Below are 133,967 nucleotides of genomic sequence, written 5' to 3' on the forward strand. Positions count from 1 at the left end.
CAGTTTTATTTGTGTGTGTATACTTTGACTTTGACGTTTGACCCTAAATATTAATGTTATTAATTAGTGTGGCCATGTGACCTTTCGGTTCTGGAAATCCGAAACATCGAAAAAAACAAAAAACAAAAAATAATCAGTATTTAACGTATACTTGTAGCACTAAATACACTTATAATAGTAGAAGTTCATAAAAAAAAATTGCACAGACATGCTGCCGGTTGTAGCAGGTTCCCGATGGCCGGATTTCCTGGTATCTACGCTCTCATTAAATTAAATTTTGAGAAATTAAGTTAGTTTTCAATCTGTGATTTTTTTAATACTTAGGGAAGGTTGAGGTTTTGGTTCTTGTTCTCTCTTATTAATCAATTCTTTATATTGAATATCTGGATTAAAGTGGATTGCTTTGCTTTTTTGAATATCTGTATATTTCTATTGAAAAAAGGTTTAGGGGATTATCAAAAAGAATCATTTCGAATGGGTTTTAGTAGTCAACTTTTTTCGTTAGCTTAATATTACATTTTAATAACCCAATCACACGTCGACCAAATCACACGTTGAGGATAGTTACGACGGGGCAACGAATTTCACCTGCTTGTGCGTTAGTATACACGGACATTATCTAGGAGAATCCCGCGATTTCCGGCCGACAAAAAGTTACAGGTCCTTTTCCTCCTCGATGAGTATACATTTAACCAGGCTGAGAACACCGGTATTGGCACAGGTTCGCCATAATGATTATTCTACAGATAGAAACTGTCCGCGTCCGTTCCTCCCGATTCCCGAGGTTAAAGTTTCGTATAAATTTCCTCGTAATCAATCTGAATTTGATGGACACGGCACACTCCCGTGGGCCTCGTAAATCTGCGCTCGATAAAGAACCAGAATTGAACAGCTGGAACGGATGTTTGGAGAGTAAATTGGAGTCACCGTCACACAGCTGGAACGGATTTTCGACAGAGCAGCTTCGGGGTCATCTGAAAATATCTTCATTAGAATTCCTGTTCCGATGGGTACGATCGAAGTGCTCCTCCAATCTAAACGGCCAGTAATGAACTCACCGTTACCGAGATTCCTCATGGCGAAAAAACGGCTCTTTCGGGGACTTGACCAGCCGATTTCCGTGGCCGGATTTGTGGGAAAAATTACTTTTTTCACCGTCGATTCCGCCGCTCATTTTTTTTTCTTCGCTCTTAGCTGCTTGACAGTTTACTGAGATGTGTTTTTGTTCGCTCTCTGCAAGGCTGTATATCATAGGTACTCGCGATCTTGCTTTGCATTAGTGTGAGTGCATGACTCCGTGCCACTAAAACCAAAACAATAACAAACGAACAATGGACCGTGCCAGGAAAACCAAAACATAAACAATGTCAGTGTCAGTGGAGTGAGAGAGTCAGAGATAACGATTTTGACAACCGCACTACTACACACTCAATCGCCAGTACCTTAGGTAGAAAGCCATGCGCTCTCTGTTTTCGCTGTTTTCCCCTCTAACTGACAGTTGGGCTGTCTGCAATAGCAGTGAGGCCAGGTCGATGGTGACTAAAAATCCTTGTTGTTTCTTTTTATTTTGATTGCTTTCTTTTGCCAATTGAATGCTGCCTAAATATTTTTTTTAGCATAAAAATATATATTTGCCAGTTCTCTGTTTTTTTTTTCAAACCCAAATGTTTGTTTTGGTTGAAATTAGAATAAAAAAATGCTTGGGTAAATTTTGCTGATTTATTTGATTGGCAACACTTTGCACACTGAATCATACACTTTTGGATAGGGCTTGTGCCAAATTAAACTGAGGCACGAGGCTTTGTTTTAGCGTGCCTTTTTCAAATGTGCAGTGAGAAATGATGATTTACCAAATAATTCACACACACTTTGAAAGAGTAGTGTGTACGATGTGTACAGATAAAGACAAATACAACGATAATATTTTCGGTCGGTTGCTCGGGTTCTAGTAAAGTCGGCAAATTGTGATAAAATTGTACTTTTTTGGCTCGTCAAAACCAGTGTTTCGGAAAGTTTTTACCATAAAAAGATGTGCTTAGTGATACCAGACCGATCCGCCCAGAGAGATAGGCAGAAATATATAAAATAAAGTGGGGCTCAGATTTGAGAAGAAGAAGTGTATTTTTCGGGAAAAAGAAGAAACCGTGGTGCAATTTTTTAGTGACTCTAATTTAGACTGAGTTTTTGGAAGTTTTTGGACAAAATGTGAAGCCAAACTTAGTGAGGAAGGTAAATCATGGTCATACTTGGTTGGTGATAACGTGTGGAAAAGGTAGGTGGCAAAATAGTGATCCTAGAGTCGAATTTCTAGTAGTGGAAATTTTTCGTTGCTGGGGTCTAAGGTGAAACAACCAATCATTAATGAGAATTAAGGGGTAGTGACGGCAGCCTTTTCCGCCATTTTTCTGTTGTTTTGGAATTTCACCTTAAATTATTCTTTTTTAATTTAAAAATAACTAATTTGGTCATACAAAATCAATAGACAAAATTTCATACAAATCAAAAACTGCAATACCGTCAACTGGGGCGAATTTGGACACATGGGGCGAATTGGGACAGCAGTTTTAACCATGTTAGAGCACAATATTATGATTTTTCTGGTTGTTTCGGATAGAACAGACTCAGACCAACAAAATGTGTACATCCATTTTCAAATTTAAAACCCTTAAGTGCTCTAAACACTGCTGTCCCTAATCAGACTGTAGTCCCGATTCACCCCAGTTGACGGTAGTTACTTGGCAAAAACGAAAATTAATAAATACATTTTGAAAAAAAAAAAAATAACGCCTTAATTGTTTTGCTTGTTTGTTGTTGTGCAGGTTTGGTTTCAAATATATATCGAATATATCTCTAACAATATTTTTTCCAATTTCCGCCATTACGTGGATTGTCTTCCGGTACCCCCTGAGACCCCTCGTGTTACCTCAAGGGGTACATGTACCCCAGGTTGAGAACCGCTGTGCTAGTGTAATAGTAAAATCGGTGACCCGCCCAATAATCCAGATAATAATTTTTTGAGTTTCTTTTTGCCGATCTTCCATGCGCATGAGAGGAGAGCCTTTTTTCCATTCCTTTTTTTCTCTTGATAAGCGTCAAAAGATTTTCTTTTGATAAAGATTCTTCCATCATTGAACATTTGTGATTTTTTTTTGTTTATTTTGTCATGTTTATGCACCGATTTTTTTAGGACTTTTAAACCAATTCATTATTTTTGTGATTTTCAAGTGTTACTAAACAAAGATTTAAAAACAATCAAATAAAATCTAAATTTGATGATTATGAATAGTCTGAGGAGCCACTTTAGGCTAGCAGTAATTTAAGAATTCATTGAGTTTTGAACTTTCTCGTTGGGGAATCAAAAAAAAATCATCTACAGAGCAATGATCTCGAAGCAAATTAGAAAGATACCTAGCGCGATGAAGTTGTTTACACAAGTTTAGCTCAGCTCAACTGAATGCACTGCTGTGAAGGTTCCAGTACAGTGATAAAAACCCGTGATTAGAGAGAGCAGCCGCAGGCATCGCTTCAACGTCACAATAGAAAACGTCCGTATTTACCAAGTATTAGCGATCTGCAAATGATCACAGCATTTCAAGCATGTTCAAGTCTGATAAACGACGACGACGACGGTCGATGACACATTTTGCTGTGTTGACATCAGAGTCGGTACAGTGATTTGCATATTTTATCGCTTTGCGTCCCGCCCAAAACTGTCAACTTATCAATAACGTTCAAATTCTGATGTTTGCTCTCTTTCTATTTAGAACCGACTAGCGGCCAGGGTCGGCTTTAGAGACGAGAAAACTTCTAAACAATTCTTGTTGATTGATCGGCCAGGATGGCGACCAGGAAAAAGGTCCTACTGAAGGTGATCATCCTCGGCGACAGCAGCGTCGGCAAGACTTCGCTGATGAACCAGTACGTGAACAAGCGCTTCTCGAACCAATACAAGGCCACGATCGGGGCGGACTTTCTCACCAAGGAGGTGGTCATCGACGATCGGGTCGTCACGATGCAGGTCAGTTTCGGTGCGATCGATGGAGATATCTTTAAATGCTAACCCGTTTCTCTTTGGTTTCAGATTTGGGACACGGCCGGTCAGGAGCGTTTCCAGTCGCTCGGAGTGGCGTTCTACCGCGGGGCGGACTGCTGCGTGCTGGTGTACGATACGACCGCGCCGAACACCTTCAAGAATCTCGACTCGTGGCGGGACGAGTTTCTGATCCAGGCGAGCCCGCGCGACCCGGACCACTTTCCGTTCGTAGTGCTCGGCAACAAGATCGATCTGGAGAATCGTGCGGTACGGTTGCATTAACTGTGCTGTGTTTAGAAGTTGGTAATCTTATCAAAATGTCTTCTTTTTAGGTGTCAACGAAGCGTGCCCAGCAGTGGTGCCAGGCCAAAAATGATATTCCCTACTTTGAGACGTCGGCCAAGGAAGGCATCAACGTAGATCTTGCGTTCCAGACGATTGCCAAAAACGCGTTAGCCCAGGAGAGTGAGGTGAGTTTCGTTTCTTTATATCTGGAGAAAACAAACATTGCAGAAATTACCACGTCAACCAAATTCGCACATCAAAGAACTCGTCAATCAACAGTGAAATCAGGAGCTGCGGTGGAGTCTCAAAAAAACTTTGGAGGTGTTTGAAGTCACTGGTTCAGCCTGGAAGACAGCTACCAACAGATGTAGTTTTTGGATAGCCACGAGGGGATGCTGAAACGGCTAAGCGTCTGAACAACTTCTTCGTTCGGAGTGTGGAGAAGATACATGAACATTTACACCTGTAAGAGGAGGGGCGGATGAGCTGATGAGTGAATTTGAGCCCATCACGCTAAGCAGGCTGGAGTGAACAGAGCGGTCACAGAAGGGTTGCACTGGAATTGGAAATGTCACAAAACGGGTCACGTGGCTGTGGTTTGGACGTGGTTGCAGTAGATCTGTTGGATACGGATGGAAGATGACTTTAGTGGTTCCCTACTCATAGGTTCCGAGATCCAATAAGCCAGATTAACCATTCTCCTGTTGCTGAAGTGGAAGCAGTGCATTGAAGAAGGTAGCATTTAAAGCGGGCCATCGGAACCATTGACCGAAAGAACCTGATAGGTGGTTTATCAGTTACCTTGACAACCGGTAGCAGGTCACGAAGGTCACTAAAAACAGCAGTAAATCTTAGATTACCACCAGAAAGCGTGCTAGGGAATAACATCAATCATTGTCGAGAGTTCAGGTTAATCTGTTGGCCGATCGAAGACACAGTGTTGTTCGTGGTTGGCGGTTGGCTTCGATGAATGCTTTGATTTTATGAACGAAGAGTTGGTCGGATTCTCAGAATGGTTATAGTGGAAGAAGCTGCAGCTGCAAGGACAAAGTGCATGGTGGTGACGACTCGGCAGACCAACGAGTGCAGATGGATGGTGGAAGCGTGGAGCGAGTAATGTCCATGAAATACCTCGAAGTCATGCTGGATGAAAAGCTCAACTTCAGCGAACACATTGATTTCACCGTTCGGAAAGCAACCATGAAAGTTTTGCGTCTTGTGTATGATTAATCGCTACTTGACAGCAGAAACATAGGTGCTGTTTTGCAACTAGCTCATCGCTCCGTTCTTCGATTACTGTTCATCAATCTTATTCTTGGCGACACAACGGTAGCTCAAAAGAAGGCTCACCTTAGATGTATGCTCGAATGTTTACAGTGGACGTTGAAGGAGCAACGATTCGAGTACAACTTCCTTGATTTTGTTTTCGTATATGAAGTAAAGAGGTGGGGACAATCTCAGATTGCAGAACTGGAAAAAAGCATTCACGCAGAACTCGCTATTTTACAGAGAATTTAAACTTTACAACCAGCCTTAAGAGGATGCTAGACGACAACGATTTTAAATGGAGCGGCAAGGAGTTTGTACGATAACGGCCAAGTGAACCACGGTGGTACTTTGACGTAGAGCACGTTATATCGGTCGGCCATCTTAATTATCGGTACACATTCGCTAGGGTTGCCTTTGGGTAGCATATGATAAATCTGATCAAAAGTACCCTATGTGCTCTGATGCTTATGGAAAAGCAAATGGTTCCAATACTTAGGATGTTAAAAAAAAAACGAGCCAATTTTGCGGAAATTTTTGGGCATGATCCGATAGGTGTACTGAGCCTAAATCCCAAATATGAGGTTGACTTTAAAGTTTTAATTGTTAAAGTTTAACCCGTAAAATCGGTGCATTTTGGCTTTTGACAGTTTTGATCCTCTTAACGATGTTTGCATTTTACAAAAACCTCATGAGCTCATAGTTCGTGTTCCAGGAAATTAAATCAGTTCGATTAATCTGAACGAAAATTAATGCGTTTTGGTTAAAAGACTGGGAGACGTCTTTTTTTTTTAATTTGCCTGTTATCTGTGTCCCACATCTCCTAAATCTATGTCCCTTTCCGTCCTCTTCCAGGTCGAACTCTACAACGAGTTCCCGGACCAGATCAAGCTGAACGCGGACCGCAACAACCGGCCCCGAAACGGTGACAACTGCTCGTGCTAACTGCTACTAAATAGGTAAATTTCTAACAAAACAAAAAAAACTATGAACTAAACAAGGAGAAGGAAGCAACAATTGCGCTCGCGCGATCGCGACAGGTACGACGAAAGCGCGGCAGGATGAACATCAGATCAGAACGGGGACAGCCGCCAACTCGCAGTAGTTGAACGATTGATTTATATTTTTTTCAATTTAAGAGTAAACACGTTTTGAAAAACAATATTGAAAGCATAGAAAACCGTAAAGTATGTATATTCAATAGGGAACACCTTATGCAACATCGAGTTTTGCGCTTGACAGTGCGCTTTTCTGAAGCTTTCTTTCTAACAAAAATAAACAAATGCATGCCAGAAGTTTTCATGCAATGGGCCTGGAACTATTCTATCTTTCACGTTGCAAGGAAAAACTCCAATTATGTTGAAACACATTTATTTACACTCTTCGAAACGGTAGAATCAATAAAAACATTACAAAACAATATGAATGATGATGTATAGTTATTATTAAGTATATGTTTTGATTGAGCATCAATGCAGCAGCAAAATTTTGTTTAAAGGCTTAAATCTGATCCTGGGTAGGTAGAGATGATTTAGCGTGTAATAGTGAATCAAGTTTAACAATTGTTTATCTCACTACGAAGCTCTTTCGTTAGTTTAAAAAAAATCGAAAGCACTCGGTACAACAAAAACATATTTTCACTGAAATTCCAATATTACAGTTAGATTCTGCTCGCTTTTGATGCTTTATAATTAAATTATTGACTAAAAACAAGAAAATGCTATAGAATCTAGCTAATAAATGATACAATACAAGCTAAAAAAAACAGCTGAGTAGAATAACAATACAAACGATCAATGTCTTACAAGATGGAATACAAAAGTACTAACATAAAACAAAACAACAGCAAACAAACAAACAATTTTTTAGGCCGTGGCAGCAGTAAGTGTTGTGTGGAAATAGCGAAATAAAACTTTCAAACCCCCCCCCCCCCCCCCCCAAGCAAAATTGGACGAGCTTGATCTAAAAACTCAAAACAAAATTCTCTCCCTCAGTTGTTTTGTTAAGCTCCAACCATGTTTAACTTATATTAACAACAACAAAAATTGATGCAATTACAATAAAAAAAAACATTACACATAAACACATTAAAACATACCGATTGACCATCCATTTGGTGAATGAAAATAGGGAAAAGAAAAGGGATAGTTCGGAATTTGAAATTCTTTTTTTGAGGTAAAATTAAACATCCGATTGAAGTGGTAGCGATTTAGTAGCAGCAGAACCGTCAGGAGAATAACAATGATTGATTACAGACAACTATTTAAAATAGATATAAACAATATAACACATAATAAAAGTGATAAAAAAAATTTAAGCGTCTTTGATTTTAAAATAAATTTTCCGTTCATGGTTTCTCCAGCTGAAAAGCAAAAAAAAATGAAATTGCAAGCCACGGATTCATCATTTGAATGAAAAAGTGTTGTTGTAGCGAGTTAGGAGATAAATTTGTAAACCCTTTGAAACCCTAATTCCTCTTGCCATAGCTGTACCTTCTCGCATCTGAGATCAGTTGTAATCTACCGTTCTTATTTGCAGAATCCCGCTCCGCGAGTGTCGCAGCTATGCTGGCCATCGCAAGAAAGAGTTCTTTGTCGGTCAGCCGCAATAGTTTTACTTATGGACTACACAGTCGAGAATAAACCGTCACCAAGTGACCCTCGAGTTTAAAAAAAACGTTTTCTTTTAGTTCATGTGAAAAACTGTGTTGTAATAAGTGTTTAATGCGAGTTTTTTGGTGTAGTGTCCGAAAATCGTTAAATTACCAACGCGCAAACAAGATCTGAGTTTTGACGGATAAGACAGTAAGAAATTGTAAGGGAAACTTAATATGGAGCATCGGGCGAGAGCGGACGTCTCAACAGCATCAGTCTCAGGTCGCGGTGGTTTTCGAAGTTTTTTCGGTTTTATTTCGATTTTATGTGTGAAAAAATGTGGTGTAGTCGAAGGAGTAATTTTTCTGCCGTGGAAGTGCTTGTTTTTCGCGAATTTTTCATTTAATATCGAAGAATTACGAAGGCGTCATTCAAAACAGGCCATGGCGGTTTTAAGGCCTCGATCGGATTTCTTGCCGTTTTCTGGGGGCTGACAAGGGGGCAGATGATCTGTGAAGAGGGGTAGATTGTTTGTTTAGGAAGAGACAGTGATTATAGTGAAAAAAAAACCCGATTTAATATCACCAGAGGTGAAATAGAGCCTTTCTTACAAAATGATGAAACTCCGAGAAATATATTGATGCAATTATTTTTTCAAAAACATAATGATACCATCCAGTGAGAATTTTACCTAAAGCTTCGAATCTTTTAATGTTAAACCTCAAATGCCATTTTTTTTTAATTTCAGAAGTACATTATTTGTCGCAAGACATTTAAATTTAATTAAGAAAAACATATTGGATTGACATTATTAGAAAAAAATAAAGGGTACTCAGTCTATAATGTTAGTCTATGATAAACTTAAAAAAATATGTATCGCTATTGCACTTTGTCGATCAATTATGAGAAGCCAGAAAGAACACTTTCACGCGTAGCGTTAAACGCGCAAGCGTAAAAGCGATGGCGTTGAAGCTTCGACTTGACGACTTGTCGAGCTTTCGAGCGAGAACGAGCCGGGACTTCGAATTTGATGTTCATTATATGATTTTGTATAAATCCAAAAATTTAATAGGAAAAAATAGGGTAAAAATAAGACGAAAAACACTAAAATCGCTATATCTCTGGAAATACATTTTGGAAAAGCTTCAAATTTTGGGCCCAAACAGTTTATGGCGCATGTTTTTGAATGGCTTTTTGTTTGAAACTGAATTCTTTAAATTTGATAGTGTTATCTGTAAAATAGTCCAAAAAATACCTCTAAAAATGGCTTTGACCACATTTACGGGTCGAAAATTGTGAATCGAAAAATAAAATGTTCGTCTCCGACCCCACGGCTACAGATCTGGCTTTTAAAAATTGTGGGTTTTACGAGCGGTTTTCCAGTTATGGAAGACACAAATTTTTAAGAGCGGATACAGACATCGGCCATGTATTTCAGAAAAAGAGCTCTCAAAAATCAGACTTTGAGTTCCGGGTTTCGGGCCAAAATTCAATCTAAAGAACGCATCTAAACCTTCAATTTAGTAATAGGATTTTTTCCTGGGACGAATCCTCGCCGTGCACGAATTTTTTTAGATTTCTAAAAAAAGCGTTTTTCCAAAAGCAAACCTTAAACCTTTCTTTTGTAAGAAAGGCAAAAAGTCAAACGCTCTCAAATAAAAGTGCGGAATCCAATCGATGTAAAATTTGCTGAGAAGTTTGATCGAGTCGTGAACACTCAGTTAGAAAGATAAATTTAAGTGAAATTACAAATAAATCCTTGGGGAGAATTATTCTGAATGACCCCTTACCTTTTTTGAGAAATTTACTCTGTATATAAAGAAAAATCATACAGCTATAACTTTTGAACCAACCGTCTGATCAATACCAAAATTTACTCGAATACAATTCATACCAAATGCTTTCGATCGAGAATGGGCTGGGACTTTGAATTTGATGTTCAGTATATGATTTTGTATAAATCCAAAAATTTAATAGGAAAAAATAGGGTAAAAATAAGACGAAAAACACTAAAATCGCTATATCTCTGGAAATACATTTTGGAAAAGCTTCAAATTTTGGGCCCAAACAGTTTATGGCGCATGTTTTTGAATGGCTTTTTGTTTGAAACTGAATTCTTTAAATTTGATAGTGTTATCTGTAAAATAGTCCAAAAAATACCTCTAAAAATGGCTTTGACCACATTTACGGGTCGAAAATTGTGAATCGAAAAATAAAATGTTCGTCTCCGACCCCACGGCTACAGATCTGGCTTTTAAAAATTGTGGGTTTTACGAGCGGTTTTCCAGTGATGGAAGACACAAATTTTTAAGAGCGGATACAGACATCGGCCATGTATTTCAGAAAAAGAGCTCTCAAAAATCAGACTTTGAGTTCCGGGTTTCGGGCCAAAATTCAATCTAAAGAACGCATCTAAACCTTCAATTTAGTAATAGGATTTTTTCCTGGGACGAATCCTCGCCGTGCACGAATTTTTTTAGATTTCTAAAAAAAGCGTTTTTCCAAAAGCAAACCTTAAACCTTTCTTTTGTAAGAAAGGCAAAAAGTCAAACGCTCTCAAATAAAAGTGCGGAATCCAATCGATGTAAAATTTGCTGAGAAGTTTGATCGAGTCGTGAACACTCAGTTAGAAAGATAAATTTAAGTGAAATTACAAATAAATCCTTGGGGAGAATTATTCTGAATGACCCCTTACCTTTTTTGAGAAATTTACTCTGTATATAAAGAAAAATCATACAGCTATAACTTTTGAACCAACCGTCTGATCAATACCAAAATTTACTCGAATACAATTCATACCAAATGCTTTCGATCGAGAATGGGCTGGGACTTTGAATTTGATGTTCAGTATATGATTTTGTATAAATCCAAAAATTTAATAGGAAAAAATAGGGTAAAAATAAGACGAAAAACACTAAAATCGCTATATCTCTGGAAATACATTTTGGAAAAGCTTCAAATTTTGGGCCCAAACAGTTTATGGCGCATGTTTTTGAATGGCTTTTTGTTTGAAACTGAATTCTTTAAATTTGATAGTGTTATCTGTAAAATAGTCCAAAAAATACCTCTAAAAATGGCTTTGACCACATTTACGGGTCGAAAATTGTGAATCGAAAAATAAAATGTTCGTCTCCGACCCCACGGCTACAGATCTGGCTTTTAAAAATTGTGGGTTTTACGAGCGGTTTTCCAGTGATGGAAGACACAAATTTTTAAGAGCGGATACAGACATCGGCCATGTATTTCAGAAAAAGAGCTCTCAAAAATCAGACTTTGAGTTCCGGGTTTCGGGCCAAAATTCAATCTAAAGAACGCATCTAAACCTTCAATTTAGTAATAGGATTTTTTCCTGGGACGAATCCTCGCCGTGCACGAATTTTTTTAGATTTCTAAAAAAAGCGTTTTTCCAAAAGCAAACCTTAAACCTTTCTTTTGTAAGAAAGGCAAAAAGTCAAACGCTCTCAAATAAAAGTGCGGAATCCAATCGATGTAAAATTTGCTGAGAAGTTTGATCGAGTCGTGAACACTCAGTTAGAAAGATAAATTTAAGTGAAATTACAAATAAATCCTTGGGGAGAATTATTCTGAATGACCCCTTACCTTTTTTGAGAAATTTACTCTGTATATAAAGAAAAATCATACAGCTATAACTTTTGAACCAACCGTCTGATCAATACCAAAATTTACTCGAATACAATTCATACCAAATGCTTTCGATCGAGAATGGGCTGGGACTTTGAATTTGATGTTCAGTATATGATTTTGTATAAATCCAAAAATTTAATAGGAAAAAATAGGGTAAAAATAAGACGAAAAACACTAAAATCGCTATATCTCTGGAAATACATTTTGGAAAAGCTTCAAATTTTGGGCCCAAACAGTTTATGGCGCATGTTTTTGAATGGCTTTTTGTTTGAAACTGAATTCTTTAAATTTGATAGTGTTATCTGTAAAATAGTCCAAAAAATACCTCTAAAAATGGCTTTGACCACATTTACGGGTCGAAAATTGTGAATCGAAAAATAAAATGTTCGTCTCCGACCCCACGGCTACAGATCTGGCTTTTAAAAATTGTGGGTTTTACGAGCGGTTTTCCAGTGATGGAAGACACAAATTTTTAAGAGCGGATACAGACATCGGCCATGTATTTCAGAAAAAGAGCTCTCAAAAATCAGACTTTGAGTTCCGGGTTTCGGGCCAAAATTCAATCTAAAGAACGCATCTAAACCTTCAATTTAGTAATAGGATTTTTTCCTGGGACGAATCCTCGCCGTGCACGAATTTTTTTAGATTTCTAAAAAAAGCGTTTTTCCAAAAGCAAACCTTAAACCTTTCTTTTGTAAGAAAGGCAAAAAGTCAAACGCTCTCAAATAAAAGTGCGGAATCCAATCGATGTAAAATTTGCTGAGAAGTTTGATCGAGTCGTGAACACTCAGTTAGAAAGATAAATTTAAGTGAAATTACAAATAAATCCTTGGGGAGAATTATTCTGAATGACCCCTTACCTTTTTTGAGAAATTTACTCTGTATATAAAGAAAAATCATACAGCTATAACTTTTGAACCAACCGTCTGATCAATACCAAAATTTACTCGAATACAATTCATACCAAATGCTTTCGATCGAGAATGGGCTGGGACTTTGAATTTGATGTTCAGTATATGATTTTGTATAAATCCAAAAATTTAATAGGAAAAAATAGGGTAAAAATAAGACGAAAAACACTAAAATCGCTATATCTCTGGAAATACATTTTGGAAAAGCTTCAAATTTTGGGCCCAAACAGTTTATGGCGCATGTTTTTGAATGGCTTTTTGTTTGAAACTGAATTCTTTAAATTTGATAGTGTTATCTGTAAAATAGTCCAAAAAATACCTCTAAAAATGGCTTTGACCACATTTACGGGTCGAAAATTGTGAATCGAAAAATAAAATGTTCGTCTCCGACCCCACGGCTACAGATCTGGCTTTTAAAAATTGTGGGTTTTACGAGCGGTTTTCCAGTGATGGAAGACACAAATTTTTAAGAGCGGATACAGACATCGGCCATGTATTTCAGAAAAAGAGCTCTCAAAAATCAGACTTTGAGTTCCGGGTTTCGGGCCAAAATTCAATCTAAAGAACGCATCTAAACCTTCAATTTAGTAATAGGATTTTTTCCTGGGACGAATCCTCGCCGTGCACGAATTTTTTTAGATTTCTAAAAAAAGCGTTTTTCCAAAAGCAAACCTTAAACCTTTCTTTTGTAAGAAAGGCAAAAAGTCAAACGCTCTCAAATAAAAGTGCGGAATCCAATCGATGTAAAATTTGCTGAGAAGTTTGATCGAGTCGTGAACACTCAGTTAGAAAGATAAATTTAAGTGAAATTACAAATAAATCCTTGGGGAGAATTATTCTGAATGACCCCTTACCTTTTTTGAGAAATTTACTCTGTATATAAAGAAAAATCATACAGCTATAACTTTTGAACCAACCGTCTGATCAATACCAAAATTTACTCGAATACAATTCATACCAAATGCTTTCGATCGAGAATGGGCTGGGACTTTGAATTTGATGTTCAGTATATGATTTTGTATAAATCCAAAAATTTAATAGGAAAAAATAGGGTAAAAATAAGACGAAAAACACTAAAATCGCTATATCTCTGGAAATACATTTTGGAAAAGCTTCAAATTTTGGGCCCAAACAGTTTATGGCGCATGTTTTTGAATGGCTTTTTGTTTGAAACTGAATTCTTTAAATTTGATAGTGTTATCTGTAAAATAGTCCAAAAAATACCTCTAAAAATGGCTTTGACCACATTTACGGGTCGAAAATTGTGAATCGAAAAATAAAATGTTCGTCTCCGACCCCACGGCTACAGATCTGGCTTTTAAAAATTGTGGGTTTTACGAGCGGTTTTCCAGTGATGGAAGACACAAATTTTTAAGAGCGGATACAGACATCGGCCATGTATTTCAGAAAAAGAGCTCTCAAAAATCAGACTTTGAGTTCCGGGTTTCGGGCCAAAATTCAATCGAAAGAACGCATCTAAACCTTCAATTAAGTAATAGGATTTTTTCCTGGGACGAATCCTCGCCGTGCACGATTTTTTTTAGATTTCTGAAAAAAGCGTTTTTCCAAAAGCAAACCTTAAACCTTTCTTTTGTAAGAAAGGCAAAAAGTCAAACGCTCTCAAATAAAAGTGCGGAATCCAATCGATGTAAAATTTGCTGAGAAGTTTGATCGAGTCGTGAACACTCAGTTAGAAAGATAAATTTAAGTGAAATTACAAATAAATCCTTGGGGAGAATTATTCTGAATGACCCCTTACCTTTTTTGAGAAATTTACTCTGTATATAAAGAAAAATCATACAGCTATAACTTTTGAACCAACCGTCTGATCAATACCAAAATTTACTCGAATACAATTCATACCAAATGCTTTCGATCGAGAATGGGCTGGGACTTTGAATTTGATGTTCAGTATATGATTTTGTATAAATCCAAAAATTTAATAGGAAAAAATAGGGTAAAAATAAGACGAAAAACACTAAAATCGCTATATCTCTGGAAATACATTTTGGAAAAGCTTCAAATTTTGGGCCCAAACAGTTTATGGCGCATGTTTTTGAATGGCTTTTTGTTTGAAACTGAATTCTTTAAATTTGATAGTGTTATCTGTAAAATAGTCCAAAAAATACCTCTAAAAATGGCTTTGACCACATTTACGGGTCGAAAATTGTGAATCGAAAAATAAAATGTTCGTCTCCGACCCCACGGCTACAGATCTGGCTTTTAAAAATTGTGGGTTTTACGAGCGGTTTTCCAGTGATGGAAGACACAAATTTTTAAGAGCGGATACAGACATCGGCCATGTATTTCAGAAAAAGAGCTCTCAAAAATCAGACTTTGAGTTCCGGGTTTCGGGCCAAAATTCAATCTAAAGAACGCATCTAAACCTTCAATTTAGTAATAGGATTTTTTCCTGGGACGAATCCTCGCCGTGCACGAATTTTTTTAGATTTCTAAAAAAAGCGTTTTTCCAAAAGCAAACCTTAAACCTTTCTTTTGTAAGAAAGGCAAAAACAGCTTAAAATAATGTAATCTTGTGAAAACCACACAAAATTCAAGATGGCGGATGTGGAAAGGAAAAAATCGAACGGCGATTCGAAAAAAAGAGCTTGAGAGCTAAGCGAAGAAGAGCGGGCGAGTTTTTCAAAGAAGGAACATCGTTGAGGGATTTGGGCGAGAAGAGCGGGAGAGCAAAAGAGGGAGAGAGAGAGCCGTTAGAGTTTTTGTGGAAGTGGGAGACGAGAGGGAGACTTTTTTTTTAACGCAGAGCTCGTTTGCTGACAAGAGTCGAAGAGTGAAAGCGAGGGAACGAAGAGCAGAAAGAGGAACCAGGATCAAACGTTTGTGAGAGCTCTCTCGGAATGGCGACTGATCAATGTGTTTTGCTGTGAGAAGTGTCATAAGGCGAACGTGTGTGTGTGGCAGTGTTTGCCACAGACAAATGGAAAAGTATTTCTGAAAAATCTAGCCGATCGTTCCTGAGCACCTGACGAGAAAAACTAAACGAAGAGTCTTTGGAAATGAATTATTTCATTGATCAAAGCCTACAAACATCGACGCGAGGAGATCCTTCGAATTTGGTGAGATCGTTTTATGTTGTGTGTGTACAAGTGTATGAATGTGTGTTTGGAAGAAAGCGGGTAGTTGGATACACACTTGAACTTTTGTGCAAACATTTCAGGATCACAAAAAAAAAAATCAAACCATCCACATTAACGACCCCCGGGTCTTTTGTGGTCTCTATTGCAAGTTTCTGCTCGAACCTAGGAGTCCGAAGGCTTGAATGGGGAGAGCACCCAAACCTCTTTTTACTCCAAGGAACCTTCCACCCCAGTGTTTGGACTGACGACCTTTGGATTGCGAGTCCAACCGCCGCCAGCGATTCCACCGGAGTAGGCTTGGTTTGGTGTGTTGTTTGTACTTATGGCATGGAGACGACTCCTACACCTGGAATGACTTAACGGCCTAACAACCAAGGCCGGGACCGACATTTTACTTCCTCATCCGATGGAAGGTTGCAGCAGATAGGAATCGAACCCAGAATCATCCGCTTACAAAGCGGACAGCGTAACCATTCGGCCACGCACTGCCACAGGATCACGTAATCAACAAATTTCTTAGTTATTGCCACGGATTTTTTTACGCGTCGGGTAAATTTCACGATTTGCAAAATTCGATTTAGTTTTATTAATTCTTTAAGATAATTGGAGTCCGAGCACGCAGCCTCAAAAATTTACGTCGGTCATATATTTCAACTAAATAATTCTTGCTTAAACAAAACAAAATATTAAAAACTTGTTGCGATCATTTCGGAATACTGTTATAAATATTACAACTAAACTCAAAATTATAACCGATATAAACACTACAACCGATAAAAATTTCGCTAACTTACAAATCTATTCCTAGTGCTAACCTTATGTTATCAAATCGTAAGATTATATTCTGATTAAAAACAAAACAATATAAATCAGTATTTTCACTCTTCAGCCGGCTGTTAGAGTTTAATTTCCAAAGGTTAAAGCAGACAATGCACAATTCACAAACAGTTAAACACTTATCACTCACCCGCAATATCTCTTGAGGTATATCCTAGGGTACTACCTTTCATACTAACATTGAGTCCAAAACCACCCTACAAACATCTATACCACTAAGGTGACGCAGGGATCCTTGCGCACTTTAGATAGGTGTTTACTAACATTCCTTCCGTTCCCCAAAGGATAGCTTGGACCCGGCGAGGACCCCCTTATGCCCTGGGCTGTATTACACACTCATCAAAAGATGAAGACATGGTATCTCCCGTGTTGGATTATTGTTCCGGATGAGGGTCTAACACAACCACACCAAACAGAGGGATAAGCGTTGTGGAGCCATCCGTGGATAGGGCGTCCTAAAATGCTAATGCTAATGCTAATAAGACAGTAAGAAATTGTAAGTAAAAATGGCTCAATTATATTACGGACATCACCGTTTATACCTAGCTCTAGCTCTTTACTTAAAACGTGTTGCAAAAGTAGCGAAATCGTTCTTTTAAATTCTGATACTGTATTGAAAGGATTCTTCACATTAGGATTGTTGTATTGTGAAAGCAGACAAAAATCAAAATACGAACGCATCCTGTCAAAGCTGTTGCGCCACAGGCTGATGTACACGCTAACGACAAACCACTACATTTTTGTTCGGCGCAACAGATTTTTTCGCGCAACAGAAGTGTTGCGCACTTCGGTTTGGTGGTGCGTGGATAATAGTTTGGGCTAAATTGTATGGTCTCAATAGATCAACACGTATACTCATGGTTTCCAAACGCTGTCGCAGTTTCTACCGTCATCGGATCATCGCTAGGCCAATAGAGGAGTAAAGCAACTCGTGACAAAATTTTGAGGCTAGGAATTTTGACAGGTATGAGTTTCATAAAGTATTCGCCTCCTTTTCTCTCCCACAAAAAAACTTGGGACAAGGTAGCTGTCAAACTAGGCCAAAATGTTAAAGTCACTCACAAAATGAACTTTGAGTGATTTGAGTTCATTTCTGACGTCACGATTTTCTCCTCTATAGAGCTATCCACAACCGCGTTTCTTTCTAATATCGCAGCATCGACAGCGCGTCATTCCTTCAGAGAAATTGATCAGCATTTTTAGATGTGATGTGCTTGTTTGATGACGTTGAGCCATGAGCTAAAAATCTCCTCTTGAAGTAAGGTAACTTTGAAAAGCTTGCTGTCGGCGCCGAGACACCTCCTGGACAGCCGGGATGTCCTCAACAGGACAGTAAGACTCCTTGGGTCGCTTGGTCCGAATTAATAGAAGAGGTGTCCTGGTCGACGGTTTGGGGTGACCTCCCTGACAGACGGCTCGACAAAACGGCCCGAATTCCGACGCTTTGTCCGACGGAATTCGGGCCCTTCTCGTGCGTATATGCAACACTTTGTCCGACGATCGTCGAAATCGACGTTTGAGAAAATCGACGTTGCCGGGCCGTCGTCGGGCCGTTTTCGGGCGCATTTGTTATTTAGAATGTCCTGCCATTATCTGACGTACATATTTCGGCTTTTTTGATTTTGTAATGGAAAAAGGTTTTTTTTATTTATTTAAAAGCGTTTTATTTTTATTGAACTCTCTCTGATTATTTATAATAACAAGACACTTGAATCGACACTGGTTTCTTGGTGGAAAACGTGAAATAGAAATCAAAGCCTGAAAAATGAAATTGACAGAAAATTAGACACAAATAGATGGTTGATTTGAAAAATTCTTACCCAGTGTACCGGCTGATGGTTCTTTGTTGTTCGTTGATGGCCACTTGGGTTCTGCGGTTCTGCGTCAAATCACAAGTCTTGACCATATTTTCCAAGCACCGTGAATTCCTTCTGCTGGCAAAACTTTATTGCCCTTTAAAAAATGTTTAATCACACTGTAGCCACCCACTAATCAGCAGAAATTTCACTAATTTTACTAAAAAAATATGAATTTTCACAAGTGAAAAACTGGACTTGAACGAATTGAACTGTCATTAAATTACGACGCCTACTATTATAAACAAGAACTGCAAATGTCGCCTTTGACATTTGATCAAAACGCTCGACAAACGCTCGAAAATGGCAGGACTCAATCGATTTCGAGTAGATAACGCTTCGAATCGCACGACCGCGGGACTTCAGTCTATCAGGGCTCTAATGCTTGTGCCCTTTAGCCGGGGCACAGATAGATATTGATGGGGATTATGATCACCTTTTAATAGGCGAGGGCAAGAGATATTTCGAAACCTTATACAATAGGCAGTTCAAATGGCCATTTAAGAACGATTGGGGCTCGATACAAAGCAGTTGGGGAGAGAAACCCGAGATCCGGGGCCGTGCGCAACGCTGGAACTGAAGGTAGGGTAATTATGCTAGTTGCGGACGTAACACTTGCTGCTAATTTCAAAATTGAATGTTAAATTTCTTTGATTTTGAGTTTTGTATAGAAGGAAATCCACATCCCATTTACGATGAAAATGCCACACTGGTTTTGCTTTCACTTCAGTCGTATTTTGCCTTTGCGTAATTTAGATACTCTACCTACCTGGACATTTCGTCCCTTGAAATAAAAATATTCCAGCGCACAAAATAAATATTTTTGCAAATGCAAAATAAAAATGCTTCTCTGACACACCGTGCAGTGCTAACGGTATATGACAGGCTGTCATATACCGTTAGCACTGCACGGTGTGTCAGAGAAGCATTTTTTTTTTATACAGCTGATCAGCTGTCAGTCATCAGCTGTCAATGATTGTTTACCATCATCAATATTGCTCGAATCTTTTTTTCTGTGCAGTTAAAAAAAAATTGTTTACGATTTTGTTAGTGCGAAAAAAAGTGCGCTATGTCCTTCAAGCTGGCCAATCGTTGGACCAAGCGCGGCATAAAAAAGTGTTCCAAGTGTGGAACCGAAAACGGCCAGCGCTCAAAGCGGTGCAAAAATCTCAGATGCCAACATGTCCCGGAAGCGCCGCCGTCTACGATAACAAAAGTCAAAGCATCACGTTCAACCACTTTCGGTGGCCACTTTGTGGCCGTCCGGCTCATGCAGCCGGACGCTTCGGTACAGTTGTTCAGTGTGCGGCAGCGACAGGTTGGGGATAAAATCGTTCGTGGGTTCGTTGAAATCCGGGATTGTTTCGATAGTGGGGGAGCTGGGTTGAACGAGGATTTGGTGCTGCAGCTTAAAACAGGGGTTTGTTACGTGGACTGTCATCCGCACACGGGACCTGAGGGGACCTGCCAACATGTACGAGCTGCATCCGAGTCGACGGAGGTTGGTGAAGATTTGGCGATTCAACGGGAGGTTCTGGAGCTGCTGGCGCTTACGGCGGATGAGCGGGAGTTGATCTGGAAGCAGCAGTTGAGGTGTGGTCCGGGTGGTCCACTTGTACAGAAGGTGGCCGAGGATACGTTTGTGGTGAGGTGTGAGGATGATTTGCACCAGTTGGTTCCGTTTTGTCACGTCCAGCTGAAGCAACTTTCCTCTAGCATCAACTACGACTGCCAAGCTAAAGCAACGTCGGACCAAACAACTCCATGTTATCATGCTCACATTGTAGCAGCAGCCATCCTAAGTTCCTCAAAGCTCCGTCCGATCTTCGAGAGCGTCGTCAAACATTTGCTACTCCCACCAGTTCCAACGCCACAAGACGAACAAATCAAGCTGCTGGACAGCATGATCCTCGTTCCGGACAGCTTCCCCCCACTGGATGCTACCGATCAGTTCCTAGTCACCACAATAGAAAACCTCTCCGAACCGCCCAGTGAAACCCCAGTTTCATCTTCCCCGATCATCGAGCTGATCAATAGCACCGAGAACAGCACTTCAATCGGCGAAGCGTTCACCTCGGTCTACGACGAGCACGAAAACATACAGCTGATGGAATGCCAGATTGAGCTCATGGACCAGTTTATGCTGACCGATCAGATCGACTTTTGCCCCTCGGACGTTGAACTGAGCGATGAAAACGTGGTCTTCCCGGCGGATGAAGAACTGGGACTGGTCGTGGACGACACCGAAGTGCCGAAGGAACCCGCGCCCAAAACCAAGTCGTCCAAACTGGTCGAGGTGACGACGAAGAAGGCGGCCCTCCGACAAACCAGCAAAGTTGCCAAAGAGAAGCTAAAAAAGGGCAGCTACAACGTGCGACGGCTGATGAAGATCCTGGAGTCGAACGGGGTGGTGTTCAATCGGATAAAGCGATCGGAAGCGGCTGCGATGGCTGTGGGAAGTGTGGCAGAGGGTGGGTCGATTCCGTCACACGAGGCTAGTTTGTGCGGGTTGACGTTCACGGGATGGCTCGAGTCGGTGATAGAGCGAGTAAGTTCAAGGACTTCAATCAATGTTGAATGTGTTTCTAGTGTTTCTTTTTTTTTGTAGATCAATTCTGTGATACATTACGTTGGGAATGGAAAGCCGGATACGCTGGTGTTCAGCATTCACGAGGTAATTACATTACAGGGATCCGTCACACGTCTCCATTCTAGGCTAACAAAACCCGGTTCGGTCAATCCAGGGAAATCATTCTCAGCTGTTGCACCTGGCGTTGAGATGGCAGTTTTTGATTCTATGGCCCAGATGCAAGCAGTTCTTACAATGGGTCACGTTCGGCCGCTTGTTCCGGTTGGCCTCCCACCGAATGATAGTGCTTGCCACAACTTTCATTGCAGAGAGCTTCTTCAAATTGGTGAATCCCTTTTGGAAGACAACAATGTACGGAGTTTCGTCCACGGTGGACTTTTCCTTCCGCTTGATTTCCATCACGTTCAGCTTGAGATCCCTCTTCAGCAGATACTTGACCTCTTCCGGCTTCAGTTCAGGTAAACCGAGAACAACTACCCGGTGCGGTCGTTCGCTACGTCGTTCGTGCGTGTAGAATTTCACATTGTTCTTCTCCAGGAGCTCTCGCAACTACAAATTGTCAAGTGAAACACATTGGCCAATGTTTGACAGATCCAAACGCGCTGGACAGCAACCGCCGCAACCGCCCTTTACGCCCAGCAAAACTGGCAGTGTTGCAAGCGCAAAACATACGTTGCCAGTGGCTATTTATTTTGCATCGACCAATCTGTTTCCCTTGACAATATGCTTCACTTTTCCATCTCCGGTGACTCCTTCCGCTTCCGTTTTCCGGAAATGGGATGGAAAATATCCGTTTCCTTTATCGCGCACTTCACAAACTTCGAGAAGCTGTCAAACTGCAATATCATTTTTTGGTTCGACGTCGAGAAGTAAACATTTTGACCTGGCGCCCGGAGTCCCAGAAGTAGTTGGCCAAAAAGCAAATGGCCTGAAGCAAGATACAGCCTAGGCCGGGGCGACTGTGATCCCCGAGACACAGGAATTGGCCACAACCTGCAGTGGCCGATGTCCTCAGGGATGTTCCGATGGGAGGAACTTAACAGAAACATATGAGTTAAGGATTAAGGATAAGCATTGAATTTTTTTTATTACAGTCATCCCACATATTCGGAACACTTTTGTGATAAATTGTCAATAGCACTCAAATGCAGCTTTTCTGTCGACCCTTCTTTTTTAGGACCTTTATTTGGACATTCTCTTGCTATTTCACTAGTAAAAGTAGTACTTTTTGAACAAAAAACTTAATTTAAGACTATTTTATCCTAAGCAGCAAAACACTGCCTCAAAATTGCCTGTTCCATAATTGTGGGATGTTATTGTGCAAACCACAATTGTGGAACACCTGAATTTAACCGATATTTTTACAAAAAAAAAGTTATGAGACCATTCATAAAACATTACTAAGCTTGAGTTTCGTTGGTTTCAGCGCGTGAAGTCATTTTGTAAAAATTATGTACTCATGGAGAGAACCGGTTGTTTTTATTGGAAAATGTTTAGTTGGTGTTCTTTTAGAACTAAAAAAACAATTTTAAAAAAATAGTTGTTGGTAAAACTCATGTTTCTTTAAGTTTTACATAAATAAGGAAATTTATACTAAATTTTCATATAGATTTACCAAACAAAGTTATCAAAAGTTCAAAATCACTTCAAGTGAGTTGGAGGCACTTTAGCATGAGCATGAGCATGGTTGACTGCCAATGAGCTGCTACTCCGTTATTGACGGATCAGCTGAAGTTACACAATGAACCAACAGATGAATAGTGGGAGCTAACCATCCTCATTGTATAACCCCTGAAGATCTCTGCTTTAAGTCAATACCGGCGCCCCCCCAAGGAGATGCAGTTCAACAAAGGTAGGAATGTTAGTCCGATAGTTGAAGTTGCAGACTCATCAGACACAGAGTTTGTCGCTCTATACCTGTTGACACCGCATGAGACCGTTGAATCCACAGCATCTCCTTCAAGCATCACGGGAAGTGGGGGAATTGTGTTAGTAGGGGAAGGAAAGGAAAGGTCAGGATTCATCTTGGTAGATGATATGACCAGAAAGTGAAACAATCGTTGCCTTCCGAGCTACGACGCTATGAGAAGGACTTATCAATCGCGTATTTTTTACTTCTTACCGCCGGCGTGCCATCCGAGCAACGATGCTTTGGGAAGGACTTTCAAAACGAAATGAATTTTGAATTAATGTATTATTCGATGATGTACAATTTAGGATAGATCAAGATTCATTTTTGTAAGATGATATGACCAAAAAGTGAAACATTATCGCTGCCTTCCGAGTTGCGACGCTTTGAGAAGGATTTATCAATTCCTCAATCGCGTATTATGTTTAACTTCTTACCGCCGGCGTGCCATCCGAGCAACGATGCTATGGGATGGGCTTTCAAAACGAAATGAAAATATAAAACATAATTCAACGACGCGAATCTCTATTTCAATGCTTTCCCGATCTACTTCTCGCGGGTTCGCGCGCGCCTATTCACACTTCGATCAATCCAACGAACACCACACGACTGATGGCCCAACTTCTCTGGCCACATCGCGACCCTTTTTTCAATGATTTGCTATCAAGACGAGGTGTTATTATAACGTTTTACTCGGCGACGTGCAATTTATAATATAACATACATCACAGAAATATCAAATATCTTTGGTACAAGGCACATGACTTCATCGTAACAGACTTCGCAACGTATTTGCCCCGACCGGACCGCAAACAAACGACTCGACGGTAGAATACGATATGACGACGCGGATCCCTAATTCAATGAATTCCCGAATTTCCATCCCCATCGCGCGCGCATTCACACGATTTCCCTTCCCCCTCCCCTCCCCTCCCCCTCCCTTGATGATTTTCAGCATTTCCGGAATTCACGCACTTTCACACACTGGCCAGCTCGACTGCCCAGAAACCACTCCGAGTACTGCTTTTTGTTTTACTTAATTTACACCAAGTGCTTCAATATGTTCTTATATTGTTCTAACATGACTCCCATGACAACTTTAACCGCGGCCTAACATCACCATGGCACAGATACAACACGCGAAATAAACTGGCCACACTGCTTCGAAGTCAACCTTTATGTCGACTATGTCGGCATAGCCTTCAAAATCGGAGATTGACATTTGAATTCGAATCGTAAATTTCACTTTATAAAAACACGTGACCAAGAACTCCAACGGTTAATTCACATTTAATTCTACACAAATTATTACACTATTCTGAACCTGAAGGTGACTGCATAATGTCCAATTTCATGTTGTAATAGTTGTTATTAATGTTTATTTCCTCAACTGTAACCTAATTTTAGCCATAATGGAACATTACCGAGACAACCGAGGTAGCCTTTTCTGGATTCAACCCATCCCGGGCGACGGCGATTGCCTTTTTGGGGCACTGGCCTGCCAGTTGTTCCGGATAACCCCCAAACATTGGCTATTCAAAGAGTATAGCCATCGTGGCGCAGGGGTAGCGGCTTCGGCTGCCGATCCCGATGATGCTATGAGACGCGGGTTCGATTCCCGCCTTATCCACTGAGCTTCTATCGGATGGTGAAGTAAAACGTCGGTCCCGGTTTCTCCTGTCTCGTCAGAGGCGCTGGAGCAGAAATCCCACGTTAGAGGAAGGCCATGCCCCGGGGGGCGTAGTGCCAATAGTTTCGTTTTAGTTTCGTAGCCATCAACTACGACAGCTGGCCGTTGCTGAAATCGAGCGTAACTATTTGCTTTACGAAGCAAATATCGAGCGTTTCGCGAAAGACCTTATCGACGGCGACGAACCCCTTAGATTAAAAGCTGCACGATATCTGGATTATCTACGATGTCCGGGCTTTTGGGGCGGTACCGAATGCTTATCAGCCTTGGTTAACCGCACCGTGAGTTGGAGGCACTTTAAAATGACAAACTAACATTTAATTAAATGCTTTATCAAAAATCAATCATACTTAGTTGAGGTGTACGGACAATTTTTTGCCTAAATTTGGGACTTTTATAAGTAAATTATTTTTGTAATTTTTTGATCACAATTTTTTGGCAAATCAATGTCAGGGATTATAACAGCGAAAAATGTTTCCGTACAGGGCTGTATGGACAATTTTTGATACACTGTATTTTTTAAACAATTGAATAACATTACAAAATTTCTATTCTTACCTCCCACAGACATTCTTCCAGTGCCTTCGCTCGCGCTTCTCGGTGGGCCACCGTCTCCGGATGCCGGACCACAGCTACGAACTGGACGAACCGCGGCGCGGTCTCACATGCCAGGTGTACAAGTTCTCCTGCTACAGAAGTCTGCGCCACGTGTTCAAGACTGACAGGATCGCTCTCAAGTTTGAGAAATCCTTCTGCCGAGCAGCAGATGGATCGTTTGAGGAGGTTGACCTTTCCGATGGCGATGGGTCGTCCAAGGTGGGACGCCCAATCCGGGCACACGAGTTTACGACGTACGTTAAAATGGGCAGCTACAGGAGGGAGGAGGACGCGCAAGTTCACTACTTTGTGATCGAGTGGATTGCGGGCGTTCTTCCGGTGAGCCGGTTCGGTGAGATGCGGCTAAGCTTCGAGTATGGTCATAGGGAAAATCGGATGCACGTGGAACCGCCGACGACAGCTTCAGACAAGGGTATTTCGGTATCGAGTAAGAACGAGTAACGTTGAAAGAATTCACAATTAGGGTAGAGCTTTAATATTTGTATATCTGTTGGAATGCGTGTAAAAGATAAACTTCAGTTTGTTCCATCAGAATCCCGGCAGCGTTACAAATAAATACATCTAGCACAGCAATAAACAAGTATAGCAAAACAACTTTAAGTTAGTGTCTATTAACATAATAGGAAAACGTAATGCGTGTTAAAGGTGAACACTCTGCTAATCTACTCTAAATTTGGCTGCACTCGGAACAGAATCGTTTCGTTCATCAACCGGCGCCACTCTTTCTGGTAGGGAGATTTGTTCGCAGCTCGAAACAGTTTACACTTGGCCGCACCACTTATGTCCGCGTACAGAAAGTAGTACGTGGACGCCACCAGCAGCTCCTGGTTGTAGTTCTTGAGCGACCACTCGAACACGTTCAGCACACAGTCGTCGTTGAGCAGGGTCTTTATGATGTTCTGGACGGACCGTTCCACCACCGGCAGCATGTACTTCTGGGACAAACTTAGCGCGTCCAGACCGGAACCGATCGCTTTCGGCGGTGGCGCCATCCCCGTCAGCTTGTTCACCGTCTGAAGCCGTATCAGGTAGAAAAAGTACTTCAACCCATCAACGCTGATGGCCTCCTTCAGATGAACCTCATTGTTCTTGGCCTCCACAAAGTGGCCCCCGTCAAACATCCGCTCAAACACGTCACTGCCCTGAATCAACAAGGATTTATTCACGCGGACGCTCTCCACAACCCCCGCCGCGTTCGTCACCATAAAAGTGACCTTCTCCTCGGCGCTACTCTCGTCGCAGATCGTGAGCGTATTGTCAAACTCCTTCGCCTCCAGCGTTTCGCTCGGCGTTCCCGTGTCCTCTTCCTCGCCGCAAATACACAAGTTCTGCGCCAACGTCGTAATCCCCGCGCCGGCCGCCGCACTCAGTCGCTGATCGTGCAGCTCCTCTGCCCCCTCATCGTTCTCGTTCAAAATAATGTTCATCACAGTGTTCAGGATCTTCATGTCGAACAGCAGCTTGTGCAGCAGCTTCGCGTCCCGGATCACGAACGTCACGATTATGGACACCTGCAGCTGCTGGGTTCGCTCGGCGGTGCGCAGAATGTGCGCAATTTCGCCCTGGCCGTACCCCGTTTCAGCAATGTTGCCGAACAGCGACATCAGCTCGTTGCAGGCGGACTTCATCTGGGAGGGAAATTAAACGACAATTACGTTAGATTATTAATTTGTAAATTAATGAGCAATTTTCTATTTTAATTTAAACAATGCAATGTTTAACCATACTTTGAAATGCATAGAATTCGTTTTCGTTTTACGGAGCAAGGTGGGGACGCGGCCTCAAGTAAGTCCAAGTCCGGTTTCTTGTGGAAAAAAGAGAAGTGGCCGAACTAGTATTGCATACGAAATGAACACCACCGGAAGATATAGGGGATCGGGAGGGGGAAGGTGAAAGAAAATTAGTGTAGGTGTGAGTTGTAAGAACTTGGATGACTTGAGCAATTACGTTAATCTATGTTTGAAACTGAATAAAGGAAATCTGGAATTATAATTGAAAGTAAAAGGCCTGGAAGAAACCTACGATGTATTTAAAATTTAAAGGAAATAAAAAAAAAATACTGAAAATCGAAAGATGAAAACTAACTTGTCTAGGGAATATAAATCTTTAGGCCTTTTTTTCTGGACCCCGTCCTGTCGCGTCCGTCAGTAGTCTTGTCGTACATTACAACTGGAAGCAGATCTGCCAATGAAATAGTACACTTCGACCAGTTCAACTAATCATTTAAGTCCAATTTAACAACCAAAACTAAACTGTCTGAAAGTAACCTGAATCTCAAATCCCCGAAATTTCAATTGCAAAGCCAAACATTCCTTTACCTTGTTTTTAAACCTGACTTGCCACTTCCAAAACCAATAAACATAAATGTACAGTTCATATTTTACAAGTTGAACACTCGTCGTTAAGATGACTATTTCGTGCCTTCCATTTCATAAGGGCACACAAGCCTTGCAAACAAGCGCGCATCCCTATCATACCTTATGTAAACTGTCATTTGAGTGAAAGAGATACACTCCTGTTCACAAAACCTATGTGCCCTTTGAAAAGTTAGGCTCCATTTGATCGTCAAAACTCCAGTAGATCCTCGATTCGCAACAATGGTCGATACAACCATAATCCGAAAACCGTTAGTTCAACAGATTAACGAAAATGGAAGTTTAAAATATTATCACGAAATTTTATTTTAAAGCCAACATTGCTAACGGCGTCAGGGTTCTTACTCATGCCCAAGGACTTTGAAATGCATAGAATTCTCAATCAAAGTGTGCACTTCCCAAACACCGACGTGAACATTGAGTACCCAGAATGTCAAAACTTCCCGCAGGCGCAGGCGTTTTCGCATATCATCATCCATAAACAGCTTTAGGATGGGTTTGGACTGGTTGCTGAGTGTATGGTCGGTCGTTGGAACAACTCTAGCATCGTCTTCTCTTTGAGGAGACGCGCAGGGCTGTGGTTCACTAAAGGCCACACCCGCGAGAAGCATTCCCAACGTTCCGGTAGAGCCGTGAATGCTTTCGAACCGTTGGATGTCACAGTGGTATAGACGGCTTATGACCGCCAGCACCTCCTCACCCCTCCCCCTCCCACACACGCCCTCCGTTGACAGGTACACCAGGTAGTCTTCTATCGTCGCGGCGGGTCCCAAATCCGAGGCGCCGAGTTCCGAGTTGGTGGACGACGGCTCCTAAGATGCAATTTGCGTCCCCGGGAATTGTCTGGATGACCAGACTGTGGTCACGGAACGCTGATCGGTAGCACGGGTGCTCCATCTTTGCGTTTGCGAAGGATTTGGCGCAATTTGAATATCCATTTCTCTGATTCTTAAAAGGAGGGTTCGTTTCGTTGGAACGATCGTTTTTGGGATGGACACGGTGTGTCCACTTGAATGCCGGATTGGTTTCCTTCACCTTGGTGCGCGACTTTTGCGGGATTCCCGATAGACATTTGGTGATTGGTGATTATGCCCATACCTAGGAACGCAGCTGGTTTTCCAAGTCAAAGGGACCATCCATAAACCACGTGGACACTTTTTTTTGAAATCTCAAAACAGTGTTTAACTCCTAAGGCCTGTTAAAATCCCGAGCAAACTAGAGAAAACTCAAAAATTTAAGACAAACTCACAAATCCTAGGCAACCGGAAAAAGGCAGAGTGAAGATAATGCTTTGTCAACGAAAAGAAACCCTAATTTATCATACATTTAAGGTAGATACTTAACGTTAACGTCTGTGATTGGGAAGTGGGGATTTGACTAAAATATTTAGATTTTTCGAAACTCACCTCATCACAGCTCCAGCAGCGCAAGTGCGCCGTATGCGGCACCTTAAACTCGTGCAACCGAAACACAAATTCCTGCTTCAGCAGCGGCAAAAAGTGGTCCACGTGCTTTATGATGTTCGCAATGATCTGGAACGCCCTACTCCGCGGCTTCTTCGACAGCTTGCAAATCTTCAGCAGCGTCGCCAACGTGTCCGGCTGGACAAACTCCAACCCCCGGTGCGACTTGGAAATCGACCACAGCAGCGTCAGGATCGGCTGCATCGCGTTCTTCTCGAACGCCTTCGACGAAACGATTTCCAGCTCGATGTCGTGGATTTCGTTATCGTCGATGGTGTCGTCGAAGCTGACCTGGTTGCGCGACCGCTTCTCGCCTCGAGAAGCGGCCGTCGGCTGCGGTTCTTCTTCGCCGTCGCACTCCAAATCGGCTGCGGCCATCTCGCTGGTTAGATACGTGTTCGAGTTGTCGTCGTAGAGGTAGGCCAGGATGTCGAACTCGCTGGCGGCGCGGGTTTCTTCGGTTTCATCTGCGGGTTCCGGTTGGCTGCTGGAGGGTTCCGGCACGGCTGGGGGAGGCGGGTCGTCTTCGATGTCGCTGCAGACCGGCGAGTAGATGTCGTTGTCGTCAAGGTCTTCCTCGAGATCGTCGATTCGGGCCGGGCTGGAGGTGAGGCTTGAGGGGTTGCGGGTGCTGGTGCTGGCGTAGCCACTTTCCAGGGATTCCGGAGCCGAGCAGTACGGATCTAGCTTGGCCATCTTTGACTGGCGGTAGTAGTTTGAGCTTTTGTAGTTGAACAGTTCATCACTGCGCTTCTTTTGACTGGCTTTCTGGCTGCTTGATCGTCGCTTCGAGTAGACGCTGGTGCTCATCGTTTCCTCGTCGTCATGTTTTATGTGGCTGACGTGTTTCTCCAAGATAATATCGTTCAGTACGCCCACCAGAAAGCTCACCAGTCCGTTGCTCAACAGAATGTCAAAGCTGAGGTTGTCGAAGCGATACTGATAGAGAGCGTACAAGATCATACTGAGTTCTCGCTTTTCCAAGCATTGTTTGGCTAGTTTCATCAACGCTTGCAGCGCTCCACTGCGCCGGATGTGGCCACGGTTGCAGGCTTCCTTCGCTAGTAAGCATATTACACTCGTACAGAACCGCTTCTCCGCGCTGTCCAAATTTGCATACATGATCAAATCGCTCGTCATCGTGATCACGTCACACGCCGTCAGCTTGTCGATCGCGTCCGGATTCGAAGCCAAATTGAAGATGATCTTCAGTGACAACGCCCGGAACTGGCTGGTCTCCGAGCACAGGAACACCACGCACTTCATGCCGCACCCGTCCTCGTCGTACACTTCCTGCGCCACCTGGGCACTGATCGTTGTCGTAACCATTTGCAAACACTTCAAAATCCCGATGAACAGCTCAACCGTTTCCTTCGCTTCCGGCATCTTGAAGTCCTGCGAATCCTTCCAGCGGTAGCTCTTGATCACTTGATAGCCAACAATATCGCAGTGGTGGCTGTTTTCCATGTGCCGAACAATGTTCTTGAACTTTTCCCTCGTCACGGTCCGATCCGGCGCGTGCATCCGCTTTATGACCACCTTCTCAGTCTCGTCCTCTTGCGGTTCCTCATCGGAAGTACACTCCAACGCCTTCGCCTCATTCCGCGCGAATTTCAGCAACAACCCAACGATCTTCTTGATACACCCCTGCGAGATCATCATATCCCGGATCGACTTTTGGTTCCACAGCTGTCGGATTGCACGAATGGCCATTATCAGCACGGCAGTGTTGTTCGACTCTGACAGAATCGCGGTCAGGGCGTACGACGCGTTGGCGCAATCCTTCCCGATGGCGTACGTAATCGCTGGGAACTGAGCCAGGTTCCCAAGCAGGCGACAGCCCCGGCATTGTATCGCCGGATTGGGAATGTTGGAAATGATCGAAATCAACGGCGTCAGAATGCCATGTTCGTGGGCCTGAAACAAATAAATCGCATTTTTAATTAATTAAAACTTAAATCTCATTTCAAATCATCATCGCTACGTAACTCATGCATTCCCCCCAATCAATGACCTGCCAAACCGCGCCTAGACCGGCCACCTCCATCTTCATTGTCCGCCTCCTTTAAAACTTTCAACCCCCCGCAAAAAATGCCTCCAACTCACCTGTTTCGCACAGTCCTTCCGCATGCAGCAGTTCCCCAGGATGGACAGCACCACCTCGAGCACCTTCTCGTACGGTTTGGCCATCAGCCCCACCAGCAGACGGATTCCGCCGAGCGCGTAGAACGTCTCCACCCCCGCCTCCGTCCCGATGACGTCCGTGCGGATTTTCACCAGCTTACGGTACAGGGTGGCCTTTTCCGGCCCTGCCCGCAGGTCCTCCAGCAAGCTGGTCACTTGGCCACGGTCCATCGCGGTACGGGGTGGCTCGCGCGGAACGGATTACCGGGGCAAAAACGGATTTTCTTTTCCAGCCACGAAGGGAACACGACTTTTTCACCACTATCTGTCAAAAGCAGGGCTGCCAGAAGTGAGGGATTTGGGGCGAGTAGCTAAGTTAATTTGAATATTTTGAAATAAAAATTTTAATTTTTAGTTTTTTAATTGATTTGTTAAAATATAGTATAAACTAAGCAATAACAAAACTTTATTATTATTAAAAACGCATTGTTTAATAATAATTCTTGAGAAATTATGTTATCAAAAAATAATTCATATAAAAAATGTACATATTTTAAAGCTTTTCAACCAAATCCTTCGGGCTGAAGTGTTCTAGTCAATCTTGTCAATAATAAACAGTTGCTTGCTCACTTTTATTTGAGCTCTTATTTATTTACTTTGGAAGAGTCAAAAACACTTTATAGTAAATCTTTTCCTGTTCCTGAGGGAAACACCCGTGAAGAGTATCGAGGCTGGCATTAACAAAGCGGATTTAGTGACAGTTTATTCAAAGAGTCTCCACTGAACAAAAATTGATAACCCCAAAATTAATTATCCAGACTGCTGAGACGTGTACCGCGTGTACCGCGTTACGGGGTCAAAAATTAATAGCCAGTGTACCCTCTCATTTGCCATGTTTATTATCAATCAACTTAATGTTTACATGTTAAGGTTAATGTTAACATTCCATAGGTTTCCTTCCTAGGGTGAATTGACAAGGTCCAGTTTGTGACGGTACACTTCCTTCCCATTACTAAGCAATCGAATCCAGAAGGGAAAAGATCACTAGTTGTGTTGGTCCGAGCCGGAATTTGAACCGCGATCTACCGCTTACGAGGCGGAAGCTTTACCACTGGGCTACGTGGCTCAGTAAAAAAAACACTTTATGAAAGCTTAAAAATTTAAAACAAAACTCTCCAATCCAGATTATTACGCGAAGATGGCGTTACGAATGGTGCACGCCCTGCACGCCCGAAATGTCAAAATCGCGCAGAGGTACCAACAATAGAATAAAAGTGTAGCTGTCATGCCTTGGCACACTTTTTTATAATGTTGGTACCACTGCGCGATTTTGACATTTCGGGCGTGCACCATTCGTAACGCCATCTTCGCTTAAAAATCTGGATATGACCTTTTCAAATCAAAACTCTAGATATCAGAAATTTAAGCTTTATTTTAGGACCCAATTGGGTAAATTTCGGGTAAATTTGTTTTATTTTATATCTGAACATGTTGATGAATAGCGACAAACTGCAAAAGTTACGAAAACAGGTTGAAAAGCTTAGTGAGGCGAAAATGGGATTATTTCCTCTAGGTTGTTGTTGTTGTTGTTAATTCATTTATTTCTGGCAGCTTTAACCGTCCTGGTCAGTTGCTGCCCTGTTCCCCTAGGTAGTCAAGCACAAACCCAGTTAACATTTTGGCTCGATACTTAAGCCAAAATTCTCGATGGGAAGAAGAAAGCCACCAGTGAAATAAAAAAAAATCTTCAAAAATCAAACTTGTAATAACTTTGATCATTTGGCATCACTGACAGAAACGATTTTTTAATATCAATTCATAGATGGCAGGGCAGAAAAAGCGGAGACATGAACCTCAAACAGAGCGTACCGTGCCATGAGGCTGCTTTGTACTGGGGCAGCTAGCACACTCGAGTGGATCTTGATGGCTCTAGTAACGTCGTCGTAGAATTAAATTTAGATCCGACAAAGGTTCAACTGATGTAGACTTAAGGGAAATGCTTATTATAATCTGCATATCTGCACTCAAAATTATTAAAGTAGTTTGTAGTTGTTGACGTTCTTAAACGTTTTACTAAAAGGTACATAATAAAAGCGCTTATATCTCTATCCAGACAAAGACCAAGTTTTAAAATATTTTCAAAATGCTCAAGCAAAGTGAACGCTTCTTAACCTTCGGGAAGTCGCGTGTTTTCGCCTTTCTTACAAGTGCCCTTACAAACTGTGTACAAAGTACACGTACGCGACCTCCGGTGGGTTAAAAGCCGACGTAAACTTCCAGGATATTGAATGGATAAGTTGATCACCGAGAGAGCGCTTTCCTAACACGGGCGTCAACTTAAAGTACCTTGAATGCATATCATGTTAAGGCGAAATTTAACTTGTAATAATTACTCGCTCTTAATTTAAATTGTTTAAATTAAGAGCGAGTCCACGAGCAAAGCATACCCATCTCGCATCGACTTCACCAATCTGCATGAAATTTTCAGGGGTTGTTTGTACATATAAAACTAGCATCTGGCCAAAATATGAACACTCTAGGTGAACGGGAAGTGGGGCAAATCGGGACACAAAGTTTTATGGTTCAAAAACGTCAAAAATCTTAAAAAGGCTATAACTTAGACAAAATTTACTTTAATTTCAAAAATTCAAAATGCATCTGAAAGGGCTTAGAAAATGCAACAAAATGCAGGGAGAAGCATCCCAATTGGTTAAATCTAAAGGGAGTTATTGGCATTTTAGTGAAATAATAGCATAATTTTCAAACTCACATAAAAAATGTTCCATCCAGATATCAACTCGGTTCGACCTGCAGCTTGCAGGGGACATCTGGGACTACCATGTGAGACTGAGAACGCTTTGGGTAAGGCAGTTCAACATATTAAATAGACACTATTACTTATAGTGAATTTTTTGATTGTAAATTTTGCTCGGGGAACCCCTTAGATCAAATTTTCCGGTGATAATTTCATCATATTCGTGTTCCTGCGACAATTTCACAATAGAAACTTGCACAAAAATGTTTATTTTCATCCATTTTCACCCTTTAAAAAGTGAAAGATAAAAAAAATCTTCGATTCACATTTATTTAAAATCAAGTTCGTTTCCAAGGATATTAGATGACACCAGAAAAAAGCAGCTTCTTAATTTTTTCAAACTTTCATTTTCTAAAGGGTTAAAATGGATGAAAATAAACATTTTTGTGCAAGTTTCTATTGTGAAATTGTCGCAGGAACACGAATATGATGAAATTATCACCGGAAAATTTGATCTAAGGGGTCCCCCGAGCAAAATTTACAATCAAAAAATTCACTATAAGTAATAGTGTCTATTTAATATGTTGAACTGCCTTACCCAAAGCGTTCTCAGTTTCACATGGTAGTCCCAGATGTCCCCTGCAAGCTGCAGGTCGAACCGAGTTGATATCTGGATGGAACATTTTTTATTTGAGATTGATTATTATGTTATTTTTTCACTAAAATGCCAATAACTCCCTTTAGATTTAAACAATTGGGAAGCTTCTCCCTGCATTTTGTTGCATTTTCTAAGCCCTTTCAGATGCATTTTGAGTTTTGAAATAAAATTGAATCGTGCCTAAGTTATAGTCTTTTTAAGATTTTTGACGTTTTTGAACCATAAAACAGCATGTAGCTAGTGCTCAGTGCTCCATCGTTTTTTCGATTTTTTTCGCCGTAATTGATTGTGGTTACCCGCGAGTTTGCTTCTCCAGCATGCCAAAGGCCGGCCGTGGCCGTGACAGTTCGAGTGCGGCCTCGAAAAACCCGCGAAGTTCGTCTACCGGCCGTGTGCAAAAAGGTAAACAAACCAACGCCGTGTCGACCGCCATCGCGCAGGGGAGCGTGAGCGCAGAAGGCATCGACAAAAAGTTGCTACATCCCGGATATGTTCCAAGATCACCAGTGCGAACCCGTTCCGGTACTTCCGGTGCCACGACCAACACGTCAACATCCGCCAACATTCCCATCAGGAACGAGTTCCAGATGCTGAGCGATGACGAAGAAAACAACAACAACACCGACGGTAGCACCACTACCGACTACAGACTGTCTAGGGAAACAGACTGGCCAATGCAAAATTAACAGGCTCTGGCAACGTATGATTTGCGCTTGCAACACTGCCAGTTTTGCTGGGCGTAAAGGGCGTTTGGTGTCCAGCACGTTTGGTGTCCAGAAACATTGGCCAATCTGTTTCCCTAGACAATCTGTACTACCGACGACGACGACGACGATGGTCGTGCACGGAAAAAAGTGCAGACGCCAAAAAAGAATAATTCTCCAACGGAACGAAGACCACCTCCAATTTTTGTTTTAGACACGTTGGCGGACGATGTTGACGAGTTGCTGGAAGGCCTCGGATATTGTCTGAAAATCGGTAAGTCGGCAGTGCAAGTGATCACACTGAATAAAAAGAGCTTCGACCTGGTGTTTGAAGAATTGAAGCGTAGCAACTTCAACTTCTACACATTCAACCCCGAGAAGCCCCCTGTTAAGGTCGTCTTACAGGGTTATCAAGACCGTCCGATCTCCGACCTGAAGGGTCACCTTTCGGACGCCGGAATAAAACCGCGGGAGATTAAAGTGCTCTCGCGCAAGACAACGGTAACAGGTACACACACACTGTACCTGTTGTACTTCGACCGCGGCACCGTCAAGATCCAAGACCTGCGGCGGACTAAGACGTTGGACGGTTTTTGGGTAAACTGGCGGTTTTACACCAAGAACCCGACGGACGTAGCGCAATGCCACCGTTGCCAGAAATTCGGCCACGGCTCGCGGAACTGCAACCTCCGGCCCCGCTGCGTGAAGTGCGGTGAGTCACACCTCTCGGAGGCGTGCGCACTGCCACGAAAGGCGGACTTGGGGGACAAGGCAGAACAAACCAAGCCGCGCGTAAAGTGCGCGAACTGTGACGGCAACCATACCGGCAATTACCGCGGATGCGTCGCGCGCAAGGCCTACCTCGAGGAGCAGGAAAAGAGGAAGAAGAAAGCGTCCCACCCTCCTCAGCGAAGTACGAGCGGAGCCGTTCCTGCAGCTGGACAGCTTACGGTTCCAGCGGAAAACTCAGCGTTCCCTCCTGGTTGGGGGCGTTCGTTCGCCAGCGTGGTCGCTGCCGGTAGCGGCAGTACGGCCCAGCAAGAAGTCACCGGGGAAGATCTCTTCACCCTGCCGGAGTTCTTTGCTCTCGCGGGGGAGATGATGACGCGGTTTCGGAGCTGCCGGAACAAGGCAGAACAATTCCTGGCCCTTGGGGAACTGATGATCAAACACATCTACAAAGGATAAATTACCTGTGATCTAGATATAAGCTTTCTCTTTCTCTATCCCCTTTCCTTTGCAATTTCTGTAAGTTTTTTTTTTATAGTTTTTTCTTACTCTTGCTAGTGCCTTAGTTAAAGAAATAATTGTTCCTAAAAGGATTATGATGCAACACACAGCTGTAAGGAACTCCAAAACTCTGTTATGCACTTAAAAATAACTCATTGTATCTTGATTATTCACCAATAAAACCGAATTGAATTGAAAATTGAACCATAAAACTTTGTGTCCCGATTTGCCCCACTTCCCGTTGACCTAGAGTGCTCATATTTTGGCCAGATGCTAGTTTTATATGGACAAACAAACCCTGAAAATTTCAGGCAGATTGGTGAGGTCCTAACGACGTCCCATACAAAGGGGTATGCCCTGTTCGTGGACTCGCTCTTAAGTAACTTATCAAATTAAATAAATTGCAAAAGTCAGGGCCTATTCGGAAAAAGCTGAGTCAGAGTTCAGGCTACCTCTGCATATCTTGCTCGAGAACGTCCAAATCAACGTGGATCCAGTACAAGGTGTAACAGCGGAACGTTGAGCAAGGTCGAGTTCGATCGCCTTCGATTCTTCGCATGTCGGAGAGTTACAGCCCGTACTTTTAGGACTGAAAGACTAATATCTTATCTAAGACCCCTAAAAACAAATCTGGATTGGTGATATCTGTAATCAGCTTGTTGACAACCACGACCGTAAACCGGATGTCATAATTATCACAGTAGATTGAAGTTATTCGCCAAGAAACAAGCCGAAACATATTTTGAAAGGAAATTTTCTCAATTTCTAAAATAACAATGTGTGTTGAATTGACATTTTCATTTATTTCCATTTGTTTTAAAACGTATTTACAGCTTATAGGCTAATGAGATTTTTCGCATCTTTTGGTTGAAAAATAGTTCATTACACATTCTTATCCGTTTCATTATACAGCACACCACTTGGTCACTCCAGTTTGTTGTTTATAATTATACTATTAAGATATACATAAGTTCAAACATCACAATTTCTTAACCACTAAAGCCTTAAGCTCATAAAGTTGGACTGGAACATCGCAATCCAGTCCGTCCACGGTGATTTTTTTATTCTCTTTACACAGTTACACAATAAATATTGAATGCCACAGGTTTGTTTGTAAGTTGGTAGTTTAGGATTTTTATTTAGTTTACAGCAGGTTTCGCCCGGCAAAGGGTTGACGGTGCGCTCAAATTGTTCGTAATGCTACTGAATCTATAGATACTCTGGCTTCGTCTCCGCGCCTCACTAATCTTAGGATTTCATTCTTACACTTTTAATATATAGCTCTATAAATGCTCTCACGTTTGCAATTTGCCGTTTTCTTGCTTCTCGCCTATCTAAAAGATTGTTTTGTCGTTTCAGGGGGTTACTTTTTACAAATAATAAAATATAAACAATAGTTTGCCATAAAAACTAACGAAGGTTAAAACGTAAATTTACTTGACACAATGCTGGCCTCTTCTTAGGAAATCGTAGAAATCGAATAAAGGTCTCTTTTTGTAAAATTAAAATTTTATCCAATTTGACTAGCTCGATTTGATTGAAAAGCATAATTAATAAAAACAATTCAGAAATCCAAATCTTTAGCTTCCCTCGCTTCTTGCACTAAAGCGGGTAATGTACCCACTTGCCCCAGCGACCGGGAAAAAGGGATCACCTTAGACCATGGTCACGTTGCGTCGCTTCTTGGTGTCGGTTCCGCTGATGCTTCCGTTTTGCGTCGCCGTGCCGAGACTGCTGTTGGAGCCGTGGTTTGAGGGAATGTAGCCGCCGTTGTTGCTGTTGGATGTGGTGTAGATTGGCAGGGGTGGGACAGGCGGGGTGCTTTCGTGCAGGTGATTGTTGTTCAGCAGGGACATCTGGTCGTGCTGGGAGTGCGGTTGGGTTTGGTAGAACTGCTGGGGTACGTTGTTGTCCACAAGGTCGTCCATTAGGGTGGGTTGGTGGTGCGGGTGATGGTGATCGTGCTCTTGGAGAAGTTGGGACGCGGACCAGGATTCGTAGGGGCTGAGGGTGCGACCTCCGGGGATGGTCGGGTTGGGGTTGTAGGTACGGGTCAGCGTGGTGTTGTTGGAAGCGGTGGAGATTATGCTGACGGCGCAGTTATTGTTGTTGCTCGTTGGGACGAGGAACGACTGGGAGTCGATGATGTGTTGCTGTTGCTTCAGTTCTTCGATGAGCTGTTGTTCCATCGGGTGGGTTGGTCCCATCGTGCTGTATCGCTTCTTGGCGAGCATCATTTCGTCGTCGATGCTGTAGATCGTCGGGATCCCGACTGTTTGGTGATCGTTGAGGTTCATGTCGTAGGACACTGAATTTGGCATGTGCTGATGATGATTTGCGTGGTTCGGGGAGGATGAAGACGATGTCGTGGAGTTTGACGATGGCGAGGATGCATTTCCAGCAGTGACGATCACGCTGTGACTGTTTGACAGCTTGTGATCACTTTTGAACGACTTGATTGGCTTCTTCTGCTCGTCGTCGTGGGTATCGTGACGCTTCTTGACAACGCAGAAGTAGCAGTACACCACGATGAGTGCTAACAGCAGGATAACTCCGGCGATTATCGGAAGTAGCAACTCCAGACCGAGGTCCATGGTTTTGGCGATCCTCGGAATGATGTCCATTCCATCGTGGTGCTTGTTAATACCATCGTACGAGGACCAAATCGAGTCATAGCTCTCCGTTCCGCTTGAACTGGACGAAGGGTACATCGTGGTCGGCTTTGGCTTCGGGACAAACACTCGAACGTAGTTCGAAATCGGTCCCGGTTCGGCATCCTTCGTAAGCTTCGAATACGGTCTTACGGCAAAGTACAAGATCTGCCCGATCAGATGAGGCTCGTGGGTAATGTTCATCGTAAACGTACTGTCGTCACCAATCGAGTAGGTCAACGGATTGTCGTGATGCCACAGCACTGCCGCCGTGTCGAAGTTGTCCACAATATCTTTAATAGTAGTGGCGTATTTCACCTCGTACCGAGCGACCGTTTTCCCACCCATATCCGGAGACGTCCAACCGAGGCGAACCTTCCTGCCCTCGACGTCCGCGCTGAGATCACTGATGCGACCCACCAGCCGGCGGTTCTCGTCGTTTAGTTGATCGAGCGTTACGAACACGGTCATCGGCTGGAGCGTTCGCTGGAACGGCGTCAGCGGTTGCTTCAACGGGATCGTGATCGCACTTCCGCAGCAACGTTTCGAGTTGGTTGGGTTCACTGTAGGTGGAAGAGAAGATTGATTAGTTTACATTTACAACTCGATTTTCAAGAAACTCACCTCCATAGCTAGCGCTCTCCGACAGCGAGTACGCCGTGTTCCCGTTATCGCTCACGGTCACCTCGAACTGGTACGCCCCGGCGCCGCCAAACTCTTCCGCGTTAAAGTACCGCGAGTATACGCCGTCGCCCTTCGTTATGTCCGGATCGCCGGCACCCGTGTCTAGCAGCTTCAGCTTTTCCCGGCACTCCGTTATCATCCCGGTGCCCGCTTGGCAGACCTTGTCCGGTCGGGTGACGGTCACCTCGACCAGGGCGGAGCTGACGGGGAGGTCTCCCTTCTTCACTTCGGCGTAGATGATTGGGGGACCGCCGGATCGGCTCTGGTGGATCCAGGAGCGCGCCTGGATGACCGGAGCGTACTTGGAGCGGGGGGTGGCGATGACCTGAACGTAGTGCGGCTGGGGGTTTCCGTTGAACCGGTCGATCGTGTACGTCCAGGTGCCGGTTTCGTTGAGGACGGCCGAGATCATGAGTTGCTTGACGAGGGAGCGGGCGTCGCTGCGCGATGTGTAGACGTTTCCGTTGGGGCTGGTCAGTTTGAGGTTGGTGATCAGCGGGTTCTCCGGGTTGTGGATGTACACGAAGAAATAAGCTGGGGGTCCCATGAAGGAATCCAGCATGAAGCTACCGGTGACGGTGCGGCTGGTGCGCTTGGAAATCTGGTTGGAATCGTCGATCACGTCGACGAGCTCTTTGCGGTAGATTTCTACGGGAAGATCGTTGGTGTTGCCTTCGTAGTAGAGCTTGCCAACGTTAAACAGGACGTTGGTGAGTTCGAAGTAAGTCGTCAGGTAGGTCTTTTCTCCGTTGTACTTGCACTCGAACACGGAGAAGGCAGCACCTCCGGTGCCGTGGGCTAGGGCGTCCAGCGGTTGACGTCGGATCACGTTGGGGTAGTTGATCGTGGTGATCCGGATCTTGGAGGCACGTGCCGCGTTCGCTAGCGATTTGTGGTCGATGGAGAAGTCCATACCGGGCGCTATGACCATGATGACGGAGTTGGCGGGACCGTGCTGTCGGGTTCGTTCGTTCAGCATGCTGATCGCGTCCGATATGGCACAGGTCAGGCAAGCCGGTTGCCGTGAATCACTTGGGGAGTATGGGATGAAGGACGCTACGAGATCTTTGTTCTCTTGCTGGTGTAGAGACGATATCTGGAGCATCTTTTCGGTGGCGGTGTCGTTCGCGAGGACCATTCCGATTTCGGTGTTGGCTGGGAGGTCGTACACGACCCATTTACGGATAGCGCTTCGCAGGAAACTCCAGGACTCGCGCAGTTGCATGTCTAGCGTTTCGTCGATGATGATCACGTAGCGAGTTGATTTGCGGGTTTTGTAGCTGAACTTGGGCGTAGTGTTGATGATCACAGAAGGGTTCACGGCGATTGGGTTCTCGCTGGCAAAGTCTGGGTGTTTGATGATCACGTCAAGAGTGCTACGACGATCGCACATTTGGTTGTGCTTGGAGGGGGCGTACCGATTGTGGGTACCTTCGTCGCAGAACATCGCTACGGACGGAGCTTCCGCTGCGAACATGATACTGGTGCGTGCGTTACGATCAAGAATATCGCTGATATTGTAAGGTACTGGCGCGGATGTTGGACTTCCACAGAGTCCATGATCATTTACAGGCGCGTCTGAACATCCAGTCAGTTTGACCTCGTGATCATCGTTGATATAGCACCTCGGATAAACCGGATCCTTGTCATACCCGATCTCATCAAACACCCCATACCGATACTTGGCCCACTCGCGGACAAACTCCCGCCCGATCGTGTCCCGCCCCAAAACCTCGGAATCGATGTAGATCTGATCTCCCGGCTCGCCACATCCGGCGTACTGATCCGTCCAGATCAACGAATCCCCGCGGGTGTGCGATCGTATCGTGACGTCCGCCCTGTCACCTCCCGCCGAAGTTCTCGTCTGGTTGTACGGGATGCACGAGTTGGGCCAGCGGGCCGGCAGAACTACGGAGATTTCGCCAAAGTACACCCGCCCGTCCAGGGCCGAGAACAGGTACTGCGAGGCAGATGTTAGCATGATCTGGAAGAGCAAGAGACAAGAAAGAAAATAATTAGTTTCTAGTTGCGTTTTCTCACGGTCGGTCTCGCGGGGTAAGAGTTTTGTTTCTAGGATCGTCTCGAGAGTCGGCGTTTCAAGTGCAACTGTTAATTGAAAAAACGGCCGCTGAAAACAACGAGGAAATTGATTTCTAGAGTGGCCCGTGAAGAGCTGCCGCGCACCGGCCTACGACGAGTACGGTGAGAAATGATTGATTTCAAAATAATAAATCGATCTTTGGAGGTTTGGGACAGCATCTCTACGCGTAGGATCGACCACGCGTTTTTTTTTTGAGGAGGAGGAATTTAATTTGGTGGAAAAACGGCGGCGCGAGCCCCGAAAAAGGGAATTTGATCGATGATGATGTGACTTTGGAGCCGTAATTAAAAAGCATCATCGTCGCTCTCCGTTTTCAGATTTTCGTTGGACTCGCCCCAAAACGAGAACGTCGCGCCATCATTAACGGTACGTTGAGTAATTTTAATTGTGCGAAAATTTTCGAAATGACCGATATTTGTGCCGCTTCGGCGTCCATGTGTGCAGGGGTAGAAGAGAATTTGATGATCTACCCCCGCCCGTGGACGACCGAGTCCATCTTCGGCCAATAGTTACAACTCGCGGCGGATGCTGCAAAAGTAGAAACTCCATTAGGCCCAGACGCACCGAGCGCAAATGTGGGCTCTTCTCTCAGGAGGTCAAATTTGGCAGTAAAATCTGCTATTAACGGCAGCAGCTGTCGAGGCCAACCCAAGAGTAGTTACACCCCTCTGAGTGTAGTATGAGGTCTCAGGTACGTACGAAACCCCGCCAAAATACAGTACGCCAGAGATGCAGTTGGAAGATCATCAAAAACTGGTTTTTGGGGTGCAAGGTGGCCAACGTGTTGCGGGTTTCCCCTCTGGAGTTCCTCGGCGCAGTGGGTAAACTTGTATTTTGTGTTTAATTAACATAAGCGTGGCCAACCGATCCTGGGCAGGTGGCACACGCGTGGTGCTCTCGAGCAATTCCGGGTAATTTGGGGGTCTGATTTTTTTCGGTTGGAAATCTCTCTTGTTTGGGGAGCACACGACGCACTTTCTTCATCTATCATCTTCCTTCACCGGTTGATCGGATGTGTAATTTTCACGCAGCTGAACGGGCTTGGTTATCGATGTTGTGCGAGGAGTTCGGGGATCGATCCTGGTGCGTTGCCTGCGTGCAACGTGATGGTTGATTGGAACTACCTTTTCTAGAAAGCATGCGCTCGCTAATGAGCTACAGATGTTTGGGATGAAGGTCGATGGTTAAAATGTATTGAAGGCGACGATCTCCGTTATGATGTTGAAACTCAATATGTTAAGAACCATATAAGATCAAATTGTTAAATGTTTCAATTATTTTATGTTATTTGGATAATCTTATAACGTATTTTTATTAATAAATTGCTCCATAGTTCGAATTTTGAATTATTCCAAATAATTAAAAATATTGTAATTGAAAAATCGGAAAATTTCGCAAAGGGTTCATAGTTACCGATATATTGTTAGGTAAAAACAAAGGCTTATTGAAACAACTCATTTTCTCAATTTAATTCTTCCCAAGGTTATGGATCCTATGCTAACTGTACGATTTCGAAGTACAAAAATTAAATTTAAATGATTTTTTTCAGCTTTTCGATTATTTTTTCCAAAATAGACCTACACGTTTTAAAAAGCTCCAAAGTACATTTATTTTACCCGAAATCACCATTTTAGTAAGTTTCACTAAGAAACTATGCATTTTATATAAAAAAAAGTGTAACTACTTGCGAATTTCACGATTTTTAATATTGTATTTATTGATTTGGATGAAACTTAAGCACTAAATGGGAGCACATCCTAAACGTCATATTCATCATAAGTAGAATCAGTATAATAACTGTAATCAAATTTTGTATGTTTTCCTAAATTTCAGCAATAGAGCAATTTGAGTAGGTATTTAAATAAAGTTCAGGCAAATGTCATTAAAAGCAGTTTTTTACATTTATTGATAATTTGATTTTTTTAATTTCAACATTTGATGTATTTTATACCAATCGTATAAAAATCATAGTTTGTAATCGAAATATTTGAAAAAATATATCTTATTTTCCTCACACTAAATTCAAGCTGTTCATTGTTATTTTAATCAATTTAACGAAGATTTTTCTCTAAAAAGCTTTAACTTTTTTGCGTTTTCAAATTCTGAATAAAGTTCTTTTCCAAAATATTTTTGATTTTTTGCGGAATAAAGAAATTTGGCTGGAAATGTACAATCAATTATCGACATTTCGTAGAATATTGTAATGAACAATACCTTCTTCAAATACTTTTAAATTTCACATTTTTTTTGAAACTGCTTTCAAAATGCTTGTTGCCCTAATTATGATTAAAACTTTTCAGAAAAAATAGGCACACGGAAAGTTGAATTTTAATAAATTAACTAATTAATTTACTTATCATTATACATTTTTTTTAATCAAATTTGCTATCGAAAATGACTCAAAACTATTTTTGATAAAGTGCACCCTTTTTAGTTAACCTTTGCAGATATATATTTTGTTGAAAAAACTTTTTTTTTGTCATTTAAAAATACTTTATGGAGAAAGCTGAACCAGCCTCCGGCTGTTAGCTCAATAAAAAAGATAAATAATAAAGGTTTATGGAGGAGAAGAATAATGCAAAACATAGTTTTGAAAAGGGGTCATCAATAAAACGCGTGAACTGTTTTTAAATTCAAGAATATTGTCCTTAAAAAAATCAATGCGTGAACTATTGTCAAATCAATGAAAAAAAAATCGGTTTTTCAATATTTTAAAATTTTGCTCATTAAAAAATTGGTAAATAATTTTTAGCTTGTCATTTTTTCTAAATTGTTCTCATAATTATTAAAGTTCTATTTTATTTGAAGAAATCAAATGGATCACAAAATTTCTTCCGAAGTTAAAGATTTTCGAATAATTATTTTTATATCGTTGTTTCTGCCCTCGATTTTTTTTAACCTAATCACAAATATAAGACGAATTTGGAGGAAACTGGTCTATTTTAAAATTCATAATTTAAGGTAGTTTGCCTGAACTAAATAAAAAATAAGTTGATGTCTGGTAGTATTAAACAAAAAAAAAAAAAAAATTAATCCCTAGACCAAGACGAAAACATATTTAATGTCATCAATCTATTTAACAGCCAATCCGATGGTACCGTTGGCAATCACAAAGATAATGTTGATTGTGATGATGTTCCCGCTTCTATACCCAAGAATGGCACAAAGCCTGGAATGAAACAACTCCAACTCCCCCGTCGCTCTCAACCACTACTCGTTCACATTTAAATTGACCTGAATCTGCTCCAGCCTATTGACGAGCTTGAGAACTACTACGACTGTCGCTGCTGCTAGCCGAAGCAATGCCATCATGACTGCTGCTGCTTCTGTATCTCGCTCATTGAATCACGACAACGAGACCACGAATGGCAATGACGACTTCACCGACTGTCGACCAGGTACCCTTCTATTGCTGCTGCTGCTAGTCTGGTCTGGTCTGGTTGTAGCAGGACAGCGCTGCCGTTGAGAGACCCCATTAGAGGGCCCATTATGCTCGACTCGACTCTTGCGCGCTCCATATGACATTATATTGTCGGATTCCCATATTTTCATTTCTCACGGGTTCGTCCTCTTTGCGTCTATTCTTGGCCCGCTCCGAACTAAGCAAACAAACCCCCTGAATAAAATACCGGATTACACCGTGAAAACATACCAACACGAGAACAACATCAGGCTGAGGTCGCAACAACATATTGCATCCTCAACGGAACCTGACCCTTGAGGGTCTTCGGCTCAAAATTTGGTCTTTCCTTTGCCCTAATCGAAAGTTTGTTGGTGCAACCCACAAGATATTCGATATGATCTCACAAACGGTCGTTTAGATAGAGTCCCAGCTCTTGAAGGTTATGTTTTCTCTGGTTGCAGCCTCAGAATCGCTTTTGGACGCACATTTTCCGTAGAATTACGAGCTGTGGTAGCAGTCGGGGCCGTCACTTTCATTCATGCTGCCGCTGCTGCTGAACAAACGGCCACACAATGTCGGGTATGGTCACGAATAGAAGTTAAGGAGAGATCTCCCCCCCATCCCATCCAAAAAGAACAGCAACAGGTGGTTAAGAGATGAGCCGGGCGCGCTCTCCAGATGAGCATATTGCCCACCTTAGAATCATAACCAAGAAGAAGAAGCGACGAACCTCCTGAGAATGGGCTGGGAATGATTGTTTATTTTCTTAAGGCACCGACTGCTGCCGGTGCTGGTAGGGCGGCATTTGAACTCTTGAGTGGTTCGTGGCCCTTGAACCTGACACATGGGAGCTACTGCCCGTCGTTCATCAACCACGACGCGGACGGGGGAATTCCACGGAATCTACTGGTACGTGTGCCAGTCCGGGGTTTGCAGGAGGAGAATTACGATGATTGAGCAGAAAAGTGGCGTGGGCTTCGCCGTGGATAACAAGAAAAGTTATAATCGCTTATTTGTACAGAATAGAAGCGGGGTGATTGTTTTCCTGGCACAGATTGATTTTTTTGTTCGGTCTGTGGTAAACAGGTGTTGGATAGTTTTGATGAATACGAAAAAGTTCCTGTAATAAAACCTTGACTGTAGAGCTGGAATTTCATTTTAAATTTTCTTAATTTAAATCCGAGTTTATAATCTGGTTCGCTGAACTACTGCACAGTGCACATCCCGCAAAAAAAGAGTTAGTAAAAAAAAAATATCCCATGACCCATAAAGAGTATCGGGGCCACATTTACAAAGCAATCGATTCCAGAAGGGAAAAGATCACCAGTTGTATTGCCACTTGGCTACTTGGCTCGGTCGCAAAAAAGGTGCTTAAGTATTAATAAAGTTCAAAGTTTTGGGAATAAGGAAGACATTTGCCAAACGATTATGCAAAAAACTGCAAAATATTTAAACAACAAAATTACTAATTTCACGCCTGATTCTCGAAATTTAGAAACAAAAAGTATCGCAAAATTAATTACGCACGATTACAGTTATGCTTATGTATAAAATATACAGAATATCAACCTTTTTTTAAGCCTTCTACCGATGTGTGGTAACAAAATTCAAAATTTGTAAAAACATTTTAAATTTTTTTTAAAGTCTTTATATGATGAAAAGTGCACAAAAAGCGTTATACAATGTAGCCTGAATAGACAATCGAAAAAAAAACTTAATTTAAAAATTCAAGCCAGTTTTTCAACATTTTGAAGCAAAAAGTATCACAAAATGCTTTAAACATTATTACAGTTGTGCTACTACCGAAATTAAGCAAAAATTTAATGAATATATGAACATATTTTGTTTTCCTAAAGTTTTTTTTTTAATTTTTTGTGGTCCAGAAATTCATAATAAGCAAAAAATTTTAAAGTGCGCTTTATGATTAAAAATATGAAAATATTTCTTATTCAGTGCATTTGAAATATTTTATAATCAATTGTACAACTTTTTTGGATAAATTCAGCAATATTTTTTTTTTTTGCAATCTAACTTTTTTTTATTTTTGGCGGAGGGAGAGACAACAACTTGGAATAAAATTTGCAATGGCCTTTAATCGATGCCGGTGTGCTCTCTTGAACTAAGCTTGCTGGTTTTCCTAACTAGATAGTACAAAAGAGTATAAATGGGTATTAAAAGGCGTTGAATTATTTTTTACATTTTTACTTTGTTTTACAAACTTCCCTTTTTTAATACAGTATTTTTTCATAATTCACAATAGCGACGTGAAATTACTAAATTACAATTTTTAGTGTTGCAAACTTGTTTTTTTTTACAAAAAAAATACGGTATTTTGTGAAACTTCTAGTATTAAACACTCAGAAGTGTAAAACAGTCTAGACTTAGTTACTCAAAGGCCTAGAAATAAAAATCACTTCAGGTAATCGAATCACGGAAAAAAATCATCGTAGTTCAGATAGTTGATCTCAAACATGACCCAAATAATGCCTCAAATGTGATTTGGAAATTTTGAATTCAAGAAGGCCGTCAAAATAGCACTATTGAAATATTGAGAAATTGAATTTGTGAATGCAACAGGAAGTCACTCACATTTTACTAAGATGGGATTGCAATGCTTAAATTTGATGCTAAATGTGAAATAATACGAAACAAATATTTGTTATACAGTTGAAATCTATACAAAATTTTGTGCCATTTGATACCCATATTGCAAATTATGAAAACTTGAGTATTTTCGAAAAAGTATGTTGGAAAAAAAATACTGTAGCTTCCAAAGTTCAGTTTTTGCCTTCCTCACTTTACTGAGGAAAGGTTATAAAATCACTCGTAAAATGAACATCTTAATTCGACCTCGCGACTCCCACCTTCATGTATACCTATCGACTCAGAATCAAATTCTGAACAAATATCTGTGCGTGTGTCTGGGTGTGAGTCAGTGCACCCAACCCAACCGATTTGGACCGTTTTAATCTCATTCGATCCGTCTTGGGATCCCGTAAGACCCTAGTTAATATTATGAAGTTTAGAAAAATACTTCAAAAGTTTTGCACAAAAAAAAACGATTTTAACAAAAGTCCGGAAGATTGTAAAAAGGGTGGTTTTTGTAAGAAAACCCGTTATGTTATACACATTTTTAGAAAGGTATTCAAAAGACCTTTCCAATAAGCCATCGAAGATCTGTCAACTCTATCAGAAGTTGTTAGCACTTAAGTGTTATTTATACACTTTTAAAGGCTGGATCTCAGAAATTTTGATTATTTTTTTTTTGTTTTGGAAGGTGGAAGGCGGTAACCACCTAAAGGTGAATTATGCAACGTTTCATTGTGTTTTAAATTCCTCTTAAAACTGTATCCCTGTTCAGACTGATTTACCGCAGATGACGGTAATTTTAATTTAATTAATTGGTTATCGCCGTCCCGACGATAACGATAAAAGTTTCGTTATCGTTATCGAATCACGATAATGTTATCGACCTTGTTTCACACATTACACGATCTAAAGATAAAGGTATTGTAGATTTGTCAGTTCTGACGACGCATGAGTTGTCAGTGCGCCGTCACTTGGCATCCTTTAGCATAACATCCGTCAGACTTCGAGTAAAGTGTACAAAAATGTTTACAATTTTTTCTCTCAGCACCATATCCGAACCGAGGCCACAATCCCCATGTCAAACTGAATTCCACAACTCGAAGCAAACCCATCTTAAAAGCCGCACCATCGAGCTTAAGATGTCCATCACTGGAGACGCATAACCGACTAATACGTTCATCAAGCAACGTGCGTTACAACACACCCGAACACTTTCCTAAATTGAACGTTAAATTACTCAACGCAAAGAATGCAACATCACTTCTTCGTGTGCCGTTTTAAGCGCAAGTGGATTTAATTTAGCAATATGTGTACAACACCAAAAGATGGTCGAGCCGGTTTCGAGCGTCGAGCGTCGTATATCCATATGAGACGCATCAGGCCTATTTCACAAATTATCTACATTTTATTCGCATCACTGTCAGGTTTGATTTAAGCTCACTCCACCACACCAGTCTCTGTCGAGCCGTTTGCTGCGTCAAGCTTCTGCAAACTCTCTAGCTGTGAGCGACGCCGTTGTGCTATCTTGTCGCATTCTGACCTCAGTTTGGGTGTACTTTTGGTAAAAATCACACATTTCTGTGCAAATTTGCCACACGCCATACATTTTTCCCAAAATCGCGCAAAATTTAATGTAAACATTACAAGTTGGCACAACGGCAACGCAGTAGTGATCGGCAATTGTAACCGGTTGTCGCCGGTTGAGCAATCTCTCTAACCTGGCAGGAGAAGGGTCGTACAAGACTCCGTTCCGTCTTTGCCATCGCGCAGTACAACATTCGAAAGGCAGATTCTTCGTGTACCTTGCGCGGGCTTTTTGGCCCGTTTACCTAATGGAATAAAATAAAATAAAATTGATGGCGCATATATGGCAGAGACTCTCTTTCACCGTGCACACAGACAGAGTGTAGTCCTCCTAGCGGAGGCATGATGTACAATTTAATGTAAAAAGTACTGGCAGGTTTCCTCACTGGGAATCGGTGAATGTGCACAACGAGGCAGCTTTTCATATATGTTCATGCTCAACTCCATTGTGCGAGGCCGGGGCTGACGGTTGTGAGAAACCCCGCTTCTTCTCGGGAAAGATTTCTGGCTGGCAGGTGGTTCATATTTTGTTTTATGTAACCATTCCAGCTAGTTTCCTGGCTTCCAGCGAGGAGCTCGAAATGCTATCAAATTACATTGCTACTGCTGCTGCAGAAGCTCGATTGGCTTTTTCCGAAAAATGGAAACTGCAATCGTTCGAAAATTCCCATCAACCTTCGTTACTTGCACTGGTCGGTGTTGACAATTCCCACCACCACCCCGGAAAACCCAAACGTTGAAGAAATCCGATCATCACTAATGGTATTTCGGCCTCTTTCTGTCTCCCTAAATGACCCAAAAACGACTGCCGTCGTCACCGTAATGGCCTCCGGGACTCAAATTCCTCCCCGATTATGGGTCCATCAGTTAAACATCTTTCCAAGGGGTTGCTTCTATTCCAGCTCGAAACACGAAGCGTGAGAAAAATCATGTAATCTTTCCACCTTCTTTTCATCCCCCGAGGCTAGCGGGCTGGCGGGATTCGGTTTCTATGAATAATTCCTTGCGCAGGCAGCAAGAAAGGCCAGCCAGTAAGTCTGGCGATCGTTTTTATAGATATTCCACATTTTCTACCTGTCCTAGTGCACAGTGCACTGCTTCCCCTTTGATTGTTTAGCCAGGTTCGCGATCTCACAGGTACAACATTGGTCTAAAGTAAGGTGGACTGGGGTATTTTGACAATTATCGACAATTATTGAATAACTATTTAGTGTTGAATATTTTTAACTTTTAAATCAACAAACAAGCTGTGAGGTTCAACAATTGACTAGTTGCCCGAATCACAAATCTCCTTTTTCGCTCATTCATCGCCATTGACCATCTGGCGAGCAGAAGTGCTTTTGAACTCGTTGATTCGCAAGATTTGTGCTGAGATTGTGGAACTCTTCTTTGGCACTATTCGTAACGATATTATTACGATAGAGTTCTCTTGTGAGTTCTCTGGTGTATTTGAATCTATTGGAAAAGCTGAACGTAGAATACTGAATGCATTTAAACTTAAAGAACGTGAAACATTTAGTTAAATTTTATCATTTAAATATATGAAATAAAAAATTTTTATTATTTTAAATTCAAGACAACGATAAAAGCCTGAAATTTATAAAAAAAATTAAAGTAAGTCTTCAAGGGTCCTAATGTTCGGTTCGAAGATCAGGATTAACTCACTCGATGCCGATCAAAATGCGCTACCAATCGTAAGCTACCACGATTCGTATGTAGCGAGCGATTTGACAGATCGCTTCACACTCGTTTGGCACGCACTACCACAGATGACCGTCAATTTGAATTGTGCATGGTGTAAGTTGACGCCGAATGCGTCTTTGATGTGGTGTAAACGAAATATTTTAAAAATGTTGTTTATAACATTGATTTTGAGCAATCGAATTCATGATTGAATGATTATTTTAGAATCAACCTGAAGAGCGAAAAACCGTAATCGGTTTATCTGAGCCAATCTGAGTTTGAGCCGAACAAAGTGAGAGTAGGAGAGCAGAAGAGAGATTATTCAGTAGCGGTTGTTGTTGTAGTGACAAATGGTAAGAATTTATCAGAGCAGATTTGCATCGCGTCCGATTCATTCTCACGAGTGAAGGGAAGGATTGCGAGCAATCAGGACGCTTGACTTGAATCGAAAATTTTAGAAATATTTCATCGAAAAATACTACTGGCCCCACAAAGTCAAGCAATATAAAATTAAAAAATAGATTTTTTTTTTATGATTTTAATGGTTGTCAGTTCTCAGCGACTACAATTATCATGCTCGAAATCTCAGCACTCAATTTCCACTGTCCTTTCCGTCTTTCCGTCCACTTTTAATCAACTTACAAAAAAAAAAAAAAAAAACTTGCTTGCTCTTTCCTACTGAATTATTTATTACTTGGTTTTTGTTTAAAAATGCTTTTTAGAAGCTATAGGTTAACGCCATTTTGCTGATTCCACTATTCCTCTAATCGGACTTAATTTAGCAATCTTCACTCATACTGATTTTCATAGTTGATTTGCGTGCGGTCACGGTTTTTCGATTGAATTAACATGCTGGTTTTGCGTGATACCAAAGTCACGATAACAATCCCGTTCGGTTGCTGTTTCAGCAGTAATTATTGTTTCGTACAAAGGCAATTTCGCTCTCGCAACCGTGACGATGCCTTAGTAAAACAAACAGTGTGTTTTATTTGAGCATTTTGAATTACGTAGCAAGATTGAAGAGAACAACAAAAATGTGAAACAACTCGTGAAATCTCAAACATCACTTTTAAGTTGTTTACACAAGAAGATTTCACTCCTTATTCAACAGTTATCTACAGGACTCAGATACATCAAACTACTCTCAGAAATTAAACACATCAACGAGTAAACAAGCAATCCAATCCAAAGGATCGACTTGAAAGATAGTTGAAAAAGCCTCTAACCCACACGCATAACAGATCAATCTGAAACTGCCACATTCTGCCCGAAGGGTATTGTACACCCTCGTTACGTCAGGGAAACCCTTTCCAAATCTCTGTGCTGTTATCTGCAGAACTTGAACTTCCTCTTGCTAAGGAAGAGAGAGAGAGCGACGGCTTACAGGTAGAGCAATCGATAGGCCTAAATCCCAGTTCAAACGGATTCTTCGCATTACACAAATCAGAGGAAGAACCGCAATTTTACATCAAACAGAACTGTACTCTCGGGTTCGAAAGCAGTTTGCGAGCTTGTTCAGCTCTCGTTTGTTCGTGGTGGAGACGAGATGATAGTTTCCAGCACATCCCAGAACTCTCGGTAGATTGCTAGAAAAGAATCCGGTCCATTCAGGGCCATCCGGTATTCTGGATTGCCGGTTGATGGGCTTCAATGGCCTGACTTTACGGCGTCGTTCTACGGTCGCGACCGCGGCTACTAACGCCACCACACTCGAGACCGACTCGACCGACGACCATCACAGAGATGATTCACATCTAATTGCATGTGGTGAATGGTACCTGGGTCGCGTAATAGATCCGTAATCCGTGCTACAGTGGAGTTCAGTATGTTGTACCGAGTAGAACTAGTTGAAATTTCAAACTTCTCGTACCGACAAATTCGTTCAGCACTGTAGAACCTCCCCCCCGTCATCCCACGCCAAGTTTCGTGTTGGTTCCGGCGAGTTATTCTTGAATCAGGTGGAATTCTATTACGAATGCAAATGCATGCGATATCCATCCCCACTCCAACTCTGATTGCATGCAAAATCAGCTTCGCGGCACCGGCACTGCAGCAAAGGAAGGGTGGTCGGGGGTCGAAAGTTCTGATCGTGCAGCGATAAAGAATGTGTGCCTGCATCCGCCGTCGGGGTGAAAAAAATACAGCTGCACTGCAACGGATGACTCGTCAGCGGAATGTTGAATAGCCGAGCCAGCCCTGCAATATGGTATACTTGTAGGCTAGTCGCGTATAGCTGAACCCTCCCCGTGATTGATTAATTAGTCACATCACACAGCCCCTGAGGGGGCGGCTGTGCCCCGATTGTGACCAGCAGGCGGGAGGGGATTGAAAGTGTCGAATGGTCCCCGAGGACTGGGGGGGATCATAGGGGATGGTTGGGAGAGTTTCAGGAAGCTGCTTTACAGCAGTTCTAGCGATAATTTTCATACCAAATGACATAATCAAGGCCCTCCCACGGGTAATGCAGGTGTTTGTGATTTATGCTTGGAACTGATTTGTTTTTCTGGTATGTAATTATTAGCAGTTTGTGAGGTTGAGCAGGTTACATCACACAAGAGTGTGGGAAAAAATGATTCTAAAAGAATTTTCATAATTGATGTAGAATGGATATGAATCGATATGATTGAAATTAACATATAACATATGAACAGTTGATTTGGTCGGTAGAAATTAAGAAATTATCTTTCTATCTTGATTCGAAGTTTAAAAAAACGATGTGATATCAAATATTAATTGGCTGATTCAATGTTCAATTTGATAGCTAAAATTTTTCAATTTGAGGAGTATTTTTTAAACAACTTAAATGTTATGTTTTAGCTAGTCTCATTTATCCATTTATTCTAATTGTCTTATTCTATTTAAAGTTTAAAAAAAAAACATAAAAATAATTTTGTTGAAAAAACTTGTAAGATCGATTGCAAACTAATCAGATGATTTTTTTTTACCTATGCAATTTCAATCCAATAAAGGCTTTTTAATGTTAAAAAAATTGAATTTTTGAGACTGAAAATCGAACAAAGTTGTAAAACATTTTTTTTTATAAAGTCGTCGTTGAAAGTCGTCGTTATTTTGCCAATTTGTGACAGAAGAATATCTGTGATGATTTACTAAGCATTTTGTTATACTTTTTTCCTTATTTTTTGAAAATATGGCTTGGAATTTAGTTTATTTTTTTGTCCCTCCTCAACCTCAACCGTAGCTGAGGGACAAACAATAAAATTTGTACCAGCCATATAAATATTTGATCTAAGTTCAATGTTCTCTTGATATAAAAGAGAGTGGAGAGACATGATCTCCTTCTTTGAGTCATGGCACACGCTAGAAAACATTTCTAAAATTATAGTGTGACTTCATCCTCATTTTAAACTATAGAATAAATTTTAAGTAAAATGTTTCTTTAGCATCCAAATTATTGATTCTCTGATATTCCACATGTAACCTGTGTACAAAAATCAACGTGTTTTATAAATAAAATATTTGAAACTTGAAATTATCATACAAAGGCCGTTATGTTGAAGTAAACCATTTGCGAAAAATTAAACCTTTTAAATAATAAATATTGTTTCAGTGAATGGAAAAAAAATGCGAAATCAAGTCTTTTTCTAAAGGTCCTTTTTTAAACAATTGACTGTATAAAAAAAGTAGGAAATTTCATAAACACGTAAGGGGTTTGAAAAAAAAGTTTACACTTTGATAAAAATTAGATAGGTCTACACAAAAAAAAAAATAGAAAAAAGTACTTTTGAGCTAATTTGTAATATTTTTTTGGGTAGCTAATTTTATTAAATATATTTGTTTGTTTTTACTGAAAGTCTGAGTCAATTCTGCATAATGTTTAATTTTAAAACACTGATCTGCAAATGAGATTCCAAAGACAAATATTTTCCTCTTAAAGCATTGTACCACAAGTTTAGCATGCTAAACAGCTTACAGAAAATAGACGAAATTTGGTCGAAAATGGTTAGATTTTCACTTTTTTTTTAAATCTCCTTAAAAATCTTCCTTTTTTACAGAGTACCTTGTTCTTACCATGAAAAATAAGTAAAATGATTATATTATTGAGAATAGTTAAGAAGGAAGAATTTACACTTTTTTTTAAATTGGATCAACGTTGATAATAACAACATTGACAACATTGATCAATATCATGCCAAAAACGGTGGTCCAAGTTAGCCCCAGTTGACGTTGAAAATAAAATTATAAAAAGATTTATAAACTAAAAGAGAACTTCATTTATCTTTCCAATGGAGAAATTCTCTATACCAAATTCGAAAATGGATTTTATTTGTATTTTTGATTTGGCTCAACCTTTGTTGAAGCCGTTTTGATGAGCAAGACTAACATTTTGAAAGGGCCAACCATTCAATATTACGCCCTTTTAAAATGTTAGTCTTGACTCAAAAAATTGTTGTTTTCGAAAAGATCGGAAAATTTCACGAAGGTTTCATTATTTAACATTGTAAATCGGACCATTAGTTGCTGATACATCGGCATTAGAAAATGGAGGGTTGTTTAGGGACCATCCATAAACCACGTGGACACTTTTTTTGAAATCTCAGCCCCCCCTCCCCCTCGTGGACAATTTCCATACAAAACAAATCTTTTTTGTATGGAGCGTGGACTATCCGTGTGCCTATTTTTCTGAAAATTTCTCAAAAAAAAACCTACAACTTTGCCGAAGACACCAAATTGATTAGTAAAGGTCGGTTTCCAAGGAAATGGAGAGGAATCTTTTGAATTATGATTTTTTCTGCAAGTTCGAGGTGCAATGACCTTTTTCTAACCTGTTGACTTGCACTTTGGTGCCATGATGTTGAGGAAGATAGAGAGAACAATTGCTGCTAGAAATTCAGTTCGTAGGTGTATTCAGAATAATTTATGATTCTTGAAACAATTAGGCTTACTGTGTAATTACGTATTCAAAATCACCCCGAAAGCCATCATGTCACTTCTTGCATTAACTAACACCCCGTAACATCATTTGCATGTCAAGTTCCCCTCCTCATCAATCAACCCACTGCTGTATACCTGCTGGTAATGCTCACCTTCTCAAGAGTGCTGAACTTGGGAAACCCCTTTTCCCCGGTATACACAAGAGTTTGTTTCCCACTGCACTCGAAACTGTTTCTCGAGGGGGCGCACTTTCAAGAGATACTGGATGGCTGGCTGGCTCTAGCCCCCCTGAGGGTCACCGTGCGCGAACGATTTTTGAAAATCTCATTATGCTGCTGCTTCTAAATTTCCCTCAAGATGCTCTGGACTCCGTTAAAGTTCACCACGACCATCTCTCACACAAACACACACGAACGCGGTTTTGCGGGCTAATGACGCGACCAACTTGTACCAGAAGTCGCCTGGTATGGCCTCCGTACCGTACCGATGATGGTGCGGCGCACGAGGGGCAATATGTGCATGTCATTACGGGGGACCAGGTCTGAATCCCAGGCTCTGGTACATAGGCCAACAAACTCCCATAGAGTCTCCACCACGCGAAGAAAAGCCTTTTAGAGGTGGCTTTTTGGTTTGGAGCGGTTCGAGTTGTGGTTTCTAGGTGAAGTCGTTTAAAGGTCACTCACATCGCGAGGCACCACCGACAGAGCGGATGAAAAATGCTAATAGTTTTGCAAGATGCCGTCGTCGGCGTCGTCTACAATCTTCATGACGATGTTCTTCAGTGTTCTACGCGGGTTTTCCGCGAATGCCACATTTCCAATCGGCGGCGGTCGTCCTTAGCGCGCGCTTATTGGCTTTGAAATCGCTTGCTAGACAACGACGTCGTTGCGCGACCTCCGTTGTTTTCTGTTTTTGTTTTGGTTCAAGTGGTAAAGGGCGAGAGAAGGAGGAAAAATAACCGCACGATTCAGTCCTGAGGCTTTTCACGCGCGCGGTTCCTCTTCCACGTTGTTCCGTTCTCCAGAGGCCAGGTTCGGTCTGCTGGACGGATGCGGTCGCCATGGTCCCCCCCACATCAACGAGTTTGGGGTTGCCCATCACGACATTGAATTTAGCCGGTGTGGAGGAGTAGGCACTGTTCAAATGCTGAAGGTATAGCATCCTGGTAGTTGGCAGTGTTGCCAGATTCACAGATGCATTTTTTAATATATGTTTTTCGCCGACGTCTCATCAAATTGCCAGAATTTAAATTCTAATGGCTCATAGGAAGGGTCCTACTAATTCCAATGATTAAAAAAGGATACAAAGCTATATTCAACCCAGCTCAAGGAATCATCACTGCGGTAAACTTGACGCAGTAGGCCTGGCCGCTTTAAAATCCGTCGCTGTCATGCTGTCTTGCGCACGTGCATCTCGTAGATCCCCAAAATTCCGGGCAATGTTGTTACTTTTCATATGAAAGAAGTTTCAATCTTGTCGTGCTATCTTGATACACCCTAAAAATTGATGTAAGTGCGACAACTGGCTAAATGTATTTCAGGTCAGAACGCGTTTGACACACGTACAAGCCCGACTACCGTAAACATTGTCAATTATAACTCGGGACTCTGGCAACCTAATTCAACCAAACTTTGGGACAATGTTTGTTATTGTTTACATTGCGTGCTCTCGTTTTTGTTTATTCAAGGTCAAACATTAAAACGCGTTTTTCTCGAAACGTCAAAAAGCGACGGGCGACAACGTCAGATTGAAACATTACCCAAATTACATTAAAAATCAATTCAAACAGAAAGAAAACTCAATTTCCTTCTGCAAACTACATTTACTTTTGTTACGATGCCGGGAGTGAGTAAACGACGATGTTTCACGTAACAAAGAATATAGTTTTATTACACTAATTATACAGAACTAACTACTCAAATAACCAAGTCTGCTTCAGCCGGCGCGCGTGCAGTGAGTGGCGATCACACACGCGGATGTTGATGCTGTCACGGTGACAGCTTGACGTTGGAGGCGAATAGGGTGGTACCCCAACACCTCCCCCTTTTTAGAAGAAGTTCAGACCGTAGCGGACCAGCGCCATCCTCGGTAACCATCCTTGTCGACCCTCGCAGAAGCGCTTCACCAGGATGAGCACTCTACACCCGAAGGCGAACGCGTTGTTACAGTTGAGAATTCTACGCCTTAAGACGTCCACACGTCCTCTGATTTCTCCGGCAATCCTGCTGCTGCTGTGGACTTCGTACAATTGAGTGCACACCGAAACCTGCAGCGGGCTGGAAAACGATGATGTTTTTGTTGGCCAATTCTTGAACTCCCCTCGAGACGGTGGAGGTATGTTTGTATTGATGGCCACACCGGAGACACACGTAGCAGCTTTCCACCAGGGTCCCATGGCCAGGCAACGGGCAGATAAACTGTGTTGGAAGTCCTTGCTCTGGTGTTGTGCTGCTTGTTGTTCTGGTTGATGAGTAGCGACGATCGTTGAATCGATGTGAAAGTCGCCCGGAGGGCCTCTCCCCCCCGTTGTTGTTGTTTTGAGTGATCGCTGGCCTGTGAGCGCAAAACACTCCGCGGGTCCGGTTGACCTGGAACCGCTGCGATCGGACCTGACGGTAGGTCGACCTGGATGAACGTCCTTGTTGAACTGGCGGAAGAGCACTGGGATGGATCGCGTACCAGGCTTGGCGGGCGATACCCACGGAAAATGCTTGACGATACCCGTTGTGATGTGTCTTCCAGGACGGACTACTGCTGCGTGACAAACCTTCGATTGATCACCAACCAAGATGTCATCGGTGTGCCTTGTGCCGCTGAGAGTGCCGACCGTGTTGTTCACCAACTGCTGCTGATCCTCCGGTGCTGATGTGTTATCCGGGGTGTGTGTTGTGGTGATGATTGGTGGCTGCTGCGGACCGATGGCTGACAGGATGGTGCTGCTGCGCTCCGCCATCTTGTTGAAGATGGTCTCCGATGGGGGCAGCGTGTGTTGATCGAGGTTCCTGGTGGCAACCGGCTGAATGATTGCTGAGATGGATGAATTTTGCTTCTCCTCGGCTGGAAGCACGGCCGCGTGCTTTCGTGGTTGCCGGATCTCCTTCGCTGCTTTCGACCCGCGCGAGCCCTCGCCGGAAAAATCCACGTGTGCACAGGTGTCGGAAACGTCCTCTTGTGCCACCAGCTGGACAACGGGCAGCGGCGGAACGTTCAGTTTCTCCATGAGGTTTCGTTGCTGATCCAGGATTTGACGAAGCTGGTGCATGGTCCACTCGTCCACCGGATCTGTTCCGAACAGCGACTCCTCCATGGCGAACATAACCTCACCCGAGCGCGGAAGTTTCTTTTGCGAGAATCGCGGCGAACTCCGCGAGGAAACGGCCACAATCCTCGTCGCCAATTGTTACGATGCCGGGAGTGAGTAAACGACGATGTTTCACGTAACAAAGAATATAGTTTTATTAAACTAATTATCCAGAACTAACTACTCAAATAACCAAGTCTGCTTCAGCCGGCGCGCGTGCAGTGAGTGGCGATCACACACGCGGATGTTGATGCTGTCACGGTGACAGCTTGACGTTGGAGGCGAATAGGGTGGTACCCCAACAACTTTGATAAAATCTTTCCATTTCTTGCTGTTTGGTAGCACTGTTGCCTTGCGATGACACTGCCACAATAGTCCCACCGACCATCATCGTTCCCCGTGCGTTCCCCGAGGGCCAAACGAAGAAATTTGCATCATAATTTCCAATTCATCACACTGGCTGCTGGTCCTATACCTTTGCGGGCACTACCACCAACCAAAACCAGAACCGCAAAGGTACACACAGAGCGTGGAGTTCCACCGCAATTTGGAAGAGGTCGAGAGCTGCACATTTGTGCGCCCCCTTCGGCCAAAGACAACTCTGCGAGTTGCTGGTTGCCAAGTTCTATTCAACGGCAACCAATCAACGGATTTTCGCCGTTGGCGGACGCCAAATTGTACCCCAGGTTCCCATGGTTCCCGGTGGGTGATGTACTGCTGCAGCGCGATGGTCGAGAAGAGTTCGGTCCGGAGAATCGTAGGTGTCGCGACTCGAAAAGCTCATTTGCATCCACAGGCAGACGGTTGGCTATTATCGACGATACGCGGGAAGTCGTCGGAGTTGTGAGCGCTTGACGTTGGTTAGTTAGTTGTCGTGCTATCTTGTCGCACGTCGCCTTTTGACGTTTCGAGAAAAAACGAGTTTTAATGTTTGACCATAAATTGGGAAACGCAGTGTAAACAATAACAAACACGTTTTGTTTGGTTGACCATTTTGTGCATTGTCCCGAAGTTTCTTTGAATTTGGTTACCAGAGTCCCGAGTTATAATTACAAATATTTACGGTAGTCGGGCATGTACGTGTGTCAAACGCGTTCTGACCTGAAATCCCTTTGGCTAGTTGTCACACTTACATCAATCATATCAAAAAGTGACAACAATACACGGAATTTTTTCGGTTTTTTTTTAATATCTCATGATTTGGAGATCTGTGAAGTTCAACACAATATGCACGTGCGTCAGGATAGCACGACGACACCGACATGTGGTATCTTTGGAAACAGTGTGGTCACTCGATACCTATCGGCACGTATGGTCGCCGTCGCGGTATTCTCATATTGCCCCCTCGGACAGACTTCATCACTATAATTGACAATCGATTGACGCGGGAAGCTTGAATGGTGTACGGATTCCGTTTCCAATTTTTTAGTAGGGTAGCTTAGATTGAGTTACGCGGTTGCGGGGACTGGAAACGAATTTACATATGTTGGACATTCAGAATTTGATTTGAATGGTGATTCGTGCAATTGAAATTTAAATCCGAGGTTTTTGTTCAAACGTTGGCTGGCAACACTGCATAAAGCAGCGTCAAATTTGGACACCGTTTAGATGAGGAATCAAACTTGAAACCAGAAAAAAAAGTAAAACGAGACAATCAAAGGAATTGGGAGGCAGGCTCTTATCGGGATTGATCCATCAATAAACTCCGGACCCCAGCAATCACCGGACCATATCGCCGTTTATGCTGCCTCATAGGCCACCACAATCGAGATATCGAGAGACACCACGCGGGAGAGATCTGATGGATGGAAAGGTGATTTATGATAATCGAATCGAAGACCATCACCGTAATGAGAGACGAATGGCACCCAGCGATATGTATGGGATCTCCCGATGCCAACGCCAAATGATGATGGCGTGCTCTTTGTTTCTGCGCTGAGGTCACGATACCCGCAGATATCACGTTCCGACCATTTCGGAATCGACCGGCGGCAGATTTTAAATTAACAAAACTAATTTATGGCGGCCCATCTAAGCGAACCGACAGACAGCAGCGCTCTCGTCACAGAGTGCTTAGAAACCGACGACTCAGGTGGACGAAATCAAATATTTATAACTTAATCAACCCATATCGAGTATGACACCATTGGTGTCGTCGCCGGCCACCTATAATGGGCGGTGCTGTTTGCGGGCTATTACTCGGGAGGGGGGTCGGGGGTGAAATTTGCTGTTGGGCAGCACCTCACGGTTGATCAAACAATTAAGTTGGGTGGTCAATCGATTTAAGAGCCTCTTGCGGCATAGTGCCGGCATCTTGCTTTAAGCATAGTTGTCTTTTGGTCGACTCCGGTGACGTGAAATAGAAATTCTCATTGAAAATATTCATGATTTTCAGGCCTGAACACTTTTGAAATTGCATGGTAAAAAAATTTCAAATGCTCTTAAAAATCCAAGTGAAACATGTTTGGAAATGAGGTGGAGAATTTTCCTTATCTACTTAAAAATAGTGAATTGTCAACACTTCCCGTCTTTCAAATCCTTTTTCTTATCCTTAGTGTGTGGTGGACATGGGAGTGGTTGGCATTTAATGGCTGTCAGGATTTTAAGCATCAATTCTGATGGATTTTGTTTTTTTATTCCTAGACAAGGTTTGAAAAAAAGCTAAAAAAGGTGGACAAGAACTGACAAAAATTCTGATAATAATCTAACAGTTATGACTAAGAGAAGAGGATGAAGGTTAAGATTTGATTAAAAAATCTGAATTTTTATAAAACAAGATATCCACAGTATGTTTCGATTTTTGGAAAAAAAAGGAAATATGTGGAAAGGATAATCCTTTTTTCACAGCCTAGTATGTATTGTCACTTCACTATTTTTTCGAAAATACTCAAATGTTCACAAAACACCGTATTTTTTTTTGAAAACATTAAAATTTTCATGATTCGCAATTTGGGTATCAAACAAAGCGAAATTTTGCATGATTTTTCATCGAATTACCGTATTTTTCAATTATATTTGAGTATTTTTGAAAAAAAAAAAAAACTAAATATTGTGAGTAATTAAAAGTATTTTACAAAATGTATTTAATAAAGTGAAAATGCATGCAAAGTTTCGCTTCGTTTAATACCCATATTTATTAATATTTCAGTACTATCGAAAAAATACGATGATTTGATAAAATTTGAGTATTTTACAAAAAAAAAAACTCTGACAAAGTGAAAATTCATTGAGAATTTCGCTTCGTTTGATACCCATATTGCGAATTATGAAAATTTTAGCTTTTTTCATAAAATACGGTATTTTGTATTTATTTTTATTTAAAAATTGTAACTTACTCGGTAGTAGAGCAATTCTCTACAAAATTGGCCGATTTCGACCATTTTAATTTTTTTTATGTTTTTTATTTGCGTCAAACTTTGTGGGGACCTTTCCTATCACCAAAGAAGCCATTTTGTGCCATTGGTTCACCGATACAAATCTGCATACAATTTTGGCAGCTGTTCATACAAAAATGGTACGTAAATATTCGAAAATCTGTAACTTTAAAAAAATTGATTGATTTGGTGTCTTCGGCAAAGTTGGTATGAAGACTATTCAAAAAAAAAAAAAATAGGTTCACGGAAAAATTGATTTTTTGAGTAACTTTTTTTTTTACTAAAATTCAATTTCTCAAAATCCATATTTTTAAATTTTTGAATTTTTTTATATGTTTAGGGGACAAAACCATTATTTGGACCATCATTTTGCCGATAAATGATGATTTTTTTTAAATAGTGATTTTTGTAAAAAATGAAAACCAGAACTTAAACATTTTTGACCTAAATTTTTAATTGTGCACCGTTTTCAAAACATAGCCATTACAGTTAAATTTTGTCCGATATATTCCGGTTTTTGACTTTTCAAAAAAGTTGCTGAGATTCAGTGGATAAAAGAAAAAGAAACAGGAAAAATGTTTTTTTTAGTCTCGTAAAAACAACCCTCCACAAACCCACCATTTTCTAATGTCAATGTCTCAGCAGCTAATGGTCCGATTTTCAATGATTCAATGAGATTGGGTCATACAAATTTCAGTATTTTTGTATGACCAAATCTCACTCCCAGACCCAATGTCACACCTGCTGATGGTACTTACATAACAGTTGAAAATTTGGTAAACTTTACCGAATTCGATAAAAGTATGTAATTTCATAAATTTTAAAGTGATTACATTTTGCTTATGAAAATCCAATTCCCATGTCACGAGCTTAATGTATTGCCGAACGCCAGGAATGTTCATCCATTCCATGCTATCATTCAGCTTATATTACCCCTCCGTATTTAAATAGATCCCCCCTCCTCTTGCAATGGCTTCCCAGTAATAAAAATAACCTATTTTACTCAATTTGACGTTTTATCGCGAAATCACTTCGAAACAGACTGAACAAGCTCCGGTCCGCGCCCGCTCTCCGGCAATGAATCTTCCCGATCCACACAGTGTAGAGGTATATCTTTTTTGTCCGGAAGACTTTCTTCCCGCACGACGGACGTTTTCCCATTCATCCCCTCCTAACGAAACATTAACACCAAACCATCTGTATTCGCCACGGCGCGGAGCAAAAAAAAAAAAAAAGGTGCAAACTGAGAAGCCCCCCAAAAGATTTGTAGCAGCCATTTATCTTCGCCGAGACCGCAATGCTCTCCTCGGAGGACCACGCGGGGGTGGTGAACTGCTCGCGCGCAGCATGCAGCATGACATTCAAGGTGTACAAAACTTTGCACAATACCTGGCTGGCTTGGTGGAGATTGGGACCCCAGAATCGAGGCACAAAAAAAAGGGTCTTCCTTTCACACAGCTTGGAGAGCTGCACTTCTTTTGATGGGTTGAAGCTGGGCACTGTGGGATCGGTGGTGTGGTCAGAGATTCCAATTTTATAATTTTGCGAAGATGCAAACTCGCTAAGATGCATTCTCGTGAAGATGCCTAAAACTCTAGTCTACTTTGTATGATCTATATATATAAAAAATTTTGACGGTTTTGTTCGAACGCGAATCAGTTCAATACGGAGCGTAGGATCGAGGTGCTCTTTGTTGCGTTGGGTTCGTATAAGCCCAAGGAAGGTTTATACGCTAACTAATTGACACTTTGGCCACTTTGGAACCGATTCCGGAGCATCGGCAAATTGTATGGAGAAAGTTACTTAAAATCGAATTTTGATCAAAGGAGGCTGAATAAGCAAAAAAGCCAAAAACGTCAACAAACGAAAAAAGGCAGAACGAAGTTTGTCGGGTAAGGCTTGTTTTATATACAAATCTCTTTGAGTCATCTTTCGAAAAGATCCAAAATTTCCCAAAGTGCCTCCTCAACCCCCATAGAACACGTCGCGATCGTCGCAAGAAGAGACTCCCCGCGGGAGAAGGTGTTACTGGCGAGCAGAACAAGACCATCGCGTCATGATCCCTTCCCTTCCTAGTTGACCCAAACTGGCAAGAATCGAGTGCCTCGAGTGCGAAACAATAATGACTGTCGTGATTTAGAGTCACGTTTTGCTACACATTAGCATGTTGAGCGTCGTCGTTGTCTTTTTTTTATTCTTGGAGGTCGGTCTCTACCGCGAGGTCCTGAAGGTGGCGACGACGACGAATAAAAGATGCTCCAAAGATGATGAGGATGACGATACTCCGTCCGGGAGGGGAAGCTGACAATCGTGCGGCAAGTCTCGTTTTCAGGCCAAAATCTCTCGTAAACGAGACGCCGAGATTGCGGGGCCTCGGCGAGGCAGTTACAATTCAAATTAAAGTTTTTATTGACTCACGAAATGTGTGTATTATATTAAATTATATTATTTTTCTGTGTTTTATTTTCAATCAAAACAGCACATCAGCAAACGGAACAGAGTAGGGAGAAAGCAGCCAACGAGAGAGAAGAAGCCTCAGCTAAACGAATAAACGATTTCAGGAGATCATTTGCGCCGGGTTCCCAGATTTCCAAAGGGTTTTTCTCCGCTGTGGGACCTTAAACTTTTGCCCAAAACCGGAGAGATGAGGGAGAGGCGGGTGGAGCTTCACGAGTGCGTGACCGGTCTCACTTCGGCCCTGGGTGCGTCTGCTGGTGAGGGCGTGTGTGTGGTGTGCACGCTAAAAGTTTTATCTTTATTCCAACACTATAAAAGTTAGTATCACTTTACTCGAACAGAGCAGAGGCAGCAGTAGCCAGAAGGGAAAGCTTTTTTTTTGTAGCTGTTCAGAAATGTGTTTTAAATTACATCCACTTGGGACCAACTTCTGGGGGTGAAACAACACAGAACAAACACTGGATTTATAGTTTGGATGAAGGAAAAGGTACACACGAACAACACGCACATACACACACAAACACCGTCTTTCTCTGATGCCTGATAGTACAATGGTTTTATTTGACCATTAAACGAATACTGTCAATTGGCCTTCGACGCCTCGCGTCGATTCTGCTGCTGATATGGTCTTTAGTACAATGAATTTGGCTGTAATTTGGTTTATCATGGCATGTTGGTGAAAATAGGCAAATTTATTTGCGTGGGTCTTCTTCAATCTTGCAAATTATACTGCCCAAATTAACGATCTTGACAAACTATTCATAAACAGTTGCGATTTGAATCGACAAAAAACTTTTTCACTGCAAATTGAAAATTTTAGAGCTCTACGATTAAGATTTATTAAAAAAAAAAACGATACTTAATCCACCTTAAGGTGGTTGGTGCCTTCCTCACATCAATATACTTTTAATAGGGTTGTCAGGTCTTTAATGTTTTGGGCTTGTTGAAAAGGTCTTTTGATTACGCATCCAACAATGGGTCACATGGTAGATCCGGACAACGTTTTCATCAAAATATTTGAGATCCGGCTTCAAAAAAGTGTATTAATAACACATAAGTGCTTATAACTTTTGATAGGGTTGTCAGATCTTCAATGTTTTGGGCTCGTTGGAAAGGTCTCTTAATTAATATCTTAAAATGGATCAAATCGATTAATCATTTGCACACAGACATTTGCTCAGAATTTGATTCTGAGTCGATTTGTATACGTGAAGGTGGGTCTAGTAGGTCAAATTAAGAAGTTCGCTTTTCGAGTGACCGTCGTTAGCCTTTCCTCATTGAGGTGAGGAAGGCAAAAACCTGTTTGTTTTCAAAGAAAAGCTTTTGTTCATAAAAATCCAAAAATGATAGAACTTACTTTTGAAATTCAATTTTATTTTCAATGCACTGAGCATGTTAAAAAATGCAAAAACTCCCAGAAATGATTAAAATCATTTTTAAAATTGTCTAAAGAACTGGACACGTTTTGAGGAATTGGAAAAAAAACTGAAATTATTAAGAGTTGGTCATGTTCAAATAAATGATAAAAATCCCCGAATTAAATTAAATCATCTTTCAAATAGTCCAGAGAGCTAAAGATGTCTGAAATAATGCAAAAAATCCCATTTTTTTTTATTTTTTAGAAACCAACTCATATTCATATTTAAATAAAAAAAAACTTTTAAGTCCATAGTCCAAATAGTTCACTAGACACGTTGCTAAATAAATAAAACTCAAGCAAATATCATTTGCAAAAATAACTTCAGATTTATTCTTAACAATTTGTTATCCGTCATTTTCTTTATTCGGCAAAATGTTTAAAATTTTGAATGTTTTGAAAAAAGATGTCTAACTATCACCTTGAAAATTGAAAAAAATATGTTCAACTGTGCTTCGAAATTTGTGATAAAACGATCAAATGTTGTGTTTATTTTTTAAATTTCTTCTTTTTAATTTCGCGTTTTGTTTACGGTAACTTTTAGAGATTTGCTAATTTTCTACATATTTAGCTTCAAACTGCTTATAACTGTTAAATCGTAACAATTAGAAGAAATTGTTTTAATTAAAACATTTTAAACTTTATTCAGGACAAGTGACCAAAAACAATTACAAAAAGAAGATTTTTTTCATGCTATTCATGTAACTTTAACAAAATTTTCAAATAATGTCAATGCAAACATAAAGAGGATAGTATCGCACTGATTGCTTCAACTGGCACACTCTTGTTCGAGTTCATAGGCCATTAGGCAACCTCAACTGACCTCAAGTAAGGCCCCTTCTTGAACATCCGTCCCCTTGTCCTCCAACAATCATCTCGTCAATCACTGCATCGCGTATCAATTTCAGTTCGCAGCTAATTAGCAAACAGCCTGCGCTGCCCTACCACAACCATTTGCTGACCAACTGACCTCTTGAAAGGCCTCAGCTGAGCTCTAGCCTATTGCGGACTTCAAAGTGCACACGTACACCTCACAACTACATGTTGCAACGTCCAAAGCTAATTTTACTGCCCTGCCTCAACCTCCAAATCGACATGAATAATCAACGTCGAGGGAGAGATACCATCTTCAGCTGCTTGCCTTCGCGTACGCGGTTTGACCGCGCTAGTGCAGATTCCCAATCTCTTCGCCCTTGGATGGTGCCGTAGCTGCACCGGTACAGGTTCAGGCCGACGTGCTCCAATTTTTCCACTGCGCTGAGCAACATTTCTAATGTCAAGCGGGCCGGTCATCCCCCGAGTGGGAGACAGGACCACCAGCTAAACGGTCAATCTGGAACGGTGGCGGCGGCGGCGCTGGTCTCCATATGCACGGCTCTGGAACGGCTCCAAATCCCACTTTTGGGACAATTGTCACACACGGACGACCTGGGGCTGCTCTAAAGTGTGTCGTTGCAACAACTAACCAGCAAGTCGACGACGACGACAAAGTCCCAATTCCCGGCTGGTAATTACCGCTCTTTGTGCAATTTTCATGTGTAATGACTATATAGAAACAACAAAACGGCCGCAGCACACACACACGAGCAGTAGAAGGAGGAGGTTCAAATTGGCATACCTCGCTGGACAAGCCGTAGATATAGGCAGAACTTGGAGCGAAACGGTAGCACAGAGCGCGAATCCCAAACGTTGATGAAATCGAAAGTAAACCATTTTAATGAGCTGTAATTTACGTGTTACGGCGGCGGGTCTTGAAGAGACGACCCACAGCAACACACACGTGTATGGGGTCTCTTACTGAAGAGGAGATGATACAATCCGATGAGCTGTTGTTCACCTCGAAATGGGAACTTAATCGAAGACTAATTTTGAAATTGACTCTTGCGTGCGGTCGCGTGTGTGGATGCTTAATTTCTTCTCTATTTGAAGCCGCAGGCAGCCTCAACGGCCAGGGCCACCACGTCCAAGTACTAATCGCTTCGGGGAGGTTTGGGCGAAGCCCCAAAATTGGTCATAAAATCAAGCGTCGACAACGGTTGTTTGTCGCCGTCCGGCGACCCAGCACAGAGTTTGTGCGGAGAGAAATAAAAATCACACATAATTGACAGTCTTAGCAGATGCTGCTGACGCGGGGACTGCCACCTGGGATCTCTCGGGGGTCGCCCGGTGAAGGCGGTCAATTTTGGTGCTTTTTTACGACCTCACCAAAAAACGACGAAGGAAAAATTTGTTCGAATTTGTTGTGCGGTTAGGGTCGAGTCGCGCCCGTTTATCGAATTTCCGTTGCCTTTGGGGATTTTGGAGCGGTTTTATGCTGCAGTTTATGCAATGACAACGAAATAACACTCGAGATGACCAATTTGGATTACCGGCGGGGAGTTATCACCTAATACATTGTAATGAATGTTGATTTGATGAGAGAATTATGACACGGGTCGACGAAGTCCAACCGAGGCTGTGAACAATAGTAGTTTAGGTCATGTTTGATTGTTTTTTAATCCTTTTAAAACATCTCTGTAAGTTGAGGGCATTCAAATGATTGCTGTCAACACGCAGCACCGCACGATTAGAGGTGTATTGGAAACAGAACTGTACAGTACGTATTTAGTGACTCACTTGTCAACCAACTAAATCTAGTTCATTAGAATTACACCGCAGGTTTATCCGGGCAGTTACTAAACAAAAACCTCCGTTACCAAGCCTGCAAGTGACCCCCAAACCAACCATCACATCATTTGTTTGCATAATCGTCACGTCCAATCTCGGACGCGGCGATGATCGAAAGCCTCTGGACGGCCAGTTGACACCTCGCGGGAAAATCCGTCCACCGTCGTCAACACACCAAACCCAGCAGCGGTGGCGGTCAATGTCAGCTTGACCTCGCTAGATTTTCATTACATCGGAATTAATTCATAATACTAATTAGCTGTCACCGCAGCCAGTGCTGCCGGTTTTGCCGGTTCAGGTAACCAGAGTTGGCAGCTGGTCGATAAGATGGAAATGCGCGCGAGCAACAACAACAGCAGCAGGGTTGACAAAATAATAGAGTGTACTACGCAGTTAAAACAAAACAAATGAACCGACCACCGCCACCGGACACAATTGGATTCCGGCTCAAATGGCCGGAATAAGCGGCCCACGGGTAACGCGCAAATTTTCGCTAACGGCTTTTGCCCGCGCAGAGATAGCGCAAAAAGTGTGTAAATAAAAATGCATTCACAAATAAATAAACAATGCTCGAACTGGGCCGAACATGATTGCCAAGGGGTGCTCAAATTTGAGCTCAAATTTTAAAAAAATAGAGCAATTGATCCAGTGAAGTACTTGAGTAGCTATTTGGTTTCATTTAGGTTTCCAACCTCTGTGTAACAGAGACGAGATTTGTCTGATCACGCCTTCCGTCGGACGGGGAAGTTAATGTTGGCCCCGGTCTAACCTAGAGGTTAGGTCGTTAGCTCAATCCAGGTGTAGGAGTCGTCTCCCTGGGTCCTGCCTTGGTGGAGTCGCTTGTAGGCAGTTGGACTCACAATCCAAAGGTCGTCAGTTCGAATCCCGGGGTGGATGGAAGCTAAGGTGTAAAAAGAGGTATGCAATTGCCTCAACAATCAGGTTTCGAGTAGGAATCTAGTTATCCAGAACGCCAAGGCAATGCTGTAGAACGGACAATTAGAATTTTTATTTTTTTGAACAATTTAACCAGATTAATCTATGTTTTGACCAATACGTCAAGCTTTGAAAAGGTCAAAAAGTCAAAATTGCATCGAAAGGTTACCTTTGCATCCCTACAACAACGACACAACATCAATTTGTGATGGGAACTGCGCGTTGTGGTGATACAACTGGGTGTGATTAGCACTTGAATGGCAAACACGTGCACACTAGGGTGCCCAGAATATGGGACTTTTTTTTCAAAACCTCGCTCCACAAGCTGAATATTGTTCCTTGACCTATTTTAGGACTCTGGGCAAAATATGAGCAAAATCGGTCATCATTTACCCATTGATACTCGGAGGTGAAGTTTGTATGGGAAAAAACGAAAAAATGTATGGAAAACCCAAGATTCTTACGGTTTGGTCTGCACGGTGCGCTACTTCCATCCAAATATTCTCAAAATTGAGATTCTTATTGAAAATTTAATGCTCTACAACTTCGTAAAACACACCAAAGCTGTAAAAATCGATCCTGAAAAGTTATTAGCGATTTAAAAAAGTCATTTTTGTATGAAAAGCATTTTTTTCGCCAACTTTAGGCTCGGGTATCAATGGGTTAACCTCATCCAATTTCGCTCAAAATTTACACAGATGCTTAAAATAACCCAAAAAACCGTTTTCCGCTTGTGGAGCAGGGGGTCATTTTTTTCTGGGCACCCTAGTGCACACGCACACACCCTCGCATGACAACAACCTAGAATGATGACCAGTACATCACTTTTGTCAATATTGCATGTGTGTGTGTGGCAATATGCAAAACAGATTGGACGACCTCCAGAAGCGTCATCATGCTGCGACCGAGGCTGCGACCATCGCATCGTCGTCGGTGGTGTGCAATCTTGACGGAATAACTTGCTTAAAAATATGACTCAATATGTAAACAGAAGTTTCTTTACAAGTGTGTCAAACGAGTATCGATTGTAATTTTGTATGGGATAATCGACGCGATCGTGCTAGTTTGTCGCACGTCGCTTTTTGACATTGAATAAACGAAAAATAGAGCACGAAATGTAAACAATAACAAACACGTTTTGTTACGCTAACATTCTGTTCATTGTCCCGAAGTTTGGTTGAATTTGGTTGCCGGAGGGCCGAGTTGAAATTACAATTGTTTTCGGTAGTCGGGCAAGTACGTGTGTCAAACCCGTTTTGACTATAGATCCCTTTGGTCAGTTGTCGCACTTGCAGCAATTTTCCGCATGTGTCAAGATAGTACGATCAGATCGAAATTCCCTTCATATGAAAAGTGAAAACAATTCACGGAGTTTTAGGTTTTTGTTGAATATCTCAGGATTGAAATCAATTTTGGGGATCTGTCAGGTCAAAAGGTGAGGCAATGAAAGTTGCACACAATGGCGTCCTTAATTCTATTTGAACAACAGAACAGTATTGACTATAGTACAAATTAGATAGCATACAAATCCAGCAAAATTTTGATAGATTGTTTACATTTATTAGGTTTTATGTGTTTGTTCAAGGTCGGTTTGCATCGATTTGCCACTTGTCATACAAATTTTAAGTTTTCGGGTTTTACAACAAGAGATTACAACTTCAACGCTGCATTGTTAGCCAGGCCTGCGGGCGCCCAATGATGGACTCTGGTCAATGTTTGCTCACAAAACAATAGTTATTGGTGTAAAAGTTTTTACCATCATCGGAATGATGCGACCACGCTGTGGAGATCGTGGCTGTGGATCGGACCGCTTTTATTACAAATAGTGTGCCCCGCAAAATCGTTTCGGACACTTCAGAATAAATTGGCGTTTTTTTTTTGTGTGCGCTCTTGAAATGTGTAGTTTTGCATGCGTAATTGCCGTATGAAATGTGGTTATTTTTTTTTTGTGAAAGTGAGAAGATTAAACTGGTCCGAATTTCCAATGCAAATTAATCGGTGTGGAAATTCGGCTTATACATCGCTAAAAGACCGTGTTCGCAGGGGGGCTTGGCTTCGTAGAAATTGATTTTACCCAGAATGCAGTGACATTTTAAGGTGCCGCCCGCTGAACCAGTGATGCTAATAAAAACGAAGATTACACGCGCGAGTTATTATTAGTCGATGTAACTAGCTACCTGTGCGAGAGGGGGACCTTCCAATAAGTTGTTAGTTCGAGTGTGGGTGCGGTTGTGTTTCGGTGAATGGGTCGTTAATGGCAACGTTGAATATTTCCGCTGAACTGAGTTGATTTTCCCCCTCCACAGACTGGGCTACGTATTAGGAAGGTTCGATAGAGGTCGGTGACACAATCGAAACGAATATCGAAAAATACTTTGCAACGAAGTTTGAAGAGGGGTTCTACTAGAAGTTTAACGGAATAGTTGATGCCAGATGGTAGATTTTCCTGTCCAGATAACTCAAGTGTTTTTTTTCGTGGTTACCGTTTTACCTGCTAAAACGTTTGTCACAGTGGTCAACGTACCTGCAACGGGAAATAAGAAAAACAAAGTTTGTTAATCGTTAATGAAACTAATGAAACTCGTCATCATGGCAATTTTTGAGATGCTATCTAATTAGTGTTCCATTTGCTCACAAGTTGTTAAAACTCATCCCCAAAACTGTAACCCGACCCATCGTTTCAGGTTAGATAACGTAGCCTTCCGAGAACTGTTTGACTTTTAATATCATGCTTTTAGGTTAAGTCAACAACGTCGTCCATCCGAAACTCGAGCAGAGCGCAACGGATACGACTTTTAAAGGGTGCGGCAGCTCTTCAACCCATCCGAACCAACAAAAAAAAAACAAACTTTCCTTTCCTGGACCCCGGCGTTGCTGTCGCCTAATTTAATTATTACGAATCTAACTATAATCCCGCTCGCTCCACTGGTTAATTAGCATCCTCTCCTCTCTAGGTACACACCTCGAGCAGGTCTTGCTGGGGCCATTACCCGCCAGATCTGAAATGGCCCCGGCGTTCCCAGGTGTGGCGATGCCACCTGCTCTTCTCCTCAGTGCTGACATGCTAATGGGGGACGAAGACGCTCTCAAGTGGACCAAGATCGGACAAACTTTGTTCCTAGAGAGGAGCGCCGACGAAGATAAGCGAGCGTCCAACTTTCACATTGTTGTCAGCCTTGTGCGGTCTTCAAGGTAAGTTAGTTGAAGGAACAGACGAGAGAAGAAAAAAAAAACACTAATAAAAATATTAGGCCGATGTACATACCTGGGGGAAATTAAATGTACACCCCAAGACCATAAAATCAAATTTTCCTCTGCCGTCAAGTCCGGCAAGCAGATACGGGCGACAACCGCGAGATACGTACTCCGGGCAAACTTATTTTTTTATGAACCACGTGGAGAAGCACAACAGAACAAACAAAGTCTCTCCGGGTAAAAGTGCGATGCACACAGCCTAACTGCTTTAATTAAACTAATTAACGCTGAGATGCTATGTTTATCTCCCGGACTTGTCTACTCTTGGGCGCATTTAACTAAACAACAACAAAAAAGTTTAGTTTTGTCCCCCTTTTCCTGAGATATGCTTGAGGCGTTGCGGGGTAAATACGTGAGACATAGTTCTTCGAGAATGCGGGTTTTTTGTCTTCCTTTCAGGTATCTTTAAAAAAAATTAAGTTGAAAATTAAGACAGTTAAAATGTATACTATTTTAGGAAAAAATATCATTATATGCAAAAACCACTCAAAAATCATTTTTGCTGTCGTGAAACTACTTAGGGGGACTTGATCCCCTTTTTTTGTATCGCACATAACTCTGTCAATTTCGCACAAAGCTATGAACGTTTTGCATGAAATGAAAGCTATGCAACTAGGGGAAATATACCCATTTTAATCACTCTAAGCCGTTCGACCGATTCTCATCACTTTTGCCGTTTTCCGCTTTTAAATCAACATTTTCAGATGTATCAACAATGGAGAGTTGCTTGCTCACTTTTATTTTAGCTATTTATTACTTTGGTAAGGTCTTTATGAAAGCTGCAATTCATGATCAAAGTGCTGATTGGCCGATAATAGAAATAGGCTGAGAAAGGGTATAGTTTCCCTATGTTTGGCTGACAAGCGTTTGAAAAAAATATTTTAAACCGGCATTTCCAAAACGTTAGGGGTGACTTGATCCCCCTTTCAACGTTTTAAAGAAATCTTAAGCAAATATATCTCATTCATCCAAATCTTTGATTTTCTATAAGTTACAGCAATTTCACATAAACCTTAACATTTGTGAAAAAAACAAGTTTAGTCTGTTAAATATTTAAAAACTTAAAATATTCTTTTTTAAGGCCGAAATTGAGAATGTTTCAAACAGCAGTAAGTCATCCACAACTATATTAGAGGAATCCATGTACGAAAAATCAAACGAATTAATTAAGCTTGAGGCTGATTCCAGTGACTGTAAAAATGCAGGGATTAGGTCTCCCTAAACGCACTTTTATAAACAATTGATTGTAAAAATAGTATGACTATAAATTTAACGTCAAATGCCTAAGGGTTTCGTAGTTGATAAGTTTATCAAACAATTCTTGTATATTTTTTTTTTAATGGATGTTTAGTGTTTTCTATACATATCAAAACAAAGAAAAAAGATCTCGTGGAGGTTTTTTGCAGCACATTTCAGAAAAATGCGTGTAACTCATTCCATACATTTTTTTTATTTTTTTTCTTTGTTTTCTACAATGAGTTTGGGTCAATTTTGCACAACTTTCTAGAACAGAGCTAATTTACCTACCCACATGTTGAAGAGATACAGGCTCGGGATCAAGTGTCCCCGAGGATCAAGTCTCCCCACTCTCCCCTACTTTTCCTGTAATTCTCGAGCGACGAAACGGCCTGCTTTTCTCTAACAAAAATAACAGAATGGATATTTTTTTCCTTTCAAAACCAGTACTGAAAAGTTCTGCTAATCAGCACTAAAATGGGTGCTGAAAGTTGAACTTTTTAGCACAAGTATCGAAAAGTAACATTTTTCAATATTCTTTTTTGTTTTGACCGGTGAATTTACATAGCACATGGAACTCGGTAAACCTTGTTGGATAAATGTACGACTCGTGCTGAACAACTTGTTGCATATACAGTCATGCCTCGGTTTAGCACCGCATATGGAGGATGCAAAACCGAGGCGTGCAAAACCGAGGCACAGAGCTTATGGGATTTTGGTTATATGGGAGACATTGGCTTTAATTGTACGAAAAATCATGCAAACATCAAAAAATTATAGTGTTTTGGAACCGGGATGATGTCAGCTATCCATTAAAATTATTATTTCATGAAAGTTTTCACAAAAATACGTATTTTTCCTGTATTTCGAAAATGAATTTTTTCTCCAAAGAAACCATAAATATATTGTTATTGCAATATGGGTATCAAACGATCGTGATTTTTCATACATTTTGAATGTAATAACAACATTTTTAGAAAATACTCAAAATTTTCACAAAACTACGTATTTTTGTAAAACTTTTCAAAATTTCAGTTTTTACAATATGGGTATCAAATAATCGGGATTTTTTCATACATTTCGAATGTAATAACAACATTTTTTGAAAATACTCAAAATTTTCACAAAACTACGTATTTTTTTAAAACTTTTCAAGATTTCAGTTTTTACCATATGGGTTTCAAATAATCGGGATTTTTTCATACATTTCGAATGAAAAAATAATATTTTTTGAAAATACTCAAAATTTTCACAAAACTACGTATTTTTGAAAAAAAATACTCAAAATTTCCGTTTTACAATGTGGGTATCAAACGATCGGGATTTTTTCATACATTTTGAATGAAATATTAATATTTTTTGAAAATACTCAAAATTTTCACAAAACTACGTATTTTTGAAAAAATATACTCAAAATTTCCGTTTTACAATGTGGGTATCAAACGATCGGGATTTTTTCATACATTTCGAATGTAATATTAATATTTTTTGAAAATACTCAAAATTTTCACAAATCTACGTATTTTCGAAAAAAAACTCAAAATTTCCGTTTTTACAATGTGGGTATCAAACGATCGGGTTTTTTCATACATTTCGTAAGTTATTTAAAAAAATGAAAATACTCAGAATTTTCTCAAAACTACGTATTTTTGAAAAAATACTCATAATATCCGTTTTTTACAAGAGGTATCCCGATTATTTGATACCCATATTGTAAGAACTGAAATTTTGAGAAGTTTTTCAAAAATACGTAGTTTTGTGAAAATTTTCAGTATTTTCAAAAAATGTTGTTATTACATTCGAAATGTATGAAAAAATCTCGATCGTTTGATACCCACACTGTTAAAACGGAAATTTGATTATTTTTTCAAAAATTCGTAGTTTTGTGAAAATTTTCAGTATTTTCAAAATATGTTGTTATTACATTCGTAATGTATGAAAAAATCCCAATCGTTTGATACCCACATTGTAAAAACTGAAATTTTGAGTATTTTTTTCGAAAATACGTAGTTTTGTGGAAATTTTGAGTATTTTCAAAAATGTTGTTATTACATTTGAAATGTATGAAAAAATCCCGATCGTTTAATACCCACATTGTAAAAATGGAAATTTTGAGTTTTTTTTCGAAAATACGTAGATTTGTGAAAATTTTGAGTATTTTCAAAAAATATTAATATTACATTCAAAATGTATGAAAAAATCCCGATCGTTTGATACCCACATTGTAAAAACTGAAATTTTGAGTATTTTTTTTTCGAAAATACGTAGTTTTGTGAAAATTTTGAGTATTTTCAAAAAATGTTGTTATTACATTCGAAATGTATGAAAAAACCTGATCATTTGATACCCATATTGCAATAACAATATATTTTTAGATTATTTAGAGAAAAAAATGCATTTTCGAAATACAGGAAAAATACGTATCTTTGAGAAAATTTTCATGAAATAATAATTTTAATGGATAACTGACATCATCCCGATTTCAAAACACTATATTTTTTTGATGTTTGCATGATTTTTCATACGATTAAAGCCAATGTCTCCCATATAGCCAAAAACCCATAAGCTCTGTGCTTCAGTTAAGCACTGGGCCGTGCTTAACCGAGGCAGCTGAACGGTGCAAAACCGGGGCAGTGCAAAACCGAGGCGTGCAAAACCGAGGCATGATTGTATACTAATTTGTATGATTTATTATTTTAATTTTTCCCGACTTTGGAAATAATGTTGTCAATTTTTAAAACATTTGCATAGAAATTGTTTTTTTGTTAACAATTTTGGAAACATTTCAATTTATACAATTTCGACAACGGAAAATTACCAGAATTGCATTCAGGATATCTATTCGTGATATTTCAAAAAAATGTTCTCTTTTCTGAGGTGTTTGTTTATCCGACCTTTTCTAGTTGCAATGTGGCTATGGTTGAATCATTATTAGGAAAAAAACAACCTTCTATAGAAATTTTTAAATATGAAACTTTGAAATGACAAAAACTTTGAAAAATATTTGCAACGGCCTAACTTGAAAACAAATTTAGTCAAAAGTCCTAAATAGAAACTCGAATTTTGTTGATAAACTTGGCAAATATTTGTAACGGTCTGAATGTGCCAAATAAAGTCAAATTAATTAAATATTTATATTTCATTCAAAAATCGCATCGCCGATAACTTGTTATGATCTACTCGGAGTGCTTTAAGGTCTTCGATAAAGTTGTTTCATTTTCTTATCCCTATGTTTCGTATTTAAATTAGAACGCTCAAACGAAAGCTCTTCAAAGAAAAAAGTTAAATTCATTCATCCATCGTACCTTAAAAGTGCACAAATTAATTAAAGATAGTTCCGACCGAGTACCCAACAGTGCTCAACCACCGAGTTTTGTGTAATTATCCTCTAAGAACGCTGGTAATTGAGGCACCAGTGGACGCTTTATCCTTCTGGGAATTTTCCCCGAAACCGTTGCGGAGCGGGACGTTTGTCATTACCCCCAAATTGACGGGTTTCACCACACAAACGACAACAACAAAAAGCTCAACCGAAAAAGATTTAGTGCGAAAGCGGTAAAGACCGTAACTAATTAACGCGAGTCCTCGCGGGTTCTTTGTCGGTGAAAGGCGATAGTCCCGCGTGTGCGAAGCCTTAGAAGGTGACTGTCAACCGGAGCTGTCTGGCAAAGTAGGAAAGGGAATCCGACGTTCTGGTGAAGACTTTTCCCCCTTTTCCTTAATTTCGAGAGTTGTTCAAAAATTATGCGACATAGAATTTCACTTTTCCGTTTAAATTGAAATTTGAAACAAAATTTCAATTGCTTCAAGATGACAAAAAAAATTGAATTACGTAATCTTTGGACGTCCCCCTTTGTTGCGGGTTCAATATTGTCGATTTGTTGGAAAATATTGATTCCCTCCGTTTACCATCGGAAACACATGTGTTGACGGGATGGCTGCTGCTTTCTTCACGGTTAAGTTAGGGCGCCCGAAGAAGAAGGGGTCACGTCAGCTCGGGGCGGGTGGATCGGAGTCGCAGGTGTAATAAATTACGGTTCGAAAGGGGGTCGACGACGGTGTTAGGGACATGAAATAAAAAAAAAAGAGTGAAGGAAGCAAAAAGGGTATTTTCTTGGTCGATTTTCTATTTGAACCTCTTTTCTTGGTGGCAGGGTTGAAGATGAATAGATGTTCTATTTAGATTTTTATTTGTATAATTTGAACGTTTCGAAACTGAAGATAATTTTTTCGGCAACAGCAGCCCCCAAGAACACATATTGTCCGTTTGCGAAGTTACTGCTTAATTCAAAGTGGCCGTTATTTTTCACGATAAAGAAATGTCTAATTGTCTGTGGTTGACGACGACGCTTCCAGGCGTTAGGGGTTTAAAGCTGTGGGGGTGACTGAGCGGCTTTTTTTTTGTAGGGGGTCTTGTCTCGAAGGCTTTTGAACAAGACACGTGGGACCGAGCGGAAGACTTCCACGTGATATGTGTGTGTGTACAAGGGGGAAGAAAAAGTTGGATCAACTTGGCTTGAATATTTTCGAAAGCATAAAAGTATTATGTGCGCGGGGCAAATATAATAAACTCCGTTTTGGGTGCTTTAAGGGCAAACTTTCGCCGGCAAGGATCATCATCAATAACTGAAAGCTTCTGGGGATGTACGGAAATGTGCAAATTTAACCTGGATCTCGTCAGAAAATCATCATTATGGCAGCAATTTTCGGTAAACCGGGCATGATGTACCACCTCACATAGGTTTCGTCGTAACAAATTACTTCCCAAAAAAACGGCGTCTTCCCAGCGGACAGGTACGCGGCGCTGTTGTAACACATAATGAATCTCAATTTTACAACCCAACTTCACCGTTGTCGACTAACCCCACGCACTCCGTCCGTTTTCATTCATTTGTTCGCACAGGAAACTCCGTTTAATATTTCTTCCTCTGTTCCTATCTCCCCCCAGACTCTCGGCATCTACTTAACACGCTGTGCTTAATCTAATATTTATGTTTGGTGCTTTACGCACATTTTCGGTTTTACGACCTGTGACGAATATGACGGGCCATCTCATGCACAGAGTGAAGGCGGCTCAAAAACTTCAACTCCACATGAGTTGCTTGAGGTCTGACTCACCTCCGGCAAAGGTCGCAGTTTCCTTCCACCACCAAGTCGGAAGATAAGAAATCGGTCCGTTTTATGAGCCCAGCCCTTCCTCCGCTGGCGTGATGACACCGGGAAGGTCATTCTTAAAAATAGCCTCTTCCGAAGGTTAATGGATTTATGTTGTTGTTTTTTTCTCTCGTTCTTCCTTTTTTTTGAGGAGAGTTAATAGTGCAGAAAATCGAGACAGTATCGTGATGGTTTAGGATTATCTATCCGAAAAGCAGTGATTTGCCCGTCTTAAGCTGGCGTCAGGATTTATGATACTGGCTGGTGAGTAAGCTGGGGATTGGATTCCTGTTGCATCATGGATTATGTCATGAGCTTTGAAAGGTTTTGTTTTAGGTTGTCGAAAGTGTTAGAGGGAATGGACTCCAATGTAAATAACTTATTTTCCAGAAATGTTGATTAAGAGATTGAGCAAAATTTCGAGTTTTGACAAATTACAATTTACCTAAACCAAAGTTAACAGTTTAATAGGACGTCAAGTCGTTGTTGTCGTGCTATCATGTCGCACGTGCATTTTGGGCCAAATTGAGTTAAGAACACCATTTTGTGCAGTTCTCAATGCCTCACCTTTTGACCTTCACAGATCCTCAAAATTCGATTTTAATCCTGAGGTATTCGATAAAAGCCGAAAAATCTCCGAGCATTGTTATCACTCTTTATATTAAAGAAGTTTCAATCTTGTCGTGCTATCTTGACACACCCTACAATTGCTGTAAGTGCGACAACTGGTCAAAGGGATTTCAAGTCAGAACGTGTTTGACACACGTACATGCCCGACTACTACAAACATTTTTAATTATAACTCGGGACTCTGGCAAATAAATTCAACCAACCTTCGGGACAATGCACATAATGGTCAACCAAACAAAACGTATTTGTTATTGTTTACATTGCGAGCTCTATATTTTGGTTATTCAAGGTAATATACTAAAACGCGTTTTTCTCGGAACGCCAGAAAGTGACGAGCGACAAGATAAATGTTGAATTCGAGGAAAGTTAACAGAATAGCTGTCAATCAGTGTAATAATTAAGTTGTCGCATTGCTTGTCACAGTTCTTCCGTTTGGGTGTACAAATGTGTCAAAAACTTCAATGCATGTTTGATTAGGGTCACGGGGTCACCATAAAAGTACGAAAGAAAAGTTGTAACAATTTATAACAATTTCTTTCCCAACTTTGACACTGCCAATTCCGCGTGATTTACCCTGCTCGCCAGATATCAGTCCTCCAGATATGGGCGAATAAAAAAAGTTTCTGTCCCATGACCACTTATAACTGTCGTCGCCCCTCGACGACGTCAACAACAACCTCATTGGCACGACGACGACGACAATTCGCGCTCACTTTGGGCCATAATAACGGTTGGTTCTCCCGCGAGGAAACTTCGTGGACCGCTTTTTGCTGCGCGCTTGCTGCGCGCCCCAAACCCGCCTAGCTTGAATTTAAAATGTTTTATTCCTCTGGGCAGATAACGCTCGCAGATTTCTCACGACCAGGGTCGTCGCTGCGGCCAATTGGCCGCCGCACGGAAGATCAAACTTTTTCGCTCGGCTCAATGGAGAATCCTGCCGGTCGGAATTTGTCCCTCCGGGAAGGAACAGCTCGGGAAGAAAGAAACTCTCAAAAGTGGAAGAGCTTGTAGCACACGATTTGACTATTTTGAACGCGGCAGCAGCAGCACGTAAAATTTGCGCTGCTTCGGAGCAAAAAGGCGCGAAATGGCGAGCCCATCCTCGCCCGAAACTGGCGACGAGGCACTCCCGTGAAAATTTGCGTTCTGAATAATTCGTGGGTTGGGTTCTGGGGTTGGTCTCAGAGAGAGCCAAGAGAAGGCAGCTGCAATTTTTTTGGAACGATTTGAGTTTAAGCCAAGTTCACGCACGTAAATGAACCGAGTCGGTTCCTGGCGATGCAACCACGGCCAGAACGTTCGTGGTGATCCTCGGGGCATCATTTGCGTGGGGAATCGAGGATCGAGGATGTTGGAGAGGTTGTGGCAATTATTGGTAGACTGTAGAAGTTGGTAATCGAGCAAGATCGAATTTCTCAAAGTCAGCAGTACCAAACACTGTTCAAAAAGTAATCGTTGAACATCTTTCTGAAATTTAGTCAATTTCCTTTCGTAAACGTAAAAAAATCATAGTGATATTACTTTTGCCTTTGAAAATATTTAGTTTTATAACTTTTCTGGCGTTATGTTCCTTTTTCAGTCAAAATTGAGGTAAAATTACATAATAAAAGAAGTAATTTTCAACCTTCCAAATTTACACACTCAACAATCAAGCCATCGCAATCGGGAACGCCAAGGCAATGCTGTAGAGCGAATAATTTAGATTTATTTTAAATTTACACAGTTTTTACTGTTTAAATTTGGAAGGTAAAATTGGAAAGTGTAATATTACCTGTTTTATGATGTAATACTACCTCAATTAGGACTGAAAAAGTGACATTACGACGTAAAAGTTGTAAATTTACACATTTTTAGTGTTAAAAATTAAAGATTGTTTTCAAACATAAAAGATGTGCTCATTGCTAGATGTAATATTACCATGTTTATTTTACTGTGTACTCACGATACTTGATGAGAAAATAACAAAAATATGGTTTTTTAATGGATTCATTTTCGAAAAGATCACCTCATCTCTCCTTAGTGACGATGTATACTGATAAGGTTACCAGATCTACAAATTGTATGATTTATTGGTTAGGTTTCTCGAAAACGTAACCGATTGTGATTCCAGAAGTAATTTAGTTTGCTATTGATATAAATTTTGTGAAAAAAGTTTGTTTAGGGTGGCAAATTTCAGCATCTTAATTTTGATTTTAGTAATTTTATGCAAGTAGTCATTCGAACCATCTGCCACTCAAATTTGTTATTTAAATTTGCACTTTCTCACCGAAACAAATCATATGTGTTTCGATCGAATCAGAGAAGAAGAAAAAAACCCGGAAAAAATCACAAAGTCATTCCCGAATCCATTCGATCCAGCCAGCAGCAAGTGATCCGAATCTGGGCAGATGTACGCACCCCTCGTCCTACAAGGGACGTTAGAACAAAATCAAAAACTCATACCGTGCGTGCCAGTAATTCGATTATTTCACGCCCGTATGTTCGCTGGCCAGGCCAGGCCGCGGGAACATCGCCATATGTTCCGAGCGGTCCCCTCCGGCGCAGTCCAGGTTCGATCGCTATCGAAATTTTGTATTCTTAGTATAATTTGAAAATAATTGAAGTCATCACAGATTTCGGCAATTGTGTGCTACAGATGGTGGTAGCTGGAAGAACCGTTCAGGGTTTTGCGGAATTTGAAAACGATGTCTTGCGATGTGATTTTGGGTAACTGTCCAAAGATGCCCTCATCTGGAATGGCTCAAGTGTGCATAATTAAAGCCAGATTTGTCTGTTTTATTTGTGCACTTAACCTAGTCAAGCACATGTTTTTTTTGTTGTCCCAGCTGCAATTTGATATGCTGTTTTTTGTCTTTCTTCGAGATTGGAGGAAAACAAACGCCTCAAAAAAGCGACTCCTTACGAGTGTCAACCATATTCAAATCGACAACATCAACTTAAGCACTTGAAGTCTTGGAAAAACAGACAGAGAGAAAGAAAAAAGAAACCGCTTTAAATCATACTCGAGTCTGTCACAACTTTGTCATGCATACATTTTCCGACAAAGCATAAAGAGGGAAAGCATAGCGCAAAGTGTGTTCCTTATTTAGTTCTTTCAGGAAGACGAAGAAGAAGCAAAAAAACCTAATTTTAGCACCATGCACAAACAGTGTTTGTTCGCTGTACAGACGCCTGCACCCATGGAGAGGCTGGTGACGGTCTCATTCACTCATAAAACGTATGCAAACAGAAACCGATGGTAGACAAGAGAGAAGGAAAAACTTCCGATTGTCATCCAAACTGGGCCAGCAGAAGTTGTACCAACTTGTCGTAGGCTGGCCGGAATGGTCCGGCACTGAAAAGGGACCGAATTGGCCGCACATGTGTGCGCCACACTTTAGCATTTTTTTTCTGGAAAACCAATTTTGACAGCATAGCACAAAACTTGCATCATCGCCGCATGATGGGTGAGTGTGTTGCATGGATGCACGGATGAATAGTTTCGCTTACTCAACAGGGTTTTGCTTTTTCTAGGCGTTTCGGCTGAAAAATGATCTAAAAATACCGTCCAACTCAACTAGATCGACTTTGATTCTTAAATTATGTTCAAAACGTTCAAAACTATCAAAAACGATAAAAAACGATCAAAACGATAAAAACGATAAAAATGATAAAAACTATCCAAATGATCACCACAATCAACGAAATTACGAGTAAAAACTTATAAAACGTTCAAATTTGTTATTTTTTCAAGGGTCTTTTGAAAAAAACGGAATCGCTAAGTTCAACAGTCAAAACAGTCAAACCACCCGGTTCTACGGCACCATCTCGCACTTAACTGGACCAGCAACCTTGCTAAAAGTGCAGATGGGCGACAAAAGTAAACACCCAAAGAAAAACGGCACAACATTTTTTTTCTTCGTTGGTTATGCTGTACCACCCATTTCCGTACGTTTTCTTACATCAAATAGCACTCCGCCGCTGCTGGGCCGGCGTCACCGGCGACGGCATCCAGCAGTCGTATCCCAAAAAAAAAGAGTCGGACGGAACCAGACGATAAATGTTGCACAAGTGCGACTTCTTACCGGCGTCGGACGCCACCTACAACGAATTATGAAAGCCGGAAATGGCCGGGAACATGTGGGACTTTTTGAAGATTTGAGTTTTCTGTTAAAGTTGGTTGAGCCCGTTGTACCCCAACGGTCCCCGCCAAGCGTAGCAGAAGACGAGAAAGTGTTCTTTGTTGGGAAAGTTTTTCAGGACGAGCGAACATAAATGTTGGTTTATAAATTTGAGGGAATATTTTTAGTGCAGAATATGAAACGATTCCGGAGATGACAGCAGGGTAGCGTTCGTTATTTCTGACATTTGATGTGACAATTAATCAACATGGCACTAGCTGCTGTGAAAACTAACAGATTCCGGTCATTTCCGAGCTACCATGCAGAACAAAGTTGAAACAACTCTACTTTCATTTCGTTGGCGTTGTGCTCGCTAACCACAGTTGGGTACGACTGAACGTAGCATTGTAAGGTACACGCAGAAAAATGAGTTCCCAAAATCGTGGACCATCGTCCATCAAAATGGGAACCACCAACAAAGTTTTCAAATTTTCATTGACAACGCTTGTTTCCATAAACGTCAAAAACGTCAGCTGTGAGGCAAGACACCTCTCCAGCGACGAATATCGACTTGACAAACGCGCTCAAGTTTCGGTGAGGACGTGAACTTCCATACCCCCCCAAACCTGGGCTTGACTTCCAACGACGAAGTCCAACGCACAGCATGAACTCGAAACATGGAAGAAGGCTCAGATTACAAACATCCATCCAGCCTGTCTTGGCCAAGAATACCTCCCCGGTGTGGTTGTAGTACTTGAACACCAACAACAACGGACATGCTGTTTCGTCACCAGACTTGGAGCATAAGTAGGGTTCCACCACCACCCTTCGGCAGTGTCCACCAGGGCATTGTTCCGTTTTCGTTTAGGTAAATTTGCTCATTTCCTGCCTCTTCTCTTTTTAAAGAAACAAGCTGCAAAATAACAACCAACAACCTCTGTTCTTGGCAGGTTCCTTCTGGTGTTGGTGCTGTGTGTACACACACCACTCACTCACTGTCGTAATTTGAACTAATCCGATTTAAGACAGGGTTTTTTTTCGGTGCTTGTTGAAAACTGGGAAATGAGTAACGGAAGCTCCACGGGATCGAAGTCCTACTCGGTGAGGTGAGGTGAGGTCTCATTACGACGAATGCGGGGCTGATGATTTGTCCAGTTTCACTCTTTGCCAGATTGGATCTGAGAGAAATCAACAAACCATAAGGTATTAAACAACCCCCAAACCACACATCAATCACGATTCATCAGGGCGAAATTGTCCGTTACAACATAGAGGCGAGAGATGGCCACATTTGGGACACGTGAAACCACGCAAGATGCTGTATTTACGTTGGCAGCCTAGTTTCGAGCGGGGAATTAAATCCTCCAATCATGGTTGAAGGTATGGCACTTAATCGCACCATCTTAAAAAAAGGCAGTGTAATCCACCTATCAAAACGTGATTTGCCTCAAACAATGTAGTCAAGCAGCTCAGTGTCATTGCCATGGATGTCATGACTTCGACTCAAGTTGATTGAAGTGACACTCAGCAGTACCGATCGCGTGTCGAGTGCGTGAACTGTGATGGCAAATGCACGACGAACAAACGTGGCTGTTTTTGGACATTTGTTTTGTATGATTGTTAGAAGGTCTGCAAAGTTACAAAATTCATACCAAATAAAGAAGGCAGTGCAATTTAATACTAAATTTATGCCTTTTCATAAATAAGAGAGGCAATAACCTAAAAAAGCATATTGTTTACTGTCCAAGTTTGAACCCAAAAAAATACTTCATCTACTCCACAACGGTTCCATCTTCTTCTGTGCCCACCTGGACCTCTCGGAATATGATGAACTCCCCGCGCGGTAAGGGAAGCTGCCAGCCTAAATGGCCAAACCTCAAGACCTGTCGCGCCGAAGCCCCACCAGAGTAAGCCTAATCGAGTGGAAAAGTTTTGATCAGCTTTTTTTTGCTTCTCGAGCGTTGTTTTATTCTGTTACATCTATCTTTCTCGATTACTGCGTCCGCCCCGTCCGCTGCTGAGTCTTTTGATGATGAAGAGCAGCGATGGACCTTCTGCAACCTGATCCGGCGCGGTGCGACGGCGATTTTCGTCCAATTTGGTGGTACCATATGGTGCGCGAGCGTTGGCGATTCAAGTTTTTTTTTAGGGAAGCCCGACAAAAGTGAGGAATCTGCTGCTTATGATCGAGAAATTTGATTAACTCGAGCAGCGATGGCTCGTATTCCAGGAGGGGGGGCTCAAATGGACCTGATGGTCAATGTGGAGCGAACTGGAGGTTATAACGTGTGAAAGGAACATAGAGTAGAAAAAAAAAAAACGTTCTTCTTGAAGATATCTAGCAAGGTACGATGGTTCGACATGAGCTAACCAGCGAGCACAGTTTGGGGCACATGAGAGCGAGCGACCGACCGACACAGCCCGTAGTACATCGTATTATTGCTCCACGGTTCGTTGACAAAGGACAGAATAGTGTGAATCCTGCTCAACTAGCTATACAGAAAGAGTAGAAGTGGTCAAATAACACATGGCACGACTTTTATGGACTGAATCCGAGTGTCACTATAGCTGCTCGAGATGTGTGGAGGGTGTTGTGAGTAGAAATTGAAAGATGTTCTGATTTGAGCAGTTTGGCACAATATGTTATGAGATGTATCGGGTTACTTTTGGGTTTCCCACGAGCAGAGTTCTATGAGGTACAGTCGTTGAAAGCAAAATTTAGTATTTTTAGTTGTTACATAATTCTCAAAACAGAACGCAACATATTCTCAAACCAAATTGTTTTTTTTTGTTGTTTTTTATAAAGGTCCTGTAAGCTATTGTGTTTTATATGTTTAAAGTAAAGGACCTATTAAAAAAAACTCTAGACTTTAATTATTTCAGAATAATTTTAGCAAATATGTTGCTGACAACTGATAAATATTATAATTAAAAATAAACAAGCATCCAAATACTTGCGTGTAGTGCGTCCATCCCGGGAATTCCCGGGACAAAAATCCCGGGATTTTTCCAGAACCGGAAATTCCCGAATCCCGGGATTTTTTTATAATTTTCCCGAAAAAAAAAACAAATTTTGGTCTGGAAATTCTGATTTGGTTGTGGAAATACATGAACTGTTGAATACCTCAGAATCGATAATAATTTTAAAACATTTTAATTTGTGTTCGGCATATATCAGCATTAATTTAGTTTATTAGGGCTAACTGTTTAAATTTTAGTTTACCGATCTGCAAAATGCCTAGCGCTTAAAATATTTCATATTTGATTTTATATATGTTTAAAAGATTGATATATCTACTTATATTTATGATTTGAAAGTTGAAAAAAAAAAATCAAATCAAATTATGTTTCATCAAGCACTGGTATGTGGGGCAAATCAGGACAAATGAAACGAATTAAGACAGCTATTCAGTATTTTTTTTGCATGATGTTTTGAATTACTTTGGTTAAAACAGGAACAGAACAACTTACCTATTTAGACTGTTTTTTCCTATTTGGCGGTAGTAACTTAAATATTATTTGTAAAATATGTTTTTTGCAAATGTTTTTTTTTTGTGAAAGTTAAACATTTTAGCGCTTGTATCAATAAGTAAAATTTTCAAATTATTTTTTAATTTTAACGGTGAATTTATTTAACACATGGATGTTTGCAAAAATTTCATTCGAAAGGCGTTTATTCGGGATTGCAAAAGATGTTGTAAGCAACTTGTTATAAAACTTAATTTTTCCAGCACTTGTCGTATTTCTAGATAACTTTTTCAAAACAACAAATGCGCCAAGAGTTTCCTATGTACATAGGACCTTTTGAAAAAGTAACCGAGATTTATCCGATAAATGTACGACTCGTGCTGAAAAAATCTTCTTTTTGCCACTTGTTGCATACATTTTTATTATGTAAAACATGAAATTCAAAACTTATCTTAAATTTTACATTGGTTGGTGTCATTTAATTTGTTGTCGCCTCTTGTTTTTTAAAGATATTTTCAAAGAAATTTTTCAAGCATTTCTGATCATGTCAAATAAAAAAGAAATATATTTGTATAAGTTTATTTAATTTGAATCACATTGTAGTTCATTTAAAATCCAAAGCACAACAAAGAACAAAAAAACTTATTTTAATTTTATATAGGCTTTTTAAAAACTGTCGTCCTTGTATAGATTGAAGTGTAGATTATCAGCAATTTATATGATTGAGCTAATTCTATGATTTTATGCTTGAAAACATAACAAATATAATGAAAACTTAGATTTTATTATTGTTTAAAAAATTTCCCGGGATCCCGGGAATTCCCGGGATTCCAAAAATATTTTTCCCGTTTCCAGGGAAATTCAAAACCCGGGAAATTTGAACGCCCTACTTGCGTGTAAATTTACCAGATATTAAAAGACTACATTTCCAACACTCATCAATTTGATTTAAACAAAAAAAAGTTCTCGTAAACGTGAACATATTGCATGGCATCGTGAACCAGGAAGGAACACCTGAACAAAAGTTGAACAGTTTCCGACGCTATATACTTTGTTAACCCTCTACAACTCAACCCCGCCTCTAGACGGGCTTCGATTTAAAAAAATGCCGAAATTCAACCAATTTTTGATCTTTAAAAAGCATTGGAAAAATGTGACTTTGCCATTGTTTAAAAATATGTAATTTTTAGGGCTCAACTTTGCATGTGTATTTTTTACTAACATCTATATACATAAAAAATTTCGATGGTTTTGTTCGAACGCGAATCAATTCAACACGGAATGTCGGATCGAGGTGCTCTTTGTTGCGTTGGGTTCGTATAAGTCCAAGGAAGGTTCTTACGCCAAAAAGTTACAACTCTGGAACCAATTCCGGAAAATCTGCCGATTGTAAGGGAAAAGTTACGTAAAATCAAACTTTGATCACAGGAGGCTGAATAAGCAAAAAAGTTAAAAACGTCAACAAACGAAAAACTAACTTAATCCACCTATGTGGTTGATGCCTTCCTCACTTTTTACCAACAAAGGGTAATATGAGCGGTTTGGACACATATATTTCAGCTATTTTTTAGATCCACAAAAATAAGTACACAAATATAACTTAAGTGATCATAACTCGAGACAGGGTTGCCAGATCTTCAATTTTTTGGCCCCGTTGTAAAGGTCTTTCAATTACCTAACCAACGATGGGACAGATGATGGATCCGGATATCGTTTACATACATTTAAGTGAGATCCGGCTTCAAAAAAGTACATAAATATCACTTAAGTGGTCATAACTCGAGACAGGGTTGCCAGATCTTAAATGTTGTGAACTCGTTGGAAAGGTCCCTCGATTACCTAACCAACGATGGGTCGGATGATGGATCCGGATATCGTTTACATACATTTAAGTGAGATCCGGCATCAAAAAAGTACATAAATATCACTTAAGTGGTCATAACTCGAGACAGGGTTGCCAGATCTTCAATGTTGTGGACTCGTTGGAAAGGTCTCTCAATTACCTAACCAACGATGGGTCGGATGATGGATCCGGACATCGTTTACATACATTTAAGTGAGATCCGGCTTCAAAAAAGTACATAAATATCACTTAAGTGGTCATTACTCGAGACAGGGTTGCCAGATCTTCAATGTTTTAGACTCATAGGAAAGGTCTCTCAATTACCTAACCAACGATGGGTCAAATGATGGATCCGGATATCGTTTACATACATTTAAGTGAGATCCGGCTTCAAAAAAGTACATAAATATCACTTAAGTGGTCATAACTCGAGACAGGGTTGCCAGATCTTCAATGTTGTAGACTCGTTGGAAAGGTCTCTCAATTATCTAACCAACGATGGGTCGGATGATGGATCCGGACATCGTTTACATACATTTAAGTGAGATCCAGCTTCCAAAAAGTACAAAAATATCACTTAAGTGGTCATAACTCGAGACAGGGTTGCCAGATCTTCAATGTTGTAGACTCGTTGGAAAGGTCTCTCGATTACCTAACCAACGATGGGTCGGATGATGGATCCGGACATCGTTTACTTGCATTTAAGTGAGATCCGGCTTCAAAAAAGTACATAAATATCACTTAAGTGGTCATAACTCGAGACAGGGTTGCCAGATCTTCAATGTTGTAGACTCGTTGGAAAGGTCTCTCAACTACCTAACCAACGATGGGTCGGATGATGGATCCGGACATCGTTTACATACATTTAAGTGAGATCCAGCTTCAAAAAAGTACATAAATATCACTTAAGTGGTCATAACTCGAGACAGGGTTGCCAGATCTTCAATGTTGTAGACTCGTTGGAAAGGTCTCTCAATTACCTAACCAACGATGGGTTGGATGATGGATCCGGACATCGTTTACATACATTTAAGTGAGATCCGGCTTCAAAAAAGTACATAAATATCACTTAAGTGGTCATAACTCGAGACAGGGTTGCCAGATCTTCAATGTTGTAGACTCGTTGGAAAGGTCTCTCGATTACCTAACCAACGATGGGTCGGATGATGGATCCGGACATCATTTACTTGCATTTAAGTGAGATCCGGCTTCAAAAAAGTACATAAATATCACTTAAGTGGTCATAACTCGAGACAGGGTTGCCAGATCTTTAATGTTGTAGACTCGTTGGAAAGGTCTCTCGATTACCTAACCAACGATGGGTCGGATGATGGATCCGGACATCGTTTACATGCACATAAATGAGATCCGGATATATGTGAAAACACATTTTTATACATAACTTTTGAACTAGTTATCGAAACTTCAAACAATTCAATAGCGATGTATGGGACCATAAACCAAGTCGAATGCGACCGGTTTGATCAAAATCGGTTTAGCCAGTGCTGAGAAAACTCAGTGAGAATTTTGGTCACATACATACATACACACACATACACACACACATACACACACACATACACACACACATACACACACACATACACACACACAGACATTTGTTCAGTTTTCGATTCTGAGTCGATATGTATACATGAAGGTGGGTCTTTGAGCTTTTAATAAAAAGTTCATTTTTAGAGCAGGATTATAGCCTTACCTCAGTGAGGAAGGCAAAAAGGCAGAACGAAGTTTGTCGGGTAAGGCTTGTTTCCTATAATTTTGGTAAAAATAAGTATGCAGTAATGATAATGGTGCCACTCTATAGCAGAAAGGTAAAAAACAAGCAAAAAATTGAAAAAAGTAACTGTAAAAACATGAAAAAATTAGATAGGCAAAATGTAATGATAGGAGGTGGTAGAATAGGCCAAATACTACCAAACACAAACATAAACTAAACAAGATAAATAAAGATTAAAATACTAAACATGAAACAAGAAAAACATAAAACAGGAGAAGTGAAATTTTTCGTAGAACAAAAGTTGCTCAAAATGACCTCCTGAACACGGGAAAAATCAAAACACTCCAAAAAAAATTTGGGCAGCAGAGGATTAAATATTACGTGAACTATTTTTTTCCCTTACAGAAATTATTGTTGTTAAACATTTATTTGTTTACAGCAAAACAAAAGCACCATCTTTAAAAAAGACATTTTCAATCGTTTACGGATCAGTTCACAAATTCTCAATTTAAAAACGCTTGTTATTCAGAATGCATTTCCTTCAAGCGATCATAATTCACGAACAACAAAAAAAGCAATTTGTTACTAGAGATAATGATGGCAAATTATGACCTTTTGGCAACTTTATCGAAATTTCGTTAAAAATAAAATTTTCTTTAATTTGTGCAATTAATAAAAAGTAAAGACTTGATATGTTAAAAAATAATATTCGAGCCAATAACTATCTAAATATAAAGTCAAAAATTTGTTTCGTTCATTTAGAAAAAATGGCAACACTGACAAATACATTTTGACCAACTTGTACCATAGCTCAAAAGGTGTCATTTTTGACATCTAAACCCAACCCAAAACTTAAAATTTTCATGAATAATAATTTGGTGTAGGTAATTTATTGATTTGTATGAAAAGCAAAAGCGATCTCGAGCCGGATCGACTCGAGGCTCGAGCCAAAATTCTCAGTGGTTCTATAGGTCTTATATTAGCAATACCTACAAATTTGCCAAAGACACGGTCAGAAAATCCGTTCTCAATATACAGGTTTTTGAATATTTCAACAGCTTTTGTGGATGGACGAGTGCCAAAATTGTATGGCGACGTATATGGACGAACCAATGCAATGATGCTAAATGACTTCTTTGGTCATAGAAAAAGTATCATAAAAAAAAAAACATTTTCAATTTTCAGAAAATAGCTTTTTTTGTGCGAATTGCTCTTTAGCGAACATTACGAAGAAGTGAACCCATACAAATGTTACCTCTAGATGTTTCCAATTTAGTTTGACGTGATTTTTCTCAGTCATTGTGCAACAAAACTGTAAAATCCCATCTGGTGGCATAATTTTTCAAATAAGAAACACCCTACCTCGTCGTGTACTCTATGCTCTCCAATATAAAGTGAGCAGTAAAACGGAGAAAAAAAATCTCATATTACGATGAAATATCGTTTTAATAAGGAAATGAGAAACTTGGAAGGACGACGAAACTAAAAAGTGTCGGCCATCGTCGCCATCAGTGTCGTCGTCGCGCCGTCATTCGTTCAACTAGATAACTGTGCGGAAAAAGACTCTAACTAGCTGGAACGCTGACTATGTTCCAGAAGGCAAAAGTGCCAAGCTAAGGTAAAACTCGGGCGAGCAACGAGCAGTATTGAATTCCGAACGGGGAAAACTAAACGAAAATTAAGACAAGAAGCGTGTGTAACGTAACACCGGCGAAGGAAAGTGACTTTGCCTTATAACTCGCCTTGGAACGGTGAACATGTGAACCGATGCGGGCCGATTTAGTATATCTACATGGAGTTGATGCAGCGCTCTGGAGCGCTGTGAGAACGTCCCGATTTTTATAACTTTGTTGGAACGGAAAGTCTTCGTTTTTGAAACGGTTTTCTTAGGAGGGGGTGTGAATGATGTGGGAAAGTAAAAGAATCTTCACAGGATTCTCCGGAAGCGGCACGTCAAGCTTCAAGGACTGTGTGTGCAGATTTAAGTATCTGTGATTCGTTTCATCCCGTTCTACTTGTCGGAAAGTCACAGGGGGATATCTTGAAGATACCGGCTGCACCATATGGCGACTCTCCTCGACCCGGCTTGGGACAGGATTCAACTAATAAGCGTCAGGACAGGATGAATTATGATAGCTTCAGCGTTGCCGAAATGAAGTTGTGACAAATTTTCTCACGGACAAGTCGTTCGTGACTTCCGCGATACTTGATGACATTAGAGAAGATGATGCACGAACCAACGTGGGACGGGGTTTCCGGGACTGGTCCCCGCACCAGTAAGATGAACTGAACTAGTAGTCAGATCCCCGGTTTCCATCATGGTTATCAATTAGTGTGTCGGTGTGTCATAAAAGTGTGCTCCAGTAGCGTGGGAAGAAGTGTTGTCGTTATAGCGCCACGGAGAGTCACACTTCAAGCAGGTCCTTGGGAAAACACTCACCTGCAAGAGAAGGAGGAGAAGGGAGAAAAGGATAAAATCGTTAGTGTTTGTGTCGGGCTGTGTTTACATAGAAGCGATCATGTTTGCGAAAATAATTGAATTGTTATTGCTGCAAGGCGGTGTTTTGTGCTGATGTTGTTTTTGTTATTGCTGTAAGGTTCATTACATTTTGTCGGAAAACTTTAAGCAGCAACTGCAAAATAATAATAATAATAATCGGTTTGGTGCTGAATTTGAATAGCGAGCACTGAGCAGGAATTTGCATAGAACGAAGCTGCATTAAGATGTAAATCATTATTTTGTGGCAAAAGCTAGAATTAATTATAGGGAAATCCGGTTTGACCTCTTGAAGTCCGAATTACATCTGCTGAAAAAATAAATCTCAAAGTTGCATTTTTAAAATCTTATTAAAATTCAAAGAAACTATTGAACATCTATTTCAAATTTATTCTCTATAGAAAAGGTATAAATAAGAAGCAAACAGTCATTGTTAGAAAAAAAAACTAAATTTAAAATTTCAGGTCTAACTTTTAAATTTTGAAGCAAAAATTATCACAAAATGATTTATACATTATTGTGCTTCTACCAAAAGTTTGAAAAATATCGATGAGTTTATGGAAATATTATTTTTTTCCTGAAAAAAATATGTTGGAGATAATCGCCCCACATTTTCCCGGCTGCTTCCGAACGATGGCTGCGCTAGGGTTTTATTAGATTAGATTTGATTAGATATGATTTTTTTTCCTGAAATGGTGTCTTTTCCAATGTCAACCACCAACATAAACATTGATAAAAATCAATTGTACAAGTTGTATTTTAAATTTGAATTTAAATTTTATCAATAATTGATTTTTTACCTCCTAATTTTTATTTTTTGTATACACACTTCTAAATAATATTTTTCATGACGATTGGCATGCCATCGATACACGTTTTAACCCCTGAATTCAATGAAATATTATTATTATTAATTTAAAAAGGTGTGCTGTACATCAATAGGTGTACTCAAATTTACATTACATATACTATTGAATTCTCTATCTTTGAATAGAGAAACTCGATTTTTTAATTAAATATCTAAGATTTGGTCATATATTTTTTCCTATTTTCTAAAAAAACTGACGAAGCGGTATTTTCCTGTATAGAAAACAAGAAAAAAATAGGTCAATAAAAAATTAAAATTATCAAAATATGGACCGCTATGAAGTTCATATATCGCATCAAAATTAATTAAAAAAGGTTATAAAATAGGGTAAATCTCTATGAAAATCCAAGTTCTTGCAAGACAATATGTTATACTTCCTTTGACAATCTTCATGCCTCATAAAAAAGAGCGCGAATCTCTATGAATTTCATAGTTTTTATTTCTAAAAATTTACCCCCTCTATTTATATCTTCATATATTTTTTGTATCTTGTTAAAACATAAAACATAAAACATAAAACATAAAACATAAAACATAAAACATAAAACATAAAACATAAAACATAAAACATAAAACATAAAACATAAAACATAAAACATAAAACATAAAACATAAAACATAAAACATAAAACATAAAACATAAAACATAAAACATAAAACATAAAACATAAAACATAAAACATAAAACATAAAACATAAAACATAAAACATAAAACATAAAACATAAAACATAAAACATAAAACATAAAACATAAAACATAAAACATAAAACATAAAACATAAAACATAAAACATAAAACATAAAACATAAAACATAAAACATAAAACATAAAACATAAAACATAAAACATAAAACATAAAACATAAAACATAAAACATCTTCTCCAAGACAAAAAAGGAAAAATATTTACCAAGTTGCTATAACTCTGAAACGATTCGAAAGCAATAAAAAGTCTAATGATATAGAATTACTTCTTAGTCATGGACAATGAATCTACAATGTATCAGCCGAATAAAAATTACAAAACTTTATAAATTTTCGAGAAATTTCTCATTTTTGAATAAACAATGAGAAAAAAAAAAACAAATCGGTACCCAATAGGTCACAAGGCCAAACCTTGCATTAATTCCGAACAAAAGTTTTGGCTCCAGGACAACAGAATTTCCCCTATAAAGGATCTTCAACTCGCGTTATCCTTCCCGGAGGCCATCCTCCCAGCATGCAAAACAAGCCCCGGTTGCCGTTGTTGCAGATAAATTGCGCTCTGAACCGGTACGGCCATGAATCTACTCCTTTCGCTGGAAAAATTATTATACTTTCAAATCCCATTAGCACTGAATAACGTCATGATTCGAAATCCGGACACTTAGTAGCATATCATTTTTGTTATAGCTGGCAAAAAATCATGTAATAAGTTGGAAATGTAGAAATATCATCAGGATGTAGTATAAACAGTCAGTTTCAAGAAAATGCATGCAAAATATGTCTTTTCAAACAATTTTTCATCAGAATTTCAAAATTAAGATGACTTGTTGTGCTTCGAATCCCGGACACTGATAAAAGCTGATTCGAAATCCGGACACTTTTGCTTCGAATTCCGGACACTCGATTTTACTTATGAATCGCATAAATTTGAACTGAAATGTTAGTGAATGGTATTCTTTAGGTCTCAAAAAAGCTGTTAACATCAAAATAATCGATAGTTTATATAAAAAAATTGCTAGAATTTAAGGAAATCCTAACTATAAATTTCTGCTTTGCCTTCCCGGTGCTTCGAATGCCTATGAAATATTTCAAGTGAAATGTTTCGCATTTTTGGTAAACTTATAATTTTATTGTATTTAATTGTTTTGGCATTAACTACAGCGTTCAAACAAACTTTAAATCAAAGTTGATGTTGGAGTTCATCAAATAACACAGTTTTGGCATTCATAATGCGAACTTATATCCAAATAATTGATAAAACAAAATGAAGTGTCCGGGTTTCGAAGCGTCCGGGAATTCGAATCATGACGTTAGTCAAACGAGGAGTGAAAGCAAATTGGAGACGCGCGCGAAGTCGTTAAGGTTGCAGTTTTTAGGTTGTGTGAGGAATTCTCAGGCTTTAAATCTCCCAGGAGGCCACCGAGCTTTAAGGTGACGCTCCTGCGATATATGGGGTATGTCCGGAGATCCATGACGTACCACCAGAAGGCAACAAAGTAAACAAATGTCCATCCATCTGTGGCGCGGTTGTAATTACCTGCTGCTCCACAAAGATGCTTGTGCTCATGGGTGCATGAAGAGCTCGGAGGGCTCGAAAGAGTGTCAACAGAACGGTCGGCATCGCCAGCACCTGTATGGCTTTCGTAGGGGAAGTTGTCGTATGGTGGGATCGAGATTCGGTACATACAACCTTTCGAGGCTTAGTAGAAGCTTCGTTCCTCTGAGTCCTTTCATTTAGCGTACTGCACAAAGACATGTGATAACGATGTGACAGAAAGGAGAAGATGCTTCAACGGAAAAAAATGAAAACTATCGTCATCGAGACTACCTTCCGAAAGTCACAGTGGATGCATAGTGGCCATGCTTCAGTGGCATCCCGTAAGCTAAACCATCCGGCAAGCCAATGTTTGGCTTAGATGCACGACGACGACGCAAGAAGTGAGCCAGAAAAAAGTAGAACAGTAATCGGAGCGTGTAAACACAATAATTTATGCATATGTGACTTACTGGGAAAACTGTGGCCGCCGCGGAAGAGTGTGTCACTCATGTGCATGTCATAACAACTCTCATGTATCTCGGAACTCTTCATTCCGGTCGATATGTCCCGGCTTAAAGGTATTGGGAAAAAAGGGTCTTAAAATAGCTGGATTGGCAGTATCACTGGAATTTCATTTCGACGATTTTCGAGAGATTACACACTTAAATCGATACGGTTTTGCCAATTCAGCAAATTACAATTGAAAAGTCCCTACCCGGTCGTCCCGTCGCTTCGGGTTCGTCGTGATATGTAATCCCAATATGGTCGTAATCGAGCTTTCATTTCTCCGGTGAGTATCGCCAGATTAGGGAAAAGCAACCCCTTATCCCACGCTAGTAACAGACAGTGGCGTCCTCTTTTTGTGTGTGGGAATTGAAATGTCTTTTTACACAGGAGTTTGAAATTGTCGTTGACCAAAGTTTCTGAAAAACTTAAAATGTAGTCAAAAATAAAGCAAAGAAGCATTCTCCACAAAATTGCACGCCACTGTTCCACCAAAAAGTAGTAACTTCTGCAGCTTCAACCGATACCTTTTCCAGCCAATACCTTTTCGGATTAATCAATCCCATTCCTAACCTGTCTTTTTTACCCATCTTGGTCTCTGTCTCTCCAGTGGATCCGCGCCAATCCGGGAAAGCATCTGTAGCCGATGCTGCCATGCTGTCTACCCTGTTCCGGACCATAGTTGGCAGTTGTATTCCCTCCCGTCCCAGTCCCCCAACCTCTCAGAGCAGCAATCGTTAGGGATCAATGTTGATATCAATTTTTATTTTCCATAAAAAGCATCAGCACAAAAAAGGGTTTCCCCGTCCCGTCCCGCCTGAAGTGTTGGCGGCGGTGGATCCATCAGCGAAATCAGGTATCAGATGTGAAAAATCATACAATCATAAAATAGTCGTATTGATTTATCCCGGGCCCGCACAAAATCCGGTTCCCGACTTTGGAACCCTGATGCTCCGGGAAAACCGGCTGTAATTCTTGGGAGCTACCGTTTTTCCAACGACCAACGACGACTTGGACTCTGGATGTCTGCCGAGTTTGGTTACGGCGGCGGTCGACCGTATCAGGTGGTTAGCCCTGTACCGTACTGTAGTAGCTGAAGGAGGGGCAGCTGGAGGAAACGGGCAAGGAAATATAATCAAATATCACCATATTGGAACGTTGCCAATGGAGATTGATTTCGCATGTTGTTATACTGGGGGTCTTTTCTTTGCGTGCTCCGCAAAACCCGACTCGTTGTGGATTCATGGTCTTGGTTTGGGTTCAGGAAGAGGAAAAACTCTGATTGTTGCAGCTTCGACGGTTGAGTTGGAAAAGCCACCGGGAGGAGGTGTATACGTTCCGGGTTTGGTGAAGGGGTTGCTTTGTGGTTTTGTAGCTATGCTGCCGAGTATGTACAACGGTAAATACAAAATAAATGATGACCGAAAGGGTGGCGGTTGCCGGTTGAAGGTGGAGCAGGTGACCAATAATGGAGGGTGCTAAACGGTGCCATTATGCGATGGAGACAAATCGGTGGCAATTGAGATTACAACTCACTGCTCTTTAGCAGGTGGTTTGGTTTTGGTAGGAATCAATATGAAGGGAGATTGTTGGTGAACAGTGATCAGTGAGATTGAATTATGTTAACAAAAAAAAAAAAAAATAACAAAACTGTAAATAATAAAATAAAAAGAAAGGAAAAGAGACTCAAAGCATCCATTTGAATTTCCGGGCTTGATTATCAATTTGAAGTGAATTTTGATTATGTGCTCGTAAGGAAAATTATCAAAATGTTCGTCTAAAATACCAAAAATTATAATGGATAAATTTGAAAAAAAAAATCATGGAAATTTCCATTTATCCAAAGTTCTTGCTAATAAAATTGCCGGGTTCGGGGGTTTAGTGGTTAGCCAGGTAGCCTCTTAACCCCAGTAAGGCCTGGGTTCAATCGCAGACGGATCCGGTGGCACTTTTCTAGACGAGATTTGCCAGATCGCGCCTTATATCGGAACGGGAAGTAAAACTTCGGTCCATTTACGTAAAAGAGGTTTTGGGTGACTCACCAGTGGGCACCACTCATAACCTTCGGACGCCTAGAAATGAGCAGAAACTTGCAACAGAGCCCGCAAAAGACCCGGGGGTCGTTAAAGTGGATTGCTTCGCTTTTTGCTAACAAAATATCTTAAAGATTTTTGTAATTCTTTCAAAGTTATCTATTTTAGTATTATAATATTTTAGCGGTTTTTTTCATTTTAAAAATACTAGTTTTGTTTCAGTTGCATTTATGTTAGTTTTTATTTTTCATTTTGCAAGCATGAACTGTCCTTTTAAAAGTAATTGTGTGAGATTTTTTTAAGAGTTTTATATTCTTTCAGAATATTTTTTTCTGTTTTTCCAATAATTCTGCGAGTTTTTCCAATCTTTCAAATTTATTTAACACTTAAACTCCTATGCTCGAGAAAAAGGGGGAATTTGTATGGAAATTCCCCCTTTTTCTCGAGCTTGGGAGTTTAGGTGTTATTTATCTTGTTGAATTTTTTTTGCGAATTTTTCTATTCTGTCAACCATATGAGCACATCTTTAAATATATTTATGAAAAAAAAACATAATTCAAATATTTTATGGCCCAAAAAACTATTGTTTTCTTTAATATTTCAGAGAGTTTTTATGTAATTCTTCGAAAAAATATAACTTTTTTATCGTAATATCAAATAAGGCAAAAATCTAATAAATTTTGAAGAATTTTTTTTTTAAAAAAAATTTCGATTTTTCTGTTAGTTTTTCTAATTTTATCTTGAAACTGTTGATTTTTGTTTACTTTTCCTGTGATTCTCGTATAACAGTACTGAAAAATACTTTTTTGCAATTCCGTCGTGAAACTACTTACTTTTCCTGTCATTCTTGAACGACGAAATAGCCTACTTTTCTGTACCAAAAATAACAGAATCGAATAGCAACACTTTTCAGCACTTGTTTCGAAAAGTAACACTTTTCAACATTTTTTTGATTCAAACGATTTATTGACAAAATACATGAAAATTTGACATAAAATTTCACTCAATGGGTGTTTTTCGGAATTGCAAAAAATGTTGTATGGAACTCGTTGCAAAACTTGATTTTTTCAGCACTCTTCGTATTTTTGCAACTTGTTGCACAAACTACTATTACAGCATAAACTTTTCAGTACCAGGGGTTTTCCGTAAAATGAAGAGTACAAATTAAATATGTAAAGAATTGTACGGAATCATACTGACCGTGGTAGAGAAGTGAGCAAAATGCTTCAAGAAGGAGTTTTCATAAAATTTTGAAGAGTTCAAAAAGTTTATAAACTATTATTAAAAATTCCTGATGAGTAAGAATTATTTTAGTCTACCCAAGGTGTTTCTTAATGAAAATCTATTCTTATCGGAAAACGAATTGCATTTTCGGATTCTTTGGACAATTTCCCACCAGTAGAAAAAAAATGTTGCAAGTTATAATTTCATGCGTTTTTGAAGCACATGTAAAAAATAATCTAAAAATTTATAGGCATTTTCAGAAAAACAAATTTCAAACAAAATTTGAAAACTTTTGATTCGTGCTTCAAGTTTAATTTTTAAATGCAATACAAATCTATATTTATAAACAAGCCTAGTTTAAAGGTACAATTAAAGGCAAAATTATGACTTTTCAACAACTTTACCAAAATTAAATACATATTTGATAAAAAGCTTATATACTTAGTCAACAAAATAAAAAAATCGTTTTTTTTTTCTTAAAACCTATAGCAGAAAAAAACAAGTTTTGCAACGAGATCCATACAACATTTTTTGTAAATCTTAAAAACACCTTTAGCATGGAATTGTAAGTCACATGTCAATGTATTTAGTCAATCCACAAAAGTAGAACTTTTCAGCATTTTTTTGAAAAGTGTTTCTATTCGATTTTGTTATTTTTGGTTGAGAAGTGTAGGCTGTTTCGTCGTTCGAGAATGACAGGAAAAGTAAGTAGTTTCACGACGGAATAGCAAAAATAAAATTTGAGCGCTTTCAATCTGATAACAGAATGACTATCAAATTCACCCAGAAATTCAAAATAAAAATTTTAACGCAACTATTTTTAAAACCTTTTCTCCGAAAAAAGTCCTTCGACCTTGTGCGTCCTACCCCAGTACATGTTTGAAAAATAATAATTTTGAGTCAAATCTTACAAGTTGAAAAATATTCCAAAAGCAAATTAAAATGTTATCTACCCGGTTTAAGGTACTCGTATTTAAAAGTAGATGTTTTTTACGATCAATTTTCGAGCTAAAAATTTTAAGATAATATACAAAGTTTAAAAACCATCCAAAAAGTATTTTTTTACAATTGATGTTTATCATATCATATCATATGATTTTATGGAATTTTGCAATTAGCAAAGGATCTTATGAAAAAGCTTAAAGCTTTATCAAAATTTGAAAACGTTTTTAAAACCAATTTCACCCGGTAGTCTTCAGTAACCAGTACAATTTCACATTCGATGACTCAAGCGCGCAACTTTGAATTAAACGAACCCACCAGATAATCCGCACCGTCTTCGGCGTTAATTATTCCTCTCGATTAAAAATCCAATTACCGTTCAATAGCATTCCTTTCAGTTTGCAATCAACCTGACGCCGGTGTGAGAACCACGAGGTGCTGCGGCACTGTCATTCGCCTAATGAGTGGTGAAAGGTGCTTCTTCACTGATAAACGCGCGCGCTGACTACAATTTAGCAGGTCCCTGATTGCACCATACCGTAAAAGCTTTCCTGACGACCTGAATTTCGGGGGGGCATTCCACGCGGCCCAACCGGAATCGTAACAGGTGATAAACCGTTTCAAAAAGGTTCGCTTAACCTCACACACACGTACACATGTGAGGGGTTGAAAAAATGTAATAAGTGATAATTTTCGCTCCCACAATAAAAACACTTATCGCCCTGCAATTTCGAATTAAAAAAAAAAAGTTTCACTTTCTTCGATGGGGGTTGTGCCAACCTTAAAAAATCGAATCAATCGCGGTTTGCTCCAGAGCTATGATCATCATCACCCGAGCGCGCGCGCGAATCGATCGAAAGTGAATCTTCTTTTGATCAACCTTGAACGCATAATTTCCTACGCTGCAACGCTCTTTAATTTTCGGTCGATTTATTTTAATTTCGTCATATTTTTTCTTTTCGCACCTTTGGGAGTTGCGCCGGCAGCAGCACCCCTCGTGGTAATTAAGGTTAAATTGCAAGCTAAACCGCGAACTCACGCGTAGACGCGCGCTTTTGATAAAACAGACAGATCAATCAACTTTGGAACGTTTGGAAAAAATGAAGAGTAAAGTTTGTTGTTGTGCGGAGCGTAGCCAATCGAGAAAAGAGCCATCGCTGCTTGGTAAAACAAACTTTTGCAGTGTTGATCGGAGCTTTTTCGACGCATTTTCATCTGGGTTGAGGGTCTGGCGGATCGCATTTCCTTGAAGGTTGCTGGAATGCACAGTGAAAAAATCGGTGGATAAAGAAACATCTCAGCGGTTAAATCTACCCAGTGGGGCTGGCCACTTTGACATTTAGTTACATTATCGCTCGTAGCAAGCGTCAATCTCAAAAGGAGAAAACGCTACTGGCGTGAAGATAACTTCAGTGTTACAAAATGTCAGAGTGGTCAGGCCAACCTAGCAGAGTTTACCACAGAGATGATTCGTTGATTATCTTTTCATACTTTTTTCATCGTGCACCTTCGCGTCTGGAAAGTTAAATTATTTTCCGAGATGAGTTTTTCTTCGCCAACGTTTATCGATGGCGGTATATTAGTCGTCGTCGTCGCCCGGGAAAGGTATTGAAAACTAATTGAAACTGGTAGCGCCTGGCTTGAAAAGGTGAAAAAAGGTGGCGCAGACCAGACTTGAGCACGTGATACCATCGGCATCAACACAACTTCGACGACGTCCAAGTGGCGTGTTGATGGTGCGAACAAAAACCAATATCTCAAGGAGAGAGAAATCTGCGGGCTTGAATGGAGAAAAAACACGGAATCAATAGCAAATAAAATGATAATTGCATTTTCTTCGCTGCCGGAGAGTGCAATACTGGCGAAGGAAAAACCTGATGAACGGGGAAGGACCCAGGGGAAGTTGAAGCCGGTGTGTGATTGGAGTGAAAAATCAGTTTCAGGCTATGCTGGATGGTCCTGGGGAATCGAAAGAGGGGAGGGCAAAATCACACGGATTAAAGGGACTCGGTAGCCATGTGAACTTAGAGATTTGATCTGATGGGATTATTGATGGTAAGAAAGTGCATAGGGGTAGTAGGTTTTACGTTACATGATGTTGTTTCCCATAGGTTACAGGATTTGTTGGCTGAACCTTATCTAATTAAATTTCAGATCCAAATCAAAGCTTTGATGTTGCAAAATTGTCAAGACGTGTTACATCAATCATTTATCCGATGCTTTTTAATTGATTTGAATTCTAGACTTGAGAATGTTCCTGATTGATGAAGTAGTAATTTGTAAGCCTATGTTAAATGTTCATGAAATCCAGCAAAAAATATTTTTGTAAAAAAAAAATAATTTAAATGCAACAACCTATTCATAAATATTTTCGATTTTGTTATTAATGTGTTTTATGAACATTTTAAGGTAATCAACCAATACCTCAAAGTAAACTTAGCTCAGTCCAAATTGCAAAGCATTCTATCAGAAAAAAAACTTATTGTTTTACAAAAATTAACTTGATTTTTGAAGATCTCAATCAATAATTGACTTTGACTTCGACCTTTTATGAACTGCAATAGATCCACAGACCCTTGGTGCGAGAAGTTGCCGAACATCTATCCCCACACAAAGTTCACGTCCATCGCAACAAGGTCAACAGCCCCGATTGCCGGGCAGAACTCATCTCTGCCATTTCGGGGCCTGCCTAATTGAAGATAATGTTGCCATCGCGGTCACCAATAACCGCCAGCAGCTCGCGCGAATCTTCCAATTTAATGATGCAAAAAGCGGCTTAGCTTCACCCGAAAAGTACACCCCTCCGAGCGGCAGCGGCCGAAAACCTGACATTTGGCTTATTGCACCAGCGCGTGGCTGAGCTTCTGCCGATCATTAACCCAGAAAAAAAACGCGCAAAGTTTGATTTTGTGTCCAAGAGAAACTTTGGCGCGCAGACTACCGACCAACCCAGAGGAGGTCGGTGGGGGGTAATCTTCAGTAATGTACAGGTCGGAAGCGGTCATCTGTAGCATAATTGATTTGAGTGTCAGACTGCCAGATTCCCACTAACGTCATGAGCCCGCGGTGGTATCTCTGGCCAAAATTGGCGAGTTTTAGAGGGCTTTCGCCCGCCACACATACGCGAGCTTTAACACGAACACTCGGAACACGATCATAAACGTAACAACCAATTCCGCTGGCAATTTTGGGCCGGTAAATGGTTGGCAGTACATGCGTGGTGTTTTCCCCAGGAGGGGTGAACAACAAAGAGGCGATGACAGGCGGGTTACGTTTTAAACGGAGTCAATATTAGGCCAAAAGCTTGTTTACAATAAACAATCTTTGGAGACCAACGAAACATCGTAGCGGTTAATGGTAAGATTGTGGGCCTGGCCCTTTTGACAGTTGTGCGTTACCTGCGTTACATTTTACAATATGAGTGGAAAATTGAACTCAAAGAGTTATCGCTCTTGCATGAACCTGTCGTATTACATTCGTTACATGCTGGCTACTTTGACAGATTCGCGTTACAGGCGTTCCCCACCAAACTAAACGAAGCCCCACTTTAAAGCTGTTTGCAACCGGCGAGTACACGCGTTCGCTTGCGGTCGGATGTAAAAACAGCATTTCGCGCCGTCCGCCTGTGATGCGTGATCGAAAGCATCATCTTCCCGGCGGAGATGTGTGCTGCTCCGGAATGGAAAACGCGAAAAATAGGTTAGGCCCAGCACAACTAAAAAGCACTCACCGCGGCTGACCGCAGCCATACGGTGCAAACGGAGGCCATTTAATGGCATCGGAATCGGCCGTAAAAAGTGAAAGGTTGCCCAGGCAGCTCATCAACGGCCGGCCCGTAGAACTCATAGGGAGGAGACACCTCTGTACAAGAAATGGGCTGTGTGATGTTGTGCTCTGGATTTTCGGGGGAGGCCGCGTCACGAGGCGACCTATTAATGGCTTTTTCGGGAGACCACTTCCATTTTGGAGCGTGCACGCCTGTAAATCAATTACTTATATCCGAAACAGCAGAATCAATCATCGTTCGTTTTCTGAGTCCGGTCTCCGATTCTCTGGACGCACTTTTGCGACGGGGGTGTTCAGTGTTGCCAGTGTTGCGCAGCAGATCTTCAAAACAAGTTTCTTGAAGACATGTTCTGATCTATCGTTGTTACAAGAAGTTAAAAGCTTAAATCATTAAAAAATCGCGAAGTTTGGCAACACTGCCACCCGCAACAAAGTCACCGCAAAAGCTCACCTCAATGAAGAGATTTGTCGAGAGCTTTCACCTTCCAAAATAACGCCCAATCTCGCACCCTTTCTAGTGGCCCCTAAAACAGATTTGGTTCCAGGGCAGTTCGCGCGGACCTGCAGAACTCGCGAACTGCCCAAGGGTCGGAGAGTACTGCCAATAATTCATGCCCATTTTTCGTGTAATTTAAAGTTGGTCTTGCCCGGCTGGACTCGCTGACAAGAGCCCACTCGACGGTGGTGGTGCCATCTAGTTTTTTGTTCGCCGCGTTGATCATCATCCAGCGAGAGACGAGTCCATTTGCGTTCTTCCCCACCCCCTTCTATATTTCCGAAAATCGCAGCCAACCCGCCGGCCGTCCCCGGGGTGCCCAACGGACCGTGACTCGCTGGGGTTCTGTGCGGTTCTATAGATGGGAAGGAACCGTACCGTACGAGACGACCGGATGATAAATGCATTCGGTGCTTTTTTACGGCCGTTTGGGCACTTTTTACCCAGGGCGGCCGGCAGCGGTTTCCAACTAGATGGCCGCACAGTAAACGCCACGGCGCTTTTGGTGACTGTACCAGACTGTTCTGAGCCGGGCCACACCACACACACACATTGTCTGCATCTGATATAGTGTTCCGGTATAGAGGACGGAACCTGTCTCGCGGGAGTTGCACTACCGTGTGTGTGAGTGGAACGGATAGTTGTCAGTCGTTGCGAATCACTGGCTTAGCCTGTTTTGGGTAATTGAGGAACCTCAGGGGGAAAGAGCCATCGGTTCGGTTTAGGTAGCACTTTGTAGCAGCTTTCGACGTGGATTAGAGGAACAAGTGGAAGCCTTAATGGACTCCTCATCCCTGGAAGACAGATTTCGTGCGCGGCAATACGAATGAAACATTGTTAAAAATTTGAAAATGTGACGTTCTTAGTTGCTACATCTACCTTTCAACAACTAAAAATGAAATAAAATTAATTATCTCGAATTTGATTGCAGGAATTAAGGTAAAAATATCATTACCAAATTTAGAGATATTCCCTCTCAGTTCGATGCTACGCTCTTTTCAGTAAAACAAACCACTTAGAAAGGGCGTCACTGTCTGTCAGCCAAAATGAAAGGCATCCATTCAGGAACTTGTGTATCATGTTTTAGGAGCAACACAGCTCCCAACTGAAAACTAACATCGTATAATTTGCTAACCCGCCAAAAACAAATTTCCAAATATTGTCCCACCAGGCGCAGCAGCGGCGGCGGGCTCAGGGCCAGAAAGTCTTCTAATTGTCAAGTCAGCTTCCCCATTCTTCTTCTATCATCCTGAAACAGTCAGCTGAACGCTTTTTGTGTGCCGCGCCGATCCACCATCCACTGCTGCTGCTGGGGCTGCCTTGAACAAGTTCGTGCCTCTGCATCTTGTTATCTCTCGCCGCTGCCGCTGCCGATGTCGCTAGAGATCTGTTTGAACACCAAGATTACCAGGTTTGAAAATAAGTTTAGAATAAAAATAAAACTTAATTTCAAATTTCAAGCCAAATTGTAAAAAATTTCAGCAAAATATCAATAAATGTATGATGATATTTATTTTCCGCAAGTGTTACGTTTTGCTGATAAATTGATCCCAAAATTTAAAATATTTAAAATCTAAAAATTACTCATTTGGATTAATAATAAATGCATAAATAAACGTTTTACAATGTATTCAAAACAAATAAATATATAATTTTGGATATAATATTGCTGTCACCAGTTTTATTTTGAAAATATTTAAAGAGAGGGGAGGAGACGCAACATGGGTTTAAAATTCGAATGTTTCACTGAAAATTCAAGTACAATCTTAAAGCTGAAATCAATTTGAAATGCATTCCGCTGCATGCATGTTTGAGTGTATTCAAAAATCTTTTGAAATTTAGAAAATTTTCAAATATAGTTTTTTTTTCGCCTAAATTTTGGTTTTCATCAAATCTTAAACTTCCTTGAAAACGAAGGTTTGCAAAACAACTGAACTAGTGTAAAATGCATTTTAAAACACTTTTTCATTCAAATGTGGAAATTATGACTTGTTATTTTTTTTTAATTTTATGGTTTTATAAGTCTCAAACTTTTGAAAGAATGATGGATCAAAAAGTATTTAAATGTTTAGCTTGGTAACTCAGATGATACAGCTTGAAGGCAGCAGAAAAAAGTGGCACACAACAGCATCATCCACCCCCCAACTCTCCACTTCACTTGGCCACCACCCCCAAGTTTGAAAAGCTGCCATTCACCGAGGCATTTAAAAAAAGCTGTACAACATCAGGTATAGGCAAAAAACATGCTGGCCTGACGATGACGATGACGCCGGAGAGGAGGAGGTGGAGGAAAAAATATTTAAACGACAAAACAACTATTCGTTTCATTTGCGTTCCATCTTCAGTTGAACTTTAGCAAAACAGGCGCAGCAGCAGCTGGCTGGACGGGTTGGCATTCCACCCCCTCACTTGGTCGGGGTGGAAGCAGTTGACTGGAAAGCGGCTTATAACGAAGACTTTTGTCACGACTTTTATTACCTATTTGAATATGAAAGCTCATCTCCTTGCCGAACAGCAACGGCAGCAACGAGAAAAAAAAGTCGTCTTCTTCAAACCCGAAGATGTGTCGTGAAGATATACCGGGTAAGCCTTTCGGAGATGTGAAGTATCCACTTTGGCGAAAAAAAGAACATGCTGTCCCGAAAAGAAAGAACGCCGACACTGTCGGCTGCTGGCGAAAGATAACTCGCCGGGTTCTTGGGCCGCTTCACGAGAGGTATTAAGTTGATGTTTCTGATCTTGTCAACACGCGGTGTGGTGCGGAAAAAGAGCCACTAGAAATGAGCCACTCCGACATAAGCTGCTGGAGATGAATATTTGTCACTAGAAGGGGTTGTCTCGAAAGTTGTGATGTTTGAAAAATGCGAATTTTGAATCTTGCTTTTTTAATCTTATAATCCTGAATGGGACCGGATTAAATTTTCAAATTTATTACAAAACATATCTGAAGAAGTTTGAAATTGAAATAAATTTGATTTAAAGATTTCTCGCTTTTATAAATATATTTGTCAACGATTCTATTCAATTCAGATCTAAGATTCTTATATCTTAGAATATCAAGTGCGCGGTCCGGTAGTCATAAGTCATAATTTTTAATATATTGTTTATAAAGTTTTTTTTTGCTTAAGTTTTGGTTTTCGTCAAATCTTACATTTTTTACAGTCAGATGTTCAAAATATGGCTTGTTATTCCAACTTTCATTTTTTTTGGTCTAGTTAAAAAAAAGGTTTATGATAATATTTTTCAGATCTTTAAAAAAAAAAAAAAAACGTTTTCGCGAGAATTTTATTCCGTAAATTCATCGATGTTTTTAAAACTAATGGTTGTAAAGCAACTGGACGCGTGTAAAATGCATTTTAAAACACTTTTTTCATTCAAATGTTGAAACCTAAGCTTGAAATTTCAATTTATATATGTTTTTTTGCTCCCCCCGCCCCCCCTCGACTTTGGTCAGAGCCGAGGGACATAAACTTCAAAAAACATTTGCAACGGCCTTACAGGGTTTTATATAAATACTGCAACAAAATTTGTCATTATTACAGTTCATTTTTTATTGGTTTTTTTTATTGGTAAACATTATTTGTTAAAAAAACTTTTTTGTTGTTAACTGAATTTTAAAAAAAGTACTCTTTTTGACTGGGAATTGAAAAAAAACAAACGTTGCAGAAGTGGAAAAGTACAAGCCATGGTTTCAACACTTTTATTTAAAAAAAAGTTTTCTAAATTGGGACCTTCACCAGAGCTGAGGGACAAAAACTTTATTTTTTTTACTAGCCTTATTGAGATAAACAATTCAAATTTAATTTTCTCAACAAATATGTTGAACAGTACTTGTTCGGTAACTGGGCTGAGAACGTAGCCCAGCCACCGAATGCTGGGCTGAACGAAAATCAACGAGGGAACCACCGATGCATAATATTTTACTGATGAAATATAAAATAAAAGTTTCTCAAATTTATTTACAATGCTTACTTTTCATATTTCTTTAATTGTGACTTGAAATTAAATACAAGTTTGAAAAAAGCTTTGTTTCTTTATTGAACAGGTTTTCGGCATCCATTAACCCCTCGGTCATTTTGGTTTGTTTTGGTTTTTTGACGTTTGTCTGCGTTTTAACTGGGCTACGGACCAGTTATCGAGCGCCCAGTTAAACAGCAGCCCAGTTAAACAACGCCCAGTTACCGAACAACTACTGAACATGTATTATTTTATGTAAGATTTTTGTTACCAAAAATAATAGATAAAAATATCATACCGATGAATCAAAGGGTATTAAATATGTATTAAAAACCCCTCAATTCAAAGTGAATGTCAAACCTTTTTTCCTTGTTGTTTTAATCAATTGGAATGATAATTATTATTATCATTTATGTAAATAAGGCTAGTACAAAATCGGCCCGAAAAATCAGGGAGCAAAGAAAAATTTTATTCAAAAACCTTCAAAATTTCAATGGAATTTTAAGTGCAATCAGTTAAAACCCCCTAGAGGGTAACAATAAAAAACAATCTATTGAACAATCCGTTCAACGAATATCATATAAAACTAGTGTACGATTTTATGTTGCAATCGTTTGCTTTACATCCAAATCTAGTGCTGAAATTACCATATTAATCATTTCATAAACAAGATTTATGCTGGAAATCCCTTTTAATTGCACCGCGACCCCAAAAGATTTTGTCCAAGCAATAAAGACGATAGCCAAACAGCACCCAGTACGACCAGTAGTCGCAAAGAATAGAGTTTTCGTGCCAACGCAACATGAACGATTGCTCGACATCTGAGGAATTTTCGAGCATTTTCCCTGGGATTATCGCCAAAGATTTGATTTATTCCAACCCAAAGCCCTCCCTCACCATGGTTTCAAGGAGAAAAGCTAGGATTCTTTCACTCGTACTAACCTCTAGATTGTGCAGGATCGATTGGCAGTTCTCCACGGGCACATTGTCCCGTATTTCGACGACCACGTTCCGGTAGGCCGACTTGTCGATGTACACCGACGAGGACGACGAGGACGATCCTGGCACCAGGCCTAGAACTGTCACTAGCAGCAGCAGCTGAAGCCAGCAGCTCGGTGCTGGCAAGATGGGGCCCCTTCGAGTCATGTTCTTCCCGGTGGATTCTGTTACACTCACGAGTTTCGTGTCACACTACACGTCGCCGCTGGAAACTACACACAACTCACTACTTTCGTGTCAGATTCTTTTCGGTTTCATCAAAGCAAACGCTGTGTCGTTGTAACTGGCTGTGGGCAAAATCGATAATCCTCCGACAAAGTTGGCCAGGTTTTGTTTGAAGAAAGTCACCATGGAAACCTGACGAAACCTCACCACGGAACGAACGGGGTCCGTTTTAGCGTTGAATCCATCGAGGGTTTGTTTTGATTTGTTATTCTTCGCTCTTCGCTGTGCTACAAACAACACTTGGATGGTGGAAATCACAACAACACGCTGTTGTAGAGTTGGGCACTATTCGGTGGCCGACCGTGCTTAATCGGCGTAATAATCCGCCAAAAATTGATGATTTTACACATTCGGCGCTGGTTTGTAGTGAATTTCGCGCACACGCGCCACTTTTAGGGCCCGCTACGAACCGCGTACTTCACGCTCCAGTGGGCGCTTCCGGGCCAGAATAATTGGATCTATATTCATGTACCGTACCCGCGGGCTTTAACGTGGCTTGACACTTTCGTTTCACTCTACTTTGCGCCGTATACGCGACGTTTTTTTACCGGCGTTTCACCTGTGGCCAGGTGGAACCACGCTGGATGTTTATGTTTTTATTTTGCTTATCAGTTATTACCACTATAGGTACGTTCCGTTTTTTCCCCCAGTGTTATCACAAGTAATTTCCTCAGTAACTTCAGCGAAGCAACGAACCTCTCCGCACTTCACTCATCTGTCAGAGCCGAACTAGAGCTCCCCATTTAGAACCGTTTCACACCAGTGATGCCCCCACGGATCCACTCCCCTTTGGACCACAAACCCGGTTCTATTCTTTCCCCGTAACGGTCTGGTGGACACACAACGCACACTGTTCCACCAAAACAATTCTTCTCCGATTCTACAATGCTGCTACTGGCCTTTTTTTTGTTTTGCCGGCGAATTCGTTACGTGCACGCGCGGCAGAATGAATCGCGCGAAACAAACGAGCGCAAAATCCTTAGCGAAACGCGCAATACACGTGCACTTGCGACGGACGTCAACAGCGAACTAAACGCGCGCCGAACGAAGCAGCCCGCAGTAGGGAGAGTAGTAAAAAACATTTAACCCACCCCTCGCGGATCCACCCCGCCGCAAACCCATCAGAAGTTCATTCATTCACTGGAGAAGAACAGAGGCTTTAGGAAACGTGCGCACGATCGCGAATGAACTTGTGGGTGAAGACGGAGAACCGGTGAGCAGAGAACGACGCGTTTGTGCAACATTGGAACATGAATGAACGGCGCATGAAACGAGTTCATGCGGTGTTCGGGTTTGCTTCGGGTGAACAAGGAAAAATTAGGTTCATGAGTGGAATGTAATGATGAACATGTAGCAGCGGAATGCTGCACAGCGCGAAGATGTTGCACTGTGATGAATCGATTGTAGCTTCCTGTTGGACCATTGAAATGAATTTGATCGTGACAAAACGACAACTTCAGCTAGGAATGCCACCGAATCTGCTGACCCATCAAATTGACGCCGAGCTACTCAATGACTATGAGTTTTGCGTGACTTGCATCGGACGTGATCAAACTGTGCAATTCGGTGACAATCGCTATATCGCTCTTAATTCGACTCTACACAACAGGTTAAATCGTTTAACGTCGTCGCGTCTTTACGATGGGAATGAGAATATCAGCAACCAACTACAGCTGTTCAATGGAATCAATGGCGCATTAACTGAGATAGTTTATTTTATCGCGCAAACGTTCGCTCTAGCCAAAATCTGATCTTTATTGCGAGTTAGAACGAACGCAATTGGAATAGATTAAGCGCGATGGTTTTGAACGGGGTTGACAAGTTTTGGGAAAGAACGACGCGTGTTTTCACACGAAAGATGTAAATGGGATTTTCAAAATGTTACATTTTTAGCGAGGAATCACTGATGCTTTTTGAAAGCTGAGCAATTCCCTTTGAAATTTGTTGATTTCGTGGAATTATGTTTTTTTTTTAATTGGTTGAAACTTTATGTAGAGTTTCCCTTAGACCAATTAGAACATTTTTCATAATTAGTACGCTCGTCCAAGTCTCCATACGAATTTGGCAGCTGTCCATACAAAAACATGTAAATATTTACATATTTGAAAGTTTGTATTCTTGGAAAGAATTTTCTGGCCAATTTGGTGTATTCAGCAAAGTTGTAGGTTGCTCTTAAAAATACCTATTTTGTAAAACCCCTTTTTTTGTTATAAAAACTCATATTATCAAATAACTTCATTTTTTTACAGCCAAAAATGGCAACTTTTATTTGTCTCACTTGAGCAAAATATTTTTTAAGAATAACTAATTAAAAAAAATGTTAATGTACTCCAAAAATTCTACAACTACAAATCTACTCTGTTAAATAAAACGGATTTGTGTTAGTAAAAAACACAGCCAGAGTAGACACCTAAAAGAAAATAATTTTTAAAAACATTGGCAAAGTCACATAAAAAAGTCAAACTTCCAACCCTAAAATTTTATAAAATTTTATGAGTTCTTCTTTCCAATGCTTTTTAAAGATCGAAAATTGGTTGAAATTTTGAAGGGGGGCGACATTTACTTTGTTGTCAGAAAAAGGCAATAAAATTTCCTGAAATTTTTGTACGTAAAAATTAAATAAAACGGTCTAAACGTCAGTTTTTTTTATTTTTGGCAGAATTTTAAAAAAATATAAAATTTAAATATCTGAAAATGCTTTATATATTTTAATTCTTGTGTTGCTTAAATAAAAAATTCTAAATTACATTAAATTCAAGATTATTTTGTTGTTCACAATTGTTCAATTGTTCAATTGTACAATTCTAGATTAAATTTTCAAAACAACCTATCCCTCATGGGTTTCCTATGCAGATAGGACCTTTTGAAAATTTAATCGAGAATTGTTCACAACCAATAACTCAAAAGTGCACCATTTGAATAAACTATAAATGAGCAATTCTCTACCAAAACCAAAAATGGATTTTATTTGTATTTTTTTATTTGGCTCAAACTTTGAAGGGGCCTTCACTATGTCCAAAGAAGCTATTTTGTGGCATTGGTTCACCCGTACAACTCTCCATACAATTTTGGCAACTGTCCATTAGGGTGCCCAGAATATGGGGCTTTTTTTCAAAACCACAAGCTGCACTTGTTCCTTGTCCTTTTTTATGACTCTGTGCCAAATAGGAGCAAATCCGGTCATCATTTACCCATTGATACTCGAAGGTGAAGTTTGTATGGGAAAAATCGAAAAAAAATGTATGGAAAACCCAAGTTCCTTACAGTTTGGTCTGCACGGTGCGCTACTTCCATCCAAATATTCCCAAAAGTGAGATTCTTATTGGAAATTTAATGCTCTACAACTTTGTAAAACATATCAAAGCTGTAAAACTCGATCCTGAAAAGTTATCAGCGATTTAAAAAAGTCATTTTTGTATGGAAAACATTTTTATTTTTATTTAAAACATAAATAAAACATTTTATTTTTTATTTTTTACATTTTTAACTGATAGCTCAGTTGGTAAACGGGTAGCTAAAATGGTGTCTACACCTTACCTGTCATGAGTTCGATTCCAGTATTCCTCTAGTTTTCTTTACCTGATATTTTTTGGCTCTCCAAGCAAGACTTCGTTTTCCTGCCTGTTCGAAGGTTTTAAATATAGCATCAAAATTCTACCCATTTCTCATTGAAATCCCATTAGGAAAATTGAATTCCCGTTGTAATCCTATAGAAAATTTTCACTGTTTTTTGTCCAATGAGATTTTTATTTACCCGGAAAGTTGTTATTGTCTGGTATTCATTTGCCCTTGAAATGGCACGTTTTGGTATTGCTTTGGTCTTCCCCATACAGTATTTTGGTATGATTTCATGGTATTATACCATCTATTACTGGGCAACCAAGGGCACATTTTGGTATTTGTTATTATGCCAAGTAATACCAAAATATGGTATTCCCGTGTTATTTACCCCTGCTCGGGTTCCGTCGGACGGGAAGTAAATTTTGGCCCCGGACTAACTTAAAAAGGTTAGGTCGTTAGCTCAGTCCAGGTGTAGGATTCGTCTCCCTGGGTCCTGTCTCGGTGGAGTCGCTGGCAGGCAGTTGGACTCACAATCCAAAGGTCGTCAGTTCGAATCCCGGGGTGGATGGAAGCTTAGGTGTAAAAAGAGGTTTGTAATTGCCTCAACAATCAAGTCTTCGAACACCTAGTTTCGAGTAGGAATCTCGCAATCGAGAACGCCAAGGCAAAGCTGTATAGCGAATAATTTGATTTTTTTTGAAAATTGAAGTTTTCTAAGTCTAATCCAAACAACCCTCCATTTTCTAATGCCTTATAGAACATTCATGACTGGAAAGTTTTGTTTTCAGGATAATTAATTTTTACAGATTTTTTTTTTTTGGGAAAAAAACATTTCAACACAATTTTTTTACACAGATTACAATCGGACCGAAAAAAAACATAACCTTTGTAAAATTTCTCGATCTTACTTATCATTTTTTTCTAAAATTAAAAATCAAGCTGACCCCTAAGCCCTAAGAAGGTTCTCACCATACAAACTTTCGAGACCCTAAAGTTCATACATAAACTTTGAAAAATATTTGCATCGGCCTAATTGATATTCAAACAAATGAAAACAATTATACATTTTTCAGCATTTAGATTTCTATTTTTAATGTTCCCAAATCACCCTCTCCTAGACTCCGAGCAGAGTTAAAGGCGAGCAGAATATTGAAAAATATAGAACACAAATTTTTTTTAAAAAATAATGGCACAACTAAAATCAAATTTTCTTATTTAAATCATCAATAGATATGATACCCGATGTCTGACAAACTGGCAATAAAACCGATTGCCACAAATTAATAATCCACCAGACTAACAGCCAAGCGATAACCATGTTTTTCCGCCGTCAGCGCAGACGACAAATTTCCATGAAAAACAACACACAAAAACTGAAAACACGTCATTGTCCTCGTTGTTTTCTGCTTATTCGAGACAGAGAGGGAGAGTGCGAACAAAAAAATTGCTCACAATTTTGCTACTCAGCAGCCTACCGTCGGAGTTATCAAACGGGCAAGTTTCAAGCTCAAAGCTCAAAGTGAGTGAGGGGCCGAGTAGCAGTTGGAAAAAAGCGAGGCACTCGATATCAAAATTCACGCTGTAAGCAAGAACAAAAAGGTCGCTTTGCTTTTGCTTCTCTGCTGTGCCTGCGCTCGATTTCGTCCGAAAAAAAAGTGCACAAGTGCGTGAAAAAGTGCATATGTTTTCAATCGAGCAGCAGCAGCAGCAACAGTGGAGAAGTTGGTTTGATTTATTAGGGTGGATGTTAAATGTGTACAGTATGTAAAAAAAGTATTTACACCCCTTGGGAACTATGCACAAATTATGAAAAAAATAAAATATAATGTTGACAGAAACCTAGTACTGCGTTTCGTTCAGGTACTCATGCCAAACATTTTGCTACAAAAAGCTTATGAAAAGATGATTTCTTTAAAAAGTTCTATAACAAATACTATTACAAAAATCAAAAAGGTGCAAAAAAAGTTTGTACACCTTTCAAAAAATTAATAAAAACAAAGTTATGTGATGACAAACTCCATAAATCCAGTCTCCGAACTCCAAATAGGCATCTTCGACTGATTAAAAAAAATATATGGATTGAATATAAAGTTTACTAACTACTTAGTATAAATGTAAATATAACTCTGGAAATTCTATATAAAACTTATCTAAACTTATTTTTTAAATTTTTCAAACTTTTAATTCAACTAAATTTCAATATATTACCGATATATCGATAGAATAAATTTTTCGCTGGAATTTCGTACCAACCCGGAATTACGTCGTCGGTAAATCCGTCTGCATCCGAACCGAGCATAAAATTTCCGATCTTTTGACACCCAAACATCTAGGTGTTTTATAAAACCCACGTTTTAAAAAACCTGAGCAAAAAGTAAGTTTGATCCACGAGAACAAAAATTACGAAAGCCCATACATTTTTGGCAGGTTGCTCAAACGAAACCACAACAACGTTTTTACCTAGGTGGGTTTTATAGATATCATAGATGTTTGGGTATCAAAAGATCGGAAATTTTATGCCCTTTCTGATGCCACATAGGTTGACTTGTGAATCGTGGACCGGTTCGGATGCAGACGGATTTCCGACGACGTAATTCCGGGTTGGTACGAAATTCCAACGAAAAATGTATTCTATCGATGTATCGGTAATCTATTGACATTTAATTAAATTAAAAGTTTGAAAAAAAAAATAGTTTAGATAAGTTTTATATAGAATTTCCAGAGTTATATTAACATCTATACTAAGTAGTTAGTAATCTTTATATTCAATCCAAATTTTTTTTTATCAGTCAAGGATGCCTATTTGGAGTTGGGAGACTGGATTTATGGTGATTTGTCAACGAATAACTTTAGGTGTACAAACTTTTTTTGCGCCTTTTTTTTTATTTTTGTAATATTATTTGTTATAGAACTTTTTATAGAAATCATCTTTTCATGAGCTTTTTGTAGCAAAATGTTCGACATGAGTTCCTGAACAAAACGCTGTACAAGGTTTCTGTCAAACTTAATTTGTTTACATGTTTCATCACAAAATGTGCATAGTATGTTATGTTACATACACAGAAAAAAAAATCATGGTAATATTACATCTGGGAAGGGGTACATCTATTATGTCAGAAAAAAGGTGTAATTTTACCTCTGAAAATGTGTAATTTTACCACTTTTCTGCTGTAATGTCACTTTTTCAGTCTAAATTGAGGTAAAATTACATCATAAAAGAGGAAATATTCAACCTTCCAAAATTACAGCTTCCAAATTTACTTTATTTTTTGCTGTGTACTGTATGTTTAGAGACACATGTTTTTTACTCTGCAGTCATCACGAACAAAAATTTTCTATAATGAAGTTTTTTTTGGAAAAAAATCAAACAAAATAAAAGTCTACATAAAAGTTAAGCACTCTTTAGTTGAGAAGAGTTTAGTTGAGAAAGTAAGACTTAAATCTTGATGGTTTTCAAAATAAATAAACGTTACGGAATCTAAATCATTTTACCCGAATAGCAGTGAATTTCCTATAATAATTTTGAATTATTTTTTTCCAATATCAGCTTTGAGTTGGTTATTTAAATTAAAAAAATGTTTATTTATGTTTCAAAATATGTAGTATTACCACAAACGTAGAAAAACAATAAAAATATTTTATTGCAAACGTGGCCGAATTTCACAAATAATTTTATTAAATTTGAAATCGTTTGATCAACTATTGAGATATTGATTTAAAATAGAGTTTTGTGTGGGTTGAAACTTGGGAAACTATTAATTTTCAGTTTCTTCTTCTTAAAGTGGCTTTATTTCATGAACGAGAATCAAAGCTCAAATCTTTCTTATACGAATTTATTAAAAAAATCTAATAATGTCGTAAACAATGGACAGCTAAGTGATTGTTCTTTAATTAATATGAAAGCTAGACCAATACAAATTGTATTGTTAAGTTTTTGTCTTCCACCTTTTTAAATTTCCTTAAAAAATCAGGAGAATTTCAGATTATTGATGATTTTGAACCTTAAAAATGTTGTCCCGATTTTCCTCACTAGAAATTTTTAAATGAATCATTTCATTGGTAAATCGTTAATTAATTGAGGGACCACTCTAGCCCATCGATCGACAAGTTGCATCACTCGGCTTTTATTGTAAGACTACCCTTTGCCAGTACAAACTGTGTGTGTTTTTGCCCGATTGTTGTTTTTTCTCTCCTGCACTATTCCAAGCTGTTTGGAATTTTTCAGCTCTACAAAACCCTTTTTAACGCCGACAACAAAACGATGAAAAAATACGCATACATGCAGGCAGGAAGCAAAATCCTCTTTCTGTTGCAAAAATACCATCAGAATCAGCATGTTGTACGTACACGAGGGGATGCAAGTGCATGCGTTTATCGGAAGATCATCGGAACCACGCGAAAAAAAAGGGCTGACTGTGGTTGGCAAATTGACTGCGAAAAATGCAGAAACTAGAACCAGAACAAGCCGCAGCCGCCAGCGGAGAAAGGAATTAATAAATGAGCAAGTACGTGCGGAAAAAAAAGGGCAAGCAACAACATCGCAAAAATGCTAATAACGATAATCTGCAGAAGGGATCAATCGCAGGCGCCGCCTCAGCAGCCGCTAAAATCAAAGCCAGAGCGCCGGCAAATCGGCAGGTTCTTGCTGGCTTCTCGGTCAGGTTCGGCAGCAGTAGTCCAGCAGTCAAGTGATTGTTTAGCGAGTTATCGCCGTTACTCTTTTCTTTTGACGCTTGGAGCATGGCTTCCGAGTTGCTCGGCTCTGCCTTGCTGCTGCTGGCGTTTTATACGTAGCTGTAGTGATTTCTTGTCGTACCTGAATATTTCTGGAGAAATAGATTTTCAATTTTGAACCAAATGAGTTGGAATTCAAGCTAGGGGCCTCATTTTCAATATTTTTGACCAATCTTAAGCATTGATCTGCTTAATAGAACTTGTGTGTATTGATACAGCCAAATTAACCTACGTTTGTTACGTGTTTTGCAACCTAATTTTTGAATTCAATCTATTTTTTCTAGTGATAGGGTAGAGTAGTCATCAATGAGAAACGGGGAACAATGATAAAATGGCTCTCACAAGTCGTAGTTTTAATCAATCAGGCTCATATTTGGGTGGTGTAACGTTGGTGTGTCTACTGGATACACGTCTGCCATAATAGTGGCTTTGGTTATGGACGCTCTCTTGAAAAGTTATTCATAAATGTTTGATTCTGGGGTGTTAAAGTAAATTATGGACAAAAATTACTTTTTCACCCGTAGTCTGCATTAACACCAAAACTAATATTTCTTCATGGGTAACAATGAGACACTTGGGTTTTTCTTCATTAAACTTTTCAAAATCAATGGAAATCTTTTAAAACATGAATTGGAAGTGATTTTTGGCATATTTATTGAGTTTTAACTTCGTTTAACCAAAAATATAAAGTTTTTTGGTATAAATTTATGGATTTTACAAAATTTCAATACTTTTTCGTGTGGCTTTTATTAATTAAAGTTAAATGTTGACAAAATTGCTCTAAAATATTCAAGGCAAGTCACCTGCATTGGAACAATACAAAAACATGATGTTTTACTAGAAAAGTATTGATTTTCGTAGAGTGTCTCATTGATCCCCACCTGTCTCATTGTTCCTGCCAAGTGCGTCTACAATGAGACAGTTGAATAGCTCTGGCTGTAGAGGTCGGATCGATCTCATATTAAAAGAAGAAAATGTAACAAAAAGCTCATAAAAACATGCTGATCATAAAAATACAAAAATCGTTGAAAGTTGAAAACCAAAAGTGTCTCATTGATGGCTACCCTACACTACATTTGACCATCCATTCCTTACGACAGTGGACGGAAAAGTGTCCAAATTAGGGGTGGGCAAAACCGCTCTTTTTTAGGAGCCGCTCATTTTCGTTCATTCATTAAAAAGAGCCGTTCTTTTGAACGGCTCTTTCGCTCTTAGACGAAATTTTTATGAAAAGGGTTTTTTATAAGTTATTTCACATTGGACTTTTATAAATTATTTAATTAACAAAAATTAAAACTGAAAACGAGAAGATGCTCTTGAAAACCATAAGTCTTGGTGGTCTCTATGTCAAGAACATTCGATTAATTGAATGTCATCCAAACTTAAATCTAGGATGCTGAAAAAATGCAATTAATTTTAAAACTGCGTTTATTTCTGCAAGAATTGAACTAATGCAGGTATTTTATTTGGAGAAAATATTCTGCGAACTCTTTTGTACAAACGCTGATGTTTAATCGGACAAAAGGATTTTTTTCCAAAATCTCTATAATATTCAGTAGATTTTTGGTAATATTTTACAAATTATGCTCAAAATGGTATTCCGATAATACTTTAATGTACAATCAGTTGTGCAATGATTTTTTTTTTTCATTTTGTTTAGTAAATTTATTTTTTTGCAATTCCGTCGTGAAACTACTTACTTTTCCTGTCATTCTTGAACGACGAAATAGCCTACTTTTCTGTAACATAAATAACAGAATCGAATAGCAACACTTTTCAAAATAAATGCTGAAAAGTTCTACTTTTCAGCACTGAAATGGGTGCTGAAAAGTTGAACTTTTCAGCACTTGTTTCGAAAAGTAACACTTTTCAAAATTTTTTTGATTTAAACGATTTATTGACAAAATACATGAAAATTCGACTTAAAATTTCACTCAATGGGTGTTTTTTCGAAATTGCAAAAAATGTTGTATGGAACTCGTTGCAAAACTTGATTTTTTCAGCACTCGTCGTATTTATCCAACTCGGTGAACCTCGTTGGATAAATGTACGACTCGTGCTGAAAAAATCCTCTTTTTGCAACTTGTTGCATAAACTACTATTATAAGCTTTGAAATGTTTGATTTTTTTTCAATTCTCAAAAAGAAATTTAATACAACATTTTTTTTTGAAATTCAATAAATTATATTCTTAACGAAATTCATGCCGCCTTGAAACGGTGCTTTCAAAAGACCGGAGTTTAAAAAAGAATCGCGGTTCTTTTTTTGTGAGCCACGGTTCGTTCGCTCTTTTCAGTGAATCGGCTCTTTGAGCGGCTCGCTCTTCTTTTGCTCACCTCTAGTCCAAATCGTGATTCAGGCCAGGCCTGTCACGCAAATGATATAACAATCTAATAGGAGAGATGAAGGTTAAGGGTGGCCTTAGGTAAAAACTCATTTAAAATCAAAATAAATCGATATGTTTAACTTTGTAAAGATCCTAGTTGGAATTCTCCTTTATAAAAATTACCTACCCTCAAAATTTTTTGAGGTCTCAGTGCCAAAATCGAAAGAATAATGCTACCAACTCACACCATCATAACAAATGTGTTAATTCGTTAATTGAAACAATAAATCTCCAACAAGTGTCAAACATCGACATCTGACATCTCATCAGCCACCAAGCTGTGGTGGCCTAGGCAGTTAAGCCATTGCATTGGGTTAGTTTGGACAATTTTTGAGTCAATTTGGACAAGATAGCACGACAGCGGCGATTTACGGCCCATTAAATTCACAAATTTTAAATCTGAACATAACATTTCTAATACGCTGCTTATTCTGTCTTTCGGTTTTGTAAACAAGGCGACCACCAGATATTTTACATAAAAACGTTACTTAAACCACCTCAGTAATTGGAGCCTTCCTCCTAACATCAATTGAAAAAGCTTTCTGTTTGTACGAAATGCTAAAAAACGTTAGGGAAAGGTGGGGCAAGTGTAACAAGCTAAGAAAATTTGATCGTTTTTACGAAAAAAATAAATTACTTAGATGATAAATAGTAAATTTTCATAATACCACTATATTTAGTTTAAACAATTTATTTTAACAACTGTTCAGCAGATTTTAGGTACTCTATGTATTTATTTTCCAATAAAATATGTTGTTGTAGCAATTCTTATTTTTTCCCATTTTTAAAATCCATACTTGCCCCACCTGAACAAGATTTTGTAAAAGCTCTCAACAAAATAACCAAAAACTAAATCATACATTACTTTTTTTTCATGTCAAAAGATGCCATTTTGCATAATTCAATATGGGTAATTCTCCGCAAACTCACACAGCAGTTGCCCCGACCCCTCTTCGATTTGCGTGAAACTTTGTCCTAAGGGGTAACTTTTGTCCCTGATCACGAATCCGAGGTCCGTTTTTTGATATCTCGTGACGGAGGGGCGGTACGACCCCTTCCATTTTTGAACATGCGAAAAAAGAGGTGTTTTTCAATAATTTGCAGCCTGAAACGGTGATGAGATAGAAATTTGGTGTCAAAGGGACTTTTATGTAAAATTAGACGCCCGATTTGATGGCGTACTCAGAATTCCGAAAAAACGTATTTTTCATCGAAAAAAACACTAAAAAAGTTTTAAAAATTCTCCCATTTTCCGTTACTCGACTGTAAAATTTTTTGGAACATGTCATTTTATGGGAAATTTAATGTACTTTTCGAATCTACATTGACCCAGAAGGGTCATTTTTTCATTTAGAACAACATTTTTCATTTTAAAATTTCGTGTTTTTTCTAACTTTGCAGGGTTATTTTTTAGAGTGTATTAATGTTCCATGACCATGAACGGCCATGATCGATGACGACCAACTTTTTCAAAACTTTTTTTTCGTAAAATCGCGATAACTCGTGATGTTTATAAGCAAACCCCTTATGTCTGTATATCAAAATTTTTTTAATTGTCTGCTCTACAACTTTGTAGAACATTGTTACACTCTAAAAAATAACCCTGCAAAGTTAGAAAAAACACGAAATTTTAAAATGAAAAATTTTGTTCTAAATGAAAAAATGACCCTTCTGGGTCAATGTAGATTCGAAAAGTACATTAAATTTCCCATAAAATGACATGTTCCAAAAATTTTTACAGTCGAGTAACGGAAAATGGGAGAATTTTTAAAACTTTTTTAGTGTTTTTTTCGATGAAAAATACGTTTTTTCGGAATTCTGAGTACGCCATCAAAACGGGCGTCTAATTTTACATAAAAGTCCCTTTGACACCAAATTTCTATCTCATCACCGTTTCAGGCTGCAAATTATTGAAAAACACCTCTTTTTTCGCATGTTCAAAAATGGAAGGGGTCGTACCGCCCCTCCGTCACGAGATATCAAAAAACGGACCTCGGATTCGTGATCAGGGACAAAAGTTACCCCTTAGGACAAAGTTTCACGCAAATCGAAGAGGGGTCGGGGCAACTTTTCCCGATTTCGTGTGAGTTGGTAGAGAATTACCCATATTCCATACAAAGTTCCATACAAAGTTGTGGGCTACCCGGTAAAAAAATTAATGGTAATATTTCATCTGTGAATGGTGACAAATTTTTTGTCAAAAAATTGTAATTCCACATCAGGAACTGGTGAAGTTTTCCTAATTATATAAAAAAATAAAAGTTTAAAAATGAAAATTGGGAGCCATGATTTTAACATTTGAATGAAAAACGTGTTTTAAATTCATTGTACACATGTCTAGTTGTTTTGAAATCATTAGATTCCAAAATATCGAAGTTATTACAATATTATTTCTTTTTAGCAAAAAAAAGTTTTTGCGGTTTATGCTTCGGAATGTCATAAGAATTCAAAATATGTTTAAACATGCTTTTTGGATTGTTTTTCGTTGATTAGACATCAGTTTTCTTTAAAATTTTATAGTTTTCTGAATAAAAAAAATTGTTGCCCCTGATTTTCGGACCAATTTTGAAGGGCGGGTGACATAAACATTGAACAATATTTACGGCCTAATACAAAATACGTACAAACATGTACAAACATGTGATTATTCGAAAATCTAGGTTATGGTTCTGACTAACAATAGGAAAAATCTTTTTTTTTTTTACTTTTTATCACTTTTTATCACGTTGTTTTTTTAAAATGATTTTTTTTTGTTTCAGGATATTAAAGATGCTTTTTTTGCTCTAGAGTTTATTATGGTGCAGTATCTGGTTCCAGAGATATAATTTGTTTTTGAAACATAGTGTTTTTTGGAAAAAAACACACCGAATAAAACAAACAAAATTTCAAAAAATATATTTAGGTGCAAACATTTTTTGATAAAATGCACCGTTTTCAAGTCATAGATAGGCATTCAAAGGTGAAATTTCTAACTGTTGGTTTGATTTTCAAGCATTATTTTATTTTATTTTTGAAACTAGATACCTTTTTTGAGTGGGCCTAAAAAATTACTTTGGACATTTTCTAATGTTAGCTTAGTTTTTTTAATTTCTTCTTTTTTTATTATTTTTTTTTTGCAAAAACACGAACACTAAAATCAACCACACATTTTCAACCTTCCCAGACTTTTTTAAAAAATTAAGCTAAATTTTTTGTCAATTTTCAAAATGATAAATTTTATGTTTGGTAAAATGTTAAATCTTCTGAATATAATCCAAATTACTTATGCTTAACTTATTAACATAAGTTTGATCAAATTAATTTTAATGCAAATTGCTTCTTTGGCAAAATGACACTTTGTGTCACGATAGCACTCCATCGAAGCCTTGAGGTGGTCGCCATCATAGGCACAAAATGCCCGGTAGCCAACATAATTGCTGACAGCTGCTCGCTTGCTTACAGCACCGGTCGTTATATGTTTGTCTTCTGGTGGTGATGTGAGTCGTCCGGGGAAGCCTTATGCGCCTTTGCGGTGTTGAAGCAGGTTCCGTTTTTATTTTTCTCGAACCTCTTGCTTCTGGTGCGTGTTCATAAGCAGGGTTCTGGATTTCGTCGATAAGCAAGGGACGAGGGGCTTGGGGATTGGTTTAGTTTAGTATTTGCTCTACGTCTGGCAGCTTGTCTGGTAACAGGTTACTTGTTGTGGGGCAGCGGGAAAACATTGTTAACAAGTGGAGAAAAATATTGCCGTTGTCGTGTTGTCAATTAAACCAATAAGTGAGATTGATGGGGCGTAGCGCGTTATGGGGGAATCATGTTAAAGTTATTGAATTGAAATGTGGGACTTATCGATTCTTACAATCGACTGACAAATTGGCTTCGCAATATTTTGCCCATTAAAGCAGAAATTGGTTGATCGATGTTCACATGATCTGAAATTGTAGATTTTAGACAACATGATAAATCAACTAAAAACATGCAACTCATTTAACCCTTACAACCTAACCCCGCCTTTAGACGGGCTTCGATCTAAAAAATCGTCAAAAATCAATTTTTCAACCAATTTTTGTTTTTTAAAAGGCATTGGAAAGAAGTACTCTTAAAATTTTCGAAAATTTTAGGGTTGGAACTTGTTTTATGTGACTTTGCCAATGTTTTTAAAAACGTCATTTTTTTAGGGGTTAACTTTGGCTGTGTTTATTACTAACAAACTATGTCTCTACGCATGTTTTTACAATTTAAATGATGATTGGGACATTCTATAACAGAAAATGTGAAATACAAGCAAAAAATTGAACAAGTGACTGTAAAAACTTGAAAAAATTAGATAGGCAAATGTTATTATATTAGGTGGTAGAATAAGCCAAATACTACGAAAACAAACATAAACTAAACAAGATAAATGTAAATTAAAATACTAACAATAAAACAAGAGAAGTAAAGTTTTTCGTAGAACAAAAGTTGCTCAAAGCGAAAAATAAAAAAAATTGGGCAGTAGAGGGTTAAAGGGGAAACTCTTAAAGTGCTTCACTTCTGTCAGTACGATCTCACTTCCCATGAAAATAACGAAAGTAACAATCTTTTTTCGTCCACATCGTCATCATTTTCCTGCGTGATCTATGCTTTCCTGTCCTGGGCCCCGTGTTCATATTTTTCTTCATCTAAAATTCTGTATATTGTTATGGTTTTGTTTACCACGGGCCAGGGGTGTTACTTCCCCTCGGGTTATTTGGATGCAATTTGTTGCCATGAATACCTCGCACCGTGCAGGCCATGGCCATTAAGGTGAATACACCCTTCGAATCTAGCTTTATTCCCCTTGCCCTCTGTGTCCTTAATATTAAAATCCATAGGCACATGTGTATCCATTTGTGGGGTGTGGGAACTCCGACCTCGCAGCAGTCCGTTTTCCCCCTTCTGATCCGGCGAAGCTATACCCTCGTCGCTCGGTGGGATTTGGCCAGGTTGATGTGAATTTTGACAATAAATAAGCTATTTTGGTTGATTGCCTGCACATGTGCGTGTGTGCCCTGATGTGTCCGCAAGGCAATAAACATCAACCTGCGAAACCTGCGTCGGCCTTGACAACGCGGTGGCCAATTTTCCGAGACAGGGGGTGAAATGTTGTTGAAATTAGAAAGCGCTAAATTTTCATCATAATAGGATCAGTCTATTCGGCGGTGGTGATACACCCCATGTATAGACAGCTAGGAGTGGATCAGCCTAGCATAGAGTCAGTTGTATTCGAGAAGCACGCGCGAGCTGATAGTCAACAGATGTTTGCATTTAAACATTTGGTTAATGGTGCAAACTATTATTCTTTAATTATCGTTGATCTTATGCCGAGCACGATTGATGAACTGGGATTCGTAACATTTGGGAACGTGAAATAATCAGATTCAAAAGAATGGGAGGTAGCAGGAAGATTTTGAAGTAGGGTTGAAATATCAACATCGCTTTTAATTGAAACAGTGTAAAAATCTGATAAAAGCCAACTCAAATTAATTACTAATAAATGAAAGCCAACTAATTGGCTTATAGCTTGAAGCTTCTGCAATAATTTCAAGAGCATCAAATGGATCAAATAAAGCCAAGGTTTAAGCATACAAGCACTACATGTAATCAATTACCTCGTGGCCTCGTGGCGCGGTGGTTAGCGGCTTCGGCTGCCGATCCCTAAGTTGCTATGGGGCGCTGGTTCGATTCCCGCCGTATCCTTCTGGCCTTCTTTATGGATGGGGAAGTAAAACGTCGGTCCATTTGCGCAAAAGAGTTGGGGTGACCCATAACAAATAATCTTCGGACGCCTAGAAATGAGCAGAAACTTGCAACAGAGACCACAAAAGAACCGGGGATTGCTTTGCTATGTTATCAATTACGTGAAAAGCGCGGAAAAGTCAACAAAAACATCCACCGAAATTTTACATCACCCTTGAAACGCACTACCTCGTGATTCTGAAATCGTCGTCGCACAAAACACGAATCCACTTCATCAGAGAAGACCCAGACGTCTGCGTCCGTATAGTATCAACATTGGTGCAGATATACATTCCGACGCGGTGTACAAACACGCCAAGTCTGCAGAGAAAAGCAAAAAAACAGAAAACAAGAAAACAAGAAGAATCTCCACTGTGAATTACCGGCATCCGGAATTATGGGGCACGAATGTTCTCGCGATGGCCCCAAGCTTTCATCTTTTCATTATTCTGTAACGCGCACTTTTGACCCCACTCCGCCCACCACATCAGCATAATGAGAGGCTGCTGCGGAGGAAGTCTAAAAAGGGGGGGAGGTTAAAGGTGGCGCGCTTTAGCGAGGCTGAACTCTGCAGGTCTGAACCAGTTTAATGGTACTTTGGAGCATCTCTAGGCTGCTGCTATGGGATGGAAACAAATGGGAGAGAAGAAACAAATCTCGAAAGTAGAAATGATGATAACCCCAAATTACCTCTCACTCGATACGTGATAGGTTGGAATTATGTTAAAATCTAGAATTATTCACTGTTTGTACTTTGGAGTGCTAAGTTGTACCAGGAAGCATGCAATTATCGGATAATTCTGGGGAAAGTTATTGTTTCTTTGGGTGGATTTTGAAATGGTAGTTATTTTGGATTATTTTAAGTTATGATTTTTGAATAAATTGACTGATTATTAAAATTTTATTTTAAATCAAGACATCAAAAACGTTTGATAACAGTATTGCCAGATTATATATTGTAAATAGCTATATTGCCCACGAAAACAGCATGATTCGAAAAAAAAGTTCTCCGATCGTGCTCAAACTTTTTCTTGGGGTTCGTTGGCCAAAATGATTAGACCCGTATTTTTTTTTTTGTTTGGCCATTAGGGTGACCTACATCGGTTCAAAAAATGGCAATTTTCGTCATTTTTAGCAAAAACCACTTTTTTCAAAAAATCAGATTTCCGCGCCATTTTATCAGATTTTAGCTGTCTTAGACGCAAAAGAAAGGTGATAAGCTTAACATTTGAAAAAGTCGTATGAAAACTTAAAATGGAGTTTTGACCGTGTCTGGACCAAAGAGCCTATCCGTCTAAATTTTTCTTTTAAAAAGAGAAAAAAACAACTTTTTTTTTTACTAAAACTGCAATAACTTTAAAATTTCAGCGATGACCTAAACATGTTTGGGTATCAATTTTTTTTGTAATTGAAAGACGCAACTTTTGGTACCCAAACATGTATAGGTCATTGCTGAAATTTTGAAGTAATCGCAGTTTTAGTGAAAAAAGTTGATTTTTTGCCGATTCCGATTTTTTTTTCGGTTTAGGCTCTTTTAATTGGAATTGCTGTATAATACTTTACAATAACTTTCATCCAATTCTTCAACATCCTGCCTCGAAAGGTTCTTTAATATTCCTTATTTTACACAGTGATTCTGAATCATGAAATAATTTTATTGTTAGTACTTTACTAAGCATAATAATTTTCAAAAGGGACCAATAGTCTATGCTGGATCCATTAACATTCCAACGCCCAAGGCTCCAAAAAAGTTGGAACGGTAACTTCAACTCAACGGATCTCGGGCATAACTCAACCAATCAAGATGATTCTTCTTTCCAGTGATTTGTTAGGATGTCTAGATGATTCTAGAACTTTGCAGAACTTAATTTGATCAAATCTGTAATTTTTGCGATCAAAAACATCGTTCCAACTTTTTTTTTCGCGTACAAAAAAAAATCGCCAAAAATTCCGCGGAGGCAGTCGTTTTGAAAAAAGGTGGAACGATGTTTTCGGTCGCAGAAATTACAGATTTGATCAAATTAAGTTCTGCAAAGTTCTAGGATCATCTAGACATTCTTACAAATTACTGGAAACAAGAATCGTCCCGATTGGTTGAGTTATGCCCGAGAACCAGCGAGTTGAAGTTACCGTTCCAACTTTTGTGGGAGGCTTGGGCGTCCGTGTAAGTTGGACATGCGTTGGGCGTTCCAGTGTTAACGCTCGTGTCAAAATCGGGATGGAATCACAACTCTTGCTATCGCGCTATTTTGTCAAATACTTTTGAGCTTGAATGAATTTAAAATTAGCTCTTGACATTGGCATAAATGATAAAAGTATATTTTTTGTTTTTTCATGAATTTAAAAAAATCCTGATCCTGAAATACGGCGAAAATGTCCGTTAATTTTAAGGGAACCTATTCAAACAAAATCTTATCAAACTAAGAAAGCTTTCACTGAAATTTTTTTTTAGATAAATTGGATTAAATAGTGTAAGTGTCTTAAAATTTCTCAAAATACCTTATTTTATAAAATGCAAAAAAATCTCAAAATTTGAAAATATTTTCAAAATTTTGCGTCGTTAGATACCCATCTATTGTCTCTTCAATAAAGATTTAACTATCTATAACTATCGTTATCGGTAAGGTTATTGTTAAACATAGTGATTTTTCACGCTTAAAAATTATCAATTTTCACGGGGACCATAATTTGAAAGCATGAAATTTCACGGAAAGGTCATGGAACGAGTAAAAATGCATAAATATTTTAGAAATATGGAAAAATCCAATAGCAAAAATTTGCAAAAGCAAGGATGTTTAATATTTTTTTTTAATCTTTCCTTTTTATTTAATTTTATTTGCAGTGATATTCTAAAATTATCGTTTTATTGATACCATGTACACACAGCAAAAACTCCGATGGTAAAATCGCATGCAAAAGCACATCACCTTCGTTAAAATAGACATTTAATATTACACACTGCATGTACAATTTTTGCAAACCCAAATAAAAAGCTACAACCGACAGGATTCAAACCCAGCACCGATAGTAAGAACTGGCGCCTTAGCCCACTCGGCCATCAGACCGATGTAAAGCTGAAAGGATAAACGCATATATGGGCTTGACATTTCGGTAAAGTAGGTTTGCCATACTGATAGGCTACATATTTCAGGGTGTAATATTACATAATATTGCATAAAATTATGCAATATTTATTTGACACCCAGGCCTTTTACACGCAGCTGGATTACTACTTTTTTAAGCTGTGCACAGCTAAAAAAGGTTTGAATCCCGTCGGTTGCGACTTTTTTTTTGTGTTGCAAAAATTGTAAATGCAGTGTGTAATATTAAGTGTTTATTTTTACGAAGGTGATGTTTTTGCATGCTATTTTACCATTGGATTTTTGCTGTGTACCTTAAACCAAATTTTGCCAGTTGAAAGAAAGATGAAAATGTATTTAAAAAAATAGGAAAAAATCATCGGCTTTATTTGAGCCATTATTTTTTCACGAAAACAATAAGTCTCTTTCGTTTATGAGAATTTTTATCAAATCAAAATTATAAACAAGGATCTTTATAAATAAAAACTCCTTTTATTTTAAACATGAACAGTTTAGATTAAGTGTTCCTGGTCATTTTTTCAGTTGATCAAAAATTCATGTTCGAACTTGCTCAAAATTGTTACATTTGTAAGCTACGCCATTCTAAAATATTAATATTTGCAATATTGATCCACCCGTACCTTTCATTGTCTGTGAAGTGACATACAGTAAATAATCATCATAAAATTATCTTAACTTCAAAAAAAAAATTCGAGAATATGATATTTAACAAGATTCGGTTCTAAACCTCCTGAGCTATTAATCATTCGTTTATAGAAAAAACGTCGTTTAAGTGCTGTAATGGAACGTCAAGTGCTGATATGCCAACGGTGATGGCGGCCAAAATGGAGGTGATGAAAAATTGAAAAAATGCATTTTTTTATTTAAAAGGCAATCAACCAAACAAAAAAATGACTAAAATGGGGCCGCAGAACTGAAATTTAGTGTTAAAAGCAAAAAATTAAAAAAAACACGAATTTTTTTTTTGCGATTTGATTATCCGAAGTCAAACCTTTGGATAATCGAACTTCAGATAGTCGAGTCTGGACTGTATACACTAAAAATCATAAATGAAAAATCACTCTTGGCTTCGTTTGTCATTCAATTATACAAATCACATAAAAAATACGCATGAAAAAGAAATCGCTTTTGTTGATGAGAAAACAGTGTTAAACAGCGAAACGCCTAAAACAGAGTCATTAATGTCGCTGCAAAGCAGTTCCCAAATCCGTTACCTTTCACTTCAAATTAATCACTTATAGCACTGATTCAAGCGCCGCGCCTAGCCCATCCCAGCGGCGAAACATTTAAAGTGTATCACCGGGAACGCGTACTAATCGATGTTCATCAGCCCGCCGGTGCACGTCTTCCCCTGGGCTGCTACTGGGCCTGTCTGGGTAAATTGAAAACGTTATTCATGTTAATAATCAATTATCATTTCCCTTGAGCGATCTCGCTCGCTGTCTCTCACTTGCTGCTCATCAGCATTTTAAGAGGCCCCGAAAATTACCGCAATGTTTCAGGATTGAAGTGGAAAAAAAACGTTATTTTGAACTTCTCTGAAGAGCAAGATCCCAACTATTAGTTCCGATCGTGCGCTCTGCTCCAGATATAATTAACATGACGGATTAGGTACCTTCTCTTTTCACCTATTTTTATTGCCTCGATACTTCATCATCTCTATCCTTCACAAGTTACGCCGCGGTCTCCCGTATAATCACGGTGGACATTCAGCTGAGTCATCCGAGATCCATCCGTCGATTTGACCGATGCTTCCCGGTTCAATCGTGCGGCGTAAAAATCAATGTTCAGAAATTTCCTTTAAAGCAGAGGGATGACCAGGTTAAAATTTAATGTTCTTCTTAGACCGTCGTTGAAATTGTGTTTGCCATCCCTAGGTGTTACGAATGCTGGAGATCAGTTCTCATCAGAATGATCACGTTCCTCAGGTTTGTCGTTTACGCCTCAGTCCAAGATTCTTTCAGGTATCCAAGTGGAACTAAACGCTTTTTTCGGTGCGTGATGCTATGGAAATAATCAGCTGTGAAATTGAAAGATTTGCGAGAAATAGTCGGAAAATGTTTTGATCTAACTAGCGTTCGCTAGCTGCAAGAATTGCTGACAAAAACCTTCCAAGATTTCGTCAAAAGAAAATGTGAAGACATTTTCTTCGACAAATTCTTCGATTCCCTTCTAATGGATCCTGTATTCAGTGTTTGATTTCTAAGAAATTGCGCATTGACGTGACCAACCCGAGATTCACCCATCCAACCCAACGCCCCCTCCAATCAGCACACAATACTGTGAACCATGACCCGGGCTAGGCGGACATTGATTTGATCACTCAACTTTCTGCACAGAGGCTTCCTCTTTCAGCGCTGGTGTCTTTCCGCTTCGATGACCCAGGTCCATTCGTCCGTGTGCCTGGCCATAGAACATCCGTTCGAGTTTTTCGCTGGAAAGTCCAGGGGAGAAATTTTCAAATCCGTTTACTGTCGAACTGGGAATGCATTGGAAATTGAACTCGCTTCGTTCACCCCCTCCTTCCAAGACACTTGAACTGCAACAGGACGCTCCTATATCGCCTTTTTTCTTCTTTTTTTTTTAAAGAAAAAATAGCTCCAAGACGTTGTCATCCGAGGGGAACCAATATAGTGAGTGAGTACAGGGAATCAATACGGAAGCGGAAGCAACTGAGGCAAACCAAATCTCGTTGAAAGCGCACTGCATTAGGGATCTTTTCTATTTATCTGATTTCACCTGGAAGGGTGGAAAAACTTGTTTCGTTTGGGGATTCTCATTCGATTTGAAATTGTGAGTAGAGGTGGATTTATAAAATAATCCACTTATAAATGGTTGCCGAACGGAGTTAGGCATTCATATTGTAAC

The 133,967-nt window shown here is 39.8% G+C and overlaps 4 protein-coding genes across 5 annotated transcripts in view; 2 read left to right on the top strand and 2 right to left on the bottom strand.

Moving 5' to 3' along the window:
* The window catches only part of LOC120420722 (ras-related protein rab7), a 14,204-nt gene extending 6,855 nt beyond the window's left edge, over window positions 1-7,349 (top strand). For both annotated transcript variants that reach the window (XM_039583820.2, XM_039583821.2), the window contains exons 2-5: window positions 3,765-4,018; window positions 4,082-4,300; window positions 4,366-4,503; window positions 6,440-7,349. In XM_039583820.2, the coding sequence (XP_039439754.1) occupies window positions 3,839-4,018; window positions 4,082-4,300; window positions 4,366-4,503; window positions 6,440-6,529 (627 nt within the window). In that variant the 5' untranslated portion in view covers window positions 3,765-3,838 and the 3' untranslated portion in view covers window positions 6,530-7,349. The remainder of the gene's footprint in view (window positions 1-3,764; window positions 4,019-4,081; window positions 4,301-4,365; window positions 4,504-6,439) is intronic.
* A 12,158-nt stretch (window positions 7,350-19,507) lies between these two features.
* On the top strand, window positions 19,508-25,776 carry LOC120420721 (uncharacterized protein C2orf42). Its single transcript, XM_039583819.2, has 3 exons — window positions 19,508-21,076; window positions 21,137-21,202; window positions 25,285-25,776. Exons 1-3 carry the CDS (start codon window positions 19,598-19,600, stop codon window positions 25,774-25,776), a joined length of 2,037 nt encoding a protein of 678 aa, XP_039439753.1. The 5' UTR covers window positions 19,508-19,597.
* An 11-nt stretch (window positions 25,777-25,787) lies between these two features.
* On the bottom strand, window positions 25,788-31,667 carry LOC120420720 (uncharacterized). Its single transcript, XM_039583818.2, has 3 exons — window positions 31,280-31,667; window positions 29,117-31,090; window positions 25,788-26,963 (listed from the first exon to the last, which is right to left on the bottom strand). Exons 1-3 carry the CDS (start codon window positions 31,526-31,528, stop codon window positions 25,998-26,000), a joined length of 3,189 nt encoding a protein of 1,062 aa, XP_039439752.1. The 5' UTR covers window positions 31,529-31,667; the 3' UTR covers window positions 25,788-25,997.
* A 5,760-nt stretch (window positions 31,668-37,427) lies between these two features.
* LOC120420711 (calcium-activated chloride channel regulator 1-like) lies at window positions 37,428-112,646 on the bottom strand. Its single transcript, XM_039583806.2, has 3 exons — window positions 111,301-112,646; window positions 39,920-41,963; window positions 37,428-39,858 (listed from the first exon to the last, which is right to left on the bottom strand). Exons 1-3 carry the CDS (start codon window positions 111,502-111,504, stop codon window positions 38,300-38,302), a joined length of 3,807 nt encoding a protein of 1,268 aa, XP_039439740.1. The 5' UTR covers window positions 111,505-112,646; the 3' UTR covers window positions 37,428-38,299.
* Window positions 112,647-133,967: the final 21,321 nt, after the last annotated feature.

The sequence above is a fragment of the Culex pipiens genome, chromosome 1 (genome assembly GCF_016801865.2).
Source record: "Culex pipiens pallens isolate TS chromosome 1, TS_CPP_V2, whole genome shotgun sequence".
Lineage (NCBI taxonomy): Eukaryota > Metazoa > Arthropoda > Insecta > Diptera > Culicidae > Culex > Culex pipiens.

What these genes read in the sequence shown, in the direction of transcription:
- LOC120420711 (XM_039583806.2), bottom strand. Translation starts at nt 111,504, where the DNA reads ATGACTCGAAGGGGCCCCATCTTGCCAGCACCGAGCTGCTGGCTTCAG. An exon ending in CGATCCTGCACAATCTAGAG is followed by an intron (nt 41,964 to 111,300) that starts GTTAGTACGAGT and finishes TTGCTCTTCCAG; the next exon opens with ATCATGCTAACATCTGCCTC. An exon ending in GGAGAGCGCTAGCTATGGAG is followed by an intron (nt 39,859 to 39,919) that starts GTGAGTTTCTTG and finishes TTCCACCTACAG; the next exon opens with TGAACCCAACCAACTCGAAA.
- LOC120420720 (XM_039583818.2), bottom strand. Translation starts at nt 31,528, where the DNA reads ATGGACCGTGGCCAAGTGACCAGCTTGCTGGAGGACCTGCGGGCAGGG. An exon ending in GGAAGGACTGTGCGAAACAG is followed by an intron (nt 31,091 to 31,279) that starts GTGAGTTGGAGG and finishes TATTTGTTTCAG; the next exon opens with GCCCACGAACATGGCATTCT. An exon ending in GCTGCTGGAGCTGTGATGAG is followed by an intron (nt 26,964 to 29,116) that starts GTGAGTTTCGAA and finishes TTTCCCTCCCAG; the next exon opens with ATGAAGTCCGCCTGCAACGA.
- LOC120420721 (XM_039583819.2), top strand. Translation starts at nt 19,598, where the DNA reads ATGTCCTTCAAGCTGGCCAATCGTTGGACCAAGCGCGGCATAAAAAAG. An exon ending in TCGAGTCGGTGATAGAGCGA is followed by an intron (nt 21,077 to 21,136) that starts GTAAGTTCAAGG and finishes TTTTTTTTGTAG; the next exon opens with ATCAATTCTGTGATACATTA. An exon ending in TGGTGTTCAGCATTCACGAG is followed by an intron (nt 21,203 to 25,284) that starts GTAATTACATTA and finishes TACCTCCCACAG; the next exon opens with ACATTCTTCCAGTGCCTTCG.